This window comes from Rhinolophus sinicus, linkage group LG15 (genome assembly GCF_036562045.2).
Source record: "Rhinolophus sinicus isolate RSC01 linkage group LG15, ASM3656204v1, whole genome shotgun sequence".
Classification (NCBI taxonomy): domain Eukaryota; kingdom Metazoa; phylum Chordata; class Mammalia; order Chiroptera; family Rhinolophidae; genus Rhinolophus; species Rhinolophus sinicus.
In genome coordinates, this window is record NC_133764.1 from 32,340,948 (window position 1) to 32,485,126 (window position 144,179).

A 144,179-nucleotide genomic window follows, 5' to 3' on the forward strand; every position below is an offset into this window, starting at 1 on the left:
TTCCACGTCTATGAAATGTCCAGAAGATACAAATGTGGAGAAACAGGAAAAAGATTAGTGGTTACCTGGGCCTAGGGAGGAAACAGGGATAAACTGGAAAGAGGCATCGGGGGTCTTATGGGGGTGATACACATGTTCTAAATTAGGAATATAGTGACAGATGCACAAGTAGGTGCATTTCCTAAAAGTCATTGAATTGCACGCGTAAAGTGGGTTTGAGTGCGGTAGTGGGCTTTCTGTGCAGGTTTTCTAATTTAGTTTCAGTGTGGAAGGGAAGGTGAGTCGTCATGTAGGAAAGACATGCTCCCGGTAGGATTTAGTCGATTATTTGTCTCTGTCTGTGCCACCTGCTCCCACTCTGAAACCATTATGACCAATAAAACAGGAAATAGGCCCTTCCAGGAGCTCACGTTTTATATTTTCCTGCCCCAAAGGATAACATAAAATCAACGTTAACCTTATATTTTGTACATTTCAGGTGTTCAAAACAGGGTCCAGTGCCATGCAAGGGACTTGAAAAAAGAGCATTTGACCTCAGCATCCAAAAACCGGTGTGGGCAGAAGGTAACAAGACACCTGGTAGTTAAAACAAATCCAGGGCCCGACAAGTAATACATATGATAGAGAAACAGGGGACCGTGTCACAAGAGAGTCTAAGCATGGATTTCAATGTGTGTCCTGCCATGCTTAATGGAAACTGCATATGTTAACATTCATATGAAATCTTAAAAATTAAAATCGTTCTTCATTTTCACTCTGCATATATTACAGCAGCAATTTGGAGTTCCTTTCTTTGTGATACATCACTGTTAAAGCAACAGTATCATTAATTTTCTTTCATTCCTGTCCGTTGCTGGGATGTTGGTCCTGCAGGGCACTCTTCTAGATGGAGGGATGCAGAGTGGTGCTAAGTACCGGGTTTCCCCGAAAATAAGACCTTGCCAGACAATCAGCTCTAATGCGTCTTTTGGAGCAAAAATTAATATAAGACCCTGTCTTATTTTACTATAATATAAGACTGGGTATAATATAATATAATATAATACAATATAATATCGGGTCTTATATTAATTTTTGCTCCAAAAGACACATTACAGCTGATTGTCCAGCTAGGTCATATTTTCGGAGAAACAGGGTATCAATGTTTACCACTGATGTGCCGTTTAGTGGAAGACCCAAGCCTAGTATCTCCATAGAGAAATAATTGCACTACAACAGGAGATCAAATGCTAACAGCCAGAAGAGCAGGGAGCGTAGCTCCTAAATGACTATCAATTAACTCTTCCTAGACAGGATGCACTAAAATTGTTTGGAAATTTAATTAAAATACCTCCTCCCTAGTCCTACTCTAGGCCCAGGCTTCTCAGTGTGCTTTCAGGCTTGGCAGCGTTGTCATTACCTAGAAACTTGTTAGAAATGTAGGACCTCTGACCCCATCCTAGACCCACTGGGTTAGAACCTGCACTTTTAATAAGCTCCTGGGCCATTCACATGTACATCAAAATTGAGAAGCACTAGTCAGGCCTACAGAATGAATTAGAGGCTCCAGATGTGCGATCCCGCGAACGTGTATATTTGACAGGATCCCCGGAGGGTTCTGTGTTCTAATATCCAGAGGAGGACGTGGAGCCCTGGAGACATGGGAAATTGCAGAGGCCCCACATGAAGGTGGGCTTGAGATGGGTCTGCAGGGTGAGTGGAGAGTGAATGGTGAAGAGCCATTCTGCATAAACAAGGGCACTGAGGCAGGTCTGTGTGTGCTCGGGAGGAGGGACTCTCCTATGGCCTCCCCATCCTCTCGTGGCCTTGGTTCTGCTTTCCCATAAATGTGTAGACACACACATGCATCTTTTTTCTTAACAGAAGAAGGGTTGCTGTTCTGGATCCTGGCAATCCTTCCAGTTGTCCTTTTGGTCCTAGAATCCTCTCTCTGCTTTCCTCTAAGACCTTGCTCCAGCAACCACCCTTCTGTCCATATCTTCAGCCTTTCCTTCTTTACCCCTCAGTGATCCACATGAGCACATTTCTGCCATTCCAAACAAAACCCACTTTTGTCCTTCGCCTCCCTCCAGCTGCTGCCCATCACTCTCCTACCCTTCCTCCATAGCTTTGAGAAAATGAAAAGTATAGTCGATTTTATGCAAAAGGAATGCATACTCGTTATATAAAATTAGCAAATAAAACAGTCACAGAGAGGAAAGGAGAAGTCATAATCAAATATCAATCACTAGAGATAATTATCAATTTGTCTACATTTCTAGTTATAAAGCATTTAAAAAAATAAGAATAGATCTTTAAATTTTTGTTTTTCAATTACCGTTGACATACAGTATTATATTTGTCATTATCCCTGCCACATATTTAGTACTCATTGAATGGTAGCTATTGTTCTTTTCTTATTATTTATCCAGTTGGCAGATGAGTCTTGCAGATTGTATTTTCTAAACCTGACGGCAGCCACTAATACACGTGGGCCATTGAGCCCTTGAAATGTGGTTAGCCAAACTGAGATGTGCTGTAAATTTAAAATGCACACTGGATTTCAAAAACAGTGCCCCCCCCCAAAAAGAATATAGACTAGCTCATGAAAAATTTTATATTGATTATATGTGAAAATGATAATATTTTTTGATACATTGGGTTAAGTAGAATATATCCTTAAAATGAATTTCACATGTTTTGCCTTTTTTAAATGTGGCTACTAGAAAATTTAAACTTAGCTATGTGGCTGGCACCATGTTTCTTGGACAGTCTTGTCCTGGACGTTTCTCAGTATTGTTCCTCTGCTCTGTACATCCATGGTCCTTGTCATTTCTCTTCTCGATGATCTCAGTACTATCCTACTGGCCTCTGTCCATGATTCCTTCCCTTCAAACATTCAGATCCATCCTCTCTACTGTTGCCTGATGGCTACTTCTAAGATGTTAGGAAAGCCTTTTCTACTGCCTGGAGGGTAAACCTGGGTGTACAGAGCTCTTTGCAATCATGTTTTTATGTCTTTACGCTTTCCTTGGACTCTCTTCTCACAGTTCCCATGGAATCTGGCTCCGCACAGCTATTCATGCTTCTGTGCTTTTGTACCTGGATTCCTCCTTCCTGAAATGAGCTCTCGCACCCTGTCGACTCAAAGAATTCCTCCTTTATCCTCAAGAACCACCTTGTTACCTGTGTGATGGTTCCCCCACCCGTCCTTTTAGTTTTGTTTATACAGCAAGCTTTTACTTAACGTTCTCATTCCTTCTGTGTTGCTTGTTATCTCTGAGATTGCAACTTCTTACTCTGTATTCATCATGCGTAGCAGAGTGTTTGTAACATTAGATATACACATGTATTTAAAGAAAGGAAGGATAGGTTGGAGGCTTATTTTTAAAAATTAAATAAGCAAGCAAACCATAATAACATAAATTAAACATTCAGTATTGTCTGTATTGTATTTGAAATAAGAACCATGTCTGAGACACACCAATTGCCTAAGTAAATATAATGTAACATCTACTTCCAACTCCGATAGCTGCATTTTGTACCAGAAGTAGTATTTGAAGTCACAGACGATTTTGATTTTCCTTCAGCTAATGGAAGCAATTGTAAATAATATATGCACCTCTCGAAACAGGCAATTTTTAAAATAGAAAGTCTAGCACTTGATCACTACACTCTTGGTTCTGATCCCATAGTCTCCATTTTTTTCTTAAGTAATCAATTATCTTCACTGGAAGTTCTATTGTATAATTTTTACTGTGAAACTCACACAGGCAGCTCCGTCTGCTAAGGCCCATGGGTACACTCTGAAAGCTGCAAGCTTCTTTGCTTTGGAGATATCGTCTCCATAGATTGTCTCCTATCTGACAGAAACGTGGCCTGGGTATTACCCTTCCCCACTGGGAGACCATCGAAATCACTATCAGGTGCTAATGATGTCTGAACCAGACAAAAACAACAGAAAGACGTGAACACAGATTTCGGTGCTGTCATCTCCTTCCTGGTGATTTATTAACTGGAAGGCACTGTTTGTTTTCAAAGGGAGCAGATAAGGAAGGTCTATACTCATCTTTGCAATTTCTTAAGATCCAAAAACAGAGTAGTATACTGACCTAATTTTTCAGGCGAGGGTTACCCAATAGGTCAATCAACTAATTCCAGATTTTGATGTACTGTGAAAAAGCATAGTCATTGGATCAAGAAGTCAGCTGGGGGGTGGGGGGGTGAGCGGGAAGTTGCCCTTTAAGGGTAAAATAGATGACAGATGACATCATCATTGGCTGTGGCCTTGCTTGCCTTTGGGACTCAAGTTTTATAAATTATCACAGATTAATGTTTGTGCAGCACAGGTTGTGTAGAGGCAAAAAAGATAAAATGCGCTTTGTAGGAATTACTAGTACTAGGAAAGAATGTACAAAAAAAAAGAAAAAAGATTTTCAGTTTAAATGAGCCTAAAATCGTAATATAGTTCCCCTCCATTTTAAAATTGACTTTTGTGATATACCAAGGACTGTTTTTGTACTGTATCTTTATTATTAATATTATTAGCCTCATTGTTACTAATTATTGTGTTAACAGATCAGAATGAATATCATGTGTTTCTTATTCATTGCAGATTAAAAGATTCACATTTAACTTAGTCAGTAAAAATTCTTCATAAACTTGTATTCTCTATAAACATAATGTAATTGACTGGCTACAGCAGGCGTCAGCAAATTTTTTCTGTCAAGGGCCAGAGAATAAATATTTTAGGTTTTGCGAGCCATATAGTTTCTGCAGTAATTACTCAACTCTATCCTTACATCATGAAAACAATTGTGGATAGTATGTAAATGAAAGAATGTGGCTGTGTTCCAATAAATCTTTATTGACAAATGCAGGAAAAAAGAAACAAACAGAAGGCTGTACTTGGTCCACAGCCATAGATTGCTGGCCCCTGAGCTATATAGTATATTACATTATAATATAGATAGACCTTAATTTACTCAACCATTTTCTTGTTGGGCAGTTAGATTATTCCCAAAATTTCCTTATTCTAATAAAAAAAATAAAAATAAAAAACTTTAAAGAATCTGATTAAAGCTTTGTCTGCATTTCCAAAATTCCCCTTAGAATAGATTCCTAGAAGTAGAATTTCCAGGTCAAAAGCCATCAATACTTTTAAAGCTTCCTATTATTTTGCCTCTTGTGGGGAGTATAAATTGGTGTGTCATTTCTAGAAAGCGATTTGGTGATGCCTAACTGATGCCTCCCCAAGCTCTTTCTGGTTTTAAGTATGATCGTTTGTGAAGGAAAACCAAGAAAGCTGCATGGATTTTATGTTGGTTTTGTTGTTGTTGTTGTTTTTTAATGTCTTAGTGTATTCATTCTGTGTGTGTGCAATTGATTACTGAAGTTTAACTTTTTACCAAGATTATTACCCATTTGCATTCCTTCTATTTCAAAGTTTTTGTTTATAGCTTGGCACATTTATTTGTTTTTTCTCTCTCTCTCTTTTACCATTTCATCTTTTCCAATTTAATTTCATATATATATATATCTATATGAGGTCAGACAATTAAGGTTGTGTAATCACATGGTAGAAAGTGCGTGATTTCAATTGTCCGACCTTTCGTGCGTGTTTGTATATGCGTATAAAATATGAAATCTAAGAGCACAGGTTCTAGAATCAGACTGCCCGTGTTCATACTCTGATTCTGCCACTGTTTGGCTGTGTGGCTTACTTAAGCTTCCTAAGCCTCAACTTTTATATTTCTAAGATGGAGTCAATATGAGTATCTACAGAATACTGCTGCTTTGAGAGAAGTTTGTAAAGCATTTTCGGCATTCCTTATCACATAGTAAGTGTGGAATAAATACCATCTATGACAATGATAATGAAGGCCCAATTCCTTCATTATTTAAATATTCATTATCTGAAGATCAAATACATTTGTATCTATATTTTCTTTTAACAGTATTGTAGTTTAATTTTTAAATAATTTCCCTGGATGTTATTTTGGTGTAAGTAGAAAGACAGGCTCCACTTTGATTTATTTTCCAAGTAGCTAGACAATTATTCTCATATTTTTATTGAATAGTACATTCCTTCCTCATTAGTTTGTGCTGTGACCTTTATCAAATATTTTGTTTTTACACACTTTAGGATCTGCCTCTGAGGAACCTTGTCTTAAATTTATCTGCTAGTTTATTCTGGCTTCTTCTTCGCAGACTTAATTATTGTGACTTTATAATATTTTTACACCCAATAATATAACTCACTGCATTACTCTGATTTCCCATTTATCCTTAGACATTCTCATAAATTATTCTCCCAGTTGCATTTTATAGTCATGTTGTCAATTTCCAAAAAGAATTATTGTTACTTGAGTTCAGATCAGAAGTAAACGATACTTACAGAAACCTTGAGAATTCACATGTCTATAGTAAGCTTTCTTTTCATCCAGGATCATAGTGGATCCCCGTTTATTCAATTCTTATTTTATATTTTTCAATGGAGTTTTACCATTTTCCATATCATGTAAAAAATAAATAACACTTATTGAAAATTAATTCTGTGCAAGGCGTTACTCTAAGGACTTTACATGTGTGAATGCTTTTAATACCCAAGGCTATAACAGAGAGGGTTTTCATTAACCCCATTTAACAGTGGTTGGGTAACTTGTACCTGATCACATACATTAGATGTTAAGAAAATTCTTAAATACATTCTATCATTGTGGCTGAATGGGTGAAATCGTTTTTTGGTTTTTTTTTCCAAATATTCCTTTTAATTGGTTACTGCTAACATAGGAGAAATGATTCTGTTGATGAACTTTTATAATTTGTAAGTAACAATCTGATTTGAAAGATTAAAAAGAAAAACAGAAAATTGGCTGCACATTGTCTTTCAAGGAAAAAAAGCAATAAAACTAAAATTGAGATATTTCCACTCACTGACTTACTTTTGTTGTATATTTTTCTTGAAAATTGGGAAAAGACCATTTTGAGTGTTACAGCAGAAAACTTTGGTTTGCCTGGAAGAAGAAACACTCTTTAGAAGGGAGCTTGTGAAACCTGACCAGTAATAACACTCTGTGTCACAGACAGGCCCGGGGACACCCAGAAGAAGCAATCTGAGTTTTCCTGAAGGTGAACAGCCTCAGCTGCAGGTTTTTCACTCTGTTCTCTACAAGAAGAAATAAATACTCTACTACTGACTTTTAAGTTTAACTGTATCTACTAGAGTTCTTCATTTTCTCAATACCTCACTGCCCTTGCCGAATGGTATAATATCTGTCTGGGCCACTTTGCAGACAAAATGTGCAGCGCCTGGCCCCTCCCCCCCAACATGTATACACACGGGCACTAGGCAGTGTAATCAACGGTTGTCAATCAAATAATAGCTTATTCAGCACAACCAGCACATCACGTGCTGGGAACTAATCTCGGCAGAAAATGTCCTGCCAGTTTGCTATTGCTATGCTAATGTCACTGTTAGGAAAGGGAGATGTTTCTGATTGGAGATCAGAACTTCACAGGATGGAGTTCGAGTTCCCTGCACAACCAAAGAAGCCGTAAGAATATTCGGTTTTCCAAAATGCAGGGCAATCCCTTTGCCCATTGATCTCATTAATGGGACAAGACTTCTCTCTCCAGTCCTGGGTGCTCCTCTTACAGGTTAAGAGGGAAGTGGATTGTGTTATATCCAAGAGCTAAATGAGAAACATGACAGGGGCAAGTCTGATAAAGCACCTCCATGGACTCCAGAAAACTTATGTGTGATGCTGTTTACATTATAAATGCACCAGACAAATCAAAGCGTGGTGGTTATTTGTTGTTGTTGTTTCTACCCTGCCGAGTCCTTCTCTTCCTCTCCTCCTCTTCCTCTTTCTTCTTCTTCCTCCTTTTCCTCTTCTTCTCCCTCTCCGCCTTCTTCCTGTCTTCATCATCATCTTCTTTCTACAACTATTGTTATGCTTGGTACAGTCCCCTGACTCTGCTATATGAAGTGGCCACCTACCTCCCTGCCTCTGGCATGTTCCTTTCTTCTTTCATAGGACGTCTCGTCTTCTACTCTGTTTGTCTTGGGCTGCCCATCCTCCCCACTGAAATGTAATCCTCTACAGAGCACGGGGTGGCATCTGTTTTTTGGTATACGCACAGCGCCTGAAAGACATGGGGCACACAGTAGGCACTGCATACATATGTGGTGAGTGGGCAACACAACATTTTGGAGCGGTTAAGGGCAAATCACCTGTTTGTCTTTGAAGGATTTTTCTTTGTACGGGGACTTGTTGCTTAATTAGTGTTTCGATGCATTTTCTGCCTCCTATGTGCCAGGCACTCTGTTAGATTCTCTGAAAGATTTGGAGAAAGATAAAGCCAGGGGTCTTGTCATTGAGGTTAGTCTACGAGGAAAGACAAACCTATTAAAATATGATTACATTACAATATGGTGGATGTTAAAATAGAAATGCCTTACGCACTAATAGTTGCCATATGAGTAACAGTCATGATACAGGGACAGTCCATCCAGAAGAGGTGATGATTAAACCAAGCACAGACAGATGAATGAATAAGATTTTTCTAAGGCGTGACAGGTTAGCTTAGTTGGTTAGAGCGTGATGCTAATAACACCAAGGTTGCCAGTTCAATCCCCACATGGGCCACTGTGGGCTGCGCCCTCCTTTAAAAAAAAAAAGGTTTTCTAGGATTGTAAAATGGGAGAGGACATTATGTGATTTGAATGTGAAAGGTAAAAAGATGTGAAAAAACAGCCTTTGCTCTCCACGAATCCGGGACTCTGGAAAGTCCACATAATTGTACATCAACTGGTAAGTCAACCTGAGGCTCAGAGGCTGTTCAGACAGAGTTGGACGCTCTCTGAAAGTTACACAACTGTCCCCAGTCTGTGTTGACAAAAGGGATGTGAATCTCCAGAGCAAGCCCATGATGAAGTGATAAGATGCTCTCAGGTTTTTCTCTAATGTTTCCTTCCATCTGTTACGAGTTTCTCCTCAAATATTTGGTACCCATGTGGTTTGGCTGAAGGGAAGAAAGTGTATGAACCCCATGTCAGCATAATGTTGGTGTCAGAATTTCACAGATATCTGGGTCCTAAAGGATTGACTGGACTGGACGTCAGACCGAGAATCTCATAAATGGAGTAACAGAAAGCAGCCAAAACAGGAAACATGCTTTAGTTTGTCTGAGTCAGAGGTAATGAGAAACTTAAAGAAGCTAACACAAGAAGTTTCAAGTCTGTGAATAGGTAAGTCAAACCTTTAATAATTTGTAATAATGGCAAAGATCTTTTTTTTTAATCTATGATGTTAAGTTACTGCTGTCACCTTTGGTTTAGATGCTTCTGTCATATGTCTCCTGTAATATTGTCTTTAAAATGAATTTTAATAAGGACTTGTAAAGATAATTCATTTTTTTAAATTAAAGTTTATTGGGGTGACAGTGGTTAATAAAGTTACATTGGGTTTCAGGTGTACGATTCTGTAATACATTATATATCACATTGTGTGTTCACCACCCAGAGTCAGTTCTCCTTCCATCACCATATACTGGATCCCATTTACTCTCACCTACCCCCCCACCCCCTCTTACCCTCTGGTAACCACTAAACTATTGTCTATGTCTGAGTTTTTGTTTTTTTATTTGTTTGTCTTGTTCCTTTGATGTTTTCAGTTTTTTGAGCTACATTGCCATTAAAGGTCATTTTGGATCTTTTCATTTTACACATGAGGAAACTGAGGCTCAGAGGAAAAGATTTATTCACAATTGATCAAGGTTTGGGATGGGAACAAGCCCCTGACTTCTAATTCAGTTTCCATCCTAGACTATCTATAAATCAGGTTCAAAGTTTGACCTCTTCTGTTGGATTTTATCTGTTCTGGATTTCCTTTTCCTTTTCCTTTCCTTTGCTTTGCTTTCCTTTGCTTTCCTTTCTTTCCTTCTTTATTAAATGTATTGGGGTGACATTGGTTAGTAAAATTATTTAAGTGTACATTTCTATAATATATCATCTATGTATCACATTGTGTGTTTACCACCCAGAATCAGCTCTCTTTCCATCACCATATATTTGACCCCCTTTACCCTCATCTACCACCTCTCCTCTCCCTTACCTTCTGGTAACCACTAAACTATTGTCTGTGTCTATGAGTGTTTGTTCTTCATACTGTTCTGGATTTTCAAGTCAGATGTATGTGAGTTTGAATTCTGGGTCCTGTACTTCTTATCTGTGTGAATTTAAATAAACTACTTATAATTTCTGAGCCTCAGTTTTCTCATCTGAGAAATGGGGGTTAGAGGCTAGTGAGATAGAAAAGACCATATATGTGAAGTCTGCAGCCCAGGGCCTTCCTCAGACTGGGGGGTGAGTAGTGAGAGCCGATGTCATCGCCTGAATTCACAGGTTGGGTTTTGCTCTAAAGAAGTAGCCTGATACACCCCGAACTACATTTTGGATTCCATGACCAATAAGTGGGAACTCTGAGTGAATTTCAGCAGAATTTCTAATTTGACGGTTTTGACATAAAATAGACACTCAGGTCCCCCTTGTCTCTTGAATGGCAGAAAAGATAGTAATTGTTTTTCAAACACAAGTGCATGCTTCTTCCCCATCGTAGATAATCAGTCAAAGAGTGATAATATTTATTGAACTTCACCATCAGTAAGAGAGGAAGATACATCTTTAAAACCATCACAAAATCAAAACCATAATGAGATATTACTTCACACCTGTTAGGATGGCTCTTATTAAAAACAAACAAACCCAAAAAGGTAAAGTGTTGATAAGAATGTGGTGTGGATATGAAGGCTATAGGGACCCTCATGTACTGTTGGTGGGAATGTAAACTGGTACAGCCATTGTGAAAAATAGTATGGTGGTCCCTTAAAAAATTAAAAATAGCACTACCGTAGGATCCGACAGTCCCGCTTCTGGGTATGTAACCAAAGGAATGGAATTCAGGATCTCATAGAGTTATCTGCACTCCCCCAGGTCTTCATCTCTCAGACTTGTCCACACGGAGCCTCCAGAAATTGTCAATTCCAGTTCAGATCCTCTACCAGGCACTGGTTCCCATGGAGGTTTCCACTCTGGTCAGTTACGCTTCTTGAATTCCCATGTCCAGGTCTCCAGTTTTGAGGGCAGCCCCTTGCCCTGTGACCTCACTTTGACTCAACTAAGAAGAGTTGTTGGTTTTTCATCTTGTTTCTTTTTTTATTTGTTGTTAAGGTGGTGTGACACCTTCTAACCTTCTTACATGCCAGGCCAGACCCATTCGTTTTTTTAAACTCAGAATTTCACTATGTTTTAAAATGACAGGTACATCCTTCTAGAAATACAGGACTATCACATATAGTAGTGCATGTCCAATAATAGCTTTAAATGACTGCACTTTAGAGCTCATTCCCCAACTTGACTAATTTTCGTAGTTATCCAATAAAGAAGTTAATTAATCGTGTTTTTAGAGCTAAGTTGCTATATACATCTATGCAGAGTAGATAATTTAAGATGGTTAATTCCTAAAGACGATGACTAAAGATCCAGGAGGGAAAATGTATTTGGAAAATAAAGGGTTTGTAGATATTTCTTAAGTCAACAGAGACAGAGGCTGAATATTCTACCTAAAAACACCAAACCAAATCCAAATTGTTCTTACTTTACAACCTAAATTTGTCTGAGTTAAAGTTCAAATTCTATCTCAACCAGAAACTCTTCCTATGATTTTTTGGTAAAGTTTTGATCATGTATCACACCTCATTGCCAATGCTGAATGCACACAACGTTACATTTTAATTCCCTCTATTGCAGGTGAGCTTTGCCAAAGGGATTTAAAGGAAGTGACTGGAATAGCATTTACAGCCCCAGAGGATAATACACCAAGCCAAGTAAGTGAGGTGCGTGGATCTGTTCATTTGTTTTTGATAAATTTACCGTTACTAGTCTCCAGAATGATGGAATCTGTAATTTCTCCAGAGTTCCTCAGACAGTTCTACCTTTTATCCTGATATATTTTCATCCTGACACTGCAGACATCTTGGTAATGTTGTGCTGATAAGAAACACAGCTTAGATAGTGCATCTTTCTTAAACCTCTAACGGTGATTCTTTAGGTGAATCTGCAAAAGATTTCTGGAGTTACAAACGCTGAGATTTGTGACTCTCTTTCAGTCGATGAGACTCTCGTACCTGACGCAAATACTTGAAACTTTTCTCTTAAATGCAGCCCGTCAGTAAGAAGACAGACTAGACATCAGGTATTACCTCTGCCTTGCTAGAGGCAGGTGTCTTCAGCTACTGGGAGATTTACTGACGTGTTCTAAGTTTTCACTGCAGAAGTTACCAGCCCACGCGTGTGCCAAAGCTAAATAAACCCTTTTTATATTACTCTCAAAGTCTTTTGGTAGGACCGTAGCCTTGAATTTTAAATCAGCAGTTACAGTTTCTTTTGCAATTAGGGAAAATTTTTAAAGGAGCTTCACCATATCCCTCCACCAAATGTTGTCGGACTTAAAAACAATGATTACTTAGGCCTCAAAGATGCAAAGACAACTTTATTTTGGAGTTTTGTTTCTTTTTTTCAGTGGGCTTTCTAGAAGTTTATTTCTTCTCCAGAGGCAGATCTTTTGCTGTTAGATATCACATTTGTAGGGGGAACTTTGAAACTGTATCTGTGGACCTTTCCCTCTTACCATGAGCCCTCTGACCTCTGCTGAATTTTTCCTTGTTGGGAATTCCTGAAAAAAACAAAAAAACAAAAATGGGAATGATTGACTCTGAAAAAAATCTAGATGATCCAATTTAATCATTTTAACCATGGCTGCAATAGCAAATGTTGCTTAAAATATATCAGCCTAGATTCTAAAGAAACTTCAGTCATTTAATTAAAAAACAAATTCTTAGAAGGTATTGAATCCCCATGAACAGCCATTGATTTACGTTTCATTCTATTTTTCTGTCTGAGTCCCAAGGTCAACTTCACATGTCCGCAAAGAAACTTAATTTTGAACAGGGTTGATAAATAATAAAGGTCATTTTTAACAGGCTAGGAAATGTAGGTTCTCTCATAGCTGTGCAGTCATGCCCAAGTAGCAAGCTGCATTTCTGTGTGAGGAAGAGTCATTGAGGAATTGAGGGCAGGCTACAAAATGCAATGAAAGTCATTTTGCTTTTTGCAAATAGGAAATGTGACACCTTTCCTTCATGGCGTAGTAGAAAGAGTAAATAAGATCAGGTGGAGGAAGTAATTCAAATCTCATGGTGCCTACCTACTTCCCGATAAAGGATTGTTGCAAAATAACGCAGGCCAATGTTTCCTTCGGGACAAGGCATTCTTTCACACGCAGGACAACCAAAGGTCATTTATTCATTCCTATTTATATTTATTTAAAAAAATAATATGAAATGCTTACTGTCTCTCAGTTACCATGAAGGATGAGCGAGACAGTGGCAAGTGGGTGGTGGGTGCCAGTGTGATGGAGACAAGGCCTTGAGAAGTTCCCAGTATGATGGAAAAGAGACAGCCGTGCATATCAGCTTTTCACATGTGTGAAAATCCAGCCTTGAACAGTATGCTATGGAAGGGCACATTTTGCCTGAGAAGAAGGGAGGGTTTATTGAGGAGGTATGGGCCTCTGGGAGGTCAATGGTACAGGATATCTATATGTTCTAGAATTGAAACTTTCACAGTTCGACAAACCGATCCAATTTCATACCATAGATATGTTCTATCTTCTATGAATGGCCCTTTAGTTGAGTCAGGAGTAGGGTGGAGCAGCTGAGACTCGGAAATGTAGAAACAGGGAATAGTTGGCGATGTGGGGCTAATGACCTCTAATCTTCCAGGGTCTCCTGAGTTCTGGTCTCTGGTGGTCTAGGTACATGCGAGGGTGTAAGGGGGAGTAAGAAGCACTCAAAGCTTGCCCTTCGCACGTGGGCTCAGTGCAACAAACTTTCATTTGCATTCACAACTTCCTCTTCTTATAAATATTTCTTGTGAGATTTAAGGTGTGGACATTCCCACCCCACTGGCCACTGCTGTGTGGTGTGTGTGTGTGTGTGTGTGTGTGTGTGTGTGTGTGTGTGTTATAATTCTATCTAGACCTCAGTCAGGAGTTCGGGAGTTTAGAAGGGAGTACTGAGCAGGGGGAGGAGAAAGACAAGATGGAAAAATTAGTTTGAAAAGGAAAAGGGGAAAGGACAGTTGTTCTAGCAAAGAGCTGGTTTCTTGGTCCTCATCCCGTCCTCCGTCCCCATGTTTGTATTCCCCCCCGTGATTCCTGAAACCCATCTTCCTGCAGTGCCGTGGGTCAAAGTACTGTACAGAAGGGGAGAACAAGATGGAAAGGTATCTGGAATGAACCTAGATTACACCTACTGAATGGTGGTAGCTGGGAACAAAATTCTGCCTTTGATTTTCTGGGATTCCACTGTGAGGACTCGAATAATAAATAATAGATTGTATAGACAGAATTTGCAAAGACAATGATTTTTTCTAATTGACTCTTTTGCACTTGAATGGATTAATATAATGAGAGTTCTTTGTATTTTAAAAACAACCTTGATATATGGATTTCAAAATATTGTAACTGACAGCTAATGATAAAAATACTATCGTATCTTACTAGACTCAGGTAATTACTTTGACTTGCAATGTAATTGATAAGTGTGTTCCTTGCTTTTAAGGTAATAAGTTACTTTTTTTTTTTTTTTTACTGTTAGGATACTGAGGTTGCTAAGTCTTTAAGGTTTTTCATAAAGGCAACATTTGTTTGTTTGTTTGTTTGTTTGTTTTTAATTTAATGGTTAGGAACCATGCCCCATGACCATGCAAATCAGGTTCTCTATGGCAGTCTGCCTATGTGCCTTCATATGCTTTCAAATAAAGGCAATTCATTAAAAGGATAATCAAATTTTGTTTATTCAAAAATAAACCCACAAATCAGAAACATACTCTGCAGGACCATATATCCTGATTTCCCCACCCACACACAATTTGGTCATTTTCCCCATGATTACAATACCATAAAGGGGCATACCTTGGAGAATAATGTTAAAGGAAACATTCTAGTGAGATTTAAAATGTGGCATGGATATTGTCTGAACGGAAGTGAGTTTCTGGGGGAGTCACCCAAAAGGATTGTTAAACATTAAAATCTTGTAAAGGAATGAATGAAGCTGGGTAACATCTTCTGCAGATTTTGAAGTGAGGATGGTCGCATCCTTGCCAGCTTCATAATTCTTTGTCTCTACTGAGGTCTTGTCAAGTTTTTGAATTTCAACTTGTTCATAATATCCAAGGACAATCCCATTAGGGTCACCTCATAGAACCGGAGTGTGACTTTCTCTTTCCACAATCCCATTGTGGCTTGGGTGTTCAGAACATCCAAGAATTTCCAGGTCGGTATCAGTTTCCAGGGTTCAGAGTTATCTCAGGAAATGAAGGAAACGTCCCCTCTGACCTCCAGTAAGTGCGCCTGGTTCAAAAGAGCTTGGTGTTTTCTCACGGCGACCTTGAAAATCACTTCTGGGACAATGTGAGCCCTATTCGAACAATCAGAGGACAAGAAATATTTGTAACAAAATGGTGAGAATTCAAAGAAGAAAAGTGACAAAACACAGCATATCGGCCACTCCTGGTTAAGATGAGACCTGAACAGAAGTTTGGCATATACTGCTTCCTATCTACGTTCAAGATAATTGCGACATCCAGGACGATTAACACCCAGCCAACAGCTGGGCTCTGCCAATGTGCATTTTCCTCCTTGTGGAATTACCTAGAAGAAATCTCAGAGGACATTTCTCATCTAGATTAAAACTGACAAGTTCACTTCAAGTCTGCCCCGAGTACCCTACGCAGAAGCCTATGAACCAGAGAAAGGCCAGTGATGACAAGAATCTGGGACCCTTACTAGCCGTGTGACATTGCAGTCAACTTCTTCAAGGTTCACATTTTTATTTGGAAAGTGGGAGTGAGCATTGTTGTGTTGACTCATAAGGTTATAAGGATTACATAAGATAACACACTTAAAGCACTTAACTCACTGCCTGACCTTTACCAAATGCTAAATAGGACATAGTAACTATTATTAATAGCTCAAGATGGTTGTTTCCTTGTGGATCCCTCCTGCCCACCCTCCCTCCCTTCACCCCCCCCCACCCCACTTCTCTTTTAACTATATGGCAGTAATGTATTTGTATTTATTTCGGGGGGAAATAAGGACACACAGAACAAACCTAGTTTCTATTCCTTTGTCACAATGCAAGCTTTTCCTCAGGAAATAACCTAGAATAGGAGCAATTCCAATGTATTCTGAGAGGGTTCATTATGTATGAATGGTTATCCAACTAAGGTAAAGACCGAAAGAATCAGAAGATGTGTTATTGTTTTCCTTGGTTTACTAGGCTTAGTAGTAAAGTCTCATTGTTAGAATTCATATTATTAGCATAGAATTAGTATAGTTGTTAGAACTGGATCTGAAGAAGAGGACTCTGCTCCCTAGACAGTGGGTACCCTGCCGTACCAATCAGAGATGCAAATGGCACTTTCTGTGACTCTATAGTTTAGCGTCTCTATTCTAGTCATCTTTGATGCCCCCAGAGGCTGGCTCGAAGCAAAGAGGTGCTAATGTATTCTGCATACAGAACAGGAGCTGCTTTTGGAAGTTGGATGGATGACAATATTACATGTTTTAAACCCCCTGTAACACATAGTTGACACCTTTGTGGTTTGGGGAATTTCTGTCTGTTTTTGTCACTGTTACCTTGCTGCATGTGGCACTTGTTCAAACAGTTCTCAGGTTTCCCTGAGCTTATGATTTTCTGTCTAGTTGTTTTGGAATAACTTCCCTTTGGAACAATTTCTGCTCACCAACCCAACAAAATTCAGGAACAAAAATTACCCAGGTCCACATGCCATAATGGATATGTTTCTATGACAGAATCCTGCTTCATTTTTAAAGGAAGACGCATTTTTCCATAGCTCCAAAAACTACTGCCACCATCCCATTCCAACTTGGGACAAACTAAGGGAACAGGCTTTATGTATAGATTATATATTCTACTTAAAACCATTTGTATTCAAACCCAAAACATTTCTAACTCAATCAAGATACCATTTTGTTTGTTGCAGAGAAACGTTCGATGCCTGAATTACAACGTAGAGATTTGTAGCTCCATTTTCAGAGATGGGACTGGTTAGCGTATTACAGGCCATCAATATTACATATTATACAGTCACCTTTAAGGTGAAAAAAATTGGCTTATTTTGTTTATTAATAAATCCATTAAATTAAAAATCATGATAATTGGGTTGTATGTTGAAAACAAAGGAAAAGAGAAGCTTAATCTCATGGAATAATAAATTACAGGCATGTAACAAACTTATCCAAGAATTATGGAGTTTCTAGGCTGGAAATAGAATCTTAGGTTTGACTTTAGTCATCTTAATTTTACAGATGAAAACTTGAGACCAAAGGAAGTTCAATGACATCTCAAGATCCCAGATCAGTAAGTGGCAAAGTTAAGATACAAATTAGAGCTCTCAATGTTAAGATCAGTGTTTTTCAAAATATGTAATCAAATTGTATCTTCTCATCAACATTATATAATTTAATTTAATAAGTACCTGCATTTTCCCACACCAAGTTACTTCCTACCATTTCATACGGATATCCTCTAAAACACAGAGGTGTAAATTGGTTGATGAGATTTAATGAATGATCCAGAATTTACATTTTATTTTATTTTGTTTCAGAAGTCATCCCCCCAATAATTGTATTTTTATATTCTACATACACTATATATATATATATATATATATATATATATATATATACTAGTAGAAGCTGTTTTGTTCCTTCCTAATTTGATAGGAATGGTGGCCTTATTATTAGGTTGGTGAAAAAGTTATTGCAGTTTTTGCAATTACTTTTAACCTTTAAACCGCTATTCCTTTTGCACCGACCTAATAATTATATCATGATCCATGGAGATTGGTGCTGTCATAGCACAAGCTATGTTTGCATATTCGGATGACTCAGCAGTTTGACTTTACCAAATCAATTCATTAATACTTGTTTTACTGATCTACTTAGAGTGCCAGCTATGTGCCAGGCACCCAGCCTCTCTGTTCCCCAGTCATGCTGGGATTTTCCTGTCATAGGCCCGCATGGAAGGACAGAAACTAATGATGGACGGAGCTTGCATTGAGGACTTAACCAGGCTTTGAGACTCATTTATTCAGAAGGGAGGCACCGATTCAAAATGTGGTAACCGCAATGAATAGAAAATTCACACACTATCTGGATAAGTGTTAAAAGTACCAGGAGACCAGCCAGTAGGTGGAGCATTAGTTGATTTCAGATAGTGGCAACAAGAAAATCATTCAAAATCACAGTATCCAAGGCAGAGCCCAGAAAAGCTTGCATGTGAGAGGTATCAGTGCCTGAAGCTGAATGTGAGTGGAGAAATTAGCAGTTCCCAACACACATGTCTAAATAAACAAACAAACAAATCTACTGATGTAGAAATGATGAGAACTAGTGATATGTACCTTTAACAGTTGTATGTTGTTTCTTTTTCCTGGGAGTTTCAACCGGCTCTTCCCACCACTGGGCTCTTCTCATTTCTTGCCTTCTCTCCCCTAAGGATCTGTACAGCATGTCACCTGTCACACTCTTAGAGCTGATCAGACAGGAGTATTTTCGACTGATTACTGTTCTCTGCTCTCCTCCAGTTACTGATACCTGAGCTGGGCCAAATGAGGGGACGTGAGACAATGCTGACAAGTCGAATACACCACACGACTCAGTTTCTGCCTCTGGAATCCCTATGGTTCATTCATCTGTAAGTCTCTCTCTCTCTCCTTTTTTTTTTTTTTTTAACAAATCACCTTAGGCACTATTGTAGGCAGGCCATGATGCCACACTCTAATAGCTTGGTTATGTTGGTAATTACAATCATATGAGAGAAGTCTGCCATGTAGAATCTGACAACAGTAACCCAATAAGGGTAGGGTATGGTAATTTGAGTTCCCACTTTAAAAAGGATCTGATTTTTTAATGTTTCCCTTCTCTGCTTAAAACTTCAGAAATCTAGTGAACAATCCTGGGAGAGTTGTGACAGTTACACAACATTCAAACTTCAGGCTTTGATAATCTCTGGTTTCTAGGGGGAAAAAAAAATAGAAAAGTAACTCACCAGCCATCTATAGTTTATAGAATTATATTGTGTTACTCTGAGAAAGCAAAATGTATTGGTTCTATAAAGGACATGGAAACATTTGTCTTCAAAGAAATATAAGTAAGAGGGCTTTATACCATCAATGAAATCATGTTCCCCATATGAAATACATGCTGACTTCCCTTTAACTTGAGAAAGCAAATATTATTCTCACATGGTACCTCTGTTTGGTGATGCAAGCAGATTTCCCCAGGAAGGGGCTGGAATTGATTGACTGATACATATTTACTTATTTATATTTAAGAAAATTAAGAAACACATTTTCATAATTGTGAAAAGTCTTAAAAGTTCTCAAAATGTTCTACCTTCTTTTTTAAAAAAAATGGCCAAGAAATCCTGTTTAGCAAGTTGATTAGCATTGAGAATCTGTTTCCTCTGTGTTGTTTTGTTTTTTAATTGTGTTCCTAGGCCTGGATCTTTCTCCTGTTCCTCATCTATCATGCTGTCCAGATCAATACATGCCTTCTGTTGCTGGATGGCACAGCTTCTTGTTGCTGTCGTATTTTTAGGCTTTGGGATACAATATCAAGAGATTGAGACTTTTAGTGAATCTTCCAAAACTCAGCTTTCTTTTATTTCCTTAAATCTACATTCATTTGATTCTATAGAGGTGGTGGGATTTTTCCCCCCTTGTTTTAATCTTGGCTCTGTTTCTGGTTTGACATAAAAGAGGTTTTCTTAAGTGGCTATAAAACTAATGCATGTTATTAACACAAAACATTCTCAGGGGCACAGGAAGTTTTGAAAATGACCTTTGGTACTGCTTGTCTTAGCCAATTCCTCAGGAATCAATTTAATCATAGAAGGGATGTTTACAAGAAAATCTGCAACGTGTGTGCATGTTTTATAGGTTGTTTTCTTGGATTAGCATTAAAAACACAATGAGAGAGAGGCCAAGCGTAGTGTGTGTGTTCCTGTTACTTCATATTTACATTGGAGCCTTGTAAAATCCTTTCCAAAGAGTGAGTAAGATTCCTAGACAGAGAAGATTCTGAACTCTGCACATTATTGAAAAACCATATGAGATATTTTGAAAAGCATTTGCTCTGGATATTTGACGTAAGTGGACAAGGGCCATAGATATGGGGGCCAAAACACAGTAACAACAAAATCCAACTTTAAATGAAACAAGAAGATAACATTTCAAGGGTAAGAAATTACTGGATAAGTTTTCAGAATGTGACAGAAGTTGATATACTATAGAATACTGTGATTAAGATCTGGAACCAACAGAATTAACTAAAAACTGAGCTAGACTAGACTTATCGGGGTGTTCACTTTGTAAGATATATATATATATATATATATATATATATATATATATATATATATAATTGCTGTATTGTACACTGGAAACTAATATGACATTTTATGTCAATTATTGAAAAATACATTTAAAAACAATTTTAAAAATTAAAACAAGAAATAACAGCCCAGCTAGGATAAAATACAGAAGAGGAGCTGGAGGGATAACAATCTAATCATTAGGGCACTCCATCCTGTCAGAAGAAACTCTTGAACAATTTCTTTGACTTTACCGTATTTACTGTCTCCTAGGAGGAGGAGATAAATGGTATTATTGTGGACAGGTGGAAAATATACAGGTAGAATAATTTAACAGAACACTGAACAGCTACTTGGAAATTTCTAAAGGGTTAAAAAAAAGTTTAACTCCCCATTTGACTGTTTTGGTAATAAATAAGTATAACCTGGGAATATAGTCCATTTGACTATTATACTTGTTTTCAAAATGCAAAGTAGTTCCAGTGCACTTGACATAGGAAGGAACAATTTGAACATACCCTGTGTTTGCTTGAGCATGACACATGCTTGAGTAAGCATCATGTTTGCCCGTCTGTGAGTTTGTCCCTAAGAAACACCAGGTGAATGAGAAAAACTGCACGTAACCCAACTGAGCTGCATAGGGATACATGAAACACGCATGCACACCCCTCAAGCCTCTACCAGTATCTCAGCTCACTGCATGTGTTAGGAGTTCATCCACCTACACCGGGTGTGGCAATCTTCCATCAGATTTCAGATAAACCTTCTACCACGTTCCAGTAACTCACAAGCTGCAAACCTTTCTTCTGATTCCCGCTTCCACAAGGAAACCTCAGGGCTTTCCCAAGGCCGAGTGCCATGTTTGTTGTAGCATTTATATTCCTTAACACTGACCATACGCCACCCTTTTCATCAGCTTCCTATCTTTTTAAAAATATATATATATATTTCTGATGAAATTTGTGAGTGTTATGTTCCTAGCCCTATTTTTCCTGTAAGTCCTTTTTTCTTTCTTTTTTTTTTTTTTACATAACCATGCATATCATGGTGATTTTTAAGAGCCCATATGTCATGTTATAGCACAACTGTTATAACACAGAGGAGACCTCATGGGTGACAGAATGTAAAGCACTAAACACTTAAATATGCCAGGACTCTGAGCCCTGGAATTGTCTGGAATTGGGGTCCATTTATTACTCTCACTACATTAGCAAGAAAATCTATCTAAACACGTGACTTTGTCTTCATTTCCAAGTCTTCCTCTGGTCATTTCATTCCTACTGCCCCCATGGCTTAGTTTACCTGGGATGAACCTAACCAGCTGGCAGTGCCTCATACTCCGAGATGGGTTTTCCAAAGACCAAATGGACCATTTTTCTTGCCTTTTGAAAGAGAGCCACACAGGAAGGAAAACAAGAAATTCAACTTTTAAGCTGGGCTATTCATGGCCTTTGCTAAATCCTGGCAAAGAATCATGGTTTTTCATTACGATTCATCTCACTGATTTCCTAATGGAATGAACTGGTCTTTTTATTAAGACCATAGGAAAGCGAAGTTGGGTTACCCAAGTCATTAAGTGTTGTTATCTGATGAGCGAAAAATGAATTACTCTTCAATAATGCATTTGAGGACCCCTGTGTTTTCTTTCACTGGGTTCTAGCTTGTGAAAATTGGTTCAAGGGAAAGGAGAAGGTCAGTCTTGCATTTCTGTCCTGCTAGAACAATGTATGCCTTTATGCTCTGTGGGCAAGTGACATACAATAGATGAGCTCAGTAATAGGAAATGTAGTGCTAACAGTGCTATTTCCCATCTTCAGGAGAGCCCAGCCATTTGATCGACTCAAGAACATCCTGTACTTACAACCAACAGGAGAGTTATTTCATTAGCTTCTTAGCTTTTCAATTAAAGCAGACACACGCATACACACACTGGCAGTTCTTTCTTTTACCGTCTCCCACTCCATAGAGCTATCAGTTTTTACAAGAAGGGAGAAAGGTTCATTTACACCCCATTCTAAATTCACTATTAGGAATATAACGATCTCTAACAGTGAACCAATTACAATACTTTGTGAATAAACAATATAATTATATTTTTGCTTTAATTTGAGCTAAATTTACTGTTAAAAAACCCCTCTGTGATTTGTAAATTCTCAAAATGAATACACTATTCATTTATTTGGGCTAATATTAAATACAGTCTTTGAAGGTATTATTTTGTCTTATGAAGGTACTACTTTATCTTATTACAGTTTAGTATGAGTCTTTTGGGTCAGAATTCCAATGTGGGGAGGCGTATTTCCCCCACCAAAAGGAGCAATTCTCCAGATACCAGCTGGGACTCCTCCCATTCAACTCAGGTCTGACATTATCTCCCTGGAGATAGCATCAGGTTTCACAGGTGAAGTGTTCAGTGCTACAAGACTTCAGGTGTCAGTCATAAGCCCGGGTCGTTACTGTGCTTCTAACAGACTGGCTACACCACGAGGGTTCTGATGACCCCCCTGCAGCTCAGAATGCCAATCAGAAGTCCAAGTTGTTACCTGTACTTCTAACTGACTAGCTATAAATCAGACGTTCCCATGACCTTCTCTTTGGGTTCAATTAATTTGCTAGAGCAGCTCACAGACCTGAGAGAAACATTTTACTTATTAGATCACTGGTTTGTTATAAAAGGGTATAACTCAGGAACAGCCAGATGGATGAGACGCATAAGGCAAGGTGTGGGGAAAGGCACACCACTCTCCGCACGGTGTTCACCAACCAGGAAGCTCTCTGTACCCTTCCCTTTGTAGTTTTTTATAGAGGTTTTATTACATAGTCATGATTGATTAAATGATTGGCCTTTAGGGATTGATTCCACCTCCAGCCTTTCTCTCCTTCTCTGAGATTGGGGGGTGGGTGGGACTGAAAATTCTATCCTAATCACAAGGTTGGTTCCCCTGGCAACCAGCCCCCATCCTTAGGTTACCTAAGAACTTTCCGAAAGTCACCTCCTGAACATAACAAAAGACGCCTTTATTGTTCTTATTGTAGGAAATTACAAGGGTTTTAGGAGCTCTGTGTCAGTAACCAAGGAGAAGACCAAATATATATTTCTTATTATATATCACAGTATTACACATAGACTGAACTTTTTGTATATTCAATTCATTATATTATTAATTTTTAAAGAAGGAAAACTCATAGTGGGCTAGGATTGTGATGAGATAGTATATATATAATCCATTAGCTATAATGTTCAAACGTCTTTATTAGAAATAAACACTCTTATCATCCATGTATTTTATTTACAAAGTATTAAATATTCAGATATTTGGTAATGTGTGTGAGACAGAAAGAGAGAGAAAGAGAAAGAGGGAATGAGAGAGAAGGGGGGGAATGAGAAGAAAAGAGAGTACACAAGTATATTAGTACTTAGCAATGTGTTTTTGAAATACATAGATCAGGATAACAGAAATCATTAATGCAAAATAAGCTTTCTAGAATAATCGTATGCAGAGATTTGTCTACCCAATTGTGCTAAAATTTGGCTCTTTCATTATTTCTCTTATGTATAAATCAAAGCAAATAGTTGAAATGTGAAATATGTTGCTTTCTAAGCTGAATTGTGATTTACGAAGTATTGAAAGAACTGGGCATTATTAATATAGTCAGTCAATTTATTGTAGGAAAAAATTTTCAAGATGTATTTTATCTTTTATTTATGCACTATACAAATATACAACCAAATGCAAAATTTCCGAGCCTGTGAAATCTCACTGTAACTACTTCCATTTCAGCCTTAAGTAGATCTATATTTTATATACTACAGTAATATAAACCTATAGAGGTGCCAATGGGAACAAGAGATGTACAGAAATGTATAGAAATCTTCCATTTTTATAGACTAATAATTGCTGGGAGCATTTACATGTGAGCAATAGGAAATCACTTTTAAGCTTATCAGACTATATAAGTGCGATTATAATTTTTGGGTGTCCACTAGAGTGGGTCTACACAAATCCATCCCAAACAGTTATGCTAAAACTTCAAATGACTTAAAAAATAACAAGCGGAATTGATTGGTCCTTTTGCTTTGATATAAACACATAATCTTCTGTTGATTCATGATTCATTCAATCATTAAACATGTGTTTATTGAGCACTTATTATGGGCCAGGTGCTGCGTTAGGCATCGAGTAAGCAATATAAAGAAAAAAAAGACATTATCCCTGTTCCTATTCATGTAGCTTCATTTCATTCTAATATGGACAAATGGAATAATAAAATTATATACCTAGAAGAGATAATAGAACCATCGAACTCTTTGATTTTGCATAGTTGAAAACTAAGACCCAAAGAAATAAAGTCTTTTGGCAACGGTCATACCTCTAGTTAACTGTCAGTCCAAAAGTAGAATCCAATTCCTGACTTTTTCTCTAGTTGTGTTGTCCCTACAATACACTGCTTATACTTAGTTGATGCCTTCGAAGAATATTCTTCTCATTAAGTGAAGAATCTTCAGAAAAATTCCTCCCACATCCTCAGGTAACAACTCAGAATTATCTTTGACTCCTTATTTCTCCCCTAATCAGCTGCTCAGTAACATAAGGCATGTGATTCCCTTTGCAACTGCATTCTCTGTCCACCCAATAAACTCAAGTCTCATTACTGACTTACTCCTTCTAAGTTATTCCTCCCTTTTTCTACCCCCCGCCCTACCCACCACACACACACACACCCTGGTCTGTCTTTTTCTGCTCAAACTCTCCCATGTACGGGCCAGATTCCCATTTCTGAACCTGGGCTTCAGTGGCCCACCGCTGCCTACCCAGTCGAGTGCAGTATCCTCAGCTGCTGATGCACTTCTGCCAGGATCTGGCCACAAGCACCTTTTTCTGTCTTTGCTTCATTACAGGTGCCCCAAAACACAGCCGACCTACACGCTGGTGGGCTTGGAACATAGTGAAATACACAGAGCCCTTTAGTATTTAAACAGAAAAGAAAGGAAGAAATGAGGGAGGGAGGGAGGGAGGGAGGGGAGGAGAGTGGAAAGAAGGGAGGGAGAGAGGGAGGGAAGAGGGAGGGAGGGAAAAAAGGAAAGGAAGAAAAGAGAAGGAAGGAAGGAAGGAGAGGAAGGAAGACAGTCTGTTAAGCAAAAGATGGTTGAATAGAGACTTATTTTAAGAGTCAAAGTCGTAGTTATTACAAGATGAGGCTTTTGATTTGTGGTTTGAGGGGCTAGCTGTGTGAACTTTATCTTTACACAGGAAAAACCCCGTTTGCATAAGCAAAGGCATCACATTACAGTTAGATTTCCTTTGGAGATTGAGAAGTTCTCAAGTTCTCCCTCCTCCTCCAAACATAAACATCAGTCAGGTTTGTCCTCGGCACAGGACAAGTTCAAGAACACGTGACTCTGCTAGACAAAACAAGAAGATACACAGACTCCCTGGAAATGTCTAGATTTTGAAAAGTACCTGATGTGGAAAAAAATTAGAAGAGACATAGGAATGGAAAATTCCTTTGCTGGCTTCCTGTTCTCCTTCCTGCTAAGGTGGGATTAGTTACCAGCTGTCAAAAGAAATACCACTTTTAATTCTTATTTTGGGGGGAAAGAAAGCATTAGGAAAAAAAATGTCTTGGAAGGGAGGGCGGCAACAAGAACCTTCCTTTTTACAATTAATTCCTGCAGTTTGAAAGAATCTGAGAGGGGCAGAAGGAGGGTAGGGGGCGATCATGCCTCCATCTGAAAACTGAAGAAGAGCTGAGGAAATGATGCAGGTAAATGAATCTCCCTCCCATATTTCCTAGTGAAGTCATCAGTGTGGTGAGGGACATAGTTAGAGATCTGGGGCTTGAGCTCTTCAGGTAAAGACAGACGAATAAAAAACAAAAGAGTCTTTGAAATGAGGGCCTTCTTTGAAATCTAGCCAGCCACCTTTGTTGCTATTCCCATTCTCCTGAACGCATGCATTCTTGAGGAGGGTGACAGCTTTTCAGTTTACAAGCCTTGTGACAGAGGAATGGGGTTTCCCGAATGTCTGGGCACATGTTTAAGTGTCCCGTCCCATCTGTGGCACACCTGATGGTTCATGAAACTCTCCCAAGGCCGGGTTTCAGTTCACCGCACAGCACAGTGTGAACCTTATCAGTCAATGGGGATGTGATGGGGAGCACTGGGGAGCCAACACACCCTCTTCAAGAGGTCTGCTGGACTCGCCCATCCGGATGTTGGGAATTCCATGGTTAGCAAATGCATTCTTTTGCATTAAGACAACAGCTCCTTGACAGAGGTTAAAAAGCAAGATTCAAAATTGCAAACATAATTGCATCTTGATTTTATCTTAATACAGTAGGGAAAAAAGACTGGAAATAACTTTGCCAAAGGAAATTGAGGCTTATCATTGATTTTTATTGCCTTCTTTCTACTCTTATTCATATTCTCTGCAATAAACATATACAATCTTTACATCCAAGAGAGATTTTTAAAGTATTTTTCCCATGTTTTTTCCACCGTCGGGGAGGATAATGCAGCTCTTAATTTGTTAGCATGGTTCAGTGAATGTTTCAGGCCCTTTCAAATCATACAATCAGTTTTATAATTTTGACTTAACTCCTTTGCTGAAATATCATGCACCAGCTTATAAGAGCCTGGACTGGATTGCTCCTTGAGGAAGCAAATTCAAGTTAACTCTTTTTTTTTTTCTTTTTTCCTTTGCCTCTTATCATGTATGTTCTAGAGGGCTTGGAAAATGCTAAAAAACACAGATTCCTTCAAGTGGAAATGAGACACAGTGAAGGAAATTTTGGAGAGCTGGGGTGATGAAGAGAAACAAAGCAGGCGTCATCTACTAGTTACGATGTTAGGTGGTGTCTCTGGGCAGCAAGGGGGTTTGGGGGGCACCAGGAGAGGCGGGAAGCGGCCATGGAATAAGAGGAAGCTCGTTAAGACAGTGAACAGAAGAAAAGGCTCAAGGAGAGGAAAATAACAAAAAATGACGTTTCGCTCTCCAAACATGGTATGCTTGCTTCATTAAGAAAAGCATGAATTTCTTAGCATCCACTGTATTCGTTTTCTGCTAGACACTTTATGGGATTCAAAGATGGATAAGATTCTGTCACTCCTTACCCAGTAGGATTTAAAATTTGAAAGAAATGGTGCATGCAACAGGGAACCATAAGATAGAGATCAAAAGAGAGTGACTAAAAAATTTGTTCTTTTAAAAAAATATTTAAAAAATTACTATAAATTGATGTGTATAGTAGGCAAGGAAGGAATTAGTGAAAGGAACCTTGAAGGAAAGATAGGATTTTTAAAAAAAAAAAAGACTAAGTTTTTAGAGCAGTTTTAGATTTACAGTAAATTTGAGGGGAGGTACAGAGATTTTCCATGTACCCCCTGCCCCCAGACATGCATAGCCCCCTCCCCCCCCATTACCAACATCATTCACCACAATGGTACATTTTTTACCCAGGATGAACCTACATGGGGACACATCACAATCACCCAAAACCCATAGTTTCCATTAGGCATCACTCTTGATGTGCATTCAGTGGGTTTGGACAAATGTATAACAACACATATGCATCATTTTAATATGATACAGACTAATTCCACTGCCCAAAAAAATCCTCGGAGCTCTGCTCCCTCATCTCCATCTGCCCTCTGCCAACCCCTGATCTTCTTCTGGTCGCCATAGTTTTATGTTTTCCAGAATGTCATATAGTAACATATATTTTTGCATGTCTTTTCATGGCTGGCTAGCTCATTTCTTTTTTTAGCACTGAATGATAGTCCATTGTCTGGATGGACCACAGTTTATTCACCTACTGAAGGGTGTCTCCCGTTTGGGCAATTATGGATAAAGCTGCTGTAAATACCCGTGTGCAGGTTTTTGTGTGGACATACGTTCAAAACTTTTTGGGTAAAGACCAAAGAGCACAATGGCTGGATCATCTGTAGAAAGATAGGATTTCATGTTATAGAAATTCAGTTGACTTAAAGTTAATTACGTGTTAATCATTAATCCAAAGACAGGAACACCATCTTTGGAGAACAGTGAATTGTGTGGTTTCGCCAGCTTAGGGACTGGAAAGCATTTTTCTGTAAAGGGTCAGATACTGAATATTTTAGGCTCTGAGGGCCTCGTGGTGGTCCCTGTTCAAGACCCTGAAGGTCACTGTTACCAGTTGAAAGCTGTCATCAACAATATGTAAATGAATGAAGAAGCATGGCTGTGTCCCAGTAAAAACTAATAGACTGAAATGTGAATTTCATATTATTTTCACATCACAAAATATTCTTCTTTAAATTTTTCTTCATCATTTAAAAATGTAACAACTTCTTAGCTCAGGGTCTTACAAACACAGGAACCAAGCTGAACAAACAAAAACAGTCTGCAGATAGCAGAGCTGGAGTAGTCATGCCTCAGTTCTATGTCATCGGCAGTCCCTTTGTGTAGCCCGACTTCTTTTTAAACCATTACTAAAATCGCTGTACAGCAATAAAGGACAGATTGTTGAAAAAGAGAATGAGGTTTCACTTCCAGGTTCTACATTCAATCAATGAATTCTTGCATCATCTTGTCATTGGACAAATCCTCAAACCAACATTCCCCTTCAATGTGCCTCAGTTTCTCCCTGTGTATGGGAGGGGGAGGTAATTACAGTTCAACGCAGTTGAACTTCACTACAGTTCATTTTCACTTAAGGTAGACTTAGGAGGCATAGACGTTCAACAGAAAAGCCAACCCAGATAATCATTTTTATTTGGCTTTAAAAAGTGTTTTTCTACTTACATGTGAGTATGGGTGTGTCTGATGTTCTGGGAATTTACTTCAAACAAAGGAATGAAGCCACGCTGAGATGGTCTGACTCAGTTGGAGTTGGGAAACCATCCAGTTTCCCCATGTTGCCTCCTGTCCTGCCCTTCTCTGTGGTCCTTTTTTTTTTTTTTTTTATGCTGTACGGTTAAGATGCCTCATCCTCTCAGATCAACCCAAATATTCATCTAAACAAAGCCACCATCCCTGAGCAGAGCAGAGGGAGTTATGTGTGTTTTGTTCTTTTTAAAAAGTCCTTTCAGACAGAACACTAATAAAGGGAGCTCAGCTTTCTAACAAGCCAGTAACTAAGCCGAATAATTGATAATACTCACTGAATGAGCAAGGCAGGCTTATCCATAGATAAACCGTAATGAATGTCGCCTCGATTAGTATGGAAATGCAGACTTTTCTCGAGTCTTCACATTTCTTTGCAAAAAGTTAACCCCTAGGTCCACTGCTTCCCAGACATTTATGGGTGATGGAAAAGATAGGTCCCTTGGAGAGTTCAAACTCTCGTACTTGTTACTGTGTAACAGGTTGCAAATCATGTGCTCCCATCAGAATGTTAAAACCTGAATGATAGCTAACAGGTTTGGAACACTAAGTATCTCCCCGAGGTAGGTGTTTTTGTGTTGTTATTATCCCCATTTTACAGATGAGGAAACTGGCATGCAGACAGGTTCAGCAGCTCCTAATGTCACAAAGCTAACAACACCAGCGTTGAAATCCAACCTAGCTTCCTCAAGTGTTCATGCTTTTAAAAATGAAAACAAAAACCAAACAACAACTAGCATCAGAACCTAGAAATGGCGCCTTCAATTTGGAAGGTTAACCAAACTGGATGGCGCCCCCTGCGATCAATCCTCTCTGGAATAAAGAAAAAGACTGATTCCTTGCCAGCACAGGCCTCCTTTTGAGCTCTCCTGCATACAGGCCCACCAGGGTCTGAATTGCTTGGGGTCGTCGCTTAGTTTCTCGTGGCTGCCTTTCACATTTTCTGGACTTTTCTCTTGGCACTACCATGTTAAAGCCACCTCTTCACTTATCCTTCAATGTTCTGACTTCCGGTCAGCCAGCTTGCCCACAGGACCACATCAGCCATTCATCGCACCCCTTAGGATTGTTGCTGGTGTGGAGTGACCTCTGTACGCAGACTGTACGTTCTGGTTCAGGCCCACAGCCGTATTTATTTATCCTCTCTGTCTTTAGCTCTGATTTCTTGGGGCTGGTGGAGGGAGGGCCCTCCAGCCTTAATCGCCGTGTTCTATTTATCAGGGTGTATTCAACTGTGGATGCCAGGTCTCTGGATCTGGGCTGTAGTCAGTAAATAATCATTACAGGCTTGTTGCATAAAGGTATGAATGGATGCTTAGCTATTTCTCTTGTCTTGTCTCAGTTTTCATTGGCATGCACTCTCAACCCTCACCCGCTAAGACGTAGACAAAGAGTTCTGGTAAAAAGTGTTTCTTTGAATTGCTCAGACAAAGCCTGAAAACAGGCAGGAGGATTTCCATAGGTCAGCTCCCAACAACCCTGTTTGTAAATATTTGAGTCACTTACGGGCATTGTGTTGAGCATATTTCTGGCCCAGGAAATCTTCCTCCTTTGTATCCGTGACCGAGTGAAAACTTAGGCAGGGTGTGCTTGAATGACCTTCACTCTGTACCTTATCCAGAGGCAGAGGCGGTGAGGTTACCTTCGTCTCAGCTGACTGGCTGTCGCCTGCTTTACCAGATGCCAAGGGCTACCTATGTAGATTCCCAGGGTGGAATTGTAGGAACAACCAATGTCAATGGTTAACCCAGGTTCTTGGTGTCTGGAGCTTTTCTTTCCTTTATTATTAACCAAAGAACTTTTTTTTACCATTGCTCAGCTGTGAGCACTGAGTTCATTGATCTTCTATGGGGAGAGTGAATCAGGTAAGTTTTGCTCTGTTTTTATTATTATACAAGGACATTCAGCCTATGATTTGCTCATGCTGGGTTCTGTTTAGCGAGCAGCCACGCTTGTATCCAGCCATGTAAATAACAATGTTGAATTAAATGCAATAAAGATAATTTAATTTCCTATCCAAGTACTTTAAGTAGGAGTCAGTGCGTCACATTCCTTGAGTTCTATTGAAGATTTGGTCAAAAGTAGTTTCAAATTTGGTCTTTGCAGAATTTATTAAACAGCTCTTACTTGCTAGTATATATGTAGATATCTAAAAGTGACGTCATCATATTCCATATTCAATACCAGATGGAGTATTCTGTAATTTCTTTCAAAAGCAAATTATTGCATCCTGTGTATATGTACACTTTTATGAACATACAGCTTCAAGCATTGAAATATGCATTTATGTTTACATAAAACATGCATTTTCTAGACTGATTTTAACATATATTAGAAGTAAATAATTTTCTCCTGTTGATTCACCTTAATCTCTTTTAAGCTTTTTTTCTTACTCAGTAAAATCTTAGAATTTTTGTCTTTGAGTATGTATTCAGAAAAATGTAGATCTGTCAAACCTTTCTGTCAGGCTACCATGAATTTTGTAACATATGTAATTGAATTGTTTCCCTTGTCGGTGGGTGTATGTGGTAAACAAGAGCTTTTCTATAAACCAGATTTTTGAGCATATGTAGTCTTTATACTCTTAGAGTCATATGAGCTGAAAGGTATTTAGGAAAACTGAACTGGGTTATTTCTGCTGAATATTACCCTTACAGCTACAAGAGCCAGACTCTTAAGAAGAAAGAATGTATTCATGTATGTGTGCCACTTTACTTTGGGAAATGTGAGGCAGCCACTTTCTCTGTCAGATTTTAACCAATAAAGTGACATGAAGCGTCTGAACCATTTAAGCAGTTCTGAAATTAAGCCAAAAAGAAGTTCAAGAGTGAAGAGAGTCCAGGGTTGAATTCAATTCAAATCAGCAGAAAGAGAAAAAGAGAGAGAGAGAAAGAGACAGACAGTGAAAGAACTAAAGTAACTGACAGATGTAATTGCTGCTTAAGTTTACTTTTAGAATGTGAGAATTGTGGTAAATCCAAGACATGAGTCTCATACAAAACAAGACCCTGACAACATTTGGAACTGGAAGAAATACTGGAGTGGGAGGGACATCAATATGCTATTTTAATGCATTTTGCTAAATGAGTATTTTTGGACTTGCAAGAGAATAAGAGTTTTCAAGAACATAGAAAAAAAATATGTTTCTTCCATTTTACATGTTAGTGATGAGTCCCAGTTAAGATAGACTTGGATATAAATTAGTTGAAAATTAGGAATTGTCAAAAAAAAAGTATAGTTCTCTGGAAAATGATAGCTGTATAAAGGATATTTAGAGTGAGTATTTGGTATCACAATAATAACCCATATATTTAGTTGAACGTCGTCTTTTTTGAATTTGTAAAACCCATCATTTGAACAAACTGTTCAGCTTTTGTCCCATATGAATTTATCCTCAAGTATTCAATGTTACTTCCTTGTTCTGGGAAAACTGGCCTCAAACCTAGCTTTAGAAATAGGTGGATGGACACTTTCATTATCCCAGGCATCACATAGACTATACCTATTTCTCTGGTAAGGTAGAAAAATAAGCATTTTAGTGTTTATTGTGTTCTGGGTGCTTCAATACTATATCACTGGGTCATCTCATTTGAAAGGAGCTTTTATGTTCATTTTACAGATGAAGCTTAGAGTTTCCACTTTCTGGCTGTTTAATCTTAGGAAAGTCATGTAACTCCTTTGACTCAAATATTCAAACTCAGTCTTGTCTAAATTCGAAAATGGAGTTTGGTCAAAGAGAAAGTGGTTTCTTACAATTGAGACAAAGGATAAGTTATTGTTAAAAGACTCCCACAGGCCAGCCTCCTAATGGCGTTGTCTCCTCTTGTATGAACTTTGCTTTCTGTACCACATATTTTATTTATTTTCTTGTATAGTTTTATGTAGGTTTTTTTGTTTGTCTATTGTTTTTTGTTTGTTTGTTTTTGTATCTGAGTAGTAGCAACGTGCTGGGAACTATGGGAAGCCATGAGATAAATGTGGTGTACTTTTTAGAGGCATTAATTCAACTCAACAATTTTGATGAAGAGTAAGAGGAATGAAATAATTTAACTGATAAGCAGTTTAAATAATTATTTTTATAATGCAGGTATGCTGATATACCAGATTTCAAAACCAACATATATTGTAAAGGAAAATCATAGACTAGAATAGGTTGAGCTTGGACCCCGTCCTTTGTGTTATATACTTGATCCCCAAGGGTTTTGCGTTAGGAATACGTGTAATGGGCTCATTTCTCTTCTGTTTTCTCAGGTTGTTTTGTTGTTGTTTTTGATGGAAAATTTGCAGAAGCGCTATTAAGGATGATTTTCGTGAGACTAAATTCTTGGGTTAGGTTACTTACTTGATTACTTAGTTGGCCCTGCCCCAGAAAATATCTACTCACTCACAAACACGGCCAGTCTTTTCACAACTCCATACTCTTCTCATTACACGTGAGACTGTTCCAAGCCATGGTAATTCGGGACATTCTGTGTCTAGTTTGGGAAAATAATTCCAAAGTAACTTCACAAAACAAGGCACCTGGCATAGTGGCTGGACCACAGGAATTGTTTGGTAGATCTCTGGATCAAGGTTCTCCTGGACAGAAGCCAGCACACTGAGTCTGCCAAACGAGATCTTCACAGCTCTCACCACTAGCACTTACCTGAAAGTCACGCTCAACCATCCGTGATGAGCTGTTATTAACTGACCTTTTAGTGTTCTCAGAATGTACTGAGTTCTATTCATAGATGGCACAATAACATCCCTCCCTGGACTTGCAACTAAAATTTGAGAAGGTGCCAGAGTATTAGAGACTGTGAACTATACACCAGGATTGTCACATCAAGAGCCTGCTCCTTTTGCATGTTTAGCTTGCCTTTTGTTTAGGTCAGAATTGAGCCAACTTGTGGTGGTTAGAGAACACTCAAGGAGAAAGTCGCGTGGCTAACTTGAGCAAATTATCTAAGACTTAATGCGATAGACATTGTTAAATTTAGGCTTTGTGGGAATAGAAGGTTTCATTTCCTTATGACTAAAATTTAAGTTAACTGTATTAGATAACAATATTGAGCTGAAGGTAAGATTACACCATTTTCATCAGGAGTTTCAAAGCTCGAGAAACATTCAGAGAAATAAAACTGAACAAAGCAAAATCACAAATGAGCAGACCCAAACAAAACCAAACAGAAGCAAAATGTGCTGTGCTTTTTACCCACAGGAATTTAGTACAACAGAAATCAGGACATTGTCACCTTCTTCCTGTTCTTTGCTGGTGGAAAGAGTGGACACCTTTTCTCCAGGTGTGCATGACGTGTGTGATCTGTTGGGACAGCTTGTACGACAGAAGCACAGCAGTACCGAGAGAGCAGAGCCAGGAGATGAGAAGTCCATCTTGTGCCCTGTAGACACTAGCTGTTTCCAGTCACCATGGATTTTGTGCGTGGAACACAAGTGACTGTATTAGTTACGCACAAAGCAATACCATGGTAATCACTATACCATTATTACCTTACCGTGGACCTGGTTATTTTAGGCATCAGAATAACAGCATTCAGTAACCCCATAGCCATCCAGTAGACAGAATAGTGTCATCTTTTACACTTTGGTTCCATGGATTGAACAAATGGCAGCTCCTTTCTTCTAAGTAGGTGTGTACTGCTCATTGCATTGGGCACTAGGTATATAAGAGAAATACATCCATTCCACAGCATTGGGAAAGTCAAGGCCTGGCAAAGGAGGACACGAGCAGAGAAGCCACTGAGCCTGGGGGATTGAAGGGAGGCTGACAGTGCATGTGATATTTGTGTTTTAGCTTGAAGAAAGAAGAGCTATCTGCCAGATTTATAAAGAACCTGATGTATTTAGGGAAATGTGCACAGTTCCGTGTGGTTCGTGTGTAGGGTTCTTGGTGTGAGGATGGAGGCAGAGGAGTAATAAGTGGAATAAAGAAGTGGGTATGACCTAGGTCATAGCTTACATGGAAGGATGCTTACGATGTTCACCCTTCTCCACCAAATCACTCAGGTCTATAGTTCTAAAACTGAGCTGGTTCCCCATAACCCGGGACTGATTCTGAGAAAGGAGGAGGACTTAAAGGGAAATGTGGAGAGCACGGAAGAGATAGAAGAAGCAAACTAGTGATGCTTTTCTACTTTATAGAGGACATTTTGGTTCCAATGCAAAGTGGGTTTTCCAGTAAGTGAAACTATCTTTAACACAGAGAACTTGATCATTACGTATCAGGACTCTGTTTTCTTCTGAAGTGGTCCATTCCCTGTGTTTTATTGTCCTAAACTGTGTTGGTGTTAACTTGGTTCCACTCTATTTATGGAGTAGGTGCTCAGAATATTATTCACACCTGAATGGAGTGCTTAAGACGGTTTTAGGAATTCACCTACAAAGGCTCAGTTTATCACAAAAGAATGGCTAAATAGACTAAAAGAAGCATCATGGTGCAGTGGAAAGAACATTGCACACTCAGCGTCAGAAGTCTTCAGTCTTACTATCATTATGCATTTATTATTATTTGACAGTAAGTAATTCTCCATAGTCAGTTTCCTCGTCTATAAAATAAATATGAATTTCCCTGGTGGTTCTGCTCCTCTAATCCAGCTCTGATGACTGCGCCTATTAAATATTTATTTTCCTAAGAGTACGATGAGATTTGACCTTATGTAATGGGTCGCACAGTCTTTGTGAAGCTGGATCTGGTGCTGGAGGCTGAAGCTGTGGGGCAGGTAGTCAGAAGAAGAGATGGATGTGAACTGGAGCAATACAACAAATGGAAACCAGTGAATATCGGCTGGAAGTTACCGGCATGAAATGGAGCCCATGTCCATCTCTTTGAGCCTTCAATTAGATAATGGGGGTGCCCAGTAGGGGAAACTGGTGGCCTCTCTCATGTAGTAACCCAGGAGCCATAAACGCTGAAGGAGGAGACCCAGAGGGAACTGCAGGAACAGTGACAACCTGTGTGAGTTGCCACAGTACCTCATGCCCTTCCCCAGCCTTCTGATATAAAGAGAATATGGCTATAGTTTCACCTTTGCCTTACAAATGTAATGCAAAATGTCTGCCATGGCCCAAGCTAACTTGCAACTAAGAAGGGAATGGAATTCTGGGACATGTAGTCCCAGTTTAGTGAAACTAATGCAATCCAAATCTGCCACCTGCCATTCAGAATATAAAACAAATGATAGAGACATGGTTCCTGCCTCCAAATAGGCAACTATATGGCAGGAGAGAGTCTTAATTCACCCTGATATGCATCCTACTACTAGAACTGCTTTGCCTCTTTTACAAGCATAAAGTGAGATGAATGCACTTGAACAAGCTTCAGAAGTGTTACTTTTTTGATGGTTTTTCAGAGTCTCATTTGGGTTGTTTGATATTAGATTACCTCTATTTTTAAAAGAAACACTGGGAAACAAATTCATTCTGGATATTTTTAATAAGTTGAGGTTCCCTAAGATCCCTTGGTCTTTGTCTTTCTTCACTTGGGAGCGTGGTGGTGCTGAACGGATAGCAACCAACTCCCCACGCTAATCCAGAGCCTTTGGCTCCTGCAATCACGCCTGCGTGTTTGTCACCAACCATTTTTTCCAGGCACAATGTTTGTCCTGCTTAAATATAACGTACCCCTCTTTTAAGCTAAGAAAAATAAGAGGTTAAGAAATAGTAGCAAAATTCCTTGTCCACTATTAAAAGGAAAGCGTCGAAGATAGGAAATAGCCTCAAAATGTTATGTGAAAACTACTTGCTTATCAGCATGGTCTTATGTAGATTTTCCCTACTGTTTCTTTATTAGATTATGTGTGACTAACTCTTTCACCTTAATCTTCTGTCTCAGTTTCTGTTCCTTTGATGCTCTGTAGTAGAGTAGATTTGGTATATTTCAAAGACTTCATGTTTTCTGTGTATCACGAAGATAGTGTCAGGTTATAGGTGGTTTCACTTTTCTTTGAAGAATTTGTTTTCACATCCCAAATGTTCTGTGACCAAAGTCATGAAAATAAGCTGTTTTTGCTAAATCTTTCGTGAATGAGACTGTATGGAGAAAGTTATAAAAAACTTTCATCTACCAAAGGCAAAGGAACATGTCTCTTTTCACAGCAAATATTTTCAATTTACTGATTGATCTTTGTTTAACAAACACAGGATGCTAACTACATGCCGTGCATCATTCTAAGTGCTTACGAATATTTCCATCCCCATGATGAACTTTATTTTTACAGAAAAGGCAGCAGGGACACAGAGAGGCCATGTACTATCCCCAAGGTCACAGAGCTAGAAGATGGCATTGCTGATTTTGGACCAGGCAATCTTTCTCTATATTATGTGTTTCTTACCACTCATCTGTGCCCTCTAAAGACCTTCAGTTCCCCATAAATTCATATCTGTGTGATTACTGGGATCCTAAATTATATTAACACATGCTTTGGATTATATACCCACTAGTCAAGAAACCTTTGCACACACACTCAAAGTGAAAGCCTGAGAAATGCTCAGGCATTGAAATGATAAAATAGAATCAAACCCTACTACCTGAACCGGCTCTCAGATCTCTGATTATTTGAAGTACTCTATTTTGCGTGCCAAGCATTACCTTGTACCTTCTCTATCAAGGCGTTTAAAGAATAAGAACAAGCAAATCAAAAACAAAAGATTTATGCACTCGATTAATAGACAGGGCCCCAGCTGTGCCAGCACAGAGATTTGTCAAAATCTAATAAATACAAGCCGAACTTTAAAAACGTAAATCAATATAGATTTCACTTCACTGAGCAAGTATAATATCCAATCAAAAGAAAGTAATATATCATTGATGGGGGAGCATGCAATCATTCCTTATGGTCCCAATCACATATGGAAGTCTGTTGGCATTAATACCAAATATTGAACTAATACCAAATAAGCCATTTGTAGATACAAGGAGAGCCCAATGGGCCTTGACAGATTTCTTCCTTTAGTAAGAAGTTTCTTCTTAATTAACCCAATATATCCAATATAAAATTCCCTTTTCTTTGTGCCAGTGAATACAAACATAGTTAGAAATTACTGCTTTTGATATGCAAATATTTACAATAAAAATTTTCATGAAGAAGTCTTCGTTTTTACAATTATTTTTTGCTATTCAAATTTTTACTATTTAGAAAATAATTACATCAAAATAAGTTTATTAATCACTTGTTCAATACTTATTAAAAGAATGTCTCTAGAAGAAAGAAATAGGATGCTTGCTTTTTAAGTTAAAAAAAAGAACTGTTGGAAAAAATTTGACAGTTGCCCTACCCTTAAAATTGTTAGTGCATTCATCTTAGAGGTGACTGAACTCCTGAAAGTTCTAATAAACTTCTTTGCTTGCTGTGTCTGGCATTTCCTTTTACGTAGTCCCAGCTTTTAAACTAAAGTCCAGATCATTCTCTGACATATTTTTGTTTTTCTTGTTTTGTTCATCTTTACTCTTTTTCTGATTTGATTTCTAGTGAAAATGACAAACAATATTTGTGGCATCACTTCAAAGCTTAGAAAATTCTTTTACAGCAATTATCACATTTTATCTTCAAACAACTCTATGAGACCAGGGAGAGTAGCAACAGTAGGATTCTTATTATGGAGCTGAAAATACTAAGGATCACGTAGTATATAGGCTTATGAACAGGCAGATCATGCCAGTTTCTGCTTCTGATTCCGTTTGTCCTCTTCCTGGACCTACAAAAGTAGAGAACATGTGTTAAATATCTACCATGTGCCAGGCATTATGCTGTATGTTTCTGGTTGCCCTAGCCTCATTTTTTTTTTTTTTTTTAATTGGGAGGGTGGGAGGTGTTTTGTAACAGGAATTGGGGGATTTAAACCACACTAGCTACCTAAGTTTTTGTTTCTAGATTGAAATAAGAGTCTTGCATAATCTGTACATGAGTTTTAACTACCAGGAAAGAGAGTGGTGTTATACCTGCTTTCATTAAACTCTCACTGTGCCTCATTTCCTGAAGTCTGAAGAGAAAGAATCACCCAAAGCCATGTTTTTTGCTGCTGTTGTTTATTTGTTTCAATAGTTCCCAAAAGGTACGATTCCTGATTTAGGGGAGTCAGTGAGAAAAAAAAAAAATCCCTAATGTTACTAAGGTGTAAAATGACAGGGTTTTTATAATTGTGTTTGTCTATAACCAGAGGGCACTCTAATAAATCACCTTAACTCACTAGAAGAGGGGAAAATATTTATCTATAAACTAGACTTACAACTCATGTAACATATTTTCAAAAGGTTACCCTGTCTCTGTTTACCAAATTTAGATGTAGATAAAAAAATTAAAAGCTAGTTACTCCAGTATTTACATAGAACACAGAGCTCTGATTAACTCTGTTTAGAATCTCTTGTTCCATGACACTCAAGATAAAGGCAGAATATGATCCGCTAATACTTCATAACCCTGAGCCTAACCCTCATGCATTGCTGCTCTAGGCGAGCACCTTAATTGATGGGAGCTGGTGGGGTCCACTTCTGTCCTGTCTCACCCCACCACAAAAAAGCTGGTCAACGATTCGCTCAAGCATTTATTTTCTTAGGCTCCACCTCAGATCTAATCACTGACTTATCTTCCTGTGAAAGTATTTGTGCTGGTTAAACAGGGCAACTCGATCTCGGCAGAACCTGTTGTTTCTGCTTCTGTCCACAAGCAGGAGTAGAAAGGCTGATGGCCGTGACTTTATAATTGAATGAGGCAATTGTTCCGGGTTTTTTGTTTTTGCCTTGAAAGAAAATTCTGCAGGCTTGAAAACTGTAAGATAAGGGGAAAAGTCTACCTGAAAACACTGTGTGCCTTCTCACAAACCTTTAGCTAGTTGAAAACAGATCATCTTTGTTACTCTCTGGCTGGATAAAATTGCACACATGATTTGGGTAATTGAGGTCGATGGAAACACTCGGACTTTATTTTCCCAGGTACTTTTCTGGGCTGAATTAGGGATGTACGTCAGCCACATAGCCCTACTTACAGACTGACTGGCCTGTTCGTTGGGTGTATTTAGCACTTTCAAATGTTCTTTTTGATGCTTTCACTTCACGTAGTCTCTTGGTTGCAGGCCTCATTCTTTGCGTGGCCCTGGGTAAGTAAGTCTTCAGTTTCCTGCTATTACACAGGGAGACCTTTATGAGACCCTTAGGAGACACTTCGTTTGATGTCAACCTATATTCTCGAACCATCCTGATTTCCTACTCCAGGAAGAGTCACTTCTAACTTATTTTACCCTCACATATAATATTCACATTTAATTTGAGATTCTTGGGTGCATCAACCTACACAGCGAAATAACGCCAATACATTGAATATGCTATGATGTCCTGGGGGGCAGGGGGTTCATTTAAGGTGGGTGGGAAGGGTGGTGACTTGCACAGTTTGAGCAGAGCTTCATTCATAGGCCAGGAAAACAGGTGTTAGACAATCCCGACAAGTCTAAAATTTGATCTGCACCATAAATAAGAGAATCCTAAAATATCTGTTAACAAACACATTTGGGTGAACCATAGCAGGCTTTTAATTGTTTTTATTTCGCTTTTGTTGATATATGAGTCTCAGTTTCCATGTAGGATCAGAATAACTAAACAGCATCTCCCACATATGTGTTTGTTTCTTTTAGCCGGTACATTAAGAATAATGGAATAAACTATGTAAGCAGATTTAAAGCCCCAGAAATAACTGTACCATGTACAGATGAAGAGCCACTTTTTAAGATTTCCATCACCTCTGGATAATGTGATATGTTACAATCCAAGAGTAAGCTTAACATCTAGTATGGCATTTTGGGAAAACAAACTCAGAACCTGACTTTTATCAGGCAGCTAGTTTTATAGTTGGTAATATTGAACTATTTAGTAGTTCATAAATTTGCAAAGGTTGAAAGGTAGTAAAAGAGTCCTCAGAGAGGAAGGAATAGAGAGAAGAAACTTAAAAGATGTGAAATAACCTTTCAAAGGCAAGCAAGGATGTCGTATTTAGTTTCCTGAGGTTTCCATAACGGGGTAGCTTAAAACAACAGAAATGTGTTCTCTCCCAGTTCAGGAGGCTGGAAGTCTGAAACCACGGCCACTCTCCCTCCAGAGCCTTTGGAGGAGGCACCTCTCTTGCTTCTCTTCTGGTAGCCCCAGGCGTTCTTAGCTTGTGGCAGGTCACTCCCATCTCTGCCTCCTTCTTCACAAGGCATTCCCCAACCCTCCTTTCTTCTTGTGGGGACACCAGTCATATTGGTTTAGGGCCCACCCTGATGACCTCCTCTCAACTTGATGACCTCTGCAAAGACCCTATTTCCAAATAAGGTCACATTCACAGTTACCAGAGGTCAGGGCTTCTTTGGGGAGGGCACCGTTCAACCCTTAACAGATGATAATGGCAAGGAAATGAGAGACTCCATACCTTCCTTGGGAAAGAATAGAGCAACACAATGAAATGAAGTCACTTGACTTTCCTTTTCTTAATAATTCCTCTCGTGTTGTGCTTTTACATGGCCATGATGGAATCGTAAGATAATATTAGATGGAAACATTTTTCTACTTATTGTTTTGAATCTCATCCCTTTGAAGAGGCATGGTCAGACTCGTTCATCTCTAACTCGCCACAACTATTGCAATTTGCTTAGCTGTCAGTAAGCAGGCAACTTTAGTGCTGATAATAAACAAAACAGAAGAACCTGTTTCACGACGTGGAAGGGAAAGATCAAATCAAAAGGGAAAATAAAAGGAACAGTGCATTGTTGATGGAGGAAAAGTGAGAGACATGAAGTATTTTCAGAAATAGTTATCCTGTAAACATGAAGAAAATAGAGATTTAGGTATGACTCAGATTTTCTTCCATAACTTCTCTTGTACCCCAGACAGCTCTGTGTTCTGAAGCTTCCGCTATATTTTCCAGACTTCCTAGCCTAAAGAGAAATAACAATAGTAACATTTGCATTTACTTAAGGCTTGAAAAAAATCAAAGTGAAAATAATAGTAACCTTCAAGGAGTGTCTGCATGGAATAACTGACTCAACTATTTTGGCCAAGGCTGTCGTTTGGTCCTTATTTTCATGGCAGTGATAGCAGTATTTTCAAGCAGTGGGGAGGTGGGTGGAATGGTGGGCTATCATATGAATCTGTATGTGAATGAAAACATCTCACCGGCGGAAAGACTACTGACTAGTCAGTGTTGCCTTTGTGAGTTTCAGAAAGTTACAAAAGCTAAAAGATCTTGAGCTGTTAACAATTAGTGAAAGTGTGTATCGCACACACAGACACCATCTAGGTTGAAAGCACGGACTGGCAAAATATTGAAATGACCACATCCATCCACTGTGCTTTATTAGCCAAGGAGGTAATAAGCCAGAGAAATATAGCCAGCAGGGAAGGTGGGGGTGGGGGCAGGGGGGAATGGTAAAAATACATTCACCTTACTTTTTGTCACTAAAGCAGCTGCAAATTGGTAGATTTGACAAAGCTGAAATTTAATATACACTGTCACCCCCTAGGTTTAAAATAATTTTGGACTGGTCAAATAGAGTCACACTTGAAAGTAAATGCAAAATGGGCACAATGCCATGTTTCCAAGAACACGGGGCATCCAACTTGCTGCAGTTTACCAGTCCTGAGAGATGGCAGGGACTATTGTTCTCAAGATCCTACACAGCAAGGGCGTGCAGTTCTCCACAGAAGAACAGTTATCACTGAGAGTTTGTTATACTAGTCTTCATTAAGATCAGAAAGATTCAATTACAGTGAATTCAGTCCAGCTTTAATATGTTGGCTAATAGATAATTAGATTTCTAAGAAAACCAAGCTGCCCTGGAAAAGAGAGAGAGAGAGAGAGAGAGAGAGAGAGAGATGCCTTTTTTGACTCAGATCATAGAAAAATATGAATCATTGATTTGGAGGGCTTTATTCACAAATGATTCCATTTATAAGTATTGGTATAGATGCTACGGGTTCAAGAAGTGTATTCGCGAACCTTTCATTTACTACCGTATCGTGTTGTTTATTTTGAGAGGCTGAATATACAAACGAACAATGGCCAAGACAGCATTGGACAATACAACTCTGACCCACAACCTCTATCACAAACAGCCTGGAAGACAAACCACATCCTTCGTGGCCATGAGCCCCAAATGGTCAAGGCCTGGCCATTGACTTCCACCTTCCCTAATTTGTCCCCCTAAGTTTCTTCTACCAAAGAAAGCAAAATGTGCATCACAAACCAATCGATGCCCCACTTTCAGTTAACCTGATTCCAGCGTCTCCTGCCAGCAGCCACAGATCAGAGCAGACCTGAAGCCTTCCTGTTTTTCACTTGGAAGCTTTCCCGTCTCTGTCTCCCTTTGCGCCTCTGCTAAACACCAGCAATGATGGCTGACTCCCTTTGCTATGGCAAACTGAAGGAGAGCCCCTGCTTGTTCTCACTGGGGTTGTCTGTGTTTCTGTACTTATTATATTGGTGGTGGTCTGTATTTATTATAATTTGTATATAGCAACCTTTACATGGCAAGATGAGCCTGCCAAAGTTGAGAAGTCCCTTGGGGCCACTGGATAGGAAGGGTAGTGCCAATCATCTTTGACAGCCAGAAACATTATTGGAACTGGTTGAAACTTGGATTAGGATTCCATTGATCTAGCTCAGATCCGTGATGATTTGGCACTTGTGTTACTCAGTTCTCTTTACAAGTCATCGCAGCCAAGGTCTCGCTGCCTGTGAGTCCCCTGCACACGTCCCAGTTTGGGGGTGCTTTTCTCTGTGGAACTACTCAGCGTAATGGGACAGTCACCCGTGATTAGCTCAAATGGGCTCCATTTCTTTGAGGAGGTTCGTTTTACCATTATTCACAGAGAAGTGTGTGGGCTTTGATATTGGCAAGTTTCAATTCTAATCCTGCCGATTACTTTCATTCGTAAGGAGACTTTGGGAGAATCTGTCAGCATATTTAAATCGTATTTAAAAATTGCTAGTAACATTAGTACCTATCGTATGAATCGCTTAAGAATTAAAACAGGTAGTTTCTGTAAAACAGTTACCAAAGTCCTAAAGTGTAATATGTATTGAATAAGTAGTAACTATGATTATGACATCAAAATAGGTGCTTGTATTTCCAAATCAACAACCTTTTCAGATCTGATGTGACAGCAAGGAACATTTGGAGCCAAAATTTGGAAACTGCTGGGAACTTGCTAGTTTTTCAGATTGTATTAGTTATCAGAGAAGCTCTGCCATCTAAGACAATATGTGCATTACGTCGTGTGGAGAATGAAGGTGTCTACCTTCATAATTCAGCTGTACACCTTGTGCTGTACTGGAAACTAGGCCTCTCAGAACCAGAATGATCCGGTACCAGGCAAGCAGGAAAGTGTCTTAACCTCACTCCTCTCAAGGGCCTCAACTGGCAGAGCAGGTTACAGCTAGTAACTTGGTTAAAGTTCTGGGATATTAACTTTACTCTTTAGAGCAGGGGTCTCCAAACTTTTTTCAACGGTTTTCACCAAGGGCCATATGCGGTAAAATACACAAAACAGCCAGGCCACTCACTCGAGGTAAAGTGCGTATTGCCTCACCTGGTTTATTTAAGTAAACTAAATATATTTTTGGAATTTGCTGCGGGCCAATTAACAATGGATCATGGGCCGCAGTTTGCCCGCGGGCCGCAGTTTGGACACCTCTGCTTTAGAGTGTAGACAAATCTGTCCTTAGAATCCATAACTCCAGAGATGCTGTAAGGTACATGACACAGCCAGCTGAAGAAGGTAGCATGTCCTCTTGTCTCTTTTACATCCCATTGCCGTCAAAGAAAGCATCTGACATGGTGAAATGCTCATTTTGCAGACATGACGTGTGCAAGTTTAATTTCTGAATCAAACAAAGGAAAAATTCCTGGGCATTTTATGTGCATTTTTCCTCATGTGATCACAGAATAGGAGTTAGCTATTTAGTCCCAAACGAGACATGACCTCACTGAGGTTTGTTCCTTGACTAAACTTCGGAGTTGCACACAGAACAGCATCGATGGCACTGTTTGTGGGTTCCCGTCTCCTCGCTGATGTCAGGGGTTTGTTTGGTGGTGGATAGGGGTGGGGAGGGGGTCTCCAGCAAATGTTTTTGGAACAAATATTTTGTGGGCATTTCATTGTTTTTGTTGCAAAAAAGCCATTTTGTGGTCAATCTGGAAACCAAGAATGGAATGAGTTACCTTGTTAAAATTAGAAAATGAAAATGTGTTTGTTTTGTTTGGTGGGTGTCATTAGAAATGGGAGAAACAGGTCATTCCAGGGGAGTGGGAAGACCTTTCAGGCGCACCTGGAATACTATGTCCATGTACACAAATGCAATTAGATAGCTGAGGAAATGTTACTAAGAATAGTCCTTCCCTGCAGCCCCAACCCAACACGTTTCTCAGCTTCCATACAAGGACGGTTTCAAAGGTTTTCCATTCTCTTTCAATCTCTGTTCCTGTCTCCTCTACCCACCATCCCATTACTTAACAGGGAAATACAATCACCGACTTCTTTTCACCCAACCTATAGACTTGATTACAGCTGTAGACATTCTTTCCTTGGAACTATCCTTGACTCTCTTTCGTCCCTTCTCCTTTCCCTTCTCTGATCCTTTCCTGATGGATTTCTGATCATTGTGGATTCAGACTTTCAAACATCTCCTGAATCAGTTCCCTTTGCTTTCTTCCTCTAGGTTTTGCAGTATCTTCCTTAGTGCCGTCCGTATCTGGTGTCTGGCCAATCCATTCTCACCACCACTACCAGAATATAGTCTCTTACATGCTAACCAGAGTGTCGACTCCCATGGTCAGAGCCTTTTAATCCTGCCTTAGAATCATCCAGATTCTTTAACCTGACTTACCACATGCTGCTCACCACTCCATCTCTCTCTGTCTCATACTTTTCACCATCCCAGATCTCAAGCCAAGTAAACATTTTTATTTTTCCTGCTAACTCCTAGTCAGTGCTAACATAGTTTGTCTTAACCTGTTGCGTTTAGTATGACTAGAGTAAGGGTATAAATTACACCCTTTGGGAAATGTGACTCAGAAGTAACTACTGCAGAATGGATTCACTGAAGAACAAAAACAAACACATCCATGGTTTTTATGAAAGTGGGAGCCTATCCAAGAGTGAAAAAGGCTCAACATGAAAACAAGATTATTCATTAGTAGAATTTTAAATTGACTATTTGTAGTTTCCTTAATGCATGATAAGGACTTGATAAGTGCTTACTGAATTATATGGAAACATTTAAAACTCTAAATCATTTTTTTGCAGTATCCTTCTTAATAAGCCAGTGGTTTTAAACCCGGTTTCTTTTCCATTCCATTAAACAAACGACAACTTTAATTAAGGCTTAGTGGTATATAATAATTGCTTAGCGGAATATATAATTTAATGAGAATGTACCCTAATATAGCAATTTTGCCCAATTTTATTTCCAATACAGACGCTAAAGACCAAATTATTTTTTTCCTGACCCAAATATTAGAAGCCAGAGGCTTTTCTCTGTGACTATGAATGGGGATGCTCTCCTCATTCATAGATGCTTTGCACTTGAATTTTGATGGAATTGGACCTTTGAAGCGGAATCTAGACTGATTCTGGACTGGACTGTTAATAGAGAATCAGAGAACAACCAGGACGTCGAGCAATCCCTAAACCAAGGCTTATCACACAGCGCTGTTCTGGAGCCAACGCCTATCAGCTCGCAGGAGCCAGTTGAGCGCCTCTTGCCAATTCCACATTTTGACACATCACATCAGTAACATGAAATCGGCTATGGTGGGAGTATTTCCACCACAGAAATTGGCAAACTTTACCAATCAGCCCTTTTTCCCCCCAGAGAGCCCGCTATTACAATTTGCCAGCACACCACTGCCTATAAATTAAATTGACCAAGTGTCCTGGCCGTCTTCATTGACACCTGTTGTCTTCATGTTGTCATCCTTTTAGCATTCGTCCCTATTCTTTTCACCTTCAACAGTGACAGATAATCAATATGCATATCAGGAATAATCGGATGCTTTGTAGATTGTTTTCACTGGAAGAAGTGAGGATTGAATTAGATGGTAAGAAGCAACTATAAGATTCTTATCTTTTTTTTGTCTGCAGAACAGGCTGTTGGAAGCAGTACAAGGCATGTTTTGCAAAGGGACAGCATGAGGACAGGAAAGTCTTAGGAGAGCTCAAAGGTGACACATTTTTATCTGAGAAGGACTTCCTCATCTGTAGAGTTGAATAATCATCAAATAGGAACAAACGCGTGGGGGGACAGGAGGTTGAGGAGTTTCTCGTCAACGGACATGCTCAGGCAAAGACTGGGGGCCAACTTGAGGCGATATTGTACAGGAGCTCAGGCAATGAACTCTTGTTGTGTTAATGCCCTTCTGAGGATTCATATTTTGAGTTGAATCCTCTGATAATACCTGACTCAGACGTCTTGGCAGTTCTCACAGGGTCTTTGCTTGGTGATGTGTGTGTTTGGGAGTTGGCATAACAACCAGCCAGAAAAACAATTCATTCAAATTCAGACAAAGAGTGACCCAAACAGAAACTCTTACTGATTCTCGTGGTTCAGTTTTAAAATTAATATAATTGTCACTAATTTGAGAGGAAGTACATGCTAACTAACTTACTACTGATTTATTTCTGATTCCGGACTTGGAAATCTGTTTGGATAATCAATTTCACTTTAGCACAGTTTGGCCAAAGAGAAGAAAATAAGTCAGTGAATTTCAAGTAACTTTAGAATCGTAAGTGGAAGAGGAATCCTCAGTAGTGAGGATTTCATATGTTTCCTCCGTATCCTATGGTAGCCAGGCAGTTAGGGTAACAGGAAACCCTCTGGCCAGCAAAAATGGTATCTGAAGTTTGCTTGGGTCTATCTGAAGGCATCGTTTCAGCAGCAGCTGAGGCTGTATGAACCAACTTGAAATATTTCACTGGGTGTGGAAAATCAGATTAAGTAAATGATTCTGTCTATTACCTAGTGCCTACCTTACCCCACATAAAAGACTGTTTTTCTCTATTTCAAATTACTTTCCTGAATTCATCAGTTTGGTTATCATGTGGATTTTGTAGTGAAACCAGGAGACCAAACAGGACACCTTCTTCAAGTCTACCCAAAGTATTTATTCTTAATAGCAATGACACACCAGAGTAATTGGATATTTACTTAATTAAAAAATGAATAATTTAGCAACATCTTATGTGACCAAGTGTAACATCTCCCACATGAAAACACGACAAAATAAAAACTCTCTTCCTGAAACAACAAAACAAAAACTCTCTTGACACCCCCAGCCCTTCCCGTCCATCTTCACCTCTATCTACTCGATTAGACAGCAGAACTGCTTACAAATGGGGTGGATGTTGTCTTCACTTCCCCTCACCGTTCCCACTTGTTCCTAGTCTAATCAGACATTTGTCTCCAAAACTCTATTGAGACCTCTTTCATCAAAGTCACCAGTGACGTCACATTGCCTCATCCAATGGTTAATTCTCAGTCCACATCTTACCTATCATTAACCTCTGACAGATGATCACGCTCTTCATCTTGTTACACTTTCTTCATAGAAGGAAAACATCATGGTTTTCCTTCTATTTCCAGCAGTTCTCCTTCTCCATCGCCTTTGTTGTATCCTCCTCATCTTCCCAACCTCAGATTGGGTTGTCCCAGAACTTAGTCATTGGAACAGATCTCTTTTCTAACTAATCTCTCTTCTTGTGTGGTCTCACCCATGTTCACAGTTTTAAATACCACATATATGTTGATAACTTCCAATCCTGTACCTCCATTCTGGACCTCCCCTTTCAACTGCAGACTATCGTATTATCTACCTGACACTTCATTTAGTTGTCAGAGAGTTTATCAGTTACCACAACAAAACCTCAGCTGTTGAGTCCCCCACTTCAAGTTCCATCATCTCAGTAAATGACACCAGCATTCACTCAATTTCTCATAAATGTCCACCTTTTCATGACTAGCTCATCCAAGTTATAAAACGTTCTTATAGGTGAAAAATGGACATTGAGTAAGAAACTTATGCCCTCCCTTATCCCACACTTAGATGAGGCAAAGAACAAGCCACAAAACAAAACCAATTGCTCAGAGAAACATCTTTGTCGTTGGAGCCACTACTGAGGTTTCCAGTGGTCTAGTAGTACACGCTTCCTCAGAACCCAAATGAAATAATGTTGGGCAAGAAGCTGTTTGCCTTAGGCGTAGGGATTACTTAGTCAGGGTGTGTATTTACACAGAAAAATCCCTATAATGCTAATAGAGCACCTACATTTAAGAAGGACACACTTGGAAGGAATTGTATGAGTCCTGAAGTTGTCAGTGAGAGGAAATCCAATCTTCTGAGACGGGAAGAAATTGAGGGGCAATTTTTGGCCGTTTCGTGATTTGGGGAGATCCTTGTTATTGAATCAGCTCCCAAAGGTTTGATGGAAAGACAGATATGTAGATGGGCAGGGCGGAAGGCTATTTCTTCTTGATTCTTGTTTCCTGTAAGCCACCATTGGCAAGACTGTCTACTTCTCGTAGGCATGGGAACCAGTTAGAGAAAGTGTTGATTCACTAGCATGAAGCCGAGACCGCAGTAGCCTTTGTGTGTGCTGAATGTGTCCGGAAAGTCAAAGAAGGGTGAGATGCTCCCGTGGGGTTTCCCATCTCCATGGCGGTAGGTGCTGACAGCTAGAGAGAAAGCACGGAGGAGCAGAGAGAAAAGAACCCCGAGGTGTCTGGCTGCAGCACTCTTATGAGATGAAAAGGACACGGGGTTCGGAGCCGAGCTTTATGTCCCGTAACTAAGGTAAGACCGGTTGGTGGTTGACAAAGTGATTCAAGCCTGAGCTCATCGCTCTCCTGCTGCCGTCAGCTCCTTCTTTTTCGTGTGTATGCTACTCATAGACACCTTTGCAGTCCTTCCTCTGGCTCGGTAGTCATGCTTTATTGCTGTGTGGCTGGGAATAGTCCTTCTTTCTCTCCCGTAGTCTCTGGGGAGTGCTGAACCAAACAGAGGAAGAATATGCATGCCATTTATAGATCACTTAAGGGAAGTAACATTTAGAGAGAAAGAGACAAAAAGCACGATGACGTGGCCAGCCGAACATGGCTTACTGACGTGGGACAATGTGGGAAAGCATGAGTCTTTCATTTCCTGTGGAAGCAGTCATTCAGGATACCGTCTTTTTGTGTGTCTCTGTCACTCTGCCACTGTTCCAAAGTGACAGCAAAGTGGCACTGAGAGTTTGAAACTGTGCGATCAAATGTGCTGACCTTGATTTATAATCAATTATGGCTTTACAACTAAAAGTATAGACAGAAATACTGTAACGACCCATTGGGGGGGGGGGGAAGCTGCTGAAAGGTAACTTCAATAAATAATAAGCTCCTCAAGCATTGAAGTCTGATTAGTCATAAAAGCCTTGGGCTTTCTGATTTGTAATGTTTTTCTTCTACTGATTGCTGCCTTTCGATTTGCAATCTGAACTGTTGCTATGGAGTAAATAACATCTGTTACAGCCCAAGCCTTCAGGTTTCCATGTCACTCGTGGAAGGAGCAGAGGCTGAGATAATGCAGCCTGTCTGCTGGGAAGTTCCAGAACTGCATGCCCAGGGCTTAACCAGAACTACGCCTTATTTATAAACTCTTTAAGCTTTTCTTTATATGAAAAAGCGCCCCCCCTTCTTTTATTTTCCTATGAGCCTTGAAATAATTCTGAGAATTCAGAGGGAGCTAGGGGGCAATATACCGAGGTTCTGAAAGCCCATAATCCTGATGCTAGAACCCCAACTGGCTACTTATTAGCCAGATAACCTTCCCAAGTTACTCAGCTTCTCTCTGCCTAAGCTTTTTCCTAAGCATTTACTAATACCTGCCACTCAGATATTATCTAATCTCATTCGATATAGTACCCGGAGCATAGAACCGAAATGGAGACAATTGTTATTCACTCCATTTGAGAGAGGAGGGAAACTCTGATTCAGAAAGTCACATGGGTTAAGAGCTAAGCTCAGAGTAATGTCTCCAATGCCTAACTCCAAGGAATACACCTCTTGTCCTCAGGTTTGAGAAAATACAAGCCAATTGCAGTTTTGTAATGAGGAAAGTGGAATACTGTCACAATATCAGAGGTAGTTCTGGCAATTTATATACCTGCTCTGATCTGCTTCTGGTAATGGTTTTCTGAGCAGTAGTGTTCAGCTTTCAGGCACCCACATCCCATCCCTGGGCCTCGCCCCTCTGATGAGCCCAATCTCTGCCGGCCAGGATGCTGCTGAAGTCAGGGTAGACATGTTGGGATGGGGCTTGCCCGAGGGATACTGAGGTTCAAGAAGAGAGTTAGAGCCAGGGACATTCTTTTGTGTATCCATAGTTTAATAAAGACACAGCAGTCATTTCACGCCGTGATCTTTTACAAGCCCACCAGCTGCCTCTGTCATTGTCATAGTGGCTGCTTCAGATCAGCTAAGGCACAGTTCCTGTTTTGTCCCAGTGTAAGCTTCAGGTGGGAACTACTGACATGCACAGGGCTCTGTCACAATGTTACCTGATTTGATCTCATCCTTACCCTTCTCCAGGGGATGGGGAGCAAAGAGGTCAAATGACTGGTCTGAATTCACTTGGGGAGGTGGTAAAGACGAGATTCAAACGGACATCAGGCTGACTTCAAAAGTCAAATCTAAGTGATTAAAGGCCCATTTTGTTGGCATTATGTAAGTAATATCTCTGGAATGATGGGTTGTGATAAGAACCTGCTAGGCCCCTCCTGGGACTAAGGTCATCAAAACCTTCAAAAGGTGGTATGTCCAACCTCACAGTGGGATGCAGGGACACCCTGGAATACAAGACTAACCGATCTAGAAGTGTCTCCTGCCTTTGGGAACTCCCTGTCAGCCATTAGCTTGGGTTTCCCCTAAATTTTCACAGAGAAAATTCATAATCCAGCGTGAGGGTCTTTTTTTTTTTTTTTTTTTTTTTTTTTAAGTTTTGGACATACAGAGAAATGCAAAATTAAAATGAAAACAGATCAGCTAAAATTGAACAAAGGCACAGATACAAAAACATGGGTCAGTATGATCTTTCCTATTGGCATGACAACATGGCTCATAATTTTAAAAAAAAATAGAAGTCTCAAGTTTTAATGAGAAGATGAGGTCTTTCGGACGCTGTTTATTTGTAATCCTCTTGGACAGTCTTTCACCACTGTTCATCTCATAAAATTGGGGTAAGTGCTATTTATTGGTTAATGAAAAATAACATCATCTAAAACCTTTGCAAAGAGACCTTCAGAGTTGTGTAGTTCAGCCACCTAAATACTCAGGAAACTCTTCCATGTAATGTTCAAGTTCACCATCCAGGTTCTGAGTAAAGACTGCCCATCTTCACTGGACTGGTAGTGATACTGACGATGAAAACATTCTTCTGGATACAGATACAGAGAGGTGGATTGAGTATCTACCTCTCTGTAAATCCCACACACAGCCTGAGTGCAGCCTCTGTAACATCGCACAGCTGGGCCCCTTTTCTACTGCATGAAATATACAGGGGTACGTGTCCCATCTCTGCACTCAGGGGTGTGACATACTTGGAGCAACATCGTGTTTTATCTCAACACATCCCGATCGTGGTACAGGAAATACACTTGAACTATATTGAGTTTTGAATACCTGAGTGTATATTTCCTTTAATATTTTCTTCTTCCTGTTCTGTCTTCAGCTCCACTTTCTCACCGTTATCATGACTTCTCTTAGAAAGCAAGAACATTACACTTTAGATAGACAATATCTCCAATTAAATGAACTTTTCCCACTTTCACTGGAAACTCTGTGTGGATAAGAAACTCCTTGTGTTGAATCTTTTCCTTGATGGTCTGGGAAAGATACATTCTTAAGTTCACTTGCCACCCCTCCCTTTCTCACAGCTGCTCATCTTGGCTGCCCTTCTGGGCTTGAGACCGGTCAGTTTATGGCAAATCAATTGCCTCAGTTCCCTGCTGTGAGTTTCTCCGAACCGTAAAGCTAAGGGCATTTGACCCCACACACAGGCCCCTTGGCTCCTGGTTGGGTCAATCCGTAGAGCACTGAAGTGGCTCTAAAACACATCTCAGTCCCAGGGACTGGGTTTCCTCTTTTCTCCTGAGATCAGGTCTCAAGACCCACCTTATCCCGATTCTGCGCAGCAACTCTTCTCATTAAGGCTTAAAACTTTAGTTATGGAATGAGATGAATTTCTTGTTGTCCTTTTCCCCCGAACATTTACTACCTATTGTTGCCCTGGATAAATCTACCAAACTAGTTAAGCTTCAATTCTTCATCCTTAAAATGGAGATGATATTGATACCTGGTTTTCAGGCTTTGGAGGGAAAATAAACACACTCATGGGTGTCAAGAGCCTGGCACTTGAGAAGTGTTTCTTTTCAGGCTGATGATCGCATCCGACTCTTCTCCTCACTCAATCTGGAGTCCGTGTCCTGATTCGCCCCTGCACTGCTAGGTCCAGTTACTTTTGGCCGTATGTCTTTGATGTGCAATGCCTGGCTGCCTGAACACATGTTATCTGCTCTCCTTTCTCCTAAGCTCCCAGCTCTGTGTTCCCCTTCCTTCTTGTCCCTTGGCCTCTCACTGAGTAGCTGGTAAGCTGATTTGTTAGAACCCATCACTCTTTTCCTCTGCTCTGTCCTCCAGCAGCTTAACTGAACTCCCACCCTTCCACAGCCACCGCTAGACCTGCATCCAAGCACAGCAAACGCCCAACTCCAGGTCAATTCTAAATCCTTGGCTTTTGACCTTAGGAGTTCCATCATGACATTGCCTATGAATCCACATATACCTTCTTGCTAAATCAGTGCTCCCAGACATGGGATGACCCTTGCAACTCACTGGGCCCACATGCTGCAGGGCAAGAAGCTGTATTCCACAGCCAGCTGCAAGAGAGGCCTTAGCAATGACCTCCCAAGGCAGAAGGACTCTATACTGGCTATCCTCTGTCTGCAGTGTTGCCAGGTACCTCTCCAGAGTGCAAGGCCCTACTCCCGCCTAACAAAATCTCAACTCTAATGATCATACATTCTTTCCCCACGTGCAGTTTCTTCTCAAATGAAGACGGAAATGTGTGTCTCTCCACCCGAACCTTAGGTTGTTTTGTATTCTTTTATGAGAGGGTCAGATACAGCCACAAGAGGAGACGGTGTCAGGGCTCAGGAAAAAACAATGTTTATTATACACATAGGTCCTCGAGACAGGATGCTACATGAGACCATGTGGGAAAGACACCCGTGTAGACAGGAGGCAGAAGACAGAGTGAGGGGAAGGCCGAGGCCCAGCCTCTGTCAGGTTTTGCACAGGAAAGGCAAGGCAAGGCTGGATGTATAGCATAGGATGGGCTGGTTTGAATACTTGGGGTGGACTTTGGGCTAGAAGTGTGGTCCCTAGTTGCTCTGGAATGATTAAGGCAGAAGAATACGGCCTCCTTGGGTGTACAGGCAAAAAAATGGAGAAGGTATGGCTCTGGATTAGCTAATGTATCAAAAGCGTGCTCCAGGCTGGGTCCTTTGTTGTCTCTAAGATTCAGCCCTCTTAGAATAAGATCGGGCAGTCTCTCTGCAGCCAGAGGAGACCAGAATCACCATTATTATTACAGGAGAAGGCTGATTTCTGATCACAGCTAGAGTGTCCTGAGGAGAGCAAGCCAAATTTCTGTCTACCTCGGTGGAGATGGCCTTTGCCTCATTACAATGATTTGGTAAACAACCTAGAGCACCTGTGGAGGAGACGGGGATGCTGATTCTCTAATTCCCATATCAGGAACCACACTTACACACTCACACGCATATACACGCGTGTGCATGCGCTTGCGCACACACACTCACACACACACACACACACCTTCCTTTTCAGCACTGAGACTTTATGTTTAGGACTAATCCTTCCATAAGAGTCAAGCTTCTGGCTGCAGAAGTAATTAAAGCCAAAACGTCTACATTCTTTGGATCCAAGTAGTCAGAAGCTTTATCCTCAGGATGCTCTGTGACATCATCCACGCTCCATTGTTTTTCTTTTTGTGTTTGACACTTTAGCTTAATTCCAAAGGACATCTGAAGGCAACGAGCCTCCCTGCAGTCCACCCATTGGCTGCGTGATCTCACGATAGGAAGCCTTCTCCGCGAAAAGGCATCACCCAGTTAGCTCTCATTGGAAGTTTCCTTTGGCCTCTTTCCATGCTGACACTTCTTTAGATTCTTAATGTTTCTATCACGTGGGCTTTTGCTGGATGAGAGTCACTTGTGCTTGTGTACACTGGTAAGACCGTCAGGAGCTGATCTTATCAGTAGACTGGGTAGACCTATCTTGAGAAAGCTTGAAACCAACCACAGATGCCAAAACATCTCCCTGCAACTGGTGTTTAGAGTTACAGGCATAGCATATAATCTTAATTCTAGAAAATTGGGTTGGAGCTTTATATATAAAAGATATGCACATACAAGAGCATGACAGTAATCCTCATGCACCATGTATAATCCAGTTCCAGAAACCTGCATTCCAATCCCACTTCTTTCACTTTCCAACTTTGTGACATACAGTGAAGATTTCATTTCTCTTAAGACTTAGCTTGTGAATTTGCAAGATGTACACGATGTAATACAGCCTACTTTTCAGGATTGTTGTGAGGGTTAAGGGAGAGTGACATAGCTGTGGCCTTGAAAGAAGAGGTCCAGCTGGACAGAGGGGCAGATGTCACTAAAGGTGGAAGGTGGGAGCACACAGAGGAATCTCGATGAGCGTAACAAATTTCCTATGAGCTGGACCTTCCAGGTTGCACCACACTGACCTACGTGGTGATTCTTTCTGACTTCCTGGCCATCACTATTTAGATAGCGGAGATTCTAATTAGTGCTGTTCTATTGAACTGATAGTCAAATCTCCTTGGGGAAAAGGACTGGGGAAATATGCCCACAGATGGGCGAGGTCACAAATCCCACTGTGTTGCTTCCACGCAAAGACCATTCTTTGCTTCAAATGACAAGAATAGAGGCCATGAGCAGCCCAGCGGGGGGCAGGAAGTGGAGACCTGCTTTGCTTAATGGCACAGACATATATTGTATTTTCACGCTTAGGCAACCCTGGGACCAAGAACTCAAGAACCAAGTGGAAATTCTAGGTTGGAGGTGCAGGGAAGGAAGGAGTGGAGGCTTATACTTTGGTGTTCACAAGATTTTGGTGCCATTTAGCCAAATCTGAGTGACTAACAGGCCAAATATTCCCTTAGCCTATTATGTCTCCTCTCTTAGATGTTTGTGGATATAGAAGCTGGTATGAGATATTCACGAATTGTTGAAAATCTCATTGAGGATTGGTTTCTCATGTTTTCCAATGACGGCATCCCATCTATCTTTCTACAGAGAGATTCCATGAGATTTGGGAGTTCAGATGCTGATGAGGTTTACATTTTTCAGCTAAAAGCCAATACTTCTTCCTCTAGTCCTGAGCTCTATGAATGGAAAAAGCTATTTTAGTTCATAGCATATTCTTTCCATTAAGATTTTTAACTTCTGTAGTACTGCCAAGGCTCTCTGTTGAATGAATTCTTCATGTTATCTGCCCTACATGGGTGCAAAGTGGCATTTTGATTAAGTTGGGGGGGGAAGGTAATTTTATTACCAAAGAAAACATTTCTCTCCATCCTCTCCTCTAGTCAGCCTGAAATAAAAAGGGAGGCCATGCTGCCTACAGTTACAATTATGAATAATTTTTAATAAAATCAGTCGCTAAAGATTGTTGAATTTTCAAAATATATTGGAAATCTCTCTCCATAGTGCTACGTTCTTGGCTAAGAATGAATTTTGATTTGGATGTGGGCAATCTTTTGTTCCAGCAAAGCACCAAATTTCCATAGGCAGATTATCTGCTGGATGAATTAGCCCAAGGAATTAAAAATAACAACTCCTAAACTGCCTTTTGCTCCACTACCCACAAGGATCCCTTTGATTACATCCTGCCTGTCTGACAGCTTGAATTCAGGGAACAGAAAACCATTTTAATGGCCAGCAAACGTACAGAAATGGGACTTTCTTTCCAAAGCAAATGATTTATCCCAAGCCAAATACAAATCAGTGTTCTCCCCACTTTCCTCCTGTGGCTTATCTAGGGCACCATCTTCCTTCATCAGCCTAGAAAATCGAGAATTAACCACAAAAGCAGAATGCTGGGGAAGCACCTTTACGTGCTGGGGAAACATCTCACACTCAACCACCTTTATTTTGGACCTGCGTCATGACACGTTGATGTTCTCCTGCCATAGAGCATGTGCCCTCAGCAGGCTGTCTTGACAGAATGTCTGTGTTGTACTTGGCATTGCAAGCTTGAGCTCTCAAGGGTGGGAGCATCCTCACAATGCCTCAGACATATTTAAGTGTTGATTGAATTGAAGAATACACAGAGGCTATTTCCATGATCTTTTCCAGCTCATCACATGCGTTGGTATATTGAGCTAAATGATAAGAGTCTCCTTCTGTGAAGGTTGAAACATTTTACCATGAGGTTTAAGAGAAAAAGGCCCCGTTCTGTCCCACCCTAAACTCCCCACTGTCCATCACAAAGAATAGTCCAACCTAAGAAATGCTGGGAACCGTATCACTTCTCACTGGAAGAGAACTGTTACCAACTCTCATAGGGCAGGGACTCAAACCTTCCAACTCAGGCAGGATGGTTCATTTTCTTGTGTAGGACTCAGAGATATAGTGGGAGAGAAAGTACAGAAAATGAACTGCATGGAAATTCACAAGTCTATCTAATACACTCACTCCTGTCGGCTATCTAACTTTTCTGTTATCTGTATTAAGTGGCGATGCTTTTCTGCCAAGTGCCCTTGAGAGCCGGTGCAGGCTAATAGGAAGCTAATCTCATGTGAGGGGCAGCCTCAGGTGTTGTCTCAGCAGGCCAGCTGCATCTTCCCAGGGTGATCTTCTGTATTTGAAGGACTTCTCAATTTCTTTGTCTCCATAAGGGAAAATGGGAACTGAGCTATCAGCCAATACCATTGCTTTATTTTCCTCCCCAATAAAGCTGTCCTGAGTTTTCATTTTGACAGCTTAATGCAGAAACTCAATCATTTAAAGATCAAAGAAGCTGTAGACCTAGCCAGGAGGTCCCTATCTACTAGCAAATCACATTTGTGAGTTCAATGATTCTCTGCAGATTGAATAGTCTAACAAATAGATGCCCTGTAAATTGCCAAAGAGGACAATTCTCAGGTAGTTCTCACAAAAGGGGAAAATGGCAACAGAGAGATAGGATTTGGTTTTCTCTTGGAATACCAAACTTGGAGAAGGTCAAAAGCCACGGCACATGTGCTTTCCATAAATTACATTTATTTTGGAATGAACAGTTAGTTAGATTCAACCAAAACAGCTCCCAAACCAGACTGTATAGGAGCTATTAAAGGTCAGTCATAGGTAAACTGGCATTTAGAAAGCAAAGTGGGGGACTGGTACAAAATGACTTCTGTTCGTAATGATACATGTGCTTTTTCTGTGCAGCTCTGTCATATCTCCCTGAAGGTGCTGTCAAGGCAAGTAGGTGCCAGAAGGGAACTTTCAAACAAGTCTGGGAAATTGGCAATCTAATAATCTATGGTGGGGAAAAAAAGGCAGATTCTCTCTCTCTCTTCTCCGTTCCCCCCCCCCCCCACACACACACAATTTGGATCCATATTTGAATAAACTGTAGTCACAGCTGTAAGCAGTGCAAGTACATATGTATTAAATACCGGTTACTCCGAAAGGAGGTTTGGGAACACAGCTTTCTTTAACCCTCCCTGCAGTTTCCGATGGACAATTGGAGGCTCAAAGAGGTTGAGTAACTTAGGCAGAAGTGCAGTTAGTCTTACTAGTGAGCAAGCAAGCATCTGAACTCAGTGCCATGTCTGTGAGAACCCAGTGTCTCAATTCTTGAAACTGTGAGAGAGTAGATTTCCATCTTCAGGATGTATAAGAATCAACACAGACAATAGTTTAGTAGTTATCAGAGGGTAAGGGGGGTGGTAGATGAGGGTAAAGGGGATCAAATATATGGTGATGGAAGGAGAACTGACTCTGGGTGGTGAACACACAATGTGATTTATAGATGTAATACAGAATTGTATACCTGAAATCTATGTAACTTTACTAACAATTGTCACACCAATAAACTTCAATTAAAAATAATCAACTAGGGGCAAGGAAATCAGAGTGGTTGGGGTGAAACCCAAGGGTCTGTCTGTAGGTGCAACATGCTCCCCTAAGATTTCGGAAGCAGGTTGTTAGTAGGCTACCCTTTGAACAGTGCTAACGTACTACACTGCTTGTAGGGGTATCTGAATGAGGTTTGGAGTTCATCGATATGAATTATTAAGAACTGGCTAGGGCAGATCTGCATCATGAATATCTAATTGTCCTCCTCAAAAGCATCCATTTCAAAGGACCATTTCCTCCGGTCTTAAACGTCTATTAACATAGACCTTAAAGTTGCAAAATAGCAGTTTTTAACATTTTTCTTTCCAAAGTTATTGAAAATATTAAGATAAAAGAAAGATTCCTAAGACAGACTTTGGTATACCAAGCCAAGAAATGAAGGTATTAGCAGTTTAATAGGTTTTGGAATGGGCAAGGGAGGAAAGGGGGCACTGAGAGGGGAGAATTGTATTTGATGCCTGTTTAATTTTAACTCTGCTTTATGTACCCCTGATTTGTTCCCAACTGCTTTCATGATTTCTCCAATTGGTCTCCAGTGGCCAAATCAGACCCTACTCCCTCTCCCCCTCCTTCCTTGTTTTAAAGAGATCTGGTTTTACTTAGATGAATTAAATGTCACTATATTTGTTTCTGTGAATTGTTCCAGCAAAAATTACAGCATCAATGTCTGACTTTAAACGTCTGTAAGACTGTCTGCCTCTCTAGGCTATTTATAGTTGCCTTTTAAACACTCTAATAAATGCTTTTAAATTGCTATGGGTTTGCTTTCCCTTCATGCAGCCTTAGAATTGGTCCACTCCAACAGTACTGGCTGAAAAGACCTGTTTCCTTTTTTTGCAAAACTAATGCATGTTCATTGCAAAATTTTAGAAAATATGAATAAGTGAACAGAAGAAAAAGGAAGAGAAAAAAAAATCATAACAAACAGAGGAGGCCACAAATAATATTTTGTTATACGTCATTCTGTCTTTTCTCCATGCTTATATTTAGTGAAACTTAAAAAAATAATATCGTACAAGCTATTTTATTTTTTTCCATGAAACAATATGTTTTCATTTTTCCTGTCATTCTTTTACTCCATCGCTTTTACTGGCTACATTAAAAGTAATGAGTAATGATATGAGTGTACCGTTACCTATAAAACAATCCCACATTTATTAGCTGGCCAGGCCGTAGCAAACATTTGCTACTACAAATAGTCCTACAAATTAACTATGTCTCTATGCTCATCCCTGATCCTTTCTGTAGGGTAAATTGCTACAAGTGGAATTGCTGAATTGGAGGCTGTACCAAATTTATAGACGATTGTCACTATAAGAGCCAATATATCTCCAGAAATCGTTCAAATTAAATCTATATACATTATATTTGAATATATTTCCAAAATGACAATGTAACCACGTGCATCAGTGTAAGGAGAACCACATTGCTAATAATTCAATCATTAACAAATTTTATTAAATACTTTTTAGTGCCACGCCCACTTTTTTTTTTTCAACTACGATTTCCAGAGTTCTCCAGTGTAGTTACATGCAGTCATCATACTGAACTCTACAGTTCTAGGCGAGCTTATAAGCAAAAGTAGTAAGTATTACTTTAAAAAACAAAGCAAAAACACAAAAACTATGTATGAACTGGCAGCTTGGACAGGGGAGAGGCAAGGTGAATGGAAGGAACTGGAAGCTGGTGTTTGGAGAACTGCCAACATTGATGTTTTTACAGTTTTCACAATGCTGATTCTCTTGCGAGGACTAAAATCTCCTTGAGAATATTGTATTGCTCAATTGGTATTGTTCAATGATTTATTAATTAATTCCTTCAAAATATAATTAATGAGTGCTTACATGCCACATATTGCTCTAGCTGCTGGGGATACAGTGCTACGTAAGACAAACCTTTTCTTCTGGAGCTTACAATCTATTCCATGGGGCAAGCCAGACCACAAACAAGGAATTCAATCAGTAGCGGTATTTTAAAATGAATAAATCATGTTAATGAGACAGAAAACAATGGTGTGGGGGAGGGTTTTAGTTAATAAATCCTCTCCAGACAAGGCCTCTTTTAAAAAGGTGACATTAAAGGTGAGATTTCAGGGCTGCTAAGAGGCCCTGCAGGTAGGAAAGGAAGTGCAAAGGCCCTGGGGCAGGCACACCCTTGTGTGTCAGAGTGGAATTTGGCAAACTTTTCCTTTAAAGAGCCACATAGTAAATATGTTTGGCTTTGTGAACCATGTGTGGTCTCTGTTGTAAGTACTTGAGTCTGCAGTGATAGATAGTGTGAGAGTAAGTAGCCACGGACACTATATAAACAGTCTGAATGCGTTTAAATAAAACTATTTATTTAAGCAAACAAAAGCAAACAGTGAACCAGACTGCCCTTTAGGCTATAGTTTTCTGACCCCTGTGTTAGTGAAAAAGGCAGATGCAGGGATGCTAGAGAGTGAACAGTGAGAAGGAGAATAGGAGGTACGTAGCAGAGACGGGCCGAGGGAGGTCAGATGTAGACCATCTGTATAAAATACAGATTATGCAATTTACTCTAATGGCAATGGAAAGATACTGGAGGGTTTGAAGCAGGGGAGTGACATGTTTTGATTTTCTTTTTAAAAGGAGTAGATTCAAGTACAGGGAGGGCAGAAAGAGAAGATCTCCTATGAAGCTGCTGTGGTCCTTTGAAGACATGGGGGTTTTGACTATGATGAAACGTGATTAGCTCTCAGCTCTCCTTGGAAGTCGAACCAACAGGACTTGCTGCCAGTTTACAGGACGGAAGTTAAAGGAGAGTGATTAGGTCATAGTCTTGCAAATTGGAGATATTTTACACATGTAAATTAAACTTTCTTGTAACTCAATTTTTTTCTATTTCAAGCAATAAAAACTACCCCTGGTTAGAACAAGCAAAATAAAATATTATTGAAAAGATATCAGGTAGCTTACAGTCAGTATCAAAGGACGTACTATGAAGAATCTGATTTGAGCAGAAATGAGGCAAAGCAAAATGGAAATCTTATCTCAGGGCAGTCTCTCTAGAAGCTGTGACTTGTGTCCTGGGGAAGGCGGGGACCTAGATGCACCATCACACCCTGCCCTCTTGACTGCTTGTACTTGCCTGGAATAATAGGATTCGGCACCCTTGTGTGGCTTCCTCAAGATTCAGAGTGTTGTTCCTGGACCTCTGATTGGCCACACCAAGGTCACGTGACCTTATTCCAGGTGCAGGGTGAAGAAACACTAGTGAGAGGTGGCTCTGCCACCTCCACTGGCATCATCCTAGCCCCAGACACCATCATCTCTTACCTGGTCATTGAAATACCTTCCTGGCTTATCTCCCCACGTCTGCTTTACAATTTCTCCAACCAGTTTTCCACTGGACAGCTACAGTGATCTTTTAAAAACGCAGCCTTATCAGCCTGTGCCCTTGGTGAAGGTACTTCATTTGCTTTCACGACTCTTGGGAGAAAGACCCAAGTCTATAGTTCTACCCACTAGGTCATTTATGTTGTGCCTCTGTCTCTCTTTCTGGGATCAACTCCCCCACCTGTCCCCCCTCTGCCTCAGTTTCACTTCTTTGGAAAGCGTGTCCTGCGCATGTTCGAAGCACAGAGCCTTCGGAAATGCTATTCCTCTGCCTGGAAAAGTCTTTTTCTTTCTTCTTTTTTAACTGACTGGTATTCACCTTACAGACTGTAGTTCAGATACCCATCCCTCTCAGACGACATAAGAACCCAGTAGTATAAGCTATTGCAAGAAACAGAGGAGAAATATTTGCTCAAAGTAGGGATTAAAGGAGAACTCTCAGGCGCTAGCCGTTGCACTCTTTTTATATTGTCATTTATTCCTTACAAAAACCTTTTGAGATGTCAACTATTGTCCCTATGTTTTAAATAAACTCAAAGAAGCCTAAAAGTACAGGGGGTGTCAAAAAAAAAATGTGTACAAGTGGACACTTTGGTCAACGTTGCTCAAGCAGTAGTTCGCCGTGATCAGAAATGTCTGGACACTGATGGGAACCACTTTGAGCATCTCTTGTCATTGCAGAAGTCAGACGTGACTTGTATTTATCTTCTGTTATCGGTATACATCAAGTATTATAATTTTAATACCGTTTTCTTTCTTAACATGTGTATACATTTTTTGGCACCCTCTGTATTTGTCAGATGCTGATAGCACACACGTACATCTAAGATGTGGTGGGAGCATAACTAGAATCCTGTCCAAGTCTCTGATCTCCATAGTCCTGCCCTTGAACAGGGAAACCGTTGGACCAGACGGAGTGTGGACTGTAGCCTAAGGTCGCAGGAGAAGGGATGTTTACATTTCGGGTTAGAATAACCACTCTGGATAAAAGTGGCAAGAGAAGAGTTAGAAGGCTGTTACATAAACCGGTGAAACCCGGTTTTTCACCAGATCAGGAGAGAATTCAGTGATAAAATGCAGATGAGTTCCTGTAATGATAAGTCCTGTGAGAACCAGGCCTTCAAATTAGCTTAGAACAGAGGATGCAGCAGCCAAATTACACCTATAAATAGTGAGCACCCGAACAACCAGATAGTGAGGTGCCTCAAGCAAACAAAAATAGGATGGAGAACAAGGCCCGCGTTGATAACATTTTGCCTAAGGTTAGAGCCAGGAAAAGTAAGGAGGTGCTCTCAGCCTGACCGGTCAGGTCCTGGATTAAACTTTCCCCACCTTTGTTCAATGGCACCCTCCGTTTTCCCTATTAGTACTTCATTCTCCTTTCTCCTTGGTACTTACTCCTCTCAGCGCTTATCTCATTTTATTTTCATGTTTATCCATGCCCAACTTGCAAATGCAAATTCCACACAGGTGGCACTCTGTTCACTAACTCGTAAAACCGGGTGGGTCTGGCACACAATACGAGCTCAATTAAAATAAAATAAAAAGAATAAAACTAAACAAGAATATAAACCATCAGTAACAAATTCTCCATGGGAGAATTTTAGAGACCACTGGAGGAAGCACTTTCCTGGCACAACAAGGGGATACTGAACTGGTTTCTCGAAGGGACATAAGATCTCATGAAATCCAATTTGTGCACCAACCCACTTTCCGCTCCAGGTAAACTGTCGGCTGGGGCTGGCATGCCACCCAGAGCAGGATGGGCAGGCTGATTGTCAAGATAAGAACCAGAGGAAGCTTCAGAGCCACCTTCATAAAACGTACACCTACCACTTCGGACAAAGAATAAGCATCATAACGTTGAAGTCAGAAACGTCCAAACAAACCTGTAGAGAATTTTTATAAGAGTTGAGCCAAACTGACGACGTATGTCAGGGAACAAGATCTCAGATGCTCCAGAGAATAAGTTTTGCAGCCTCCTTTATGCATTTGAAATGAAGGAGGGGACAGAAGGAAAGCTGGAGAAAGCCCAAGGGGGCCTGGATTACAGGATAGTTAACAAGACTGTGTACTCTCTTGAGGGTTAAGACTCCCTTTGAAGGGTTTTACTTCTGGTATTTCAAAGGTGTGTTAACCTAGACGCACAGAAACAGGACAGGGCTGCTTGAGGCAAAGAGAAGCTTTTTAGCAAATAAGTTATTTGACTGAGGCGTGATACCCACCATGACCTGCTCAGTTAGGCATTTATGATCAGATCGCCCTGTGAGGTTACTTTCCATAGGACCCTTTTTTCCCTCCACCCATAGTTACCTTGTGAATTTCTTTAACTTGTTAAATGTTCCAAGCTTGTCAGCCTTGTTTCCTTTAGGTTGGTCGCTCAGAGTAAATAGCAATACAATTCTTAAAGTAGAAGTGTGTGTGTGTGTGTGTGTGTGTGCATGTGTGTGCGTGTGTATTGAAAACAAGGACTAGGGGATCTCCCATTTGTTAACAGTTGTGAAAAGGAAAGGAACCCCTGGGGGTTGGAGGCATGACAGAGGAGGAGCTCAGGTGGCTCTGTGGCAGGAAACAGTGAGTGGCACCGTCCCTGAACTTAAAATATCTACTGGGGACCACATATGGTCTGCCCTGATGTCATGCAGTGGAAAGCCTTCTGAGGGGGTTAAAACGGATGCTCTGATATTTTACAGGGGGAAACTGAGTCCTCATGGGATTCAGATTTCAGTAATAATTATTCAACAGCTGCTATGAGTGCGGCAGAGTGAAAGATCTGATCACATTCAAAGCACAGTAACTCTGTGACATAGGTATTATTCCCATATTGTGGATGGGACACAGAGGTTCATGGACAAGATGCTTACACAAGCCACTCAGGACATTCAGGACAGACCCGGAACTGGAGTCTGCTTCCCAACTCAGGGTTCTGTACAATACAAAAAAAAACAAAAAAAACAACAACAACAAAAAAACACCCATTTTATTGCAGACTGTTTCTTATTGAGGTAATTTGATTTTTAAACCAGAATAATTTGGGATTATAATCTGTGTTACTTTGGTACTAGTTTGACATCCAGAAAATGAAGAAACATAATCCCTGGCTCCAGGTTTCTTCTGCTTTTAAAACACAGCATCATTTTGGGTGAGGCAGGGTTTACAATTAGAGTGTAGCTATGACTTAAGAAAAGGTGGGCTAGAAAGAAAAGCTCCAGAAAAAAGTTCTAGCAACTTGAGATGTCTGCTTCTCCTTCCTAGCACCAACTTTCAGTTTAGTTGTTTTCCCATAACACGGTATATATAACTCCTTTCCTATCATCACTGACACACAACTGTTTTAAAAAATTGATTCAGAAGGAGACATTGTCAGGTTGTATCACGAAAAGTAAAGCCCATGGTCATTGAGAAGTTAGACTAGGGCTGGGAGGGAGAAGAGGACACAGAGGGGACAAAAGCTGTAAGTCCAGCCATGGCCTGCTCTGGGGATGATAATAGCAGCTGAGAAGGAAACATGACACGGCCATGATTTGTCAACACAGGACAAACTGCTTGAAATGGGGGAGACTGGGAGTATTCGGAGAAGTCCGGACAGTACGTAACAGGTGTGGCTGAAGCAGGCCTTCATTGGCTCCAGGAAGAACTCCACCTAAGTATGTCCCAAGGTCTTAGGTGGCTTCCAGGCACGCTATGCCTCAGGCATAATTCCCAGGCAACCAGTTGTAGGATGAATTTTGAGCAAAATAACCTAACTTGTTTGGGTTCTGTGCTAACTCATGAAACCCCTCTTCCTTTCCTCCCTGGCAACCAGATCCCACCCCCCACATGCCATCTGACTACACCTCCTCTCACTGACCCTCCTGGCCCCCACCCCACACGTCACCCAAGCCTGTCTTCAAAAACAATGACCTGTACTTGGAATTTAGGCCACCTTTTCTAGTTTCCACCCCACCAGTTCTCAAGTTTCCAGTAAAATTTATCTTATCTAATAGTTGCCAGGAAAGTAACTTGATTACTGACAAGTTCATCTAAGTCATTTACATGATAAAAAAGGAACCTGTTAATCTGAAAGGCCATGGGCATTAATAAATGAATTTTACCAGAGATTTTAGACCATTTATTTGTGGTTATTATTACTCTATTGATACTAAGTAGATATAGAGACAAGACCTGATTTTATTATCAAAGTGACACAGGATAACCATTGTGTTGTAGCCTCAACATGCTAATGAAACGCTTAAGCTTGATGTACAAGAGCAGCCTTGCTCGGGAAATAGCTGAATTTGAGAGGCTATGGCAAAGTGGCAGAGGAATCGCTTGAACACTGTTGAGTCCGACGGAGGCACTTTTGCAAATGGAGAAATGGAGACAGACACGCAGGACATTGTCTGTTTTCTGGGAAACATTCCCCGTGATGTGTATCACCCGCTCGAAATAAGATGAATCAGTAAAGAGTTCTCCTGGAATGCATACAAAGATCTAGAAAACTGAGGACGAAAAGCAGATCTCACTGGTCGAAGTAGATTAAGGAACGTTTTTGAATTGGCTGAACTTAATACCAGGAGGAAGGGCTGAGAAAAAAGTTGTTGTCAGGACTGGGTCGGCTGAGCCCTCTGGGTACCTCTCGCTGGGGTATCTCTGTGGGATGGCGTGAACTGGGTCGTCTGGGCAGTGCTCTCCTAAGTGTCTCTGCACATTATAATGAGCTTTCGTGGCATTCCCAGGGAACAGCCAGCATCCCAGCCGTGCACTGCCTCTTACTCCAGCCCCACTTAGAAAAGAACTCGATGTCATGGCAAAGAAATTGCAGTCCTCTTACCCCTCTGCCATTAATCACCTGGTGAAACAATTTTGGGCTGGTGCAGCAGGGGGACCTTACCCGATTCAGCTTTTCCTTCTGAACTTTATACTCCACTGTGTTGTAATTACCGTGATCAAATTTCCATTTTTAGTTTAAAAAAAAAGAACTTTGCAATCAATGAAACGGCCACCGTCAGTTTCTGGAGAGCAAGGAGCACAACATGCAAAAGGAAAATACAGAAATAGGGACAGTGCAAATGCTTTTTCGTGATGGAATTGATGGTGACAAGACGATTTTGAAAGCTTTAAGGCACTTTTTAAAACTGGGTTTGAATCCTGACAAACACAATTGTTAAATATAGACTGTCCAGTCAATCCACAAGCCTGCTCCTCTACTATTTAATGGCAAACGATTGGAAAAGTGCTCAAATTAACACAATATATGAAACAGGAGATTAATGAATATTTATTTTGCCTCGCCATTTTTGACCAGGGCCTCCATAAATGTCTTTGCTCATTGTGGAGCCCAAGCAATGGGTAAGACTAAATAAAATGAGTTTGGTTACAATCTATCATTTAGCTGAGAAACAATCTCCTTTTAGAAAATGCATCCTTTACATGGTTGGAGAATCAAAGACTAGATGAACAGTGTACGTACCTGTACAGAATCTGAAAGCTTTTTTCTGGAAACACTGAAATGATCGCAAGAATGAACCGCAGCCAAGGATATGGTGGGTTTGGGGCAGAATTCTCACAGCTGTGACTTGTATCCCTAAAATGGTTCCATTACTCAGAAATAGATTTTCTACACATTCAAATTTGCTCACTTGCTGCTTGTATTAATTGAAATGTCATACACCAATTAGCATACTGCTGAAGGTGTTTTAAAAATGGCTTGTTTATAAAAGTTGTTGGCACTACTGGAATTTAAAACCATGCCAACGGAATGCCATTGCAAATAAAAATCTTTTTTCTTTTGGCAGCAGAAAAGAGCAGAGTCACACAGTAGCTCTTGATTTATGAACTGTGCTTTCTTATTCTCAGACTCCCATGATGTGTGCAGTTCCCTTTAAGGAACTGGGTTGGAAGAGTTTAACAAGAAAACAAGCCTATCTCCAAATCTGCTTTTTAATTAGGAATCATATGGGCCTTTGATTATAACTGGTCCCATTCTCATGCCTTGAGTGATCAGGCGAAAGAGTGGCCTTCTCAGTCCTGAGCAACTACCATTCGGTGACAAATCAGACTGGAACCTCTGAGGAATGATGTATGTCGTGGACGAAATTTGTGGGAAGATTTTACATTTGACATTCCAGTGAGCGTTTTCTCAGCCCTGGGTCACATCCTGAAATTATACAACTGTCTCCCCCCAAACACAGTTGAAGTGCTGACAAAGGAGAGGATGTAACTACTCAAAGCAGATGGGGTGGAGGGAGGGTGAAGTGGCCAGGGTGGGGGAGGGTCCGGGGGTGGACAGAGAGAAACTCACACAGGCCTTGCAGGATTTTCTGGCCGTAAGCAGCGTGTCCGTCTTCACAGTGGTCCACCAAACAAAGTGTTTATTGTAAAGTGGGCCTGATCCCCGGAGAATAAGAAAAATGATTCCTTTTGACTGGAGGGAAATTAACTCTTTCCTCCCTTTAGCAGCCAGGGTAAGGCGCTAAATAAGTACTTAGTGATCAATTTCCTTGGTTGGTTTCAAGAGGGGGTGGGTCTCAATGTCAGGAACAGTAATTACGTCTACTCTATTTTTCAGTGCAACAGGGTGGCAGGATCCTCGAGTCTGAAGTGGTCCCTTCTTCTTACACTCACTTCCCCTATCTAGCACAGGTAAACTATGTGGAAAACATGTTGTAAGATTTACCAAACCATTAAAATTGGGCTGCAGTGACTTCTTAATGTAGCATAGAAATAACTAAACACCACCTAACATTGGATTTTTAAAATGTACTTTCAGGCTTGAGCTGGGAAAACCATTGGCCTGTGTACCATGAATGCTACACATGCTAAGAACTGTGTGTGCTGCCTTAATTTTTTTTTTTTTTTTTTTAAAGACTGAATTGGGAGGAAGAAAAATGACTTTTCCTTGGCATGGCTGTGAAAGCATCAGGGATACTAAAAAGCTGGAGGCGGGGTGGGGGGGGCGTGTTGTCCATTGGAATATGCTCCCTTTAAGAGGGAAATAAGATTAGCAACTTTGGCAAATTGTCTGCCTCTATTCAGAGGGAAAGAGAAGAGCTTCCAGTGCCAAAAAAAAAAAAGGATGGATGTTATGAGACAAAGGCGCAAGCAATTTTATACCTTATTGAAAGCTGAACTGGGAGTGGTTTTAACTCCTCTGGGGTTAAGAAAGATTTTTTTCCCCTCTCTCCACTAAAGGTAGAGCTAGGGTAAAGGAGCTGAATCTGAAATAGTGTCCCTATCAGTTCTGCTTGGTCCTGGGAAGTATACAAGGAAGAAGAACCTCCGTGGAAGAGAGAGGAAGCCACAGGTGCTGAAGGTGAGGGACGGCCTATGATAGCAACCAGTCTGGAAATTACATTTTAACATGAAGGTAGAAACTGTTCATTGCCTCCTTCTTTTAAGGAAGACCATCAGATTTAAACAGAAAGCTTATAAGACTGCTAGACAAATATCTGACTTATGTTTTGCCTTTTTACATGATTGATTATTTTGTTTTCTAAATGCCCTCATGCTGGGAGAGTCGCCAAACTAAGACAATTTTATTTTATTTTATTTTTAATGTCAGTTCAGAAATGGTAGTGAGGCTTCATTTGGGATCAGCATAGTGTTTACTCAAGCCTTAGGCATTTATGAAAACGTTGTCTTCTCTACTTGCATATTGCGTTCCTATAATGACGGAGTTGAATTTTAAACTGCAATGTGTCATCGATATTGAGTCTCTCTCTATGGTTCAAATGAAGTCTTAGCTGTTTCATTTGGCATAACACTGCTTCAAATTTGGCAAATAGCTATACAGGTGGAAAACAACAGCTAAAGTGGGTTTGATTTTCTCTCTCTCAGGTTTTAACGGGAAACCCCACAGCAACAGAAGGCCACACACCCCCGAGCTGCACAAGTCACCTGGATGCCCAGGGCGCAGGAAAGAATGAGCTACTACGGCAGCAGCTATCCCATTGTGAACGTGGACGCCAAATACCCAGGCTACCCGCCCGAGCACGTCGTGGCTGAGAAGAGAAGGGCCAGGAGACGCCTGCTCCACAAGGATGGCAGCTGCAACGTGTACTTCAAGCACATCTTCGGGGAGTGGGGCAGCTACGTGGTGGACATCTTCACCACCCTCGTGGACACCAAGTGGCGCCATATGTTTGTGATCTTCTCTCTGTCCTACATCCTCTCCTGGTTGATCTTCGGCTCCATCTTTTGGCTCATAGCCTTTCACCACGGAGACCTGTTGAACAACCCAGACATCACGCCTTGCGTGGACAACGTCCATTCCTTCACCGGCGCGTTTCTCTTCTCGCTGGAGACGCAGACCACCATCGGCTACGGCTACCGCTGCGTCACGGAGGAGTGCTCGGTGGCCGTGCTCACCGTCATCCTCCAGTCCATCTTAAGCTGCATCATCAACACTTTCATCATCGGAGCCGCCCTGGCCAAAATGGCCACCGCTCGGAAGCGAGCGCAAACCATCCGCTTTAGCTATTTTGCGCTCATAGGCATGCGCGATGGGAAGCTGTGCCTCATGTGGCGCGTAGGGGACTTCCGACCAAACCACGTGGTCGAGGGCACAGTGCGAGCCCAGCTGCTCCGCTACACGGAGGACAGCGAAGGGCGCATGACAATGGCCTTCAAAGACCTCAAGTTGGTCAATGACCAGATTATCCTCGTCACACCAGTCACCATTGTTCATGAGATTGATCACGAGAGCCCTCTGTATGCCCTTGACCGGAAAGCCGTGGCCAAAGATAACTTTGAGATTTTGGTGACATTTATCTATACCGGCGATTCCACGGGGACTTCCCACCAGTCCAGAAGTTCCTACGTTCCCCGAGAAATTCTCTGGGGTCACAGGTTTAATGATGTGTTGGAAGTGAAGAGAAAGTACTACAAAGTGAACTGCTTAGAGTTTGAGGGAAGTGTCGAAGTGTATGCTCCCTTCTGCAGTGCCAAGCAACTGGATTGGAAAGACCAGCAGCTCCACAGCATGGAAAAAGCCCCGCCAGGCCGAGGAGCCTGCACGGGGGACACCAAGGTCAGAAGAAGGTCATTTAGTGCAGTTGCCATTGTCAGCAGCTGTGAAAGCCCGGAGGAGACCACCACCTCTGCCATGGACGAGTGTAAGGAAACACCTTATCAGAAAGCTCTCCTGACTCTAAATAGAATCTCTGTAGAATCCCAAATGTAGTCCCAAAGTGCAATTGCAAGGGCTACCACTCAATCATTTTACTATCTAGCCAATCACCTTAGGGCAAGTAGTTGTAAACAGGGCTTTAAAAGAATGTAATAGTTATGTTTGATGCTGATGGGAATAAGAAGAGCAGGTTAAACTTGATGGGAGATAATCTAAAAATCACTTAGTATCCAATTGTTTAAACTTTTTTTTTGCTAGCAATTTTTGTGTTAGGGATGCTATTAAGAGTCTAATTGATTAATATAAATTCCATCTGCTTTTATTATTCTGTATACTTGTATCTTTAATTGGAGGTGTAATATTCAATAATGGGGGAACAAGGTAGGATACTAGAATAAATAAAAATAGGAGAGCCAACCAGCATGAATAATAAACATTTTAATGTATCAGAATGGATAAGGGGTGGTTTCTCATAGAAACATCATATCACCTAACCAAGATATGCAAGGCATGCATTCAGTGAATTGTAATGTTGAAATAATGAACTGTGACATCGACTGGCCTGTTTGTGTCACTATGTTTGCCCCTCATAGTGTCTTGGTATCAGCAGGCAAGAGTTAGTGGCTGTAAGAAAGAGACAATGCCACCAATTCAGACAGTTCTTCCACAGCCGCTTGCCCGGTAATAATCAATGATAGGAGCTATTTTCTCTCTAAACCATAAGGCAGAAGGAAAGTTATATTATTATTCAGAGCAGTGTTTCTCTCTTAAGTGCCCTAGTTGGCTCCAGCAAATGGCTTTACATGGAAGAGCAGAAATGAGGCAATCCTGACCCTTGTAGTTTCTCTGACAAGGGGGCTTTTGATGCCCACCTTCCAGCTTCTCCAAGGACAAGATGAAGGAACAGGGTCACAGAGATGGGGTGACGGAATGGATAGCCGTGATAAACACTCTCACACTACGGAAGAAAACATGCCCACGTGTCCTGCAAGCTCTGGCTGGCTGCATAGGGATGGAAACTTTTCTAGGGGCATTTGGTGGGGGAGGGGAGGGGGGGGCGAGGGGAAAGATATTTATTTGTGCCCAGAAGCAGTTATGTATGCTACCTGTCTTGGTCATTTTATAAAACATAAATGACTTGAATTGTGGATTTTAAGAAACTCTTCCACTGAGCTTGGAACAATCATTTAAATTGAAGATTTTGTGAAATATAATGAAGGAGATTTTAATGCATATTATTAAATGGAGAAGCTAAGGGTTAGAGTTACTTACACCTGAGGAACTGCAATCCATCTGTATACTGTATTTCTGTGTTAGACGATGTTAATTATGATTACTTTAAGCACAAATTTGATCACTTGTGAGTGAAGTCACTTTAAGCTTTATAAATTGAAGTTATTAGCTACATTCAGAATTACCTGTGTGTTTTTTAACATTGTTGCTGAGTTGGCAATAATTATATATACTACAGTTTTTAATTTGTTTAAATATACACACACATAGTTTTTGCTTTTTCTTGAAAATATCTTTATCTCTTTTTCCATTTAAATTAAAGCATACAAGTAAATTGAACTGAATCACATAGTTCAAGGTTAGCAATAAAAGTAAAATATTAATATGTAGGTATATAAAGTGTTTTTCATCCTCCCCCCCCTTTTTCCTTCCTTCTTTCCCTCTTCTTCCTTCCCTCCCTCCCTTTTCTTTTCTTATTTCTTTCCTTCTTTCTTCCTTTTGCCTATGAGCAACAAAGCATTTTTAAATGCTCGTGTGCAAATCTTTTATTCCTGTTGTTTTCTGGATCAGAGTTTTGTTCAGGTTACAAGTTGCAAAACTGTCTGGAAGCTTAACACCAGATATAAATAATGCCTTTTTTTCTGATTTGCTTCAGGAATGCAAAATCCATGTTTAAATTACACTTGCACTGTAGATTTAGATTTTGTAGTGGAAATTACTCAGCAGAGTAAGTACTACCACCTACTATGTAGAAAACACCCACTACCACAAACAAACATGCCCCCCCCCCATCCTTAGCTTGTTTCACACACATCTAGTTTCTTTTCACTTTTCTTTGCTTCCTGGACTCTGCCTCCCTATGATCTTGCTTCGTGAGTATCAGAATAGAGGCAGCAATATTCAATACATACAATCTGTTGTCAAATCATCTTCCCCAGGATGGAATGTAAACTCAGCATTCCCATGTACTATTTATCTCTAACTTTCTGTTTAGGTTTATAACATACCCGGACACCCCAATGAGTTATTTGGTAATAAAGATCTTTCAATAATGCCAAAGGTGTATATTCCAGGTAGTGTAAACTCTGCGGATGTAAAATGAGGTTGCTGCGTCATAGAATTAGGATGTTGGCACAATTATAAACCATTTTTATGGGTTTAGAACAGCTTGTAGAACAGCTGTATCCGAATTAACAATTAAGTGCTTCTGTTAGCATTGCAACTTGTAGGCTCTGTGCAAAATGGCATTTCTAGCTTTGAATGCTCGGTCCGGGATGAGAAGTCAGTCAAATATTTTTTCCGATGGCATCTATTTCTCCATGAAGATGACATTATTAGGTGAACTTAATTAGATGGAAAAACAAATAGTGACATCAAGGCTTGGCCCCGCTGTGTGCTGTCACCTGTGAGCGGTCCCTTGCAGAGTGAGGGAGCACAGGGAGAGATGGAAATGCCATTTTCGTGGACCACCAGTTCATCAAGCTTTATGAGGTACTTCACATAGATACACTTAATCTCGACACCAAAACAGTGGGGGGGATATTTTAAATTTCCATGTCATCAAATATCTCATTCTTTGCTTCTTCCTGGCTGACAGAGTCCCAACTGGGACAACAATGTGCCCAGGTTTAAAACAAATTATGGTGATGCTGTTGGGTCTCCTTTGAGGCTGGGGGCTGGGGGAGTGTGCTTAAGTGGCATGGTTCTGGCCCGTGAGATGTCATCAGAACTCTGGGTGTGGCCTCTCAGAATGCTCTTTCACTGGGGCTGACCGAGCTGGCACAGGCCCTTTTGCTCACTGCATACATCCTCTCCTCACCTAGACCTCATCATACTTGGTAGTTGAAGCCCTTGCAGCCGTCTTCCGAGAATGAAAATCAAGGACACCCCTTCCAAAGGAAGCATAGGAGAGGAAAGAGTGCAACCCGAGATTGCATATCTCCAGACTTCTTCCGCAAGAGTGAAAAGAAACATGATTTCTAACTGACACAGTGAGTGATTTCTCCAAAGGCAATTATGCAGGGAACAAAAGGCTGGTAAGGAAAAAAACGATATACCTGTTAGGTCCAGCTTGTACACAGCATTCGATGCAGTTGGTCTCTTTGGAAACCACATGTTTTCTGGGGAGTTGAGGAAATGCCACTATCGTTGTAAAACAAACACAAAAGAATTCCTTTTGGCCTGGAAATCCCTCAGAGACACTGAGGTCTGAGTAACCTTGATAAGATGATTGACCAGCCTACTGTCCCACTGCCCTTTACCTTTTTCCTTCCCTCCCACAGAATGACATTCTGTGTTTTGATGGGACTGTCACTGGGGTTGGGGACCTGAAATCCAGTGAGATTTCGGCAAGCAAGCACTGTGCATCTTGGGCAGGGCTTCAGACCCCCAGGGAGACCAAGCGGCATCAACTTTTCAAGCAGACTCTAAATATAGACCAAGGAACCTTCATCCTTACATTAAATGTTTGTATTTCATTACTTCTGGGTTGGCCAGGATATGTGTAAAGTAGACACTTTGGGAAGCTCCTATGTAAAAGATTGGGAACCAAATTAAAATATTCTATTAGCTCCACTCATTAGAAGCATTGATTCTTCTGCTCTGAGTGTTTCGCAAAGGCGTGTATAAGCCCCTGTTTTTTTGTAAAGGTAAGTTTTGCCTGTGGCCTTGTAGAAACCACCCCTACACACCCTGGGTACTCACGAGGCTCTGCCTTAATTCTAGATTTGGTGTTCTCTCTCTCTCTCTCTCTCTCTCTTTCAGTTTTGAAGGAGCAATATGACCCATCTGCTGGAGAAAATAACTTTGGGCCCCCCACACACAACGCAAGTGGGGATAACAGACACACAGAGGAAGCAGCAGGGAGGCCCTTGGCAAATGGTCTGCAAAGACTCTTCTGGATCTGAGGTCTTTGTAAACGAAAGCTAGTAACTGAGATTCAGTTCAGATAAATCACTGGGCAGAGAGCAAGCAAGGCCTCCTACAGAGGCCTTTTCCTGGAGAGACAGAATCACAGTGCTGCTGGGAAAACATCACGGGCCTGTGTGGCTTTGTAGCTTTTCTGCAGTCAGTAAAACCTTATGTCCAAGTGAGTTCTCACGTTTTTCTTTCACTTTGGATTGCTTCAGCAACTTCACACAGTCGTCTTCCCACTGTGTGGTTAGATCATGAGATCTGGCTGGGGTCAGGCAGCCTCTTGCCTCATCATGTCACCCGGTACTCCTTTCCTCGGGAAAGTCCATGCCTGTGGTTGGGGATCTGTTGTGCAGTCTGGAGACTAAATCGACATAGCTCCATAGAGTCTTCATTGCTGAGTACCTAGCAGGGAAAATTTAAGAATAAATAAACGATGGCCTTTTGCTGTTTGGTCTCATTGATGGATGCTGTTTCATAAATACTGCAAAGGAAAAAGCATACTGGATCTTGAGTCAATCTGTCACCCCTAGAAAACACCTAGAAAACACAGCTGGACTGAGATTGAGGGTCTTCTAAGTCATTAAGGTAACCTGAGCTGGGTAGTCACTCAAGTCGGGTCCTTGATGGAAAGTTGGGACCCTCGGCAGGCTACAGAGACACAGGTTAATCATTTCAAGTTTTCAGCAAGCCGGGAGGATGAAAACCCAAACAGATAGATTAAGTCTTGCTAAATTACATAGCCAAAGAATGCTTTTCCCCCTATGCTATCATTTACCACAGGGCCCATAAAACATCCTTAATCACTATCTAAGTAACTTGAACTTGAGACAGAAAGAGCCCCAAGAGGTTTAGCCCCTGTGGAAACTTCTTTACAGAAAGTTATCAGAAACCTTCAAATTTCCACATAAAATACTTCAGTCGCATGCACGATGCACTGGGGCTCTTTCTTTGAATTAGAAGCACATGTTGTAAATCAATTATTTATTGTGCTGTCTGTTGATTGTATCTGATCCCACTTTGCCAGGGGAGGGGAGGCTAGCCATAGGGTTAAGGACAGAGCTAGCCTCTGCCAGCTGCCAATTCCAGAACCAAAGATTTTTTCGAACATTAGCTCATTTAATCAGATTCCATTTTACATATGAGGAGCCCTCCCACTTAGAGGAGTTATGTAACCCCAGAAACACAGCCACCAAAGGAGGGACAGCAGACGAAAGACACACAAGTTACCAAAGACCAACCCAAAGCTCTTTGAATCACCACAGGTGCTAAGTAGCCCTGATGCTGCCAGAGGTTGAGACATTTTTTATTCTGTAATCATTCAGTGGGAAAAGCCATCATTTCAAGACCCTTTGTGAAATAAAAGCCTGTTCTTTTCTAGAAGTTAACTAGTCATAAACTATTTAGAGAGGGTGGAGTATGGGGAAGGGGACAAAAAAACGTGGGAAGCAGCCGGTAAGAGCAATGATGGATGAGAATAATCGCATCCCACATGTAAACAAAGATTACAGAATTTAAAAGAAAAAGACTCACCTTTTCTCAGGGGAAGGCTCAGGCACGGGGGACCCACCCCTGTGTGGTGATGCCCTGTCACCATGCCTCTCGCCTTGGGCTCAGGAACGTTTGGTCCTAGGGCACGGCCAGCCTTAAACACCATGAGTGGTGGGGCTTTTCCTCCATTAAATGGACACGGTCCATTCTTGAGGCAGGATCTGTGAGGAAAGGAGCCCAACCTGACAGCGTCACAAAAACCGGGGCTGACCACGGGTGCTCGTCTTAGTGATTGCACAGCCTAGAGCAACTTAGCCGGTGTTTCTGCTTCTCAGTCCCCTTATCTATGGTTTTCCTTGCTGTATGATGCTGCAATTCTGAAAGCAGGCTTAAAAATCAGACTGCCTAGGTTTGGATCTTATTTCTACTATTTCCTTCCTGTGCGACTTTGGGCACTTTACCTAACTAACCTCTCTGTGCCCCAGCTTTCTCAACTGTGACGTAAGGAAAATAAGAGTACCCGCCTCACAGTTGTTGTGAGGAGTCAGTGAGACAATATTTGCAGAGTGCTTGGAACAGCACCTGGCACACGATGAGTGCTGATAAAGTACAAGGTGTTGTTATTACCGCCCGCTGCAAACTCTTCATCTCTTTAAGTGTTTTGTCCATTAATTTACAGTCCATAACCTTTAACATTGACTTAAGCCAAGAAATAGAGAGAGAGAGAGAGAGAGAGAGAGAGAGAGAGAGATCATTCAGTAGAAGGAATATAGATTATTGCCATCCAAGTGTAAATGATTTGTGTGCTATCTTACCAAAACCATTTGGATGACATAAACCATGCTTTCTCCATTATGAGGCATTGGGATTCGGTAAAATGGTGCTTTGAGAATAAAAGTTTGACTCTAAGATACACAGAGGCTGAGTGAATAGGCCCAAACCAAGGGGAAATCAGACCGCACGTCCTATGGGATACTCCCCCTCTGTAAACTCCACACTGGACATTCAATTTAAGATGTTTCAAAAAGAGTTGAACTATTTTATATAACAATACCATGCACTACATGCAACCTTCTCCACATGTTCCAGTAAATTAAAAGGGGTCTCGGGAGGAGCAGGCTCATTATCCAGAAATGACCCATCACAACCCCAATACGCTGCCACTAACTGAACCTGGGAAAACGTGCTGGTCTCGGACACGCCCGTGGGTCTGCAAACCACCCGGAAGCCTGAGAGCCACACCTCACGGGCCAGCAAAGAAGTGTGCTGGACTCATCAGCACAGGGAGGAGCAATTCTCCTCCTCTAATGTGGGACGTGCGACAGGAGGGGCTTCACGGACTTCAAATCAGTCAGAAGTGGATGCAAGTTCCAGGTGTGCCTCTTACGAGCTGTATGAACTTGGGCAACATCTTAATTGTCACCGGGCTTCAATTTCTTCATGGATATAAATGGAGGTAATATTTACCTTGTGGGCTAATTGGAAAGAGTATATCAGGATACCCCCCACACGCACGCACATGCACGTATATATATGTATATGTATAGAGTCCTTCCTCAGTATCCGCAGGGGACTGATCCCAGGACCCCTCCCCCTGACCCTGCGGATACAAAAATCTGAGGATCCCAGAGCCCTTATATAAAATGTTTTAAAATTTGCATATAACCTTTGCACATCATCCTGTACACTTTAAATCATCTTTAGATTACTTGTAATGCCTAATATAATATAAATATTAAGTCAGTAGCTATTATACTATATTGTATGGGAAATAATGACAAGAAAAAATATCCTGTACATGTTCAGTGCAGACGCAACCGTCATAGGCTTAACAACGCAGCGCACATCAGCAACAATGTAACTTTTTCCCCTGATTATCTTTGATCTGTGGTGGGTTGAACCCCAGGATGTATAACCCAGGGATGTGGAGGGCGTGTAAAGAGACACACATACATATGCGTAACTATGGTCACACAGGGGTCGCCCAGTAATTGAATATTTCTTGTTTTTCTCCTCTCTATATATATCACTAATAGTAGCATGATTCAAAGGAATTTGAAAGCCAAAGCATTATTAGCTGTGGGCTAATAATGCTTTACTAATTATCCCAAAGTTAGTTCTTTTCTACATACCCATGTTTTTATCTGATGTCTGAGGTCAACTTTCTAAGTATGTTCTCTTCTGCTTCCAAGAGTAATTGATTCTAGTGTCAGCACTGGCACTAATGAGCTGTGGGATTTGGGGGGATTACCCAACCTCTCTGGTCCAATGTTTTCCAGCACTTACAGCATAGGTGTTGAAATTACCTCATGATTCCTTGCAGCCACAAGACATGATTTTCCCTCACTGTACTTTTAGTCCGGATTTTTTGTTTCTTATTGGCTTTTTATAATTTATTTACTAACGTATGTAATTTACTGCAATCTTTTCTATTCTCGTGATTATGGTACTCTCTGAACTTAACAGGAAAGTTCTACTTTCATACTATTTTCTGCTTCTTTTAAAACCCTTCTTTAACTTGTATACTTCCTGTGGTAACAAATTAAGAACTCAGAATAATAATATTTGTTTAATTTAGTTTTCAGACCTGATATTACTCTCCTTTTCTAAAATTGGACCTATTTCAAACAGGAGAATTTAAGGCATTTAAAAATGACACAAGTCTGATTTTTTTTTTTAAAGATGAAATACCGCTTTTGTAATTATGATGGTGGGAAGCGAGTAGTGGCATGAAAAAAGCAGTAACTAAAATTCTGATGAGGGCAACCTAAAGTTATGACAAACTAACAGAGACCATCAAATATGCTGTTAAATGTTATGAAATGCCAGAACACTTAATCTATGAAAGTTGGGGGGAAAATGTTCAGCCAAGGGTGCTACTAACCCTTTGTGTTACTATTTAAAGCAGCATCTTCAGGTTGGTGACTTGTGCAGTGAATGACTTGAACAACTGTACGTGGCCAGGCAGTGTTTTGTTTCGAGTTGGGAAAAAGTGTCTGCTTTTTAATCTCCTCCCAATATGTATAACTGACCACGACTGCAGCACCTAGATTTCCAGACCCCAGTGGTCTCTTAGTCCCCTGAGCATGAGAGAGATGGTCTATAATATCAACACCAAATAATCACAAATAAATGGATAACACATTGGAATATTCTGGGCACCCTTCCCATTATCATTTCATGGCTGCGGTGGGACCTAGGGAAATAACAATTTGCAAATTACAAATCTGAACCTTTACTGTAAACCAAAATTTTCAGAATGGCTTTTTTATTCCTATATTACAAACGACTATGAGGGTAGTCATGAAATCATGGATTTGAACAACATCAGATCCATCAGACAGTACGAAGTTCTGTTTATCCTTTTCCGGAAATGTAACGTGTTGCCCAAGTTATTATTCTTTGTTTAAAAGCTTTGGACAATAAATAAAGTGAAGGATCTGTATCCGTACTCGTCCTTTCTGGGATTGGGGATTGAGTGAAAGCAAAATATTAATGATTTTGCAGCAGAAAGAAGAAGATTAAAAAAAAAAAAAATAGAAACACTTCATCTTTTCACCAAAGGCTAGGGTGATTAATTGGTCTTTTGAAATACCATAAGGATAATAATAACAACTATTAATAGTAGCAATTACGTAAAAGCCTCTGGTAATTCTATTAGGAGGTTGAGTATTCTTGGTCACCATTGCGCCACCTTGTGGTCACCAGGGAACACATGTTTTTTTCCATGAAGTGAATCCACGTTTTTATCCCCCGCCCCTCCCGCCTCCCACTTCTATGGGATGATATTTGGAAGAGTAACTTGGCAACTACATTGCCAGTAAGGCTTCTGAAAGAAATATAATGGGCGCCGCTCAAGTCAAAAAATAACCCGCCCTGAAAAGCAACAATAGTATTGGTCTAACTATGGGGATTCCAAGGATGAGATTTTTCCTTTGCTACCTCCATGTGGATTATATATTTAGAAGATGAAATTGGAGTTCATTTGGGTTGCCATTCTACAAATAGAGACATGGAAGTCTGGATCATGTCCACTGAAATCTAATAAATAACCCAACAATCTTTTTATAGTAAGAGAATGCAGCCAGAATTTAGGTATCAATTACTAATACTGTATTAGAATAATCACATTAATGCATATATGGAAATAACTTAATAAACATGATTTTCATGATGAGTAAAGATTTGCTTTGTAAATATGGGCATTATAATCTCATAATTTTTATGCATTTCAAAGAGTCGTGATATTTGTTTAAAGGATTTTTCTGTTTTCTAAATTCCACTTATGTCAGCATCCAGATGTGAAGAACAGAGAAAGACAGGATTGGCCATCTTCCCACAGAGGACTTGTCTGCTAGGGACTAAATTATATCTTTTGTAACAAATTCAGGAATTTAATGGCCACTGTTTTATATTATCAGGGCTTGTTTGATCAAGGATATAGTTTTTATCAAGGATGAAGGTATTAGAAAAAAATGAGGTTCCAACAATTCTTTCATTATATGTAGTGTGTTTTGTGTGTGTGTGTGTGTGTGTGTGTGTGTGTGTGTGTAGAGAATGAGAGAGAGAGAGAGAGAATGAGAGAGTTTTAATTAATTCTCACAGAGGCACTGCCAGGTTTTAAGTCTCTTCATCAGTCTCTTGGTCTGTTTCTTTGTCTTTATATCTGTCAATTTCTCTCTCTCTCTCTCTCTCTCTTTCTATATCTTATTCTCATTCTCTCTATTTTAGTCTCCCTGTCTTTCTCTCTTTGTGTCTCTCTTTGTTACACTTCTCTAATTCAATTTAGACTGAAATCTAGGAGGTCAGCTGACTTGGATTTGAATCCTAGCTCTGTGGATTCCTAGTGGTGTACCCTTGGGCAAGTTACTCCAACTTCTAAACCTGTTTCCTTATCTGTTAAATAGGGGCACTTGCCTCATACATTGTTGTGACAATTAAGTGACACATTGGATGTACAAGTACTTAAGATAATACTTAGCACAGAAGTAAATGGCCAGTACATGGTGGCTGTCTAAAAAAGGTCTCTATTTGTAATATTCAAATCTCTGTCATCATAAGATGCTCCAATGTTGCCTCATTTACAGGTATGATGTCACTACAAATTAGAGATGTAGCTCTAGAATTTCAAACAGAAAAATCTTCTATGTGCCTCTTCTCACCACTTTATCAATGAAATGCTAAGAAGCAGAAACATCTTGCCTACAATCACGTAATTAAGTAGCAGAACCCATACATGAATTCATATTTCTTCTTGTACATCCTCACCCAGAGTTGGTTGAAATAAACAATAATTCTCATTCTAAGTTATGACTTTATTTTTCCAACTAGTCCTTCCTTCCTCCCATTTGATTCTTTATTTATTTGTCAGACTAGAATTAACGCAGTCAGTGAAATAAGAGTTTTCAGTCACAGTATCTGATTTTTCTAAAATTCATTCATTCATTCATTCATTCATTCATTCATTCATTCATTCATATATTCAGCATTTACTTTGTATCCAGTCTTACATAGACATTGTGTAGGCAATAATGAGCGAAACAGAAAAATGATCTTGCCCTCTTGGAACTTACATTCTAGTAGGAGAGAGAACAAGGAAAGAAACAAATACATAATTTAACACTAAGCACAGTTAAGTGCTACGGACAAACAAAATAAGGAGTGTGCCCATGCCAAGAGCGATGGGTGCCATTTCAGGTAGGGTGGTCAGGGAAGCCCCCTCAGCTGAGGTGACATTTACTCAGACTGTTAGAACAGAATATTCTAAACCTAGAATAGAGAAAGTAAACCCTATGGATGCCTGTGAAATAGAGTTCCAAGCCTGTGCAAAGACCCTGACGCAGAATGAGGTTTGAGAGTCTTGGGAGGTAGCAAAGATGCGAAATTCCATTTTGCCCAGGTGTGTTTCAGATGCTTATTAGCTACCCAAGTGGAGAAAATGATAGGAAGCTGTCTGTGTGCTCTGGAGTTGTGGAAGACGGTCAGACCCGAGGATGTCAGTTGGAAGCCCTCTCCATATACACGCCTTTAAAGGTGTAGGCTTACCTGAGCTCTGCCATCAGGTGAATGGCGGTAAGAGAACATGGTACTAGAGCCGGGTGCTCTAGTGAGGCTGAGACTGAAGAAAACTCATCACAGGAGGATGAGAAGGAGCAAGCAGTCTGCGAGGTATTAAAAAAAAAAAAAAGAGGTGGTACAAAAATACCAAAAAAAAAAAAGAAAGAAAGAAAGAAAAGAAAAGAAACAGAGGAGAGTGGCTGGCTACTTCACAGCCAAGTACAGAAAGTGATCCAAGAAATCATTGACTCTCAAGCACTACTTAGAGGCCACGTGTGAAAGAACAGACTTGACTATAGGACTCAGATTGAAGATCTGGAGCGAATGCCTGATTCAAGGAGATTGGAGGGAGAATGAGAGGTGAGAAAGTCGTGACAACTTTTCAAATGTCTTCATATAAAGGGGAGAAGGTCAATGACATAGTAATAGCGGGAGGGAGATACAGGTTCCTTTTATTTTATTTCTTTGTATTTTCCTTTTTTTTTTTTCTGTAAGTGGGAGGTAGTTCAGCATGTTTATGAACAGATGGGAATGATCCCATACAGAGGAAAAAATAGACAATGTAGGAGAGAGGGGATAATTAAAGAACTAGAGTCCTTGAATATTTGGGAAGGGATGGCATCTATTCTACAAGTGGAGGGAGAGATGACATTGTAGCCACAGATACAGGAGGGAAAACACCATATACAGGTAGAGATGTGGAGGTGAATTTCATCTTGGGGTACAGGGGGCTGTTCTTTCTGCTTTCATTTTTTCAGTGCAATGGGAAGTAAGGGAGTGAAGGGTATTAGAGATTTGAGTGCAGATAGGAAAGGTCCAAATACTCAGAGACTACGAGTGTGAATAGACTAAAGAAGTGTAACTGACCTGACTCCCAGGCAGTCCCAAAGCTCCCTTGAAAGTTTGTGGCCACACATTTAACGTAACATCAGACAGCATGGCTATGTGCTTTCCTGCCTCTATAGCATTTGTCATAAAGTTTAGCTCCCAAGAACTTGTCAGTTCAAAAAAAATCCAGCTTTCCAAATGAACATGTTGGATTTTGGTAATCGGCACATGCACTCATGCTTTCAATTAAAAAGATAACTAATTTTACCTGCAACATTAATTGTGAGGATCTAGAAACAAGTGGCCAAATCACCATTTTTGGCTCACAAAGCACATCTTACCACCTCAGTACACCAAAGAGAACAAACCTCTAACTCTTTTGCAATATGCTGGCTCTCCCTAGCTTTCGCTACTTGGTCATATGTTACAACCAACTGTTGAAGGGAAATGTGTCAAGTGTGTTGGGACTCATCCTATCCGTTGGGTCTGTATACTATTTCACAAGCTTTTGAGTATATCGTATTAAAGCACAGTAGAAGGGGCCAAGTGCTGAGTGCCACGAGCTGGAGGACCACGAGTTTGGTTTACACTGAAACTGCTCTGGAACAGTGGCCATCTGGCTCCTGTGGGTGGATGCTGGAGCAACATGGCAATCAACTGAGAAACGAGCCTGTCAACCAAACATTCGTTTGTCCTCATGAGAGTTTCACTTCTTTTTTTCCATTCATGGATTTGGGTTTTTTTTCTGTATTTACATATAAGGTGAAAACTAGTATTTTCAGTTAATGCCAACCCTACCTCCATCTATATACCCTCTGTTGCTTTTGATTTCCTCTGCAATGGACCCTTCCTATATCCACTGTTTTTGAGGGGACAGAGCTTAATGAATTTGGTGCTGCCTTGGTTTGGGACATATTCTTTGATATCCTTTTATAACAAAGTTTTTTTAAATTTATTTTTCGTACTTAAAAAAATTCACTATTACAGAGCACATAGCTAAGTAATGTTAAATAGGGCCATTTAATCAACCTATTAGAGCCTAGAAACTAAACAGGCTCACTTTTCATTGGCCATGTTATAAAGACAGAGAGATGATTTCAAGTCTGATGATGATTTTTCAGTGAATAAATGAAGTATTTGTAAAGCTGTGTTTGGGTGCATATTAGGACATACATTCCTGTATTGACTAATGAATAATGATGCAAACAAACTCTAATTTAATGTATACCTTGTGTGTGTCATTGCAGATTCAATAGTAATATTTGAATGAGGAATGTATTTATATTTAGTTTAGAGTAAACTTGCCACTTATCAGATAGCTACAGTAAACTGTTGATTTTTGTTGACTATCATAACATAAGCAAGAGACAGACTCAGGAAAACTTGTTGGTATACACAGTTACAAATATTTGCAAAGGAAACACTCTTGAACATATAAAATGCGCTACCTTGTTTCCTGATTATTTGCAATGATAACTGATGCTATATTTAAATTTTCCAGGAGGCTGAATGATGGAAATTGATAGTCCTGTAAGAACATTGTGTTGCAAAGACAGGACATTATTGTTTTCAAACTTATAGGCGATTACTGGCTATGAAGAAAGTCATGGTCTCTAGCTTTGCATCCTTTGTGCTGAAAACTACAATGATGATAAGGCTGATAATTGTAACACCACCTGTAGACCAACCTTCAGAGATCATCAGATTAAAGTAACTCTTCAAAAACAAACAGAAGAAGCAATATTAAGTTGGTGCATAAAACTGCAGTTTAAAAGGTTAAAAATAATTGCCAAAACTGCAATTACTCTTGCACCAACCTAACATAATGATGTGATATTGAATGCCATAATGTTGAAACCAGGCAGGGCATGGAGAACTAAGGTAATAACTCATATTAAACTTTGTTTATATCATAAGCATTTAAATTGTATGACTCCCAGAGGGCTTACATTGATGTAGAAGTTTTTAAAATTGATTGTAACAATTTTACTTCTAGTGGATGAAATTGTTAAGAAGACCAAAAAAAAAAAGGTAAAATTTCTGCCATTTTAATTTAGTCAAAGAGGTCACAGAAAAATAACTCTGAATGGAACCTTAAGGAAGACCTTGCTCTCTTCCATGTTTGTAAAATAAAAAACAAGGCCAAAAAGAGAATTTGTCCATGAAGTGTTTTTATATTTTTTAAAAAGATTTTTATTAAAAATATAGCTAACATACAATATTACATCAGTTACAGGGATAGTTATTCAACATTTATATACCTAAAGGAGTGATCACCATGATAAGTCCAGCAACCATCTGACACTGTACCACGTTATCACAATATTATTGACTATATTCCCTATGCTGTACATTACATCCCCATGACGTATTTGTTTTATACCTGGAAATTTGGACCTCTTATTCCCCTTCACCTTTTCCTTGCCTGTTTAATTTTTCAATTACAGTTGACATTTAATATTATTTTATATTAATTTCAGGTGTACAGCATAGCGGTTAGACATTTATATAATTTAAGAAGTGATCCCCCTGACTAGTCTAGTACCCACCTGGCACTGTACATAGTTATTATCATATTATTGACTATATTCTGTGTGCTTTACTTTAAATGTTAATGACTATTTTGTAACTACAAATTTGTGCTTTTTAATCCCTTCACCTTTTTCACCCTGCCCCCAACTCCCCTCCCATCTATCACCCCAAGCAATCTAGGACCCCCTCAGACACCATATGTAATTACATAGTTACAATATTATTGACTATAATCCTTGTTCTATACCCTACAACCCCATAACTACTTTGTAATAACCAATTTATACTTAATTCTTTCCCCTTCTTTAACCCACACTCCCAACCCCCCTCCCATCTGGCAACCATCAAAATGTTTTCTGTACCTATGAGTTTGTTTCTGTTTTGTTAATTTTGTTCTTAGATTCCATATGTAAGCGAAATCACATTGTATCTGTCTTTCTCTGACACTCCCCTCAGCACAGCATCCTCCAGGTCCATCCATGCCACAGCAGGTGGCAAGAACCCATTCCCTTCCTTGGCAGAGCAATATTCCAATGTATATATGTACCACCTCTGCTTTGTTCATTCTTCCACTGATGGTAGCCTATGTATGTAGTAGGTGCCCTGTGGGGCTCTGGGACAGTCTCCTTGGTCAACTGAGTCAGGGGCTCCAGGAGTATTCCTTGTGGATTTTGTGTGCTGTCCTGTTCTAGCTGAGCTTTTGTTGCTATTGGCACATCAGTGAGTGGGATTGGCCCTCAGGCTGACTGGCTGTGGGGTGTGTCCACATCCACAGCTTATTGGCCGCAGTGCAGAAGGCCGACCCCACTGAGTGGAATTCACCCCAATGGGCTCTGATGCCTGTTGAGACCATCCTTTGTGTGTGCCACTTTTGGGAATGATTGGGTGTTGATCTGCTGTGGTCTGAAGCAAACCTCCAAGTATGTTGAGTCTCAGGCCTCTTGGGAGGGGTACTGGTGCAGGGCCAGGGCAGCCACTGCCTGTGACTGGTTGGGAGCTACCTGGTAGGAGCTACAAGGCTATCTGCGGTTGTTTGTTGCCTGTGCTAAACCTGGAGGCGTGTGGAAAAGGCCACACCGCTAACTGAGGATGGCTGCCACCAGTACAGGTCCTGGGGTAACTCCGCAAAACGCCAGGACATCTGGAGACCTGCTGCCACTTGCTGGCTCCACTAAGATTCAGCCACTGATAAAGCCTCATGCAGTACGTGAGTTGGGTGATGAAGGGTCTCAGGGAGTCACTAGAGTGGGAAGAGTTGTGGTCACCAGGCTAATGTAGACTCTGATTTGGTGTCAGTACTGAGCCTGGAACTACTCAGCAAAAGTCTCAGAGCACATGGAGGCCAGTCACCACCCACCTGGGGCCCATGGACTCTTAGTTTTCCAAGAAAGAGTGCAATGTGGAAGGGCCTGGCTGCTCAGGGTGAAAGTGCCTCCAGTTGTGCTTGAGTTGGGTAGGGCGGGGTCCCAGCTGAGTCAGCAGGGCAGAGCAGTCGAGCTCATCAGGCCAATCAGAATTAGATTTGGCCTGTGGGGGTGGGCTCAACATAGGAAAGATGGTGCCTGCCTGCCAGCTGCACAGGAGGAAGACCTCTCACCAGAAAAATGCGACTGTCCTCCAGTTTCCCCCTGAAGCTGCACTCCTCAGTCTGTCATCCATATGTCTCTGAGACCCCCCAAGTCACCGTCCCTCCGCTGGAGCCCAAGGTGAGTGCCTGCGAACAAGTGAGTCTGTGCCTGGGCTGTTTAAGAGGACATCTGGGTTTCCTGTAGCTTTCCATCCCTCCCAAATGAATGGCTGGCACCAGTACTCCAGGTTGGAGATCCTGGTGTGGGGGACTGCAGTCCCTCGCTCCTCCAGGGGGAACCTCCATGGGCCATGGCTGAGATATCCCTCCTTATTCTCAACGACCATGCTGAGGTTTGGGGCTGGCCTCTTTCGTGTCTCTGCCCCTCCTACCAGCCTCGACGTGGCTTCTTCTTTATATTTTTAGTTATAGGACTTCTGTTCGACTAGACTTCAGGTGGTTCTCCAGGTTGACTGTTCTATAATTCAGTTGTAATATTAATGTGTTCATGGAACGACGCAGGCACAGTGTTTATCTATTCCACCATTTGGATCTCTGTCCATGAAGTTTTGATGAATACTAGGGGTGCCAAAAAAATGTATACACATGACTTGTATTCATCTTTTATTGTCCAGTATATATTATTACAATTTCAATACAGTTTTTTTCCTTTCTTAAAATGTGTGTACATTTTTTGGCACCCTCTGTATTTAACTTTAAAGATTACTAAAATCCCTCTTTAAATAAAAAAATAATTAATACTAAATAGAAAGGATTTGTGGAAATCCTATGTTGTTTGAAGTCATTAATATCACCATTTCCATTTCATTAGAGTGGATTCTGAAACTCAAAATTCCACCAAAATGAATGAGTTGGCTTTATTTCTTTTTAATGTTTGATGAATTTTCTTCCTAGAACTTCTTATAAAATGCAATCATTTATGTTCTTGAATCCCATCCATCCTTACATTTGATTTCTCCTCCTCCCCCTTTTGTGTTTATATTTAATTGACTCCTAGAGGCAATTTTAAACATTTTACCCACATATACCACATGGTTTGGATGGCTAATTGTTTTCTATGGAAGCACAGCCACTGTGCTTCTATCTAATTGCATTAAGGAAAATTAAGGTCAGGTGACAAACCTATCAGAAACAAGCTCATTCAAAATGAACATTTTCAGGAAGACTTTCCCATGTTAAGACCTGGTTTTCGGGATCTATCTGTGGGTTTAGCATGTGCAATGACAAACCAGGAGCAAGGGAGTTATTGATGGGATGGGCTCTAATTTCCTTTTTTTAAAAAATATGCAAAGGAGCAGAAGTCTGAAAGCCTTATTTATTTAATACTGAGTTTTTGATATAAAAATGAACCAACAACTTAACTCTGACAGAATTAAATTAGGGTTAAATTAGGCTCATAGACATATCTAATGGGGTTCAGGGAGAAAAGACCAAACTTCTATTAATCCTTAGAAATTTCTAATGAGAACAAGTCTTTGGTGATTTTGTACATTGGTACCTAGAGAAAATTTAGCAGGATCTGTCTTCTATGAAGCACAGCGGTAAAAGGTGCACACTGAATTATGGTGAAAATATGCATTCTATTTTTTATTTTTTTCTTATTAAACCCAGTGAAAGATTTCCCAAGTATATTATATTATTATATTAATTATATTTCTATATATAAATATATCATTTATATGAATTATATGAATTATATATTACATTATAGATTATGTTATATATGATATTAAAGCTGAGATATGGGAACGGGACCCATCAAGAATACTAGCGGCCACCACCATAGCAGCTGTGTAGTGCCTATCTCCAGATGTTTTTACACGAGAGAGAAATAGGTCTATGTTGGTTAATACATTGCTATATTGAATCATTTTATTATAGAATATATAATTATAGACTATTATAGAATATATCTATATATATATATGTATCAATAATGACCTATTTAGGTTATTATGGATCATTTTGCATTATTTATTTAAAACAAATAGTACATTGAACTATTACTTGATAACGTTTTGTTGTGTGTGTGCCTCTTAAATTCACCCTTGGGATGCGCAGACCCTTACTTACCACATCCTAATCCTGGTACTGACAACAAATATAAAAAGAAAGGCAGATATAGACACTGATATAAACAGATACATTTCTTTTTCCCTCAAAAAACACATTGAGTTTTTCGAAGAATTGATTTTTAAGCAAAAATCTCCCAATGATGCCATCTCTAAATGTCTCTTTAGTTTTTCCTGGGTTGCTGCCTTTTCCGTTTCAGTTCTGTAATTCATCAGTACTGCTAATACAATCAATAGGCTGCAAAAGTCCCCAAGGCCAGCTCTTCTAGATTTCTACTGATCTAGATATTTGAGCTCCATTGCCAAGAATTTGTGAGCAGACAGCAAAGAATAAGGAGGAGAGGGACGTAGGAGCACAGAGCACATGGGTGGGACATTGCCAGAGCAGCTGCTGAATGCCAGTCTAGCAGTAGTGGGGTCTACAGGCAAATCCATGGCCACCCAAGTGTATCCATGGCCAAGGGCAGAAGTGCAACTTTTCCCATCAGTGTGACAACTGATGTCTTTGCTCTCCAACTGATGGAAAATACCAAGAGGAGAAAGGGAAAAGAGGGGAGGGGGAAGGAAAGGGGACTGTTGGGCAGTTGAGGGATTTGAATGGGGGAGAAGGAGCGGTTACAGCCCCATTCTGCCCACTTTCTACTGGCCCAACTGAACCCCGTCCGGAGAGCTCAGTTTGCAACTAACTTGCTCATCTAGGGGAGGTTGTATCTATTGCAGGGTTCGGACATAGGACTGAGGCATCTGTCTCTTTGGAGCACTTGATGTCATCTGTATAGGAAAACAAATGTGTGTCCTCTGTTTTTCCCCCATGACATTCCCCTTGCTTAGACAACCCTCTTCCTATATTTTGTAGAAAGAAGGTAGAACATGAGGCTTGCTTGCTTGATGAAAAACAATAATATCAGGGCCAGTTCTCTCTCTCTTTTTTTTTTTTTTAAACAAAACAAAACAAAAAACAACTTTTAAGCCAGTGCAATGGCTTTTATCTGCTCATAATTCTTCCTGAAGCCAAGTCCGCTGGCTATTCAAGCCATCCCCTTTCCTAGTGAGTTAGGATTGGGACAAATTAATTATAATTCTAGAACTTGTCAGCTAGAAGCAAACCATCACACACTAATCATACAAGGCTGTTCCCTTCGTGGTCCAACAGTTGAGATTATCTTTCCATAATGTAATGAACCATTCAGATCCTTGGGAAAGAAAGCTCACCAGTAAGTACATCTCTCTGTCTAGAGATCTTTTCTAAGCAGAAGGTTGCTGAGACCATCTGTAGTGGGTGAAATGTGGCCTATAGGAAGAAGGTGTTTTAGACCAGAAGCATTAGTTATGGAGGTTGCCATTGTTGTGGTTCCTTGCAAGGAAGGGAATCAAAGTGTAATCACACTAGGTCATGTGTAAATTTATGCTGTTTTTACTGGCTCTCTTAACCCTTTTCCTTCCAGGAATTGTTAAGTTCCTCTGCAGTCATATATCAGTCCTTGGGTTGTTCTCACCAAGGGTGACTGACGGTAAGGTCCCTTCGTTGACCGACAGAATAGAAGTCGGGTCATGCAACGGACTCCCTGGAAATTACGTAAGAGAAATAAATACCCTGGTATTTGCACAGAGAGGAAATTATGAAATTCACTTTGAACATGAACTCATAGACTCTTTCAAGCTCTCCTGTGAGAAAAAAGTTTTCTTGGTCTGAGGGAGTTTGCCGTGGAGATAGAGGTGAAACCTTTTATAGGAAGATCTCCTGTTCCTCTGTTGCTTGAAATGGTCTGCGATTCAGGCTGCCTTCAGATGGAGACTCCAAAGAGGGTTCAGGAGATAGGAGAAAGAACAGAACATCTGTCAGTGCCTAGGACTCTGTCTTGTTTCCTTCTCTTTCTTTCTGTTTTGGGTTTTATATCATGGCCTGTAAGACAGTTCATAGAGAATTACTTTCCCTTATGGAGCAATCGTTCAAAAATGATTTTAATTTCCCCCCCTCCCCCGACTGGGCTGTCTCACCTGCAGGGTATGGATTGATTTTATACTATCAGATGTGCTTGGTGCTTTTCCGGCATGCTGTTTTGTTAGGCTATGCTTTTTAATAGAGCCTGTGGAGCTGGAATCATGCAGCTCCTGAGCTGTTTCTGGAGATGAACCAAATGCCAAATTACGGTGCTAATATAATTCTGAGGCTGCCGCCTGGATCATTGGCTGCGCTTGGGTCCTAATCCCTTTTTTGTCAGATCTGAAATAATGTATGGGCCACGGACAGGACACGTGAACCAAGGCAAGCAATGCATGAGGAAAGAAGATAGAACATAGGGAGGAGTAACCTAAGTCTGTGCTTTACTCACTTAGGAAAGAGCACTGATTCATTGGGGGCCCAGGAGTAAGGAGACTTGCATACATTTCCATGATACTGCCTGGACTGGCACATTGCGACTAAGTCTTCTGCTCTAAATGATGCTTTGATCAGTCGACGTTCTGATCACTTCGGCAAGGAAATACAAATAACATTTTCATTGCCTTCTACTCTGAGGAAACTGCTTACGTTATGTGTATGTTGCTAGTGTTATACCAAAACACTGAAGCTGTTTAGCCTCAGAGCTTAATGGATTATTCTACTTTTGGAAAATACTGAGTTGCTGTTATCTACTTTGAGTGTTGCGTACTCTAATGCATAAGAGATGTGTGTGCAATGGGTGAGTAGATGATTTTTTTTTTTTAATTGCAAACTGTAAAATATAACTGAACTCTAAACATCATAAAATCAGAATCAGGAAAGCAAGTTAGTGAGAAAGGGAATCTCAATGCTGAGGACAGATCTTCTGTCTCAAATAAGTAACTGCAAATCAAAATTTAGCCCTTTTTATCCTCTTAAGAGATTTTTAGATGTGTGTCACCATTGAGTCAACAGATATAACTCTGTGTATATGCATGTGTCTACTTTGATTTGCTTTCTGCTAACTAATTTATTAAGTACATTCCTTCCTTCCCTTAATCCTGTACTAAGGAAGCACTACATTTTTACATAAAAATAATAGACATTCAAAGCAATAGCTCTGGCGTTTAACTCTTGTGAGAAATATACCATTATTTTTCAAGAATTTTTTTTGGAAAGCACTATTCCATGTATTAACATGGATAAGAGGTTTAATCTCAGTAAACAGGAACCTTGCTCTCCCATTTGATTTGTTTCCCCACAAGTTGACTTACCAGGTACAGTATTTCAGTTTGCATGCAGGCAAAAGACAATTAGGTTACCAAAAAGCATTATTTATAAAAAAGTGTCAGTTCCTGCCTTGCTACAACTTGGTGGCTCAGTTATGCAAACCATATAAAAGAATAGATTTCGGTATAAATGTAAGTTTTGAAATGAGAGTTTCTTTGCTGATAAGGTCATCAGAAGTTGAAACACGAGTGACAATTTGTCTGTTATAAATTCAGAGTTTCTCTATTGCTAACCATAGAAGTAACTTTCTAAAACACTTGTTTACAGTGCTAATTCATTTGAATTTCTTTAACATTTGAAATAGACTGACAGCTCAAATCCAAATGCAGGAGGAAAGCTATCTGGATTTGATCCTAATGAGTACACTGAAATATCTAATTCAGCACCTATGAAATGAATAATGATATAACTTGTGTTTACTTTTAATAATCATATAATGCCATGAATGTTATTTGTTCTGTTATCATTAGTCATTAACGTTATTAGTGACGGTAAGGACAGAGTTTTGTTTGCATAGCTGTAACACAAATTTTATTTCTTTGTAACTGATATACAAAGGCTTTGAATATTAACGCATAAATTTATCAAAAGCCTGGAATTAAATATCCATTGAGGATATATGCCTGCAGAACACAAACCGGTTAGTGAGGGAGGAAAAGATTCAATCAAATCCTGAGGTCTCGATCAAGTTTATTTTTAAAATGAAAGAAACTCTTCCACAGAGAAGCATGAAAATTGAGCCAAACATTTGGAATTAAGTTCTGTGTAGAGAGTAAAAAGCCAAGCTTTGTATATTGTAGTCAGGGTAGAAATAATTTGGGGGGAATTAGTAAGTGCTGTGAAAAATATAGGTTCTATTGTATGATTTCTAGATTTGGCTGAGCAGCAGAAGCTATGAAACGTTATATCCTGCAGAAAGCGAAGGAAGAAACACTGGCTTTGAAATCAGCAGGCTTAGAATTCATATCTACAGGTTCCACTCACCTGAGGAGCTGTCATGGAACATAATTTCTATATCTCTGTTTTCTTACAAATGAAAACTGGGATTTAGGAAATCATATGAAGAAAAAAAAAAACGAAGAAAAGAGCATATGTGAGGGCTGCAGCCAGAGGCAACAAATGAAGAAATGAAGTCAGATTAATGTCCTGCCTCATACCTCCTGCCCTTCTACTCTCTCATCTGGAGATCCTTCCCTGTCTAAAACAGTGTCAATCCTCATGCTTGTCTTAGGGGTCAAAAATCTGGCCCAAATTTAATGTTCAATTCTAATATCCCTTCTTTCATAAATATATTCAAATACTGATCATCGACTGGAAAAAACATTTTATTTTCCTCCTTTTTGTCTAACACCAACCTATACATCCAGTTACAGCTATCATATGTCCCTAAAATCCTCAGATACTTACCTTTTGTTTTCTGAGTGTAACTGTCTCACCCACATGAGATGAATGAAGTCTTCCAGTGCATGAAAAAGTAATTTATTAAATACTAACTTGGCTGCTCTGGGAGTATGAGCTCCTTAAAGAACAATCCACTTATTGTTGTTGGTTTGAACACATTTGATGGAAGATGAATATATAATGGACACAGCAAGCACTTGATTGCTTCTCGATAAATGACTCTGATATAGTTGTACATACACATGTAAACATGTGCGTATCTGCAAACACACAGGGAACTCACTTCCCCAGAGGTCTTCTCAACTATTCATAACACAGCAAATAGGAGGACTAAAGCATTTCAGTATTCTGAGAACCTAAAATAGATGTCATAAATCCATATTCTGAAGCTTTTTAACCTAAAAGAGAACGGAACAAACCAAGGTAACTCCAAATTTAACACCTGCTCATTCGATTTCAAAAGTCTACATCCACCATACGCCCCTTAGAGCCTATTAGCTTTTACTTTATATACATTATTTTTTAACAACTTTGGTTACATAATTTCTCAGCCCAGTGCACATTAGACACCATTAGACAGCATGGTGACAGCCTGATAAATGTTAAGGTACATTGGCAGAAGCAAAAATGAGAAGTGAAGGCTGCCACTGAGAGAGAAGAAGGGAAAACAGAAGGCTTAATTTAAATAAGCTGTATGAATGTAGGAGACACCGCTCTGATAGGCTTGCTCTACTGCACGTAATAATGCAACAGCTTATGTTTATTAAAATGATTCTGAGTCATTATTCTAAAGTCATTTTTATACTAAAAAGATTGTTACTTTCATTTATTTAGTCATTCAACTGACATTTATTGAGACTGATTTTTCTTTTTTTTACTCAGCCATGTTCAAGGCAATGAGGATATAAAGATAAAAAAAAAAAGACACGGTAGTGGCTTTTGAAAAGCTCACTATTGGTAGGTGGAAACAAATAGAGAGAAAAAATATTTATAATAGCATGAGAGGAACAAAATATGGTCTACCAGAAACACATACAGAGTGTAAGAAGGGCAATCAATGGGAGAGATGGAGGACGCATAGAATAGATCAGAGAAAACAATTCCCACCCAAAGAAAGTTCAATGATTTAGAAAAGCTGTTATGTGATATGGACAGTTCCAGGCACGCCAGATAAATAAGGCATAACCAGTGTGTGTTACAGCGGTGACAGATGGGAAATAAGGTTTACGGAATAAATCCCATTGCTTTAGAGGAAATCATGTTTGTGTAGACAGTGGCGTGCAACAATAACATGCCATTCTTAGAAGCAGCTTATAATGTATACACACGGTCACATGCATATAGATAGACAGATCTGGGGGCATAACAGGCATTTTAGGACACAAACAGGATTGTCTTCTAGTAGTCTGCTCTCAGAATCCTTAACACTTGATAGTGTGTCATGCATATCAAGTCTTTCATTCTAAGACTTCCCCATAAATTCTACTCCATTTCATTCCACTCCTCAGAAACATTCCAGATTTTTTTTTTTTTTGCAGGATCCATTTTAGCACTTAATCATAGGCTGCCTTATCTTGTCATTTGGTCATTTGATCTCACTTGTGTGTTGTTTGCCTTCTCAATTAGAGACTGTGACTTATTACAAGAACTGTTCCTCCCAGGGCTCTTATGTCTCCCATGTCATAACCTAGCATATAAGCTAAAGTGCAAAATAGCTGTGCAACAAATACAATTATTGAATTTAATATGAAGATTAAATCTTACCAATGCAGTAAGTGAAATTACCAAAGTTGTTTTCTAATAGATAAGGATATATTCAGTGCCTTAAAATACCATCATAGATGGCTTGTCCTCATATGGTAGCAACAGATTGCAAACATCCTGTCTACATTTCAAGTCAATCTGGCATTTACTTATTTATTATTGATTACTGTTAATTATTACTGTGAGGATTAGTAACTGATTCTTAATACCTAGTAGATGCAAATGCCAGCAGGTTTTCATCTCTTGTCATTGTGAAATTGGACTGCATCAATGGTTAATAGAAGTCTGAAAATATATCTAATTGCTAGAGATCTTTATATAAGTACAAAAGAAAGATTGGTGTCCCTAGTGGAACAATCACCTTCTGTGTCGAACAACCATTCATAATCTGACTGCAGATCTAGACGTGACTAATATTTGGCTCTCACATTATAGGTGGTTACCGTGGAAGGAATCAGTAAGATCATAATTGTCATTTCCTTGGAAAAATTTAATCCACAGATGGATCGCAACACCCAACAGCATTGGTGTTCAAAACTAATGGGGATTTTTGCTAAATAAGGAATGATTCAGCCAAAAAAGGTATACTCTATATCTAAATCTATACCACACATCGTCCAAAACGTATATTTACCCAAGCACTGACTGTATTGGAACACTAGAATTTTCCTGATAGGGACATTGGGAAAAATCACTTATTAAAATACACATTTATATATTTTCCTTTATAACATGAAGCAATGGAGTTATTTGATGTTATCATGCATTTATCAAGTTTCAGTTACTTATAAAATGTAATCTTTCGTGTTTCATTATTTAGCTAAATAATGTAAAAATTCTAAATCAGATTGGGAAGCTGCTTATTAAAATAATCAACTTTTCTCTAGCTTTCTACTTCAAGAAATAAGCCTTGCTGCATATCAGTCTGGGTGGGGGGTGAGAGTGATGTTGTTGAGAAAGACTAGGATACAAATATTTATTTGCCCCCTCCCATAACTAAATTTATACAACCAACCATAACCTTATGACTTGGTGTTCATTTCTTTTAAGATTTTCCTATCATTTGAAACTAGCTTGGCCTGTGGTGTATTCAGTTTATTTAGACTAGAATGTTAAAGCCATTTCAATCCAAGTTTCAGAGAAATGGCATTTCTTCCTCGGTGACTGATGTTCAAAAAAAGCTCACTGCCTGGAAACAAAAGTGTTCTCTGAATTAGCATGGTTTGGAAAATTCTTAGCCATCCAGCGATGCACAGATTGAATCATACAAAAGAACAGAACATACATAAATGATTAATTTCCTCTTTCCATTTAGGCTTAATATGTTTTAAGGAATCAATTAGCCCTCTCCCACCTGTTTCTTAGAAGAAATCCACGAGGAAGCATATTTCAGAAGAAGGTTTTTGCACTTAAGTGAGCTGTTACTCCTTCTCGGTCCTTTGACTGCATAGCGTTAGCTTGTCTACCTCCAGGTTCTTTTAGCTTCAGGATACAGCCTGGGTGCCTATACACCCATCTATTTTGCACAGTTAATTCAATCTGTTTATAAATAATACACTACTTAATAAATAAATGTTAAGGTGGACCTCCCTGTGTGAGAGGCGTTATTCCCACGTTCAGGGCTTTAAAAGGCAAGATAGTTGGTACCGGGGTTTGGAGTACTGCGTAATCTCAACAGATGGAACGGGAAGAGCAACGCGTTTGCGTTTAGCTATCGGCAGTCACACGACGTGCACAATCTATTCGACACCCTTTTAATTTCAATATTTTGCTCCGTGCTAGGAAAAGAGATACACTTGCTAAGGCAGGATGAAGTACGTATCTGCAAAACCTAAGCATACTTCACCAGCACCTCCTAGGGGCCATCTGAGGGTATGAGGCTCAGAGGTGAGCACAGGCACAAACCCTTTCCGTGCATTGTCAGTTTCATCTCCCCCACACACACCAATCCACCAGGGCTGCGCCGCCCAGAACACGAGCTAGATTGTGGAAGTAGTTTGGCGACTCTAGGCCTTTTAAAGGGATAAATAAACGGCACGAAAGACATCTTTGATCGGTTGAGGAAACATTAAACACACAGGGATTTCAAACTCAAACTCGGTGTAAGAAAAAGACTCCTTTAAGAGCAAAGCTTGGTTTTGACACCACAGTACTGCACTTTTCAGTTTACACACACACACACACACACGGATTAATCTGTCAAGTTCTAGGATCCAGACCCAGTTAACACTGAATTTTGCATAGGTTTTTAAAGGGTCTACATGCTCTTGCCTGGTTGCTGGGAAAGGGCTGGGAGGCGCTGGCGCGAGGGCAGAGCTTGAGTGTCTGTAGGAGTTGCTGTTCCAGAGAATTCATTACTAATTGCTCTGATTTTAGATCAGCAGAGCGTGCCGGGCGGTGGTGGAGAAAGAGATGGAAGGAGGACAATGCGAGAGGGAACAAGTTGTTCACCCTTCAGAGAAGTCTAGGCGCTTTGCAAGTAATTCACGAACAGTCGGGAGAAGAAAGAGCCCAACGGCTAAGCAGTTGCAACACTTGTGCACATCTAAGTTCAGCTGGGTTCTGCGTGGGGTCCCGGTCCCTTTCCCCAGGTAATTCGCGGTTGCTCCGCGCACCACGGGTTCTGCGGGGGATTCGGGGGCGTGGGGCTCTGGGTGGGAGGGAGGGGAGAGGGGGATGCGCCTGGGCTGAAATGCAATCCTCCCTGGCTGCAAACGTTTCCTCCCGGCGCTGGCAACCCGGCACGCAGGCCCCCCCAAGGAGCACGCAAGGCAAAGTCGCCACCAAGGAGAAAAAAGGGGAAGCGTGGGGCTCGGAAAGGGTTAGGAAACTTTGCCCAAGGCCAGGCTGCAATTAGGCAGCTGCAAAGTCCGGAAGTAGAGCTTCCCACCTGCTGCTGTCCAAGCTGGGGCGCAAGTTTCTCCTACCCAGCCGGGGCTAGACTCCCGGACCAGGCTGGGAGGCTGGAGGCGGAGAAAGCGGCGGCAGGTTCTCCTCGTTGGCAGAGCCCAGGGCTGTAGCATTCTCCCCTCCCCGCTGCGGTTCCCGCAGCCGGTAGCGCGGCCAGACGCGCTGCGATTGGCCCGCAGAGGCCGGAGGGCGGAGCCAGGCAGGCCGGTATTGGGACCGCCTCAAAAGAGCCCAGGACAGTGCAGAGCGCACTGAAGCCTTGGCCAGCGCGCAGCCTTCCCCGTCGCCGGCAAGCTGGGTCTTGGGAATTCTGGTTTGCTTTGGCTCATTCGCTTTTACAAACTACTGGATCTTACATGCCTCTGTGCCCCTCCCCACTTCCACTTCATGTCCCCATGCTCCTGCGCCAGCAACAGGTAAGCGCTGCTGTGTGTTTTCTTCCCTCCTTCTCTCTCGCCGCCTGTGTGTCATGGGGAGCGGACTCAGGCAGCGGCCCCTGACGCTACCTTGCCCCGCTGCTCCAGAGGTGCCCAGCTGTCACGCTGCTGTAGAGCTCACCCACGCTCTCGAGTCCCGTATCATGCCTATAGAGTTTGTGTGCGCACCAGAACATCCCCAGAGCTAAAAATACGGAGACATGCTTGGAACAGTTGAGCAATAGAAACATTTCTCTGCAGCATCTGTTTGTGCTCATAACTTCCAATGCACCAGCTGTAGCGAGATACTGAGTTTGGAGACCAGGGCAAGGGAGTCTGCGTTGGATTCTCGCTCTCAGGACAAAAAAAGGCAGCGGGGGGCGGGGGGAGAGAGTGTATTTACAGCGCTGGTCTCAAACCTTGGCAAACCTTGGTACTCAGGGATAGTCTCGATCCTCAGCCGTTTTTTTTTTTTTTTTTGTCACTGCTTCAAGTGCAGCGTCGAGTTCCAAACAGACCGGGTGTCTCAAAGTTGCTTTGCTGGGGAACAGAGCGGGAGCCAGAGTTGGGAATTGAGCCCGAAGACCGCAAAACTTTCACATCATTATGTCACTCTCCCCTAAGCCAACTTGTAATTCTTAGCAATAATAGTACTAATACCTAGGTTGAAGACAGCGTGGTTTCTAGGGAGCACAGTGGTCAAAACGACTTGTTTCTGCAAAAAGATTGCATCATAACATAGACTCATCGTGACAATTGAAGAAAAAAAAGAGATAGGAAATGGGCAGTTTAATGTTGTGCCTGGGTAAGCATATCAGTGGGATGGTAACTACCATACGGCCGTGAGTCCTGGGGATTTTCATAAACTCCGAATTTCCCTGTTAGGAAATAAGGCACTGTTTAAAAATGTATTTTGCGTATGCACAAAATGCATATTGCCTTTTACCACTTCTTTCACATTAATAATCTATAGGCTGTCGGATTTCCTCACTAACCACTATTGTATGTTTGCTGTGTATTATTACCTGTGCACTTGTTAGCTTTTTTCCGACTCACTTCCACCCCCACCCCAAGTGTTTTATTTATATTTGCCATTATCTGGAAAAATCTCCATGTTCAGGAGTTGGAGATGTGACTTCAAGGATGGTGGGAGGGGTGAGAGTTGGGGTCAAGGTCATTTCACTTTGCTTTCAGCCCTTGCCGCTCATGTTTTGATGGCACTTTCTTTTATGTTATTGGTATCCATAGGAATATTTGATCTAAACTCTTGTGTATTTGGCGTTAAAAAAGCACGCACACACACAATATTTCTACTTCCTTTAGACTCTCCGGATGTAGACTTTCTGGTTCACTGTAGAGTCCTTGTATGAACTTTTGAGTAGCATGAAAGATTGACTACATCTTTCCTTGAACAGATAAATAGTTTTAAGTGTTTCTTTTTTTTTTCTTGGTGTATATGTTTGCTTACAAATATGTATGTATTTTCAGCATTTGCACATGCTGAGTGATGCTACATACATTGTTGAGTATAAATATTATAATACTCACATAGACAAATGGGTATTCCCTCCTCCTGTACTTCCCCTCCCCCTCCCTCTGTTTACTGAACGTCTAAGAGGTTGCTTTGCTAGCAGTTGTGCTCACATAGCAACACGTGCCCAGAGCACACTCAGGCTGGTCTATATGGCGTCAGCTGGGGAATAGCTGCTCTAAAATACTCATTAGCAGACCTCTCTCTAGCCCAGCACACTTTCTTTTACTATCCTTATTTCCTGTCCTTAGTTAGAAACTTTCGTATTCACTACACCATGACCATCTGATGGGACACATTTATTCTTGGTTATTCTTCATAAGTACCTTTTTCTTTTTTCTTAATAATCCATATTCGAAATACTTCCTGTATGGTAAAAATGATTTAGATTCACTCATTTATACTATGTTATCCCCCTTGACCTTTTATTTATCCCTAGCTCTCTCTTCCTTAACAACTACCTAAGAGTGAAGCACTGAACTATTTTTTCCATTGCTTATGCTTAATTTTGGCTCAGCCTATAAATAGTCTTAACATGAACGGCACCACATGTTGCCTCTCAATTTCCCAGAAATATTTTCTACCTCATTGGTTCTAGCCTGGGTAAAAATGATTATTTGTGTCTCTTAAATTTACATCAGGCCCTTAAATACTTTGGCGGATAGGGGAATTGACACATTGTTCATCCAATCAAATATCAGTTTTCCTGAGTTGTACCCATCAAGGGGTCAAATCATTTAAGGTTCCCATCTACTCCTAATCCAATGTTTCTCAAAAACATGATTTGGAATCTCTCCCTAAAATAAAGTTGCATGAAAGCCATCTTCCTAATGAATGTTTTTGCCAGGAGTGTGTGAGTTGGTGATTTTCACTGATAGAAGAGCAGGCAAGAATGTTTCCTGCTTGCCTAAAGCCACTCTGGTGTGTGGGCAGGTTAATAGGAAAGGCATTCTTCAGAGTGGAATAAGAAGGCAACTAACCTATCAAACTTTGGCAGGTTCTAGGTTTTTGCTATGTAATCAGCTCCACAAAAGTCTGAATACACATAATGTGTGTGTACATATTTATCATTTTGGAGCATACGAGTATCTATTCACAGTGACAAAAGTTTCCATTTTGCAAAAGAATCTTCCCCCTCTCCCTCTTTTCAGGCAGAAATGGTAAAATTTGCAAATGATGCTCCCTATCTGGAGCACATTCTGTCATTAGCAATGGAAATAAGACTATAATAGTCGCTCAATACAGGCTATTTTCAAGGTTCTAAATGCGGAAAGCTATTCAGAGGAAGCTGGTATTGTGTGTTTTGTGGAATTCAAACGAATGTCCTGGGGTCAAGATTTTTGGAAAGTCGTAATTCAGTCTTTAGATTTCATACAGTTGTTATGCTTTAATCTGGCAAAAGTGTATACGTAAATCAGAATAAATTTGAGACTGTCTCTAATGGTAACTCAGATGAAGGATTGCTTTGGATGATGAAAAGGGAATTTCTTGGTGTCAGTTTACAGTATAAGATTCTGAAGTCAATCAGAACTCAAGGATACAAGTACTATTTAAATGATGCCTCCCTCCCCACCCCCCCTTTTTTTGAAAATACACCTGCATTTGGTATTATATTATGATCTCTATCTGTTTCTGTGTAGAAATAAATGCTTGGCAATTTCATGTGAGCCAAATAAGCTGAAATCACTGTTAAAAAAAATTCTTTCCATGTCCAGGATCTAGAACCCCGAGCAATAGGAGTCTTGTTTCTTTTGTCCAAGTGCAAACTTCACAGGGAAGCAGACAAAACATTCAAGCAGGTGGAAGACTGGGAAGGCACAGTAACTTCTTTTTATAAAGTAATTCAAAGACACTTTCAAATCGGGCATCATTTAGGTGTCAAAAGCTGCCAAAATGTAACACACATTGCAATTTTCACAGATGACTAATCACAGGAAAAATGTGTTGGGGCACATTCTTGCATAATAACTTGGATGAAGAGGGAGAAGTGAAAAGACTGTAGCAAGGCATTTTCCAAGACAATGCACCTTACCTCTCTTTCAGGGCCTGTGCAAAACAAGATAAATAATTTGCTTTATTTGTTTGCAGTTGGCTTGGCTGTAATGGGTTTTGTTAGCTGCGTAACATTAATGTGGCTTGGGGGGAGAAAGAAAAAGAGGAGTCCTCTCTATCATTATCAGGGCTTCACCACATTTCTGATCTTCTTCATGTGTTGTTCATTGTTCACCTTTCGTACATAAGTTAGGTTTGGTTGTTTGAAATGTTGCGAATCACTTTTTTTTTTTTTTTTTTGGTTCTATGCTGCACTAATTCATATTTGATCAAACACCCTCGACTTATCCTTAGGGTTTTGTTAATTAGTCAAGGAAAAACAATAGTCTTTGGAGCAAAGATGGAAAGTAACAGTAAGTAGTTGGTTTTTACTTAGAGAATTAGGCAAGAGGAGAAAACAGAACGGCTGTTTGTTCACATTTAGTGAAGGTGAGTGGCTTCTCCATAGGAACATACAGCAAACAACAGCGCTTGAAGTGAAAGTAAGCTGACTGACATTTATGATCTCTTCCTACGGAGTTGCCTCTGTTTGGGAAAACACAGAATTGGCCTCACATAAAATGAGTTCCTGCCTTATCTCAATCCGCGAAAGACCTGGTCCTTTGGCACAAAGGTGCTTACTTCCGAGCCTGTCATTATACACACAGCAATCCCATCTCCGGAGAATTTCAGGACTCTTATTGCTAGGCAACAGAATCACTCCCTGTCCCCCAGAGCTAACTTGTGTCTTCAAGTCAGAATCAGCTGCACCCACAGAGATGTTGTCAGGCATTTCTCCACAGTGGCTGAAGTTCACGAAGCAGTGAGGCAGCACACGATCTCCCCAAAAACAGTCTCCAGAAATTGAGATCCATTTCAGATGGTGTTAAGGGCTGTCTGTTCAGTTCTATCATTTAAACGAAAAGCCTGTGCCTTCTGATGTCAACCTTGTTATCAAGGGCTCTAATGTTCTCCCACAATGCACCTGCAGCTCAATTCATATTAACACTCTTCATTTGTGTGAAATGTTCTCTACACGTCCCAGTCCTTAAACCTTCACAACAAACGTTGGAATTAGAAAGTCTCGCTTCTGCTTAATAACTTGGCATCCTAGCAAGTAGGGAAAGCAAGCAAAAGAAGAGAATCAGAGGGGAGAGAGAGACCTGTGAACTAGAATATTTTAGGTTGCTTGCCCAAAATAGAAGAAAAGGGACCGGAAATTTTCGTTGAAAGACGGTCACAAACAACTCCCTCTCCTGTGCTGAATGATTCTGTGCTTTGAAAGAAAATAAATATTTTCAGGCTGCAAATATTTTAAAAACCCTACAATTCAATGTGGAATATATTTATCTATATCCGACTCTGTGTCTTGCTGGGAAATGTTGCCTTAGGGAGTATACCCCTTAAGAATGACTTCTTTTGTTATGAATGAATTGTCTTTTTTTCTGACAGGACCTGTTCTCTGGATGTCAGCTGAGTTAGGAAAGTAACTCCGCATGTCAGTAGACAGACTTTGGTAGACCCTCAAGACTCCTGGAGACCCCCGTCTCTCCTTACTATATTTTTTTTGCGTGTGTGTCCTCACTGAACATTCAAAACTGTTTCTCCAAAGGGTTTTGCAAAAACTCAGACTGTTTTCCAAAGCAGAAGCACTGGCGTCCACGGCAGAAGCAATGGGCAGTGTGCGAACCAACCGGTACAGCATTGTCTCTTCAGAAGAAGACGGCATGAAGCTGGCCACCATGGCGGTTGCCAACGGCTTTGGGAACGGGAAGAGTAAAGTCCACACCCGGCAGCAGTGCAGGAGCCGCTTTGTGAAGAAAGACGGCCACTGTAATGTCCAGTTCATCAACGTGGGTGAGAAGGGACAACGGTACCTCGCAGACATCTTTACCACGTGCGTGGACATTCGCTGGCGGTGGATGCTGGTTATCTTCTGCCTGGCTTTCGTTCTGTCGTGGCTGTTTTTTGGCTGTGTGTTTTGGTTGATTGCTCTGCTCCACGGGGACCTGGATGCAGCTAAAGAGAGCAAAGCCTGTGTATCCGAAGTCAAGAGTTTCACGGCTGCCTTCCTCTTCTCCATCGAGACCCAGACCACCATAGGCTATGGGTTCCGCTGTGTCACGGACGAATGCCCCATTGCCGTGTTCATGGTGGTGTTCCAGTCCATTGTGGGCTGCATCATCGATGCCTTCATCATCGGCGCCGTCATGGCGAAGATGGCCAAGCCCAAGAAGAGAAACGAGACTCTCGTCTTCAGTCACAATGCTGTCATCGCCATGCGCGATGGCAAGCTGTGTTTGATGTGGCGGGTGGGCAACCTCCGGAAAAGCCATCTGGTGGAAGCTCACGTTCGAGCGCAGCTCCTGAAATCCAGAATTACTTCGGAAGGGGAGTACATCCCCCTGGATCAAATAGATATCAATGTCGGGTTTGACAGTGGGATTGACCGCATATTCCTGGTGTCCCCGATCACCATCGTCCACGAAATAGATGAAGACAGCCCTTTGTACGATTTGAGTAAGCAGGACGTTGACAATGCAGACTTTGAAATTGTGGTGATACTGGAAGGCATGGTGGAAGCCACCGCCATGACGACGCAGTGCCGTAGCTCGTACCTGGCAAATGAAATCCTTTGGGGCCACCGCTACGAGCCTGTACTCTTTGAAGAGAAGCATTACTACAAAGTGGACTACTCGAGGTTCCACAAGACTTATGAAGTCCCCAACACCCCGCTTTGTAGTGCCAGAGACTTAGCAGAAAAGAAATATATCCTTTCAAATGCTAATTCATTTTGCTATGAAAATGAAGTTGCCCTCACAAGCAAAGAGGAAGATGACAGTGAAAATGGGGTTCCAGAAAGCACTAGTACGGACACACCCCCTGACATTGACCTTCACAACCAGGCAAGTGTACCTCTAGAGCCCAGACCCTTACGGCGGGAATCGGAGATATGACTGGTTCCTTCTCTGGGATATTTGCTTTACAACACAGCCTGTTGGTCAAAGGCCCAAAACAGTTATTCAGACGACGGTACTGGTGAAGAGCTGGGTCAAGGCAAGTGGCCACAAGGGACCGAGGCTAGCACAATGGTTTCAGAGAAAGACTCTTAAGCTCGGAGATTAATGCAAAGCACTAAACATGCCTCCCCGTGACCCAATGGCACATATATGTTGTAGAATAAGTTATGGGGTTATTTTTTTTTGTGTTTTTTTTTTATGTTTTGTTTTGTGTTTTTACAAAACTTGAACTTGCAGGCAAGCCTTGGTTGGGTATTTGACTTATCCAGAATGCTTCTCTTTAGGGAACAAGGATGTTTTTAATGGCATAACAAAGGCAAGACTCTGCCTTAATTTTGAAAAGCTGCTAACTACATGAACACAAATTGTATTTTTGTTGCCGTGTAGTTTTTCTTTCATGTAATTTAAAAGTCAGTGTTGAACTTTGTTGAAAGCTCATGATATGTGCTTCAAAGTGGCAAGTATTTGGCTATTAGCTGCCAACACGAGAGCCTGATTTTTTGAGGCCAGTAATTTGTTTGCTAGAATTGATTCTCTCTCTCTCTCTCTCTCTCTCTCTCTCTCTCTCTCTCTATCTCTATCTCTCTCTCTATCTCGTTACATAAGGGCATTATGTAACAATAGCCAAATGGTAGCCTCTGGGTTTTTTTTTTGTTTTTTTTCCTTCATGATGTTGATGGGTTATCTCAAATTTTAAGTTAGACTACCTAAAATAAATACCAAAGATAATGCACATTTTTGCACAGTGGAGCTTATACTAAAAAAGAAAGGAAGCTCACCGGCTGCCTTGAAATCAAGAGACAATAACTTTGAACCTCACCAAGACCTTGAACTGCCCTCTCCTTTTGCACCTTATTCAGAAAATAGGACATCATACACGCCAAGTCCAGTTAAGTGTAGTGCTTTTTAAATTTTGTTCTTTCACGTAACTTTTGTATTATAAGAGGAAGAAGAAAGGGAAAGTAAAATTCACACACACACACACACTCGCACACACTCACACACACACAATAAAAATCTTTCATGCAAGGTAGTGCTGGCCAGGCTGACGCATAAGTTGAGAGATGGTGACATGCTCTCAGCGTTTTCTGGGTTTTCTCTTTTTTGCACATTCCAAAATTTATTCCATAAGGTAAGGCCTTGGTTGAATTTAGTCAGCATCCTCAGAACTGAGCCATCCAACATGGAAGATAACTGGGTTTAAACCCTTGCAGTTGAATTTGTTTCCCTGACTCCCAGGATATTTCCCGATTGATTTTGCCTTAGAAAGGATGCCACGCCAGACCTCCAGACTGGTTATTCTGATCAGTCTGTCTGGAGTGAGCCCTGCAGTGTCTGAGAGTGCTGCAAATGCCAACGTGGGGGAGGTGGCGAGATGGGGACAAGTCTCTTTGACATCAACTCAAGTATTCAGGAGCGAGAGGAAAGTTGCTGGTTTTTTTTTGTTTTTTTTTAATATTAGAGGGTAGGAGTGAAAATGTCTCAGTATTTTAGGGTCAACAAGAGTCATACAAAATACAACACAATCACAAGTGAAGGAGATAATGGTCTGAAAGGGTTAGTTCCCATTTCTGTATGCACACTCATGATTGAATCTGAGTTGATCCCTGTCGCCTGTGGACCCCTAGCGTAGGTGACTGAAGGACACGTTATTTTCCATAAGCCTCTCCTGCCAGGCTGCCTGACTTGCTGAAAACAATGATTTTTCTCCCCCAACTCTAGCTCAGTAATGAAGCTCTGTTTTGGTTTAACGTTCCCTATTTGTGAATTCTGGGGTTACTGACTTTTCTTTTTAATTGGAGTCTCAAAATCAACTCTCTTACGGTATTATATCCCAGTATGCCATTAAAAAACAGCTTGTTCTAGAATCCTGTATTTCGTGACTCAATGTTTGTGATGGTCTCTTGAACAGCCATATCTGAATGCAGTGCCTGCAACAATATCACCATTTCTGCTGTTGTCAGCCTTCAGAGTCGATGGGTTTGCAAACTGTGGCGTTATTTTCATTGAAACTGTGATAGAGATGTGAAGCAAGTGGATGCTAGTCTAAATCCAAATTGCAAAGCAGGTTTGGGAAGTTGTTTAGAGAGTTGGTGGAATTGGGATTGAGTGGACGAGAGAATCAACAAAAGATGCAACGGTTTGGCCGTTGACAGTAAGAGGATACCAAGGGCTTCAGCTGCTGCTATTTTGATATTTTGCAAAGGAAAATAATCATACCAAAGAGTATTCAATGATATGTAAATTAAATGAAGATACAGTGGACAAATTGGGGTGACCCCAGAGAAGCCTCCTCCTAAACACACAGTGCTGCCACTTAAAAAGACGAGATCATTGAAAAAGGGTGGGTACGGGGGCAGGAATGAGGGAGGGAAATCTTTCAACTTCTTTCTGAAAAAGAGAAAAAAAAAAATTCTAAAATTTCTGGTGCACAGGTTTGTTTGTTTGTTTTTCCAAGAAAATTTTGCAGAAGCTATGTTTTTAAAGTGTACATTTTATAAAGTTTATCAGATATTTTCATATTTAAAGCCAAATGTAAATAGAAGTCTGTAAAGGAAACAAAATTGCCATAGAAAGTATAATTTCAGTGCAGCAATTTCTGAGAGCTAGTACCTATATGCTACCGGTTAGCATGGTTTTAGCAAATATTTACCAGCCTTATAAGGTTTGTATGGCTATGTTCTTCTGTTATTTATTTCAGCATGGACTGTTCATTTGAAAGCTTTTTCTAGTTATTAGTATTTTAACAGTTACAAGCTTTAAATGGCTGTGTTTTTGTTTTTGTGGGGTTTTTTTTGTTTGTTTGTTTTTGTCAAGAGCCAAGACACAGGTAATGCACAACATTTTTTGCTGCATTTTACCTTCAAAACATTTGTCCTTATTGACTGGGTCTCCTTAATTAGTGCACACATGTCATTAAAATGCAGATTGAAGAGACTCACCCACCGTGAATGTCTATTCCTGGACACATGTTGCTTCTCTGTTGCAAGCAAACCCCCCCAGTTGGATTTACTTAGGACTTATTCCCTTTTAAAGAATCTTTTGCCCATATCCGGCTGGGCTTTATATTTTGGGGAGGAGGCATGGAATCCTGGTTATCTTATTTTTAAATAAAACGTAGACAAAGTGAATTCTATTTTGATTATTGAAAAAGGAATAGTTTTCTATCACTTTAAGCATATACTTGAATCCGACATTTTTAAGAATGTCGCTATAGCACTGTAGTCATTTCCAAATTCCTGGAGAAAGTTTGTTTTACCTTTTAAAAAAATTCTATTAATGCATTATTTCTTCACTTCCTTTCTTCCCTACAAACTCCCATCCCAAACCTTGATGTTTATTTGATGAGTTTGTATCGCCCAAATTACGTTGCCCTTGCAAATAACAAATGTCAGTTCATATTTTATCATAAGCCACTCAGTAAAGGCAAAAAACTTGTTCTGAGAAGTAGAGTGAGTCATTTTTCACTCTGTGTCTAACAATATTAAGGTGAAAAAAAAAAAAAAAGTGTTGCACAGTCTTGTCCCCACCCCCAACCAGGATCTCTTTTCTAGTGACGTTGGGTTTCAGCTCTGGGCTCTGGTGAATTGAACAATCCCGGCCTTTGACAATCGTGAGAGTTGTTATTTTCCCGTTTGCCGTCCTTTTGTACCTAAAGTCTTCCTATTGTACTGCACAAACTATGGATTGTACATATTTTTATATATTATGTCTTATTTTATTATTTCTAAATAAAAAATTAAACATTGAAAACAAATTGGTGCAAGATTTTTGGGCTTCCTGTCTGCTTGTGTAAAATCACTGAGATATAAAGCAAATGTTCCCAAACAATAGGACAGAAACCCTGGTGATCTGGATGAATAGAGCCATAGAAACTGCCTCAACAGGCAGGTGCAATGGGGTGGCAGATTAGTTTAATCCAAGTTAGAGGAAGTCAAGCTCATGTTTTCTTTTGGGACAGAATGGCCTAGGTAGCGAGGGGATCGAAAAGATGGAAAAACAAGCAAACAAAACTAACAAAAAATACAAGGTTTAGATTTTGATTTTTTTGTTTAATGATAACAGTCTCTCTTCATGGAGCCTAAACTTTGTGTAGTGTTCTGCCGTATATATATAACCTGGTTTTCTCAGAAACAAATCAGGATATTATTGTCGTATTATAGATCTGGAATTGGCAAACGTGTTCCTACTAGGGCCTGATAGAAAGAATTTGGGGTTTGCATAACAGAGTCTTTTCTTCTGCACTTGTAGAGTGAAAGCAATCACAGATAACATGAAAACAAATAGTGTGGCTCTGTGTTTCAATAAAACTTTATAACTGCAGGTTGTGTGATAGAATTGGCCCGTGGCCTGTAATTTATTGGCCTCTGTTATTGATGAAGAAACTGAGGGTAGATTTTAAAGCTACTGAATCACTGAGGTGATACTAGAATTCAGGTTTCATCTGCCTCCAAACCTAGTTTAATCCACTAAGCTGTATACTGTTTCAGGGCACAAAGTTACTCCTTGGTAACTTGGATATACCGTCTCAGAGAAAAGTGCTACTTCTCTAGCAAATTTGGTGTAACTGTTTTTCACAATTGAAAATACTGAGAAAAATCTGCATTTTGAGATATGGGTCTCAAAATATTTTCTTTAACAAATATTCACACGGCACTTACTATGTTCCAAACATGGTTCTAGGTTCTTAATACATTCTAAAGAAGTTGATCTTAACAGCAACCCTATGGAGGAGGCACTATTATTATCCCCATTTAAGAAATGAAAAAAACAGGTCAGAGAGGTTGAGCATCTTATACAAGCACACCCAGCTAGTAGCTATTGGAACTGGGATTCAAACTGGCGCCATTTGTCATTGGGCTGTGTTTTATTGTTTTGTTTTTAAATAATTGCTCTATCCTTCCCGTTTGGAGGCATTCTTGGTGAAAGTTTCACTATTTATTTAATCTCCTGTCTTCCTGCTTCCCATTTTTCATTCTCGTAGGTGATGGACATGCTTTTTTCTCCACACAGGGAGCATCAGCCCAGAATTCCCACCTCCTTCATAACCGGCTCCACAATTCCTCCTTTAGTTCTTGGAGAGAGGGGACAACTCACAAAGGGTAGGTTAATTACAAATTGAAGCATTGGTTGTGGGATTTGGTACATTTCAAACTTCAGAGGAATTTCAATTCACTAGGAATTGCTTAGGCCTGCCCAGAGGCAAAACCACAAAGCTTGGTTACTAACCAAACGCAGACGCCCGACCAAGTCACAGGCCTCTGCCTTCCATCCCTCCATGGCTGTCAAAGGTGTAGCTTGGTCCTCTTGGTGATTGGTCCTATTATGCAAAATATAGAATGGTAACTCCAGGCAGCGAGTGAAAGCCACGTGGCCTCACTCCTACTTTTTAAAATTTTGTATTATATGAAGAAAAGGCAGGGTGGCATCCCAGAGTCCTGCTTAGGCGTTCTTTTCAGTGACATCCCAACAAGGCCTCAAACTCTGGCCTTCTTAAGCAGCAGCTCTCCAGATAATACTTGTAAATTTTCCTCTAGCAATTTCCATTTTAGAGCTGGCACACTGATTAAATCTATCAGATTTGCTTCCCCAAATTAAAGAAAGAAAGGAAGAAAAGGCTAGTGAGGGGTGGCCGGTTAGCTCAGTTGGTAAGAGCGTGGTGCCAAGAACATGAAGGTTGCTGGTTCGATCCCCACATGGGCCACTGCACCCTCCTTTAAAAAAACCCAAACAAACAAAAAAACAAAACAAAAAAACAAGTCCATGAGTAGCATGTTTTAAGACACCAGAGACTTTAAAAAAAAAAAGTTCAGACCAAGGATCTTGGCGACCTGATGATTTGAGCCAGTCGAGGAGGGTTGTTATAATGACTTAAAAAATTACACAATTACCAGGTAACACCTGCAAGAGGCAGGTGCAATAAGACTATCATAATACGTGGCTGGGGAATAGGGTGACCAACTGTCCCAGTCTGCCTGGGACAGACAGGCTTTCCCTGGATGTAAGATTTGCAGACTAACACTGGGAAAGTTCTGGGCAAACTGGGATACGTCAGTTATCTACTTCGGAAGCTGGAGAATTAGAATGTTCGGGGGGAAGGAAGGAGAGGGACAGTTAGGAAGAGTGTGGAAGTGGAGTTGTTTAAAGAAAGGTGAGCCAGACTCTGCATAGGAGGGTTACTAACTAGTAAGAATAATAACGATGAATAATTACATGTAAGTGGCTCTCTCCGAACAGCTCAAATTTGCTGCCTCAAGGCAGTCATTGTTTTGGAGGAATCGTTTTCTAAAATATTACACAATCCTCTGCCTTATTCAAAAAATGGTTTCCTGGTGTAACGCAAGCCAATAGGCGCAGCTCTTCCTGGTAGAATGTGCTTGTCAAGGTTTGTCCTTTAAACCATCACTTGCTGTTTTGTCCAGTACCAGAAGTCCCCAAGACCCAGTTAGGTTTTTGCTTCCGATCTGCTTTGCTGAGGAAATCAGATAACCCGTTGTAAAGTCTATATAACCAATATCAGAAGACCAGGCTGGCCAGAAATGTGCAGGTAAGACGCAAAAGACAGGGCTTGAATGGAGGGTTTGATTTCGGTGGTGACTGTACTCATTTCCTGAGATTTAAAAATTTTTTTTTATTTCAGGTTTGAGATTATATCCTGAGAGACTGGAGTTGTTAACGGGTTTGACGTCTAGAAAATTCTATGCAATTTGACCAAAAAGTTATTGAGGAATTAATTATATGGTGCTGGTGACTCAAAATTTTCTATGTGGACTTGGTCGACAATAGATCACAGTTTGGAATATGGGCAGTATAGTTGTATATTCATTTTGTCTTACAATTGAGAAAACCAAAATTTATGTATCACAATAACTACCAATTATTGAGTACTTATGGTATATTGGATACTGTGTAAAAATACAGTGCTGACCCTTCATATACAAATATCTTTACAGAAATATTTTTTCAGGGATGGCACCATGGAGTCACATATTTTCGTAATGCCTTACTGGGAATGATTTTGTAAAAATCATGATTTTGTGAAAAATTCTGCTCCCATGGATGCTGCTTTTTCATTTCTTCACGCTAACTGACCGCTCTGCCCTGTGAAATCATCTCTGCCTCAGTGTCTCCCCAATCCTGACACATGGGTGGGAAGACATCCCCTGGGTTCACTCCTGTATAACAAACAAATGAATCAAGTGTCACACTGTATAGTTTTATTTGGCTTTTGTTTTTTCAAATTTTTGATAACATACCTACATCTGACATCCCAGTTAAGCAACTCTTTATTTGATCTTGCAAACAAAGAGAGTGTTTTACTAAATAGTGTATAAGAGTGTCCTTAAAAATAGCTGCCTTGGGCACCCAGACACAGACCCGTAAAGACAGATTATTTACCAACAGAGGAAGTTCAAAGGCAAGTGTGTACACATCCCGTACAGAACACTCTTGGCAAAAGCACTGTCAGATGGCAGCCATTCGTACAAAAAGGAGGGACAGTCAAGTCAACATGCCAGAGGTTTTCTTCGGTCCTGTCAGAAGTTCTTTGGGTGCCCATCAGACCACAAAGCCCTCCTCTCTGCCGTATCCAGGATCGGCTGAAAGTTGCAGCCTGCATTATTTGGGCACCGCAGTCAATGAGGCAGCTGAAGAAGATGCCCCAGAGTTGCCATAGAAACAGAAAGAAGCACCTCTCCTGCACACTCTTAATTTCATCTGAGTGACTTTATTCAAGAACCAAAAATAAAAAGTGCACAAGGATGTAATTATATAAAAAGCTGCATTCGATTAGAAATACAGTGTGTACTTTTGCTCAGTCCACAGCTTGCTGCTCCCTTCTATTTCGAAACATTGGAACTATTCAAACAGGAGTCTTCATTTGAGGTTTAATTGAAGTGAGGCCCAGATTTGCCAAGATAAGGGAGTGAGGCTTTCTTCTGAACCTCAACGTTTCTCCGGCTCCTTCTCGACATCTGAATGTGGGGTCTGTTAAAACAAGGTCCATTTACCAGTGTACGTTCAGATTGGGCCATCTGGGCTCACTGGGTCCTACTTGAAATCACTCTGCCTTCAGGCACTCGCTCGTCTAAAACATTCTATAGGTTTATGATCATTTTGTAGGATAATAAAAAGAAGTGGACAGGAGAATGCCAAAAAAGCAATTAGTGGGGAAGGCTAACAAAATTCTCTCTTTTTTTTTTTTTAAATCCTGTTGCTACTTGCAATAAACAGCTCCTTTCACATGGAGAGGTGGGGGAGGGAGACAAGCCCCTCAACAGAGATCCCACTGCAGTATTCAGTGGAGAAAAAGCATTCAGCATTTAGAGTCTGTCCACTTCTTTACACCTTCTGATGGGCTGCAGAAGTTACCTCTTCTTCCGAGTATCCTGCGAGACAAGTCAATCCTGAACCCACATGCTGGCTGGCATGATTCAAAAAGTGCTTAGGTTTCCATTTCCTGTTGCTGATTTGCATAAAGTTGTGTGCAATATAGAATACACTTAAAAAGGGAAATGCAAAGGTACAAGGTGTGTCTGGTGAGCAAGAATACAATCCTGTTTGTTGTCTGTGAATACGCCCCCGTCTGTTCTCTGGATTTGCAGGACCAGGTACATCCTCTCTGCATTTTACATTGTGTGAGGAGGGCCCTACACTGAGTTTTTCTGCAAGACAAACAAGTCCTTTATATGAATAAAATATGAAAGGATTTTCCCTTTCAGAGAGAGAGCTGGCAGCCTGCAGGTGAAAAGCGTGGCTGATTCAGCCAGTGCCATTTGTAAAACTAGACTGGCTGTGTTATTTAAATGCCTACTGACAACCAGTTACATGCTTGCAAAAATGGAACTGAGAACTCCCTTATATCTAAGGTTGGAAAGTTTAACTGTCATGAATCTAGAATTTCCAGACCTTTGTACCTCGTGGTATGTAACAGCCACTCCGAGGAGTTGATTACTCTGTCCATCTTAGGGGCACAGTTATTATGTAAAATAACAAGAAATCTGTGCAGTTATAAAGCTGCCCATTCCTAATAAGGAAGGTCTTGCTAACCACATGGCCATTTAGTTTGCTTAACATCTTAGTGGTTTTCAGGAGGTAAAAAGAATAAACTAGTGGGGAAAGTAAGAGGAAGAAATCCTCATAGAAATAGGACCTCCAAGCTCAATTAGATGTTTCCTGTGACGTGTTTGCTGAGAACCCCTCCTCAATCTCCCATAAACAATTTTCTGTAAAGCCAATATTGCTCAATAGTAGAGTTTTCGATTATTTTGGGAAAACCCAAAGAGCATTTGAATTCTTCTTGTGGATTAAAGTAGGCAAAACAAAACAAAACAACAGCAAAAAAACACACACCCAAACAACAACAACAATAACAACAACAACAAAAAACTCAAAACCAGAAATAATCAATCTGAACTCAGAGCCAAGCAGACATTTAACACTGTGTTTAAGAATATCCCCTCAGTGGTTTTTACATACTACTAGGTACAAAGGTCTGGAAATTCTAGATTCATTAAAGTACACATTTCCAGCCTTACACACTCAAGGAAGTTCTTCAATTCCATTTCCCTCCCTCCAAGACTGTAGCTGGTGTCAGTAGGCGTTTAAGCAACATGGCCAGTCTAGTTTCTGAAAAAGCACTAGCTGAACCAGCCACATTTTTTTACGTGCAGGTTGTCAGCTCTTGTTTTCTAGAATTCCATTCTGTCTCTTTAAAGGTCCTACATATCTCTGCTTTGATGCATCACGCCCTTGATTTTACCGTCTAACTCTTAGAGGAAAATCTTACTCTCTAATTTTCAAGATCTTGGGGACTTCCAAAATGCTCACTACCTGTAAATCTTACCCAGCTCCCTGCCTCCCTCCCAGCCCAGCCCAGCGTCCTGGTCCCCCACTGACATTTTATTTTGTTGTTGTTGTTGTTAAACCATTGGTAGCAGAACTTTTGAAAAATTGTGTATATGTATAATTTAGCATATACATTTTCCCTGAAGAAATCTGCAATTCTAAGAAATTCTCAAAGAAATTCCTATAGGTTTTGTGCACCAGAATTGTCTTCTCCCAATCTTTTTATTTCTGGGTAAGATGTATTTAACCCCACTTAGTGAAACATTACTTGTAAACCTGAGCCATCTTCTGCAGAAAAATTGCCTTTCACAAATTATTTAAGACTTTTGAGCCTTGGTGTGCTCAGTGGAAAATAAGAATAAAAACAGAATTTTGTGAGATTTAAAAGGAGGTAGTTTTTGTAAAAGTGCTCCATAAATTATAAAGTACTACACACGCGCGCGCGCACACACACACACACACACACACACATACATGTTAGTTTTATGCTTGTGGTAACAATTTTTTATTTTCTAATATAGATAATCTTTATTCCAAATTCAAAACGTTTAAGTCCATCCAAAAATGAGAAAAAGAGCTCTTCCCATTTTGGAAACATTCACCCAGCATCAAGCACCTGGAATGATGATAGATGTTGGAGATGCAAAGGTCCTCTTTTTCAAAGACTTGCAGAGGAGTGAGGGAGAATGAGAACAACAATTACAGTAATCTAATTTTAGATTTCTATATTTGTGCTCTGACCTTAGCAATCAAGCCAGAAGACCTCCATTGCAGTGTCTGTGCAAGAGATGTGAGCATAGTCTTCTCCACCCTTGTTAAGAGAATCCATAGCATTACCTGTTGTGTTATATGCATTAAATGTCAATGATTTTATTTATTTATTTATGTTTGTACTGGAGTTTATACGGTTGGAGTTTCTGCACCTGGACCCTGGCGCTATGTGAAGGGAAGGCGTTGTTCTTGGCAAAATGCTCAGTCACAAATCTATCAGATTATAGAGTGGATTTCCTTTATGTTGGGGCATTGGACTCCATTCAGGGGGCAAGGAGGATAGGATTTCACAGCTTGTTTGGACATGTTGGTCATTTCTTATTCTCATTCTTTCCGAGAAAAGAGTGTAATCTTCTGGCATACCTCCTGGTAAGGTCAGTGCTCAAACAAGAAATGCATTCGGTGCCCCAGATGCTTTCTGCTGAACAAAATGGCTTCATTGACCCCAAACATAGCAACTGCTTCTCAAGAGCAAGAATTTGGCCCTTCCTGGAACTTCTAGCCAACCAAGAGTGGCCCTATCCTTTCACAGAGGGTGGAGATGTTTTTCTCGGGCTTGCTTGTATGAGAAAACCTCCCCCCACAACCTCCTTGTCCAAAATGATGTCCCCTCTTTGGATTCCAATTCTTTTTCTGTCACTTCCTTACAGATACTAGTTCCCACACTGTTTTCATCATTTCATTTTGCAGGCTGAATCTTTACCAAATTTTCATGCCATTGAAATCTTTCTGGAAAATCTGCTAAAATGATCCATGTATTTTCTTTTGACAAATTCTTTTAAAAAGAAAGCAGTATTCCTGACAAAAAATTATGAGGAGACTCATTTTGCCATCACTCTGCCTTAACAGACACACACACACACACACACACACACACACACACACACACACACACCACTTGCACATACACACGTAAAACTAACGCATTCTCTGATGACTCCCAGAGTGCATAGTTTTAACGAGTCTCTCTTTTGATATTGGTGAGATCAAAGGGGAAATTCAGCCCAGAAACTACAAACATCACATAATTTTGGACATTTGGCCTGGATTATTTATTGTCCATTATATGTGTTATGGTTGCAGGAAAGGAAATAATAAAAATAGTGGGGTTGTGGGTAATTCTCTTCATAATTTTTTTCTTCATAATTTATTTATAATTTCCAATTTTTTACAGTGAGAATATATCACTTTTTTATGTCTTATTTAAGATTGTTGAATTGAGTACATAGTTCATTTTTCCATTCCTCTTTTCTTTGTTTTATAATAAATGCATTCATTTACAAAATATCATCTGAATACCACTTTTGCCAAAATCCATAGGTTTTGGATATGTAACATTCTCATGTTTTTAAAAAATGTCTAAGTAGTTTGTAATAAGGGTTACAAAGGTTATAAAAAAAAGTCTTTTAAAATCTTCAGTTGAATATTTGTTTTTTTTTATTGTTTTATTTTTGTGGGAGGAGGTTATCTCTTTCCTTTTGTTTTTAATTTCTAATTTTATTGAACTGTGGTCATAAAATATGTAATACATTATTTTCTTTAAAACATAATGGCTGATTTTTGTAAACATGCCAAAACTATTTGAAATGAAAGTATATTTATTTGCCCTTTGGTAGGTTCAAATTTTATGCATTTATATGCCTGTTAATTATGTAATTCAAATATTCAATATCCTCAAATACTTTTTATCTGTTTAATCTCTTGACTACTGAGAAAAATGGGTTTAAGTCTCTACCATGATGGAGTAGTCCATTTCTACTTGTATTTCTGATGGCACTTTAATGATTATTAAATCTTATTGGAGAATTGCAACTTTACAAATAAGATAATGCTGTTTTTGCTTTGAATTAGTTTTTGTTAGACATTAACATGATATGCTGTTTTAGTTTAAGAACTTACCCAGCATATCTCTGTTTCTCCCTTTAATCTCCATCTTTCTTTGTAATTGTTTTATGTCGATTTTTATACCAAATTTCAGGAGAATACTTATGATTATTACGAACATTGACGTGTTTTCTATTTTCCTTGCTCCTTCTCTCTTTCTTTCTTATTCTTTACTGTATAGCTATACTTGCCTTACTTTTTCTTCTATTGGCATATAAATATATATTCTATTTCTTTTGTTTTAGTGGTTGTCCTTATATGTTTAACAATTGTATTTAAACCAATCATTCGAAAATGCCTAGAACTTATTTGCATTTATATCTATTTTTTCTTTCTTTTTTTTTTTAAAGCTTTATTGAGATACAATTCACATACCATACAATTCAGCCATTTAAAGTGTATAATTGAATGAATTATGGTATAGTCACAGAGCAACCATCACCACAGTCAACTGTAGAATGTTCTTCTCCTTCTGGTGCCCCTATGAAGTTGTCCTAGAAGTCTCTTAAACTAGCCTTTTTTTTTTTCTTTTGCTGTTCCGACTAGGTGGTTTCTGTTACCTTGTTGTCCATATTGTTGATTCGATCCTCTGCTTCTTCTAGTCTGTTGGTGATTCATTCTAGAGCATTCTTCATTTCAGTTATTGTATTCTTTACTTCAGACTGATTCATTTATGGTTTCTATGTCCTTTTTTATGCTTGCTATCTCTTTGTTGCAGTTCTCACTAAGTTCTGTGAGCATCCTTATAACCATTGTTTTGAACTCTGTCTCTAGAAGGTTGCTTGCTTCCATTTTGTTTAGTACCATTTCTGGAGTTTCCCCTGTTCTTCCATTTGGGATGTATTTCTTTGTTTCCTCATTTTGGCTGCCTCTCTGTTTGTTTCTGTGTATTAGGTAGATCTGCTATGTCTCCCAGTCTTGGCCAGGTGGCCTTATGTAGTAGGTGCCCTGTGGGGTCCTGACACAGTCTCTCTGGTCACCTGCTCTGGGTGCTCCAGGAGTGTCCCTTGTGTGAGTTGTGTGTGCCCTCCTGTTATAGTTGAGCTTCGATTACTATTGGCACACAAGTGGGTGGGATTGATGCTCAGATTGATTGGCTTTGGGGTTTGGCCATGTCCACAGATTACAGACTGCTATGTGGGGAGGCTTAACCCCCTGAGTGGGATTCATCTTAGTGGGCTCTGGTACCTGCTGAGACTACCCTTTGTGTATGCCACTTGCGTGGCTAATTAGTGCTCTGCTGTGGTCTGAAGCCAACCTCCAAGTATATTGGTTCTGAGGCCTCTTGAGAGGGACTCCGGTGCAGGTGCAGATCAGCCACTGCCTGTGACCAGCAGGAGAATACCTGGTAGAAGCTACAAAGTAATCCACAGTCATTTGCTGCCTGTGCTAACCATGGAGGTGTGTGGAAGAGGCCATGCTGCAAACTGAGGATGGCTGCCACCAGTACAGATCCTGGGGTAACTTCACAAAAAGCCAGGACATCCCAAGGTCTGCTGCCACCTGCTGGCTCCTTTAAGGTTCAGGCAGTGATAAAACCTTGTGTAGTACATAAGTTGGGTGAGGCAGGGTCTCAGGGAGTTACTAGAGTGGGAAGAGTTGTGTTCACCAGCTTGATGTAGGCTCTGTTTCAGTGCCAGTGCTGAGCCTAGAGAGACTCAGCAAAAGTCTCAGAGCTCACAGAGGCCAATCACCCCCACCTGGGGCCTACGGACGTGATAGTTTTCCAAGAAAGAATGCAATTTTGGTGGGGCTTGCTGCTCTCGAGAAAGTGCCTGTGGTGTTGGAGGAGTGGGTTGGGGCGGGGTCTCAGTTAATCAGCAGGGTGGAGCAAGCAGAGCTCACCAGGCCAATCAGATTCAGATTTGGCTGTAAGCATAGGGGGAGGGCTCAACACAGGAAAGATGGTGTCTGCCTGCTGGCTGCATGGGAAGATGACCCCTCACAGGGAAAATGGAGACTGTCCTCCAGCCCTGCTCCGAAGCCACACACCGCAGTCTGCACCCTGTATGCCTCCGACACCCCCTGAGTTACTGTGCCTCCGCTGGAACCCAAGGTGAGTGCCTGTGAGCGAGTGAATCTGTGCGTGGGCTGTTTAAGAGGACGCCTGTGTTTCCTGCTGACTTTGGTCCCACCTGGATGATTGGAATCCCCACCATTTTTCACAGCCAGATGTGGGGGCTCCTTTGGCTGGCACCAGTATTCTGGGCTGGGGAGGCTGGTGTGGGAGACTGGGGTCTCGCACTCCTCTGGGGTGAACCTTCATGGCCGAGATATCCCTACCAGTTTTCAACCACCACATGGCAGTTTGGGTCCAACCCGTTTTACGTCTCTGCCCATTCCTATCAGTCTTGATGTAGCTTCTTCGTATGTTTAGTTATAAAACTTCTGTTTGGCTAGACTTTCAAATGGTTCTCCAGGTTGATTGTTCTATAATTTAGTTGTGATTTTAATGTGATCATGGAAGGAAGCACGCATAGTGTGTATCTACTCTGCCATCTTGAATCTCTCTGTTTGTTTTTAATTATTTTTTTAATAAGACAAAAAAAATGCTTTAATCTCTCTCTCTTCCCCTCTTACGCCTGTGCTGGAGATTTCTGCACCATACATTACATGTTAAAAATCAGAAGTAAATGAATTTTAGTGGATTTTTATCTTAAATTTCTTGCAAATTCAGTATGCTCTCTTAATTAAGATGGAAAAGACACTGCAGTGATTCAAGTAGAGTGATTCAAGTAGAATAATTTTTGCTTTTACTACGTCAACAGAGGAATCTGGATTAAGTTGTAAACTCCAGGAAGTAGGTCAGGTTGTTAATTTGATACTGAACACAGCTGCCTTTCATAGTCTGGCCTTGAGAACCCACGACTTACCTTTTCCCTAACATTGCATGTGGAATGGATTGCTCTGTACTTAAACAGGTCCTCTGAGCCATTCTGATGCACTGGGGTTTGAGAACTTCTGCACTAGACCAAACATAGATAGATGGACCCCAACCCCAAGAGTTTCTAAGTCAGTAAGTTTGGGTGGGGTCCCAGAATTTTCATTGCTAATAAGTTTCTAAGGAGTACATAAAGTACTGACCCAAGGACCCTAAATGTGGATCAACTGGCCTAGTGCAATAAATTCTGAATGAAAGCCCTGGATGCTCATCTTGACCATAAGAGACTACTGGGTCCACCATTTTGTGAAACACAGTCACCCTCCCAAGTTTCCAGTTTCCTCAAGTAAAGGGGCAGACGGAAGACCAGACAGTTTGTAGGGTCCAGCTAACTCCAGTTTGTTGGTTTTGTTTGTTTGTTTCCTCTCTCTAAAGAGGCTGTGGTTTATTTTCTATCACATTTGATAAGAGTGCCTCATATTTATTACATTTATCAGTGACTTTTAGATAATTAGATAAAGATTGTATTTTTTAGTATTTACACGCCAGTAAAAATTTCATACAAAGAGCTAGAATGGATTTGTTAGAAGCAAAAAAAAAAAAAAAAAAAAAAAATAGAAAGTAAAATTCAAACAGAATAGAGTAGCTTTCATAAGTCTTGTCATAAATATTTATATATTTAAATAATGGGCCAAAACTTTTAATTTATTTTTTAACAGCTAAATTAAAAGAAAACAGTGAAAAGAAATACCTTAAATGCTATAGTGACCCCAAGTTGAAGGGAAATACTTCCATTCAGGGAGCCTGGTTAAAACAGAGAGAAGACTTTGGTAACAGAGCTTTTGAGATAAACCTGAAATGATGGATATGATTTGATTAGGTAGAGATGGTAGGGAGAACATTCTAAGCAGAGGGCCCGCTGCAAACACACATATAGGCACGGAATATCTAAGGCACAACCTTGTAACCACAAGAGACCCATTTTTGTCTAGGCCAGGGATCTTACCCCCGGGGACCTTTAACAATATCTGGAGACATTTTTGGTTGTCACAACTTGGAGGGGGTGAGAATGCTACTGGCATCTAGTGGGTAGAGGACAGAGCAGAGATGCAGCTAAACATCCTACAATGCACAAGACAACCCCCCACAACAAAGAATTGTCCAGTCCAGTCGAACCGAAGTGGAGAAACCCTGGTCTAGAGTGTAGCTACTTTGAGACATTAATGGGGAATAAGATTGGGAATTAGCTTAAGGATTTTAAGTGATTTTACTTGACATAAAGGGTTGTGAGCAACTATTGAAGCTTTTTGAGTAAGAGAATAATATAATGAAAGTACCTTTTAGAAAGATGAAGTGTCAAATGCAGAATTGATTAGAGGAGTAAGAGATAAAGACAAGAGCCGGATAGATCAGTAAGTGCGGATGGCAATATTTCAGGTTAGAGGTAATAAGTGCTTGAACTTGAGAATGGAAAGGAACTGATCAATTCCAGAGATGTTACAGAAGAGAAATATACATGAGTTGGCAATTGTTTGAATCTTGGGAGTGGAAAAGGTTGCTGGAAGAGTTAAAGATGGGTCATAGCATGGCTGCAATAAGAAACAGGAGTCAGGAGAGAGGACAGGAAAGAATAGACATTGATTTTGAGGCTTGGGCAGGACATTTATAGGCCAACACATCAAATAGGCTGCTGAAGGAAGATGGATTCAAAGTAACACTTCTGTCTACATTCCTACACTCTTCCAGTTGAGTTGAATCCAAGTTACCACCCTCATTTGCAACAATGTAATCTTTTCACTCTCAGGTGGGAGGGGGTACCGGCTTGGCCCTTCAGCAATTCATCTAGAGAGACCAGCTCATCCAGTCTCACCCTAGCAGTGTATTATTGGAGTTCACTAAATGTTTAAGAGGTGTTAAGGGAAGTAATGGTTTTTGTTTACTATAAATTGTGTCTGCTTCTGTGTACGTCTTCCATGATTTCAGGGTTGTAAATTTGCAAGTCACATTTGTTTTCTGGGCATGAGTTCACATTTATGCAAATTACCTTCACATGCTGCTACATATCCACTCAAGTTGACGGTTCAGCACATCCCAACATGTACACTGGAGAGGTTTCCATGAATTACATTCTTTGTTCTAATCCTGCATTGACTCATTCTCATGTATTTGCCACCAATCCTGCTGCAACTTGACCCATGGTGCTTTGTTAACCTTGTTATATAGGCCTTACTTTACAGTGGGTTAAGAAGCTGCCCTCCCTCTCCTTTAGCATGAATGGAAGAAGAGGAGGCCAGGAATTAATCACTGCCCACAGCTGATGTATACAGCAGCCAGAAATAGTTATTTTGATATATTCATTAGATGAAGCCATGATTTAGTTCCTCTGACTTATGCTAATCAGCATTTCCTTATACTTCCAGCTCCAGAGAATCATGCAACGCCAGAATCCACATAGTCTATATTTTCTAGTCATATTTTTTGCCATGCAGTTTGAGTTTATGATACAAAAACAATGAACATATAAGGCAACTAAAGTCTGGTCAGCTGCAAAACTCCTTTCTATGTATGTCTCATGGACTTTCTGTTAACTGATGTGTCAAAATGCTCTACCAGTTGCAGGAAGGAGTACATATGGCCCATGAATTTTGTTAACTGGGCTGGATTTGGTACCTAAGGTCCTTAAGGTACTTATCTCCAGTTCCAACAGTCAAACTCACCCAAGAGGATGAACATAAATCAGGGTGATCCACTGTGAAACCTGCTGACAGACTGTCTTTATGGCAAGTCCCACCCAGGAGCGGGAAAAGAGAAGGTATTTCCTTCTAGTCTACCGCCTTCCTCATGCCATGAAGGAAACAACTTCCAGACAGACAAACTGGTCAGTGCCATTGATCTGCCGTGCTTGGCATGACGACTTCTTCCAGGGGACTCATCTATCCCTCACTGACCCAGAAACTTGCATCTGTCCCCCATTGATGAAAAATTCATCTCCTGGATATATTTACCTGGCTGCCAGGCTGTAATTCCCTTCCTCACCACTTCCATTTTCCTGTGTAAACTGAGTTGTTCCCACTCCCAGGGCTTTACAGTGATCATCACAAATGCTTTTGAGGCAGCAAGTATCATAGTGGGTGGCTTAAATGTAAGAGACACAAAGAAAAGCTTCATCAACCTTAGAAAATATGGATTCTTGAAAAGCTATCGAGATTCCTTGTCTAAAGGGATTAAGATGGTGGGATGCGTGTTTTATTTACTCATCAGGATTTGCAGGCAGACAAACTTCTCCCTAAGGCTCTGGAAGGGCCTTCTAGAATGGCATATGTAACCCCTAATTCCTTAGGGGCCTAAGAAAGGAGAAAATACCTTTAGAAATTCTTCTTTTTCCCACAGAAGACCTAATCAGTCATAATCTTTCTCCCCTCTTGTGTTTACCAATCTGGAACATCTTTTAGGAAATGTCACCTTCAAATCTAAATTCAGCAATCATTTCATAGAGATGAAATTAAAAGTATGTTGTTAATCATATCTCAGATTTATGGCAAGTGTCTCCAGTGGTCTTCCTGACCCAATGAGGCCTCCTTCAGAGTTTATAAAAAAGGACCAAAGCTCCATTCATGTTGTCCCACAGACGTTTGAAAGAAAATCATGAAAAGAGAATCAGAAATCATTGCGTTCATGGCTGAATTGGAAACTGTCTGTGGGTTCCTAAAAATTATTTTAGTCCTACTGCTCCTGGGAATTGCCACTTAGGTTACCCAACTTTCTTTTCACCCTACACATGTGTTTTATGCATTCACACACACACACACACACACACACACACACACACACACACACACGCTAGCTCTATGTAGACCTATATTATTTTCCATTGTATCTTAAACAGTTGTCTCTGTCACGCTCTTCCCTATGACAATTTTAGATGAAAAAGCTCCATTCATGTTGCACATATCCTTTCACTTGCGAATGGGAAATAGATTTATTAATTCTGTAGATTTAATGAAGTTATCTGTGGTTTCTACTAAACCTTACTTTAGTATCCTTTAGGGTCCATAATTAGTAAACAATTTTCCCTAAGAACTTCAAAATAATTCTGAAACTATCTATATTAATCCAGAAACTGTTGGGGAAAAAAAAAATCCTTTGGGTCATCAATTCAGACCCTGTGAGTAAGGACCATGTCTCAGTTAATTAAACCAAATAAATCTAAACTGTCTGGCGTGTCACAATTCATAGTATCTCAGGATATAGATATGTGTTAACTAAATAGTCTGCATCTCCTATATTTACCAGACAATGAGTTAGTGTAAGTAACTAAAGATAAATATTTTTAATGGCAAGGAAAATGAATGCTCAAGGCCACCAGCCCAGCCTTTGGCAATCTTGTTAACTTTAGGTCTTCCTTTGAAAGAATTACAGGAAAGCTTAAATTGTTCAGGATCACTTGGAACAACCTTTGAAACTTATGAAAACTTTTATAAAAACATCACTTTTGAAAAGGGCCACCGTGATCTTGGAAAAGTGTGGTCAATAACGTGTTTCTGAATATTAGGCAGTTCTGGCCATTTTCTGTTTGTTTTTTTTTCAGTAGTAAAACCTCTGAGAAGTGGATCTTTTGGCATTTTTATAAAAACAGCTTAATGAATTCTGAATGAATAGTGATGACAGAGTACAGATAAAGCTGTGTTCTGAAGATTGCAATTTAAACGTATGCATGTGCTGTGTCAAACTGTAATAGTTGCTTGAATCCCAGTGACATTGAAGTTTGAACAAAAATCATGGATATTAATAAAGTGCTTCACCTTTGATTTTCAGAGTGTTTCTACAACAATAAATTTGTCTGCAATGTCAAAAATGTTAGGTTACCTCTCAGGGGGATGTAGATTTAAACAAAAAAGATTAACAAATATATATATATATATATATATATATATATATATATATATATATATATATATATGTTTTTTACTGAGTCGTCTTGTAATTGAAATGAGATTATTTCCTGCTTTTGCTCTATTTAGTCAAATAATTTTTTAACACACCAGAAACAAAAATGAAAATAAAAGCAACTTTTCTATATGCCACATATTCTTATGAGCCCTTGACACACATGATCTCATTTAATCCTTAACAAAACCTTTGAAGTAGGTATTACCACTCTCACGTTCACATAAGGAAACTGAATCAAAGAGATTTTAAGAAACTTGCTCAAAATAAAATTTTTACTGGGGAAGCTAGGATTTTAACCCAGGTCACTTTGAGTCAAATCAATAGTAATATTACTAGCTGTTACATTACGTATGATAGAACCGCTATTTGTGACACTATATTAAATGAGGGAAGTGATATTCCCTTATTTGAGATTTATTTGGATTGATATTGATCCATATTTATTGTTTGGCTGTGTGTTGTGAATCATTAATCTTATTGCTTTCTTTGTCCACAAGGTATAGATAGGCGTCTATGAAAAAAATTCTGCATTACCTGACTAGTATGTTAACTCTTAGTTCCCATAAGTGCTTGACTCTGGCCCTCAAATTCTCTGAGGAAGAAGAAATATCTTGCTCAGTAGAATGAGGAAGTGAACTAACCGTGATAAATATCTGCCAACACAATGAAAGTTGAATCATTCTGCATAAGGCCACTAGGAGAAACTGTACCTTCAGATCTTGAGCAATATGGCTGATTTATTTGCCCCCTAAAAATGACAAAATCAAGGTCCAACCAATGGCCGTTTTCTTAGGAAACCACAATGTAGGAGCATGAGCTGGCCCAGGGAAAAATCACACCGCAACCCAACTCTGTAGAGTCCTAGCTCGGGCCACAGAGCAACAGGAAGAGAGGGAGATCTAAGTAGACACCACCATTTCCCAAGATTCACATCCCAATTCAAAGAAATGTCTGGAGGGAGGCGAGCTAAAGAGAAGAAAAGCAGCCATCCTCTGTCAACCCATTGGTCTTGACATCAGAGTAGTGAATAGGAAACGACAACAAAAATTGTCATGGAACAGAGAATCTGTGTGATCGTCAGACCAGAGTGGGAAGAGCAGAAAATTGAAGGACATATTCCCAGAGCAGAGGGCAAATAGAATAGGTGAGGAAAAGTTCGGAGTAAGAAGCCTCTGGAAGACAGGGCAAATTGAGACGAGTAATAATAAATAATAAACCCCGGGACTTATTAGATGCTTAGTAGATATTCCTAGGATGATTGAAAAAAGAAAGGAGAGAAAGAGGGAAGAGGGGAGGAAAGCAGATAAGTGACAAGCAAGTGGCAGACACCTACCTATCCTTCCTTTTTTCCGTATTTACACCTTGCTGCGTATAGATTCAGTCTGTTTCTTTTTTTGTTTCTCTACCAATCATCTAGACCCCATGTAATATCCTGGGTGTATCTACATCTGGGCCAGAATGGTACATTCTGTTCTATCTTTGACTCACAGGACACACGGCACTTGTCTAGGTCTCCTGAGAAGTCCTAGCCTAATCAACAGATAGAACTCCTCTTTCACACTTCTTTGAGCAATCGTTAAAAATAAGTGAAATAAAGTTGATTTCAACAAAGGTGCTATCTTTGGATTCCATGAGGGTGAAATAGAAGAATATGTATTTACATTTTAATTGGTGTCAATATAGATATTTATATTGGTGTCAAAGTTAGAAACACATTAACTTTTAAATCCATGCATTCTAAAAGTGATATATGTCTTTTTAATACCTTTTACGGTTTCCGAAACTTGCTTTGGCTCAGTTCTCTCGTGTATTAAATGGTGATAATAATATCTAACATGCAGGGCTGATGTAAGGACATAAAAGAACTATACAAAACATTGAGTACAGTGCTCGGTATATTCTAGGGTCTAACTTCCCCCATTTAGACAAGACCCTAATTTAATTATATTTGCTATGTGTTTTTCCCAGAGTACTTAGGAACCATTTTTTTTTTTGTAAGTCACGTTGAAGTACTTGAAAGTTATAAAGCAGAGAAAGTAAAACATTTCTAAAATGTTTGAAACAATTCATTAAGCTTAAAAAAAATTACTGCCTGAAAATAAAGGGTTGTATGGCTAGACTGAAGGCATAGTATACTCGTATGTTTGTTCCTTATAGCGTGAACAAAATCCAGAGTTATTTTTTTCTCTGACTTCCTATGCTTTCATTCACTTGTCAGTGTCAGAGATTCAGAGACTGTGAATCACATTCAGTCACTGATAAAGGAACACATTCTAAGTTGGGAAAGTTGCAAGAGGTTTTTTTTTTTTTAATCAATATTTTTATTATAATAAAATATGTATAAACAAAATATTCCATATCAACCACTTTTAAGTGTATGATTCAGTGACATTAATTACATTCACACTATCATGCAACTATCACCACTATCTGTTTTCAAATCTTTTTTTTTAATTAAAGTTTATTGGTGTGACAATGATTAGTAAAGTTACATAGATTTCAGGTGAACAATTCTGTATTACATCATCTATATATCACATTGTGTGCTCACCACCCAGAGTCAGTTCTCCTTCCATCACCAGGTATTTGATCCCATTTACCCTGATCTACCATCCCCACCTCCTAACCCTCTTACCAAGCCATCCATGATGGTGGGAAGAACTGCCTACAAAGGGCCATTGGGCACAGAAAAAGTGCTATAACAGTGAAGCCGTCATGAGGTCACTAGGACCTCAGAAGGGAAGAATCTATGACTTGCCTTTCAGTCTGTGTTTCTGGACTGGCTCTCAGTGGGGGCAGTACCACTTTCCTCAGGTGTCGGGAATATGTGTGGGTATTTTTGAATTTCACAGTGACTGGAAGTTATTTCTAGTTATTTCTAATATTTAATGCCAGGGAGCCTGGGATGCTACGTACACTAGGGAGCCTTCAAATGAAAAAACATATCTTGTTCAGTTTTCATTCCCATGCCTTTAAAAATACTATCATAGACACATATGCATGTGTACCTACATATATATCTGCATAATATACAAATTGCATATATGTATGTAGGACAATATCCATCTCAAGATGTTAATGTAAGTAAATGCAGAGAATGACTGAGGCGCATACAGCTGAGCTGTTCAGGAATTAATCTTGTCTGAGTGTTGATTGTCAAATCATTCTCCCAAGGTGAAACTCTGGGGAACAGAACTGCTTGTCCTCACCACACCCAACCTCCGTTAAATATTTAGAATGGCAACAGGTATCTCAGAATCATAACTTGCTTATTAGTTTTTCTCTGACCTCAAGGTTTAAAGGTTCTCCCTCAAAGAAGCCATTGTGAGAAGGCCACTTTGGGGAGGTAGTACATCTTTGTGTGCGCCTACGCGCATCCTTTAGGAATGGGTGCTTTTTAAAGAAAGATTTTTGTAGGTGGTTCTTTTTTGTTCTGACATTGCATTTATATTGGGTTCCACCCCCACATTCTCTCAGTTAGTTGCATTTTCAGAAAGCCAACTCATAAAAAGATATGTATTTTTCTTTGTCCTATACTGGGGTGGGACCTCTTCTTATTTATATACACTGTCATAAACAGATGTTATAGAAACACATACTCTTATTTTTGGTGGCAACCTGTCTCTCCTAACTTCATGCAGACCTGAAGGAAATTATATCCTAAGAAAATGGAAGCCTGCAATACATGGGTGAATACTCCACTCAAAGAGTATTACTCAAGATCTGTATTGCTCAGGAGAAGCACTTTGGAGTCCCTGGGCAAGGAAAGTTTGCTTTGCATTTTCTCCCCTCAGGTAGAGCCACCACCTGATTCTTCCCAGCCAAAATTTTTGACGTCAAAGAAAAAGAAATGGAGTTTGATGAGAAATATTTTACTGGGGCGAGGGGTAAGTTATAAATTGGGAGACATTTTTTTTAATATGGATCAAACGCTTACTTGTTGTCAGAATTAGCCTTAAAAGTATTGAGCAGTTTGTGTGTTGCCCAATTCTATGGCAGGCTCCAACTGTCGACAAAAATGTCCTTAGATCATCTGTACTTTATTGAATATGAATCTTTGTATTATTATTTTATTTGGGAAAGATACAAGTAAACGTGCTTCTATGTATTTCTAACCGTATCAATACTAAGTGCTTTATTCATTAGAGTAAGAATATTCTCTACATCTAACATGAGCATATTTCCCTCACAGTCACTCTCCATTAGACAAATCATAGTATGTTTTTTGAGACTTTATTTTTTTTTTAGAGCAGTTTTAGAGCAAAATGGAGAGGTAGATACAGAAATTTCCCATGCATGCCCTGTCGTTACACTTACTAGTCTCCCCCGTTATCAGCTAGAGATACATTTGTTAGAATCGGTTAACCTACTTTGACCCATAATGACTGACCGTTCATAGTTTACATTAGGGTCACTCTTGCTGTTGTATGTTTATGTTGTATGTTACAAGTATTACAGCCTTGTAATACTTGTATTCTAAGGCAGATAATTGAGTTCCCGCGATCACATAAAGTCAGAAGTGTCTCAAACATCTACCTATTCCGTGATTAAAGTTATGTTAATAATCAGAATTTCTACTTCATTTGTCAGACACTTTCTATTTTAACCTACTTTCATGTTCAGTTACACTTCCTGGTTTTATCTCATATTGGAAGTGCCAAGATGTAGCAAGAAAGGCCAGCTGCAGCCTTACCAGAAACAAAAAATAATGGTTCATAAGAACATAAATCCCTGATTGTGACATTTCTAATCCAGTTGCACAAATTTAGCAGTTTTTAATTCAAACTTCTCCATGTAGTCTCACTCTACTGTGTGAAACAAACAAACAAACAAACCTATCCATGGTTTTGTTTACTTTAATGAAGAGATGATAAGAGAGAAGAGGCATTAGAAGTACTTTGGAATACCCACCGCTGGGTAACTGGGAATGTCTCAGTGTCTTGCCTCGCCCTTCTCTGTCCTACTCCCTCCTCTCAAGATGTGGCTCACAGGACTTATTTCTGAGATAGTAAATAAAGGATCACACCTATTTATATGAACAAATACATATTAGAGTATCAACTCTTTCCCTTGGGACATACACACCATTTTTTAAAATACTGTATCTGATAACCAACAGAAGTAATCATGATTACCACCGTATCTAATTTGGTAGCAAACAGATCCTCCTTGATCTGGGAGCGTAAGTGTCTATTTATCGAAATAAAAATATTAAGTTGTTATCATCCTATTTTGCCTGTAGAGAGGGTAAGCTAAAAGACAGGAGACATTTTTTTCCTCCAGTGAATTCTAGTGTCGTTCTATGACCTCAGATTATTAAGAACAAACTCCTTCTTTATAAAAAGTTTAGGAGTCATATTCTGAGAGAGTGCTTTAGATTTTATCACAAACTAGTTTGTACACATAATTTCACCTAAATATTAAAACCAAAGTAAATTTCCACCATACTGAATTGGGCCTACTTTCTAGGTCACTTTAAAAGCAAGACAGGGCTGATTTCTTTGGTCCTTTAGAAATAAATTTTAATTGAATTTCATTGCATTCACATGGTAGTTGATTTAATGTCCATCCTAAAATAAGAACAAACAGGGGTAAGCTGCTGAGTTCAGGTAAATATACGCTTATATCGAGAGCCTCTTAATATAACATTTATATTCTCTCAGGGAACCACACTCAGAAGTAAACTGACAAAGTAGACTGGCTTTAGATTTGAAGTTCATCCCCAGTGGCAGAAGGACAGAAGTCGGAGACTGAGAATACTGATCAACAAGGTAGAAGACTGGTGGGGCAGGGGGAGGGGAAGGAAACACAAAAAGACAGAGAAAGTGCCATTTCCTAGGAGTCAAGAAGTATTTTCAATTTAAAATCGAATAATCACTTTTTATCTTCTCACTCCACCTGAACCACGGGCAGAACTGTGAACTACAAAGGGCAGCGTATCAGGACTCTTAGTGGTAACAATCTGGTCCTTTCCTCTTGTCGTCTTTAAGTTGCTGTCCTCCTCAGGCTTACTATGTTTGCATTCTAATCACTGTCGCGTTTCTGGCAGGGCCCTAGCGTGAATTTCATGTTTCATATCCTCTGGAAATCTCAAGCTCAAATAACTAAGACCCTGAGAAGGTTGTAAGGTTTTCAGTAGTTAGTAGAATAAGGCATTTGCTGCATCTGCGCCATTCAAACCAGTTTGACCGAATTCAGTGTTCACAATTAATCGCATACAACCCAAAGAAGCGGTGCCTTTAGTAGACGGGACACTAGACACAGAATGTTTCACTTTGCAAAATATGGCCGTGTAGATACAGGGCTATCGTCTAGCGCCTCATTTCCCAAGTTACTGCTCTTTCAGTCGATAACATCACTGTCGGCAGTTTATCCAGTGCTTTTGGCCTCGCTTACCTTTGAAAACGGCAGGGTCGGGCTTCTAAGAAGAGTTATAAGGTGGTTATAATACAGGTATTTATTCTGGCTGTCTTGCATCGCCTCTTACAAAACAACTATATTGAGAGAAAGATTTTACCAGTCTTAGACTCAGTAGTTTGGTACCTAAATGCAATTCAAATATCCTCACAGTTCTTCACATAAGCAAAAAGAGAATATAGATCTGAATTAGTGCTATAATTAAAATACCTAATACAGTAGGTGTGTGTGTGTGTGTGTGTGTGTGTGTGTGTGTGTGTAATTCCAAAAATATACCCAAATGTTCATGGTGCTCATCTCTGGGTGATGGGGCTATGAGTAATTTTAGGTTCATCATGAAACTTGTATGTATTTGCCATGTTTTATGATGATTAACAAGTTAACATTATCAGGACAAAACCTAGACTTAGGGTGTCATCAGCGAAATACAATTAATATTTATTCTCCATCTAAAGCCCCTAATTTCATATTCAAACACCAGATTATTTGTCAGAGGTGTGGACTGCTCTCCAATCAATAGAAACCCACAGTAATATATGATGTGTAAGAAAGAGGAAAGGCAAAGCGCAGAGTGGTAGAGGAAATTATAACCACACAACGTTTAAAAAGACCTGCAGCCACTGAGCAAGTGTGTTTTTGTCTAACGAAAACGGGGTTCCTCAGCCTTTTAAGAGTGGTACCCATAAGTGTGAATGTGACCTTGAAGACAGATTGCTGTTTTAATAGAAAATCTGAGAGTCGATAGAGGTGGATTGAGGCGGTGTGTGGAGATGAATTTAGCCAGCCTCTGCCAGTGCTAATTATATATCTGTGATTTCATTTATGGAGATAATATTCATTTGTTTTACTTTTGATCTTTAATGTTCATTCTCTTTTCTCAGTCTTTGAATTCTAGACTTGGTAGACTTTTCCCAAAGCCTGATATTGACAAGATCAGCTCTCTAATCTGTAGAGGGCATGTAATGATGACCATGCTAGAGTCTCTCACATCTCACCTGAATTTCTTCCATGTTCTTCCTGCTTCCTGTCCCACTCCAACTAGCCCTGTGTGTGTGTGTGTGTGTGTTTGTGTGTGTGTGCCAGTTTATTTTTCTTTAACACAAATCTTCTGCAATTCCCCTACATACTAAAACCTTCCATGGCTGCCCATGACCACGTAAGAAATCCAACAGTTATCACTGAAGTTACTGTGAAGTTAACAGTTTTGATCATCTCCATCTTGTTGATGTTGCAAAATTTTATAAGTATAGTGGGTGCTTTCACATGTTTCTGCTTGTATGTGTTGTGTGTGTTAGTACATGTTTATTGTTCTTTCTGGAATGTCCATCCTTTACAATTCTGGGTCAAACAAGGTCCCACTTTTGCTGTGAAACCCAATGCTATCTCTTCTGAAATGATTTTCTTTTCTTCCTTGAGCAGAATTATTTCCTCATTTATACCCCTACATAAATTTATATGAATTTTTAAGATAGCACTATTTGAAAAGTGAGAAATGGAACAAATTCTCAGGGTCCAGAGCAATGCCCCAAACAGTTAAGTTGTGCAAATTCTTTTCAATTTAGCAAATGCTTATATCACTCTTATTATGTTCCAGGCTCTGTTGTGTTTACAAATATTAACTAATTTGATCTTCACAGAAACTAATGAGATAGATACTGTTACTATTCCCACTTAATCGATGAGAAAACTTAGATGCAGAGAGTGCTAGTACCTTGCTCGGTGTCACACAGAGGCCAGGACGTGAAGCTAGACAGTCCAGCTCCTGAATCGATAATCTTGCCAACTTCAGCACTCTGCCTTGTCCTTCAAATGAACGACAGTCATAAGGGCCCGGGCAGCAGCAGTAGAACTTCAGACTAATGAAATCATTACAAAGTAATTAGGAGGGCATCAGTCTCCTTATTATTCACTAAACCATATAGCTAGAGTGTCGTAACTAGAAGTTTCCTTTGAACCACAAGGCTTGATTCAGGCAGCTGCTCAGAGTCACATGGCTTTATGATCCCTTCATCCATATAGTGCAAAAACCAGAACATCCCGTCCCCACTGAAGCCAGTGTCTCCCCAAGTGGAGGAGATAACCAGATCCCATTAAGCTTTATGAAGCCACGTGCTAAGTAGTACACGAGTTGCTCGGAGACTAGGCGTTCTTCTAGCTTTTGGTTGCCCAGGGTATTTCCTGGGGCAGAGCTCAGCAGTTGAAAGTCCAAGACTTGGGGGTGACGTTTTCCCTTCCTGGACCATTTGGCTCAGAGATAGTTAAAGACGTTATATGGTTTAACAGGCTGTACATTAACCATGATCTTCTTGGATATGTTCCTTTTCTGATGGAATGGCACCACTGCAGAATCAAGCACCTTAAGTGAGTATGTAATATATAGCTTTATGGCTAATAGGTTTGGTCAGTAAGTAATGGTGTATTTCAGCACGTAGGTTACTATTCCTTTGATAATTGCTGAGTTAAATCAAAAAGGAATCATTGCTTTACAAACTTTCATGTTTTAGCTTTGTTTTTTCCTTCTGATTACAAAAGTAATCATTTCAAAAACAATATATTCATTGTATACTTACTAGTGAAACATTATAGGAAAACATAGCATAAACTATAAATGGCCTCTATACACAGCTTCTAAAGAGAACTGTAACTAATAGTTTGGTACACTCCACTAATTTTTAATGCACACATTTATACACACATATATTTATCATGTAATTATTAATCATTTTAAGCTATATTAGATGACATTTTAAATACTGTTTTGAACTTTGCTTTTTACAGAGTACCAATTATTGGGTGCTAAAGAACTCAGGAAGTATTACATCACATAATTTCTCTTGTATATGGGAATCTGATAGTTTAATATCATTTAATTTCGTGTCTCTAAAATGTTCTGTATTCAAACTAAAACCACTTTTAACATGAAAAAATATTTGCTCCCTAAGCAACTGAAATGACAGTTTCTTTAAAATTCTTCCATATAATTCTTGGAATGTTCTTTACCACTGAATTGAACCAATAAATTGTACAGGAACTGTGCGAGTCCTCTTTATTTTAAAGACATGCACCAAATCTATCAGCCACACTTGTTCACCAGGTTCATCCACATTACTTATTTACTTATCTGCATATGCATTTCAAGACCTTTCCATCTTAAGAGCTCTAACATCTAACATTAACCACCCCCCCAAATAAACAACAACAAAAAACCCTTGTATAAGTTCCTATTAAACTTTCATGGCAAATAAGTTTAATAATTTAACACACACACACACACACACACACACACACACGATGGAAATGAAATACTTCTATGGATAGGAGAACAATGACCAGGGTTTACAATGGATTATTCTCTTATTAGGCTCTTTGACACCTTCCATAATTATTTTTTAAACATTTCCTAACATCTGGAAATATTATTTCCATACGGGGTAACTCTCCCTTAAAGACAGGCAGAAAAATTCCGTTCACCATGAGAAAAGAGTGAACAGAATAATGAAGGGATCATACATACCAATTAAAGAATATGGGCATATCTAGCCACCATAACAGAATAATAGACTAGATCTTTTCCCCCCTCCTCACTGCCTCTCTTCTTCCTCTTCTCTGTGTCTCCTTTTCCTTTCTCTCTCTCTCTAGTTTGGGGCTTGCCCGAAAGCAGAGCAAAAACAGAGAAGTTGTACTGGGATCATGTTAATGACTAAATTTAACCATGTAAATCGTTAACTTCCTTCCTTCTCTCTCTCTGTCTCTCTCTCTCTGTCTCTCTCTCTCTGTCTCTCTCTCTGTCTCTGTCTCTCTCTGTCTCTCTGTCTCTCTGTCTCTCTCTGTCTCTGTCTCTCTGTCTCTCTCTCTCTCTCTCTCTCTCTCTCTCTCTCTCTCTCTCCCCCACACACACTTTCTTCCATGAGGGCCTAAATTAAAAGTAATGGGAAGAGATCTGAAGGAACCAGATTTCAATATTAGGCACTATATTTGCAGTCAGATATGTACATAAATAAAATTGGTTGTATCGAATGGTAATGAGCTTGCTAATGATACTGTGAACAACATAAAAAAAATGGCTAACACGTATTGAGCACTGTCACGTCCAGAACATGCGTTACTGCATTTAATCCTTACAATAACCTCATGAATGAGCTATTTTTGTTATCCCCATTTTACAGACTGGGAAATGGTGATATTAAAACTTTTTCAATGTTTTACATGTGATTGACTTGAATGTAAGGACACCCTGTATTGCAGGGGGTGCATCTCACACTAGAGACGGAACTCGCAAGTACTTTGCTGTGCTGGATGGTAGTGACTCATCTATTACTAAATGAGGTATTGAATCATCTGGATAAATATTTAGTAATCTCCCCAGCATATGCTAAGAGCCATTTGTGATCATAAGAATGCAGTGTGAGTCAAGCAGCTGGTGAACTGTTGGGTCAGAATTCACCAGTTTCATCATTTATGACCAGTAAACACAAAGGTCACAATTTCTGGGTTGGCAAATTTAGAAGCCTTCTTCAAATGCCTTCATAATTATTAAGAATTCCCCCTCCCCCTACACACACACACACATACACACACACACACACACACACGCTCATTTCAGACACTGTTTCTCACTCATGGTACATGGAGCATAGCTAAAAAACAGTGGCCTTTGGAAGATTCCGTCACCATTGCAGAGCCAGTACATGAAAACTTTGCTTGCCTTCAGAACTCCCTCTTTTCAAGTCTTTCTTGTCATAGTGACAAAAAGTGCAGCTGCTCATCTTTCATGCTGCTCCATTCTGTTCATTTGAAATAGGCAATTCCGAGGACCACAGCAGTGCAGCAGCTGTGGTAGACCAAATCTCTGCCTTAGATTGTCTTCGGAACACAAGACATTGGCCTCTCAAAAGAGTTCATTAGCCAGATGAGTCAATAAATTACAGCATTTTATTATAACAATAAATAAATGAAATATAATAAATTATACAATAAGTTATTTAATGTCAAGTTCTCTAAGTGTGTAGTGACTTTTCAACATGCATAATATATGTCTCTTCTGAGATATACAGAGGGTGCCAGAAAATGTAAACATATTTTAAGAAAGGAGAAAACTATTAAAATTGTAATACTCAATATATACCGATAACAAAAGATGAACACAAGTCGCATTTGACTTCTGCAATTACAAAAGGTGCTCAAAATGGTTACCATCAGGGTCCAGACATTTCTGATTATGGCGAACTAGTGCTTGAGCAACGTTGACCAAAGTGTCCACTTGTATACATTTTTTTGGCACCCACCGTGTATTGGAAGTCTCTGTATTTCCTTTTGTCTATGTTCTGGGTATGTAAGGATATTGCTCTGTGTGTGTGTGTATTCAATGATATAAGTGATACATTTCTTTCTTTTTTATTTTTACTGGAGCATAATATTTCTGAGAGGGTCTCATCGAGTGTGTAGTTCCTCCCTGTGCTGGGAAAAGTTCTAATCAAACAATCTCTCAGAACTTGCAGAACTAGGACGAGAATCAGTGGAATTCTTCATCAGACTTTAAAAAATATACTTAGACTTTTGAATCTCGGACAGCTGCTGATTCAAAATTCTGAAAATCCCTTCAGTCTACCAGGACTAGTTTACATTTGCATCTGTTCTACCAAATAAGTTTGTATGTGTTTATTTTGTATGGATTCACTCTCCATACCTCCCAAGGAACTGACTGCTTAAAGAAACATGACACGAAAGCCTTTAGTAGCTCTTGTGCATTTGATTATTTTTATAATCAAGTACCTTTTCATTTCACAAGATGATTTTTACTGATTCTTGAATATGTTTTCAGATGTAGTTATGAGTGTTAAAGTCAGTTCCAAATCCTGGATTTTAGATAAGTTAACAGTGATGCAGTCCTGATAGCTTGTGATTACCCCGTCTCTTCTCTGGCAGCCCCAGGCCATTTTCCATGCCATTCAATTAAAGGAGTTTCCATTATGACTAATTTAATGTGCTCTGAAGATCTCTCATCATATGGTGCAGTGAGGCATTATTTTAAAATAGAAGTGCCTATAAGAAAGCTGTTTATTTTCTTCCTTTTGTGACATGTTCCTTTTAAGTTTGTGTACACCACTCAGACACCGTCCACTTTATTCCTTGATTCCTGATGGTGTCTGTAATTCTCTACCTCTATAAGGTCAACCTTTAAAGTTGAGATAAGAAAAGGAACAGGAAGATTTGTAGATATTTCAGAGCTTAAGTAAGAGGAAAAAAAACACTTATGCCTGGCCGCTTTATTCTCTCTCTCTGTGTCTCTCTGTCTGTCTGTCTCTCTCTCACTCTCTCTCTCTCTCTCTCTCTATATATATATATGTTATATATATAAATATAAAAAATATATAATATATATGAATTAAAAATATATATTATTTATGTATATAATATACAAATAATATATAATATATTATATATTTTAAATTTATATACATATTATATTTATAAATAATATATATAATATATATTATATATAGTATATATAGTAGCATATCTCTCTATATATATTATATATACTGTATATATATACAATATATATAGTACATATAGTAGCATATCTCACTTTTCCATTCAGAAGAAGACACTTAAAATGCAACATTATTTAAAGAACTATAAAGGGGTAAAATAGTTTACTCAGACCCCAAACTTTCCTATTGACTTGGCAAGATGTCAATAAATTCCTTAATTAATACTATTCGGTGGTAAGAAAAGATGATATAGGAACATTTGTGACAACATGGATGGATCTTGAGAGTATAATGCTAAGCGAAATAAGTCAGACAGAAAAAGCAGAGAACCATGTGATTTCATTGATATGTGGTATATAAACCAAAAACAACAAAAGAACAAGACAAATGAGAAACAAAAACTCACAGACACAGACAATAGTTTAGTGGTTACCAGAGGGTAAGGGGGGTGGGTGGTGGGAGATGAGGGTAAGGGGGACCAAATATAAGGTGATGGAAGGAGAACTGACTCTGGGTGGTGAACACACAATGGGACTTATAGATGATGTAATACAGAATTGTACACCTGAAATCTATGTAATTTTACTAACAATTGTCACCCTAATAAATGAAAAAAAAAAGAAAGTTCAAAAAAATTCCTTAATTAATTATGGTAAGTGATTAAAAAGATATCAGTAAATATTTCACCTATATGAGGTTCAAATTATTTTAGAGGATTTATTAAAATCAATAAATTAATAGAGAATGATATCTGAGTTCCCAATATACATAAAGGACTGATTAAAAAATATTCTAACCTAAACTGAGATCCAGTTCTCAGTTTCATAAGAAATACATATAACGTGGTGAGTTAGGTCAATGTACTCCTTTGGTTAAAAATGGATCTCTCTCTCATACTTGGAAGATATTTACTGTAGTTATCTGTATAAAGCCTGAGAGACATATAAAAAATAATTGGAAAACAATTTTTTTATTGTGATAAGCACCTTTTTCTGAATTACACAGATTTAAGTTTTGCTCCAGAAGAGAAGAAAGCGTGATTAGCTCAGATTCATGATTTTCCTTTGAAGCCAATGTCATTGCCAACTGGTTACCTCTGAAATCTTCATTGCCAAACTTCCTTGTAAACTGAGAAGCTTCTCCATTTCTTACGTGTACAGCACTGAAACATTCTCTGGCCTCCAATTATTCTCCACCTAGAATTTCTTTAGCAAACCTGTCATATCCAAAGCTAAATAGGTCCTTAGATACCCTCATAGTAGGTAGCTAAGAAAAGAAATGGAATTTTGTATTGATGTTCTCCCTTTCAAGTTTAAAAAGGGATAAAACAAATTTCTACATGAAAAGCTTTTTGTGTTTCATCGGCAAATAGATGTAATCTGGATGACACATTTGCACAAATCTCTTAAATCCTAGAGATCATAGCCATTTCAAATGACAATTGTTCTAAATAAACATATTACTCACAAGGCATATTTTCTGTTTGCTCTACCTGTTCAGTTTAGTTCGCCTTTCAGCAATTGGTAGTGTTCTCCTGATATAGTAAACCATTAGATAACATGTATTAGGTTACTTTCTCAATATTTTTGAACAGTTTGTCCTTACTTCAGAATGGCACATTTAAAAAACAAATCCTCTTCACGCCATATCACTCCTGTGTTGCATCATGTAATAATCTATCCCTGTGAATTATATTTCAGTGGTGATATTAATATCATATACGAAAAAGTTACTCCCCAGTAACATTTGGCTGCAAATAACTCCAGTCTACCACACCAAATCTATTTCCATTTGTAATATAACTTTTAAAAATGGTTTAAGTATAAAGAGCTACTACACTCTCTTTATTTCCCAACTCACCTCTCCAAAAAGACCCCCCCAGGAAATAGAAATCAATTTACAACACAGATTTTACTGACAGAATTTCCTTCCTTCCTTTTTTCCTTCCTTCCTTCCTTCCTTCCTTCCTTCCTTCCTTCCTTCCTTCCTTCCTTCCTTCCTTATTTTTTTTATTAGTTTCAGGTGCACAAAGCCATGTACTAGTTAGACATTTATCATTTATATCCCTCACACAGTGACAACCCCCCACCCACTAACCACTACCTCTCTGACTTCGCACACAGCCATTGCATTTCCACTGTCTCTATTCCTAATGCTGTACTCCGCTCCATATATATATATATATATATATATATATATATATATATATATATATATATATATAATTGTAGTTGACATTTGTTATTGTCCAGCTTCAGCTTCAGGTGTACAGTGCAGTGATCAGGCATCTACATTATCCTTGAGGTGGTCTCCCTAATGAGACAAGTGTCCATTAGATACCCTACAAAATCTTTACAACATTATTGATTACATTCCCCAAATTGACTTTCATATCCCCGTGGCAATCTTGTGGTTACCAACGGTGCTTTGTAATCCCCTCAGCTTCCTTCTTTATCCCCAACCCCCACCCCCCGCACCCATCTAACAACCCTCAGTTTTTAAAAATATGGACCACTTCACGAATTTGCGTGTCATCCTTGCACAGGGGCCATGCTAATCTTCTCTGTATCGTTCCAATTTTAGTATATGTGCTGCTGAAGCGAGCACCCTTCCTTCCTTCTTGATGAATAATTGAGTAAAAGATTCTTTATATGACAATAAATATACATACTGGAAATTTCACTTTGTCTTTAACTTCTCTATTGTTATATTATTAAATAGAAGCAGTGACACAATAAAACATGGCTTCTTATTAACCTTAGACTGTCCATTTTCAGATGGAGTTCCTTTGGAAAGAGATAGGAAAAGAGTCACACTAAGTGGGGAATACCCCAATTTACTGGGGCATTCCCTGGTGTCAGGTAAGGCATTAAATAGTAAACTCACTCAGTGATATTCTTGTTTGGCTTCAACACACCAAACCTGGAAAGTTCTTAGCACAGAACCTAGAATTGGGTAAACACTAATTATAATTAACATTTTATAGGAAAAAATGTGTTGTTTTGTAGACAATAAGCTATATATTTTAGATGTACTCTATTGGGAAACATGCTTATTTCCTTTAAAAAAATTTTTTTCTTAAAAGGACGTTCCTTAAAAGAAATTTCCTTAAGTTGCCAATGTTGGGGACCCTCTCTGCCCCAGAATACTATTCTAAAAACCTCATGATCAAAGTTATGAGTAAGATATTGTTGAGGACTGCAAAGTATTCAATCTTCCAACCTTATGTATATATAGACCAGAGAGCCTATAAACTATTGTCTGCAGGTCAAATAAGACTGTTTTTGTAAACACTTTATTTAAACACAGCCATAGTTTTTGTTTATATATTGTTCATGTTGCTTTTGAGCTACTATTTTAGAGTTGAATGGTTGTTACAGAGACCAATTGTGGCCTACAAAACCTAAAATACTTGCTATCTGGCCCTGTAAGCAAAATGTTTGCCAACACCTGGTAGAGATAATCCGCTTCTATTGATTTCACTGAAAATTAAATGATTTATTCAGCAAATATTTAGCGAGCATGTATAAAGTTTCAGACATAGAAGATAAGCAAATACTTTCCATACAGAGCTGAAAGTTAGTCCAATGGAGGCAGAAAAAAAGAGAACACATTAATCTATACTCTATACTTACTATTTTTTTTAAGCACCTAAGTATGTCAAGGATTCTCCTTACTAAGACTTCTGAGAAAAGAATTTTCCAATTCTCCTCACATATGGGACTGAGTTTTGGCAGAACCTCTATCAAAACTTGACTATCGTTTGGGGCAAACCGAGCAATCAAGATAAGAACTTCTCTCCATTTTGGCAAAGGAGAGGAGAATATTTCCACTTTTGACAAATCAACAGGCACAAAATTCACATTTTTTTC

At 39.9% G+C, this 144,179-nt stretch overlaps 2 protein-coding genes, 2 long non-coding RNA genes and 1 other non-coding gene across 14 annotated transcripts; 2 read left to right on the forward strand and 3 right to left on the reverse strand.

Moving 5' to 3' along the window:
* Positions 1–14,874: 14,874 nt before the first annotated feature.
* On the reverse strand, positions 14,875–30,997 carry LOC141568828 (uncharacterized). Of its 3 annotated transcripts, none has more exons than XR_012492042.1 (3): positions 30,876–30,962; positions 18,533–18,725; positions 14,875–15,522 (listed from the first exon to the last, which is right to left on the reverse strand). It is a non-coding gene; the product is annotated as an uncharacterized LOC141568828 (long non-coding RNA). The 3 variants fall into 3 exon arrangements; XR_012492041.1 differs by having other exon boundaries at positions 18,533–18,730; positions 30,876–30,944; XR_012492040.1 differs by lacking the exon at positions 18,533–18,725 and having other exon boundaries at positions 30,876–30,997.
* A 97-nt stretch (positions 30,998–31,094) lies between these two features.
* On the forward strand, positions 31,095–73,473 carry KCNJ16 (potassium inwardly rectifying channel subfamily J member 16). 5 transcript variants are annotated; one of them, XM_019740471.2, is made up of 3 exons: positions 69,566–69,581; positions 70,131–70,251; positions 70,776–73,473. In XM_019740471.2, the coding sequence occupies exon 3, from the start codon at positions 70,840–70,842 to the stop codon at positions 72,118–72,120; it is 1,281 nt and encodes a 426-aa protein (XP_019596030.2). In that variant the 5' UTR covers positions 69,566–69,581; positions 70,131–70,251; positions 70,776–70,839; the 3' UTR covers positions 72,121–73,473. The 5 variants fall into 5 exon arrangements, with proteins under 5 accessions (XP_019596029.2, XP_019596028.2, XP_074175695.1 ...); XM_019740470.2 differs by lacking the exons at positions 69,566–69,581; positions 70,131–70,251 and adding an exon at positions 31,095–31,234; XM_019740469.2 differs by lacking the exons at positions 69,566–69,581; positions 70,131–70,251 and adding an exon at positions 49,984–50,180.
* Positions 73,474–91,724: 18,251 nt separating this feature from the next.
* On the reverse strand, positions 91,725–99,184 carry LOC141568797 (uncharacterized). The gene is made up of 3 exons (XR_012491991.1): positions 98,511–99,184; positions 93,976–95,031; positions 91,725–92,683 (listed from the first exon to the last, which is right to left on the reverse strand). It is a non-coding gene; the product is annotated as an uncharacterized LOC141568797 (long non-coding RNA).
* Positions 99,185–99,624: 440 nt separating this feature from the next.
* Positions 99,625–117,783, forward strand: KCNJ2 (potassium inwardly rectifying channel subfamily J member 2). 4 transcript variants are annotated; one of them, XR_012491990.1, is made up of 5 exons: positions 100,307–100,482; positions 105,497–106,954; positions 112,082–112,166; positions 113,487–113,611; positions 113,705–117,783. XR_012491990.1 is itself a non-coding variant. In XM_074319438.1 (4 exons), exons 2-4 carry the CDS (start codon positions 105,718–105,720, stop codon positions 113,551–113,553), a joined length of 1,389 nt encoding a protein of 462 aa, XP_074175539.1. In that variant the 5' UTR covers positions 99,625–99,747; positions 105,497–105,717; the 3' UTR covers positions 113,554–117,783. The 4 variants fall into 4 exon arrangements, 3 of the variants coding, with proteins under 3 accessions (XP_074175539.1, XP_074175538.1, XP_074175540.1); XM_074319438.1 differs by lacking the exon at positions 100,307–100,482 and adding an exon at positions 99,625–99,747 and having other exon boundaries at positions 113,487–117,783; XM_074319437.1 differs by having other exon boundaries at positions 113,487–117,783.
* Positions 117,784–142,807: 25,024 nt separating this feature from the next.
* LOC141569116 (U6 spliceosomal RNA) lies at positions 142,808–142,914 on the reverse strand. The gene has a single exon (XR_012492508.1). It is a non-coding gene; the product is annotated as a U6 spliceosomal RNA (small nuclear RNA).
* Between the last annotated feature and the right edge of the window lie 1,265 nt (positions 142,915–144,179).

What these genes read in the sequence shown, in the direction of transcription:
- KCNJ16 (XM_019740470.2), top strand. Translation starts at nt 70,840, where the DNA reads ATGCCCAGGGCGCAGGAAAGAATGAGCTACTACGGCAGCAGCTATCCC.
- KCNJ2 (XM_074319438.1), top strand. Translation starts at nt 105,718, where the DNA reads ATGGGCAGTGTGCGAACCAACCGGTACAGCATTGTCTCTTCAGAAGAA. An exon ending in TGACCTTCACAACCAGGCAA is followed by an intron (nt 106,955 to 112,081) that starts GTGTACCTCTAG and finishes CCACACAGGGAG; the next exon opens with CATCAGCCCAGAATTCCCAC. An exon ending in GAGGGGACAACTCACAAAGG is followed by an intron (nt 112,167 to 113,486) that starts GTAGGTTAATTA and finishes TGTTTTGTCCAG; the next exon opens with TACCAGAAGTCCCCAAGACC.